The sequence below is a fragment of the Anomaloglossus baeobatrachus genome, chromosome 8 (genome assembly GCF_048569485.1).
Source record: "Anomaloglossus baeobatrachus isolate aAnoBae1 chromosome 8, aAnoBae1.hap1, whole genome shotgun sequence".
In the NCBI taxonomy this organism is placed as follows: domain Eukaryota; kingdom Metazoa; phylum Chordata; class Amphibia; order Anura; family Aromobatidae; genus Anomaloglossus; species Anomaloglossus baeobatrachus.
The window spans coordinates 162,034,136-162,178,314 of record NC_134360.1 but is presented as its reverse complement, the minus strand read 5'-3'; the positions used below and the strand labels follow the sequence as shown (position 1 = coordinate 162,178,314).

At 47.4% G+C, this 144,179-nt stretch overlaps 1 protein-coding gene across 1 annotated transcript; it reads right to left on the bottom strand.

The window, feature by feature from the left end:
• Positions 1-28,329: 28,329 nt before the first annotated feature.
• SLC25A24 (solute carrier family 25 member 24) lies at positions 28,330-98,474 on the bottom strand. Its single transcript, XM_075320960.1, has 10 exons — positions 98,071-98,474; positions 52,958-53,084; positions 50,266-50,353; positions 49,495-49,606; positions 49,184-49,342; positions 44,191-44,340; positions 42,094-42,201; positions 36,691-36,858; positions 35,734-35,884; positions 28,330-29,880 (listed from the first exon to the last, which is right to left on the bottom strand). Exons 1-10 carry the CDS (start codon positions 98,251-98,253, stop codon positions 29,705-29,707), a joined length of 1,422 nt encoding a protein of 473 aa, XP_075177075.1. The 5' UTR covers positions 98,254-98,474; the 3' UTR covers positions 28,330-29,704.
• Positions 98,475-144,179: the final 45,705 nt, after the last annotated feature.

Here is a 144,179-nt window from a genome sequence, read left to right as displayed (position 1 = left end):
GAGTTCTTATATAGGGGATTCAAGCCTAAAGCTGTTACCACCGAATATATATATATATACTAGAAGGTGGCCCGATTCTACGCATCGGGTATTCTCGAATTTACGTATTGTGTAGTTCATGTATGATTTTTGTTATAGATATAGATATATATATATATATATATATATATATATATAAATATAGATGTTGTTGTGTGTAGTTACCAAGTGTTTTTGTAGGGCGCTGTACATGTTCTGGGTGTTCTCTGGGTGTGGCGGGGGTGAGAGCGGTGTTGCATGTGTGTTGTATGTGTGTTGCGTTGTTTGTGGAGCGCTGTGTGTCTGTCGCGTTGTGTGTGTGTGTGTTGCGCGGTTTGTGTGGGTGTGGTGTGTTTTGGGGGAGGTATGTTTTGTGCAATGTGTGTGTTGTGCGGTATGTGCGTATATTTATGTATGCCGCGGTGTTTGTGTGTTGTGTGTGTGCAGCGTTGTCTGTGTGTGGGGGTGTCTGTGTATGGCGGTGTTTGTGGTTCCCTGTGTGTGTGTGTGTGTGTGTGTGTGTGTGTTGGGGGGAGGTGTGCACCTCCCATCGTGCTCCATCCCCCATGCTGCGCACCCCCCATCATGCCCCATCCCCTATGCTGCACATTCCCCATCGTGCTCCATCCCCCATGCTGCGCACCCCCCATCGTGCTCCATCCCCCATGCTGCGCACTCCCCATCGTGCTCCATCCTCCATGCTGCGCACTCCCCATCGTGCTCCATCCTCCATGCTGCGCACTCCCCATCATGCTCCATCCCCCATGCTGCGCACCCCCCATCGTGCTACATCCCCCATGCTGCGCACTCCCCATCATTCTACATCCCCCATGCTGCGCACTCCCCCTCGTGCTACATCCCCCATGCTGCGCACCCCCCATCGTGCTACATCCCCCATCGTGCTACATCCCCCATCGTGCTACATCCCCCATGCTGCGCACTCCCCATCGTGCTACATCCCCCATGCTGCGCACCCGCCATCGTGCTCCATCCGCCATGCTGCGCACTCCCCATCGTGCTACATCCGCCATGCTGCGCACTCCCCATCGTGCTACATCCCCCATGCTGCGCACTCCCCATCGTGCTACATCCCCCATGCTGCGCACCCCCCATCGTGCTACATCCCCCATCGTGCTACATCCCCCATCGTGCTACATCCCCCATGCTGCGCACTCCCCATCGTGCTACATCCCCATGCTGCGCACCCGCCATCGTGCTCCATCCGCCATGCTGCGCACTCCCCATCGTGCTACATCCCCCATGCTGCGCACTGCCCATCGTGCTACATCCCCCATGCTGCGCACTCCCCATCGTGCTACATCCCCCATGCTGCGCACCCCCCATCGTGCTACATCCCCCATCGTGCTACATCCCCCATCGTGCTACATCCCCCATGCTGCGCACTCCCCATCGTGCTACATCCCCCATGCTGCGCACCCGCCATCGTGCTCCATCCGCCATGCTGCGCACTCCCCATCGTGCTACATCCGCCATGCTGCGCACTCCCCATCGTGCTACATCCCCCATGCTGCGCACTCCCCATCGTGCTACATCCCCCATGCTGCGCACTCCCCATCGTGCAACATCCCCCATGCTGCGCACCCCCCATCGTGCTACATCCCCCATCGTGCTACATCCCCCATCGTGCTACATCCCCATGCTGCGCACTCCCCATCGTGCTACATCCGCCATGCTGCGCACCCGCCATCGTGCTCCATCCACCATGCTGCGCACTCCCCATCGTGCTACATTCCCCATGCTGCGCACCTCCCCATCGTGCTACATCCCCCATGCTGCGCACTCACCATCGTGCTACATCCCCATGCTGCGCACTCCCCATCGTGCAACATCCCCCATGCTGCACACTCCCCATCGTGCTACATCCCCCATGCTGCGCACTCCCCATCGTGCTACATCCCCCATGCTGCGCACTCCCCATCGTGCTACATCCCCCATGTTGCGCACCCCTCATCGTGCTACATCCCCCATCGTGCTATATCCCCCATCGTGCTACATCCCCCATGCTGCGCACTCCCCATCGTGCTACATCCCCCATGCTGCGCACCCGCCATCGTGCTCCATCCGCCATGCTGCGCACTCCCCATCGTGCTACATCCGCCATGCTGCGCACTCCCCATCGTGCTACATCCCCCATGCTGCGCACTCCCCATCATGCTACATCCCCCATGCTGCGCACTCCCCATCGTGCTACATCCCCCATGCTGCGCACCCCCCATCGTGCTACATCCCCCATCGTACTACATCCCCCATCGTGCTACATCCCCATGCTGCGTACTCCCCATCGTGCTACATCCGCCATGCTGCGCACCCGCCATCGTGCTCCATCCGCCATGCTGCGCACTCCCCATCGTGCTACATCCCCCATGCTGCGCACTCCCCATCGTGCTACATCCCCCATGCTGCGCACCTCCCCATCGTGCTACATCCCCCATGCTGCGCACTCACCATCGTGCTACATCCCCCATGCTGCGCACTCCCCATCGTGCTACATCCCCCATGCTATAATAGTTCTCCTATTATACTCAGAGAGGAGTATAATAGGAGGACTGTAATAGGAGGAGTAGTCCTGGGGGGAGAGGAGTATAATGCCGCCTCCCTTCACATGTGTACCGGGAGCCGGTGTACACTGGTAACTATGATACACATCGGGTAACTAAGGGACCTTAGTTACCCGATGTGTATAATGGTTACCAGCGTTCACGGGCTCCGTCAAGATCCCAGCATCGCAAGGTTATGTCTGGCGCTGCTGGGATCGTGACGGAGCCGGTGTACTCTGGTAACTATGATACACATCGGGTAACCAAGGGACCTTAGTTACCCGATGTGTATAATGGTTACCAGCATTCACGGACTCCGTCAAGATCCCAGCATCGCAAGGTTATGTCTGGCGCTGCTGGGATCGTGACGGAGCCGGTGTACACTGGTAACTATGATACACATCGGGTAACCAAGGGACCTCAGTTACCCGATGTGTATAATGGTTACCAGCATTCACGGGCTCCGTCAAGATCCCAGCATCGCAAGGTTATGTCTGGCACTGCTGGGATCGTGACGGAGCCGGTGTAGAAGCAAGCGATATCCCAGGATGTTGTGAGTGTATGGATGTGATGTGTGAGGTGTGTGTGAGAGTAAGTGTGATCTGATGTGTGTGTGTACTCACCTGGGAGTCGGAGCTCCGTGTCAGTTGGGCCAGAGCGAGCGTGCATTGCGTGAGGGGGGCGGGGCCTGCAGAGAGCCGGGGCGAGAGGCAAATCCGTGTGGGGGGGCGGGGCCATGGCGAGCCCAGCGGCCAATCAGCTTTGTGTCACCGTAAGGACACAATTTTGGAGCATGACAGACAGACAGACAGACAGAATAAAGCAATTATATATATAGATTCTAGCTGTACTACCCGGCTTCGCCCGGGTTAATAACTGTTGTTAACAAAATAGAATGTATTAACATTCCCGTTATATAATGTATAAATAGAATGTATTAACGCTTGGGATAGTAACTGTCTCTCTGTTTCTCTCCCATTTTCTGTCTGTCTTCCCCTCTGTATATATCTCTCTGTCTCTTTCTTTATCTCTCTGTCTGTCTCTTTCCTTGTCTGTCTCTGACTGTCTTTTTCTCCGTCTGTCTCAATCTCGTTCCCTGTCTATCTATCTCTGTCACTTTCCCTGTCTGTCTCTTTCCCTGTCTGTCTCTTTTCCTCTTTTTCCCTGTCTGTCTCTTTCCCTGTGTCTGTCTCTTTCCCTCTCTTTCCCTGTCTGTCTCTTTCCCTGTGTCTGGTTCTTTACTGTCTCTTACCCTGTCTGTCTCTTTCCCCTTCTTTCCTTGTCTGTCTGTTTCCCTGTGTCTGTCTCTTTGTCTGTGTCTGTCTCGTTCCCTGTCAGTCTGTCTCTTTCTGTCTCTCTCTTACCCTGTCTATGTCTGTTTCTTACCCTGTCTGTGTCTGTCTCTTTCCCAGGCTGCATTGTGACACGCCAACATTCCATATAAGGGTGTGGCTGCACATTTTTCTGAAGTTCTGGCTGCACTGTGGCTCCCAGCTCCGTTCCCTTTAATGGAGGCAGGTTTTTTGGCGAATAACTGTAAAGCGCGGGGTTAAAATTTCCCCTCAAAACATAGCCTATGACGCTCTTGGGGTCCAGACGTGTGAGGTGTGAGTGTGCAAAATTTTGTGGCTGTAGCTGCGACGGTGCAGATGCCAATCCCGGACATACACACATACATACACACATTCAGCTTTATATATTAGATATCTATATATATAATTGCCTTATTCTGTCTGTCTGTCATGCTCCAAAATTGTGTCCTTACGGTGACACAAAGCTGATTGGCCGCTGGGCTCGCCATGGCCCCGCCCCCCCACACGGATTGGCCTCTCGCCCCGGCTCTCTGCAGGCCCCGCCCCCCTCACGCAATGCACGCTCGCTCTGGCCCAACTGACACGGAGCTCCGACTCCCAGGTGAGTACACACACACACATCAGATCACACTCACTCTCACACACACCTCACACATCACATCCACACACTCACAACATCCTGAGATATCGCTTGCTTCTACACCGGCTCCGTCACGATCCCAGCAGCGCCAGACATAACCTTGCGATGCTGGGATCTTGATGGAGCCCGTGAACGCTGGTAACCATTATACACATCGGGTAACTAAGGTCCCTTGGTTACCCGATGTGTATCATAGTTACCAGTGTACACCGGCTCTCGGTACACATGTGCAGGAAGCCGGCATTATACTCCTCTCCCCCCAGGACTACTCCTCCTATTACAGTCCTCCTATTATACTCCTCTCTGAGTATAATAGGAAAACTATTATAGCATGGGGGATGTAGCACGATGGGGGGTGCGCAGCATGGGGGATGTAGCACGATGGGGTGCGCAGCATGGGGGATGTAGCACGATGGGGAGTGCGCAGCATGGGGGATGTCGCACGATGGGGGGTGAGCAGCATGGGGGATGTAGCACGATGGGGAGTGCGCAGCATGGGGGATGTAGCACGATGGGGGGTGCGCAGCATGGGGGATGGAGCACGATGGGGGGTGCGCAGCATGGGGGATGTAGCACGATGGGGAGTGCGCAGCATGGGGGAAGTAGCACGATGGGGAGTGCGCAGCATGGGGGATGTAGTACGATGGGGAGTGCGCAGCATGGGGGATGTAGCACGATGGGGAGTGCGCAGCATGGGGGATGTAGCACGATGGGGAGTGCGCAGCATGGCGGATGTAGCACGATGGGGAGTGCGCAGCATGGGGGATGTAGCACGATGGGGAGGTGCGCAGCATGGGGGATGTAGCACGATGGGGAGTGCGCAGCATGGGGGATGTAGCACGATGGGGAGTGCGCAGCATGGCGGATGGAGCACGATGGCGGGTGCGCAACATGGGGGATGTAGCACGATGGGGAGTGCGCAGCATGGGGGATGTAGCACGATGGGGGATGTAGCACGATGGGGGATGTAGCACGATGGGGGGTGCGCAGCATGGGGGATGTAGCACGATGGGGAGTGCGCAGCATGGGGGATGTAGCACGATGGGGAGTGCGCAGCATGCGGGATGTAGCACGATGGGGAGTGCGCAGCATGGGGGATGTAGCACGATGGGGAGTGCGCAGCATGGCGGATGTAGCACGATGGGGAGTGCGCAGCATGGCGGATGGAGCACGATGGCGGGTGCGCAGCATGGGGGATGTAGCACGATGGGGAGTGTGCAGCATGGGGGATGTAGCACGATGGGGGATGTAGCACGATGGGGGGTGCGCAGCATGGGGGATGTAGCACGATGGGGAGTGCGCAGCATGGGGGATGTAGCACGATGGGGAGTGCGCAGCATGGGGGATGTAGCACGATGGGGAGTGCGCAGCTTGGGGGATGTAGCACGATGGGGGGTGCGCAGCATGGGGGATGTAGCACGATGGGGGGTGCGCAGCATGGGGGATGGAGCATGATGGGGAGTGCGCAGCATGGAGGATGGAGCACGATGGGGAGTGCGCAGCATGGAGGATGGAGCACGATGGGGAGTGCGCAGCATGGGAGATGGAGCACGATGGGGGGTGTGCAGCATGGGGGATGGAGCACGATGGGGAATGCGCAGCATAGGGGATGGGGCATGATGGGGGGTGTGCAGCATGGGGGATGGAGCACGATGGGAGGTGCACACCTCCCCCCAACACACACACACACACACAGGGAACCACAAACACCGCCATACACAGACACCCACACACACAGACAACGCTGCACACACACAACACCCAACACACAAACACCGCGGCATACATAAATATACGCACATACAGCACAACACACACATTGCACAAAACATACCTCCCCCCAAAACACACCACACACACACAAACCGCGCAACACACACACACACAACGCGACAGACACACAGCGCTCCACAAACAACGCAACACACATACAACACCGCTCTCAACCCCCGCCACACCCAGACAACACCCAGAACATGTACAGCGCCCTACACAAACACTTGGTAACTACACACAACAACATCTATATATATATATATATATATATATATATATACATATATATATATATCTATATCTATAACAAAAATCATACATGAACTACACAATACGTAAATTCTAGAATACCCAATGCGTAGAATCGGGCCACCTTCTAGTATATATATATATATATATATATATATATATATAGATGTCGTTGTATGTAGTTGCCAAGTGTTTGTGTAGGGCGCTGTAAATGTTCTGGGTATTGTTTGGGTGTGGGGGGGTGTGAGAGCGGTGTTGTTTGTGTGCTGTGTGTGTTGTGTTGCTTGTGGAGCACTGTGTGCAGCGTTGTGTGTGTGGTGCTGTGTGTGTTGCATTGTGTGTTGCGTTGCTTGTGGAGCGCTGTGTGTCTGCAGTGTTGTGTGTGTGTTGCGAGGTTTGTGTGGGTGTGTGTGTCTTTTGGGGGGAGGTATGTTTTGTGCAGTGTGTATGTTGGAGGAGTAGTCCTAGGGAGAGAGGAGTATAATAGGAGGAGTAGTCCTGGGAGAGAGGAGTATAATAGGAGGAGTAGTCCTGGGGGAGAGCAGGATAATAGGGGGGGAGCAGGATAATAGGAGTAGTCCTGGGGAGAGAGGAGGATAATAGGAGGAGTAGTCCTGGGGGGAGAGGAGTATAATAGGAGGAGTAGTCCTTGGGGGGAGCAGGATAATAGGGGGAGAGCAGGATAATAGGAGGAGTAGTCCTGGGGAGAGAGGAGGATAATAGGAGTAGTAGTCCTGGGGGGAGAGGAGTATAATAGGAGTAGTCCTGGGGGGAGAGCAGGATAATAGGGGAAGAGCAGGATAATAGGAGGAGTAGTCCTGGGGAGAGAGGAGGATAATAGGAGGAGTAGTCCTGGGGGGAGAGGAGGATAATAGGAGTAGTAGTCCTGGGGGTGAGGAGTATAATAGGAGGAGTAATCCTGGGGGGAGAGGAGTATAATAGGAGTAGTAGTCCTGGGGGGAGAGGAGTATAATAGGAGTAGTAGTTTTGGAGGTGAGGAGTATAATAGGAGGAGTAGTCCTGGAGGGAGAGGAGGATAATAGGAGGAGTAGTCCTCGGGGGAGAAGAGTATAATAGGAGGAGTAGTCCAGGGGGGAGAAGAGTATAATAGGAGGAATAGTCCTGGGGGGACAGGAGTATAATAGGAGGAGTAGTCCTGGGGGGGAGAGGAGAATAATAGGAGTAGTAGTCCTGGAGGGAGAGGAGGATAATAGGAGGAGTAGTCCTGGAGGGAGAGGAGGATAATAGAAGGAGTAGTCCTGGGGAGAGAGGAGAATAATAGGAGTAGTAGTCCTGGGGGGAGAGGAGGATAATAGGAGGAGTAGTCCTGGGGGGGAGGAGGATAATAGGAGGAGTAGTCCTGGGGAGAGAGGAGGATAATAGGAGGAGTAGTCCTGGGGGGAGGAGTCTAATAGTAGGAGTAGTCCTGGGGGAGAGGAGTATAATAGGAGGAGTAGTCCTGGGGGGAGAGGAGGATACAAGGAGGATTAGTGTTGGGAGGAGAGGAGTCTAATAGGACGAGTAGTCCTGGGGAGAGAGGAGTATAATAGGAGGAGTAGTCCTGGGGGGAGGTGTCTAATAGGTGGAGTAGTCCGGGGGGAGGTGTCTATTAGGTGGAGTAATCCTGGGGGGAGGTGTATAGGTGCCCAATGTGTGTGGGGGGCGTGGCCGAGCGGGCAGAGTGTGTGGGGGGCGTGGCCGAGCAGGCAGAGTGTGTGGGGGGCATGGCCGAGCGGGCAGAGTGTGTGGAGGGTGTGGCCGAGCGGACAGAGTGTGTGGGGGGCGTGGCCGAGGGGCAGAGTGGGTGTCTATTAGGTGGATTAGTCCTGGGGGGAGCTGTATAGGTGCCCAATGTGTGGGGGGTTGTGGCCGAGTGGGCAGAGCGTGTGGGGGGCGTGGCCGGGCGGGCAGAGCGTGGGGGGCGTGGCCGAGCAGGCAGAGCGTGTGGGGGCCTGGCCGAGCGGGCAGAGTGTGGGGGGCGTGGCCGAGCGGACAAATTGTGTGTGGGGCACGGCCAAGCGGGCAGAGTGTGTGGGGGGCGTGGCCAAGCGGGCAGAGTGTGTGAGGGCGTGGCCGAGCGGGCAGAGTTTTTTGGGGGGCGTGGCCGAGCGGGCAAAGTGTGTGGGGGGCGTGGCCGAGTGGGCAAAGTGTGTGGGGGACGTGGCCGAGCGGGCAACTATGCAAAAGCGGTTTCTATAGTTAACCGATGTGTATCATGGTTACCAGCGTACGCCGGCTCCGGGACATGTGTGTCGGGGGCCGGGGTAAGCTAGTAAGCATGGTACACATCAGGTAACTATTCAAAGTGACAGTGCTGGTACACATTTTGTTTGTTGGTCTCCTGCTGTGCAGAATGCATGGGCGTGTTTGACAGCTGGAGACCAACGATCTGAATGGGCAGGGAGTCGACATAAGCTGGTAACCATGGTACATAATCGGGTAATTAAGCAAAGTGGTTTTCATGGTTACCCGATGTGTACCATGGTTACCAGCAACCCCAGCAACGTGAGGGTATGTCTCGGCTGGGTTGCCGGTGTGGGCTCCCGGGGTGCAGCACTCACCTGGGAATCGGGGCTCCGTGTGGATTCGGGGAATGCGTGCAGGGGGCGGGTCCAGGCCGAGCGTCCAATGCATGAGGGGCCGGGGCCTGGCTGAGCGGACAATCCGTGCGGGGGGCGGGGCCAGGTCGACCCGAGCAGCCAATCCGTGCAGGGGGAGTGGGGCCAGGCCGAGCCCAGCGGCCAATGCAACGGTTGTCACTGTAATGAAGTCATTTTGGTGACAGACAGACAGAATAAGGCAATTAGATTATCCCATGGATAAATTAACATCTTCCATCTTTTTTTTTTAACTAAATGAATCATATAAAAACTCCATGATGGTGGAGATGTCTCTCAACGCATTTCTGGCGTTTTATGTCATTAGTCACAGAGTTTGATAATTGCATCGTGTGACATATGTTTAAAAACAAGTATCAGCCAATCATGGCATACATATACAATTAATCGTTACTTTATACATCATATTACAGCAAGATTATACCAGAACCAAACCATTAATATATAAACAATCCCTCATAGTTCATTCCTTTTGTATATTTTGTGTGTAGTTTAACAATCCAATATGCTTCCCTCAGCAGCACTTTCTTCTGCCAATCGCCTCCTCGGGGCAGATTTTTAACTCATTCTATACCAAAAAATTCCAGTTTATCTAATTTGCCATCTTGTTTTTCCACAAAATGTTTTGTTGCACCAGAGTAGGATGCATTTCATTTTTTTATTGACTGTATTAGAAACATGCTGTGATAGTGTCCGTTTGAGTTTACGGATAGTGCAATCTGTATGCTAAACCCCACAGGCATTGCATTGAATGCAGTAGACCACATGTGTCTTATTGCAATTGATAAATGCATCCATTCTAATCCTACCATCTACAGTTTTTGTTTGTTTTGCAAACTTACAGACACATTTTGTTCCGGCACATTTGTAACATCCTTTGCACATTAGCCATGTGGTGTTTGTACAGGGTGCACTATACAAACTAGGTGAGACCATGTTTCCTAGCAATCTCCCCGTTCTTGCTTGCTACACCTATGATATTTTTTTATATTGTTATGGAGAGATATACCCCCATTTTATATCAGGATCCTATCTTAAATAAAATTCTTGATGAAAGTATCACCTGTGTAGCAAAGAGGGGAAGATCGCTGGGAAACATGCTCTCACCTAGTTTGTATAGTGCACCCTATACGGACACCACATGGCTAATGTGCAAAGGATTTTACAAATGTGCTGGAACATAATATAATGTCTGCAAGTTCACAAAACAAACAAACTGTAGATGGCATCATTAAAATACATGAGGCGCTGGGGTATATACACCACAGGAGGGTCTGGAGGGATATAAACCACAGAAGGGGCTGGGGGCTTATACACCACAGGGAAGGGCTGGGGAGCCTAGACTTGACTGGTGAGGGCTGGGGTGGGCTATACGGCACTGTAGAAGGCTGGGCGGCCTAGATGGGACTGCGGGAGGCTGGGGAGGGCCTAGAAGGGACTGTGGAAGGCCAGGGGGCACTAGACTGGGGAGACTAGGGAGGCCTTGATGGGACTCGGGGGCCTAAATGGGACGGGTGGGCCTAGATGGGACTGAGAGTGGCCTACACGGGACTGGGGGCCGAGACAGAATATGATTATAATTGCCATTGTTTGGTAGCACTTGTCACAGCCATATGAATCATGCAGATAAATGCCTAAAAATAGCAAATATAGCAGACATCAGATCCCAAGATCCAGCACCTATGTAACAAAACTGCCCAATCACACAATACATTGCAGTATACGAACGACCAAAAGGCCATTCATAAGAAAAAATTGGTACAACGGATCCTTTTTTTACAGGGATCCGTCGCATCAGTTTTACCGCAATCTGCGATAAATCCGTCACCTCACCCACAAAACGGATTGTAACTGATGGAAAAAAATTGATGTGTGAAACGGGCGTTAGTCTAGTAAAACCTCTCCTCATTTATGAAAGCTTTGTATTTTTTTTAATAAACTCCTGTCCTAGTTATCCATAGAAACCAGTCAGGATTAATAACAGCTGAGTCCTGACTGGTTGCTATGGGTAACAAGAACAGCTGTAATACTGTTATATAATCTCCCTAACTTCTCACCTTTCTCGCCCTCCAGGCCGATGTGACCGGGTCCTGGCTCTCTGGAAGATTTGCTGTAATTGATCGTCCTCCACTTACATCTGGTGAGTCTTGTCATTGCTCCATGAAGGTGCGCTAAGAAGTAGTCATCCTTTCTTTTTTTTTCTTGGCTTTATCCGCCTTTCAGTGTCCATATTCTCCATTCAGTTTCTCTCTCTTCGCTTTTCTTCTCATCCTTTGCTTTCCCGATCCTTTGTCTTCTTCGCTTTCCCCACTCTGAGGGAATTTACTACCCCTGTGTCATCCTGGGGAGAGTAAATGCTTGTTGATTTGGAATGTGCTTGATGCAAATCAAAACATCCTGTTTGCAACTAGGGCACAACTGCTGCCACTGAAGGGGTGGGTGTCTGTGTGGCCCAATTTTTTGAAAAAAGGGAGACTTCGCTTGGAGTAACCCTTGCTTACATTGTTTTTAAAAGGAGCCAAGATGAACAAGTCATGGTTCAGGAAAGACTTTGCTACCTACCCCGGTGTCATGCTGGGGACGGTTAAGAATGACGTATTTTTGAATGTGCTTGATGCCAATCTAGCTGTGAAGTGTACAACTAGGGCACAAGTGCTGCCACTGAATGGGTGGGTGTGTGTGGGGCACAATTTTTGGAAAAAAAGGGAGACTCCGCTTGGAGTAACCCTTGCTTGCTGTGTTTTTTAAAAATGATCCAAGATGAACAGAGCTGGGATCAGGAAAGACTTTGCTACCTACCCCGGTGTCATCCTGGGGACAGTTAATTATGGCGTATTTTTGAATGTGCTTGATGCAAATCAAAACATCCTGTTTGCAACTAGGGCACAAGTGCTGCCACTGATGGGGTGTCTGTGTGGCCCAATTTTTTGAAAAAAGGGAGGCTTCGCTTGGAGTAACCCTTGCTTACATTGTTTTTAAAAGGAGCCAAGATGAACAAGTCATGGTTCAGCAAAGACTTTGCTAGCTACCCCGGTGTCATCCTGGGGACGGTTAAGAATGGCGTATTTTTGAATGTGCTTGATGCAAATCTAGCTGTGAAGTGTACAACTGGGGCACAAGTGCTGCCACTGAATGGTTAGGTGTGTGTGGGGCCCAATTCTTGGAAAAAAGGGAGACTCCGCTTGGAGTCACCTTGCGGTGTTTTACATGATTTTAGAAGGGTGTGCCATGCCTATATCTGTGTCTCGTCCTCTTTTTCCTCGTTACGCTCTTTTGTTTTCGCATGAGAATTTGTTCTTGTCACTTTCCCATGTGTTTGTGTTGTGTTGTGAGTTGTTTGTCACCTTTTGGACACCTTTGAGGGTGTTTTCTCGGTGTTTTTATGTGTTTGTGATTGCCTGCCATTGTTTCCTATGCAGTTCGAGTTCAGTTCGGCGAACCGACCTCGAGCCGAACCCCGACCGGTTCGCTCATCTCTAATTATAATACATGGAGGACTGTGGTGCATTATGATACATGGAGGACTGTGGTGCAGTATAATATATGGAGAACTATGGGGTGAATTATAATACATGGAGAACTATGGGAAATGCATTATAATACGTGGATGACTATGGAGCTGCATTCTAATATATGAAGGGTTATGTGGGACCCTTTATACTATTTGGAAGGCTATGTGGGGGCCATTATAGTATTTGGAGAACTATATACAAGGGGGGACAAAGATACAAGCAGGGGATGGGAACGTTTTGTGCTGAGGGAAAAGGGCTCTTTCCCTCAGCACCCAGCTTTCCCATGCTCTGATGTGCATATAGCAGAGCATGGGGAAGCTGGGTGCCGATGACAAGATGGATTTCAGAACATAGGGAAGCTGGGTGCTGAGGGAAAGAGCCAAGTGTCAGCATCATTATTCCATACCCCAAGTGTCGGTGTACGTAGAGGGGGGGCCCAGGTCCGAACTTTGCACCGGGGCCCATCAAACTCTAATAACGCCACTGCCCACAAGTATTGCATGGAATGCAGTAGACCACGTGTCGTATTGCAATTGATAAATGCAACTATTTTAATGCTGCCATCTATAGTTAGTCTTTGCTTTGTAAACTTACAGACATTACATTTTGTCCCAGAACATTTGTAAAATCCTTTGGACATTAGCCATATGGAGTGCATTGAGGGTGCACTATACAAACTAAGTGACAGCATGTTTCCCAGCGATCTCCCCCTCTTTACTACACAGGTGATACCTTCATCAAGAATATTATTTAAGATCAGATCCTGATATAAAATGGAGGTATATCTCTCTATAACAATATAAAAAATATCAAGATCCGATCTTAAATAAAATTCTTGATGAAGGTATATCACCCGTGTAGCAAGGAGGGGGAGATCACTGGGAAACATGCACTTACTCAAAAGCCATGTTCCTTTGATGTTTGGCTTAGCTCACCCTAGTGTTAGTATTGCTGGCAGCTATGTCTTCCTGTCTCCTGAAGGCCGAGCATGCGCAGTTCCGCTCACTCTGAAGCAAGCTGCTGCTTCAGCCATCCAGTAGTATAGGATCTATCCGCCTGAGCCAGTTGGATCTTTTCTGCCTGGCTATCAGCTATTCTGTGCAGGAAGCTCAAGCTTCTGAGGTGACTCTGCACAGATGCTCCCAGCACATCCCCAGGGCTGGAGCTGCTCACCTGCCACAACAGAGATGGAGAATAATGTTCCACCTCCCTCCGCTTCTTCGCTGAATGGGGAGGTGAGTCCATGTGGCAGGCAATAACTTCCTTGTAATACCCATTGCCAGTGGCGTAACTAGAGTTTGATGGGTCCCGGTGCAAAGTTTGGACCTGGGACACCCCCTCCACGCACACCAACACTTAAGGTACAGGATACTGATACCGACACTCAGGTTACGGGATAATAATGCTGACACGTTGCTCTTTCCCTCAGCACCCATGATTCTCATGATCTGAAATCCCTCTTTCTATCAGCACCCAGCTTTCCTATGTTCTGATATCCATCTTGTCCTCAGCATCCAGTTTTCCTATATCAGAGCATGGGAAAGCTGGGTGCTGAGGGAAAGAGCCTTTTCCCCCTCAGCACAAAACTGTCCCATCCCATGCTTGTATCTTTGCCCCCCCATATATAGTTCTCCAAATGCAATAAACGCCCCCACATAGCCTTCCCTATAGTGTAAAGGGTCCCAAATAACCCGTCATATTAGAATGCACCCCCATAGTCCTCCAAGTATTATAATTCACCCCATAGTTCTCCATATATTATAATGCACCCCATAGTCCTCCATATATTATAATGCAGCCCCCATAATGCTATATGTATTGTAATGCAACACCATAGACCTTCGTATTGTATTATGCAGCCCCATAGTCCTCCATGTATAATGCAGCCCCCTAGGCCTCTGAACACAGTGTAATCACTGATTTAAAAAAAAAAAAGAAACAAGAAAAAACAAAAACAACAAGTCTTCATCTCTTCCCGTTCCCCTGCTGCTCCGGTCAGAGCATCTTCCCATCCTGCGCTCTGTGCTTTTCAGCCTCAGCACAGCAGTCACACAATAGTGACGTCACCGCACTCAGCGGAGACATCGAGCACATGCACAGGGGAAGAATGAAGATTCATGGAGCAGTGCGCGCCGCTCGATGCTTCATGTTTGCTGTGTGCGATGATGGGTGAGGGGAGCCCGTTGCTGCCACCGCTGACACCGGGCCCCTGAGTCACGGGTGATATAGCGGCCGCGTGGTCTGCCATAGAACAGCGCAGCTCCTCTCTCACAGAGGAGCCAGCTGTTGGATCCGGTCGCGATGGTGACCTCTGTAAACGCGGTCGTTACGCCCCTGCCTATTGCTGCTAGCTGTGCAATGCTCAGTAGTTGTGATGGGTTTGTCTTCTGACTTCTGCAGACTGCAGAGGCAGTGATCGGAATGTCAGAGCTCATTTTATTACACTGCTGTCATCCCTGTCACTGCCTGTGCACAGCGCAGCAGTCAGATGACAAACCCATCACAAATGCTACACTGCCAGCAGCAGTATTAAAGTAAGGAAGCCACTGCCTGCCGCACTGATTTACCTCCCCGTGCAAAGAAGTAGCAAGAGGTGTAATATTGTTCCCCATCTCTGCTGTGGTTCGATAGGCAGCTCCTGCCCTAGGAATGTCTATATACACCAGGGTTGGGGAACCTTTTTTCCTCTGGGGCAATTTGGAAATTCCTACCATCATTGGGGGGCTGTACAAAAATATTAACTTGAAAATTATCCTGCTATGTATGGTTAAACAATTAACCCACTCCTACTGTGGTGCCTGGAGCTGCTTCTCTTTGGTGCGGTTGTGATATTAGGCGATATTGATCTTCTCACAACTGCTTTTCCAGGTTTATGTCGTCTGGAACTGCTGTATATACACATCACATACGAAACGCTGGGGGCATATACATCACAGGAGGGGATGGGGCATATACATCAGACAGCCCTCTGGATGCTGGGTGGGTCTTTAACAAAGGGGTGAAAGAGACTGAGGTTTTTTGTATTTTATTTAAAATAAAGGATTTTTTTGGTGTTTGTGTTTTTGTTTTTAAATTTCAGATTAACAATGAGAGGCATCTATGAGACCCCCCCATTACTAATCTAGGGCTTAGTGGCAGCTGTGAGCTGCAATTAAACCTTATTACCCATATGGACACCGCACTAGGGCAATCATGAAAAGCCGGGTAAAGGTCAGGTATTGTTGCATCTAATGGATGCGACAATCCTGGGTGGCTGCAGGCTGCTGCTCTGCTGCCCCCAGCTGTCGGGTTTTATCATTGCTGGGTATCCATCTTGGGGGGGAAACAGCAATTTAAAAAATATCCATGTGGTTCCTCTTATTTTAATGCACAGCTGCAGCCTGTAGCCATATACTTTATCTGTGCTGGGTATCATAATATGGGGGCACCCTACACCATTTTTTATTGTTATGCCACGTTATAGATGCACATAGTGTCTGTGATTGGTTGCAGTCAGACATTGTCCCCACGCTGAGTGGCAGTGTCTCTGCCTGCTTCCAATCACAGACGCCATGCATGCCGGTGCGCAGACTAAAGTATAAGGGTAACGAGCGCCTGTGGGAGAAGTTACAGCCGCTCTGGAGACTGGTAAGTATAGCGCGTCTGCGCCAATCCCCCAGTCATTTCTACCAACAATATTAAGCAAGACAGGAGAATCAAGAGTATATGGTGCCAAATACAAAAATATACTTTATTGAAACAAAGAAAGTGGTAAAGACAAACAGGTTAAAAATGTGAATAAAAAGTGACAGCAAATAGATCAGGGAATAGATATGAAAACATTATTAAGCGCTGGATTCTGGTGCCCATAGACTTATATGGGGATTGGTGTCTGGCCAGATACCCAGGATCAATTCTGGGCCATAGCTGGGTGGGGAAGGGGGGGGCAGGTGTTTGTTAGGGTTTTTTTACCCTGGGTATCTGCGAGTCCACCCATCAACAATAGCATTCCTAAACATGTTTGCTCCCAGCCTGAAGAGGAGCCACTGCCAGCTTATTTGGCATAATCCAATATCATAATAAATTATTACTATTATTATGGACAAGATTATGAACTATTATGAGTATTAAGAGATATATGAAGATATCCAAAAACCAGGATTTAAGATCGTACTTGAACTGTGTACCACACCTATATCTGCATTCAGACATCATAAGACTCATCAGATAGTCTGGACTTTCATGTGACAAGTGAATCATGCTGACATAGCTTAATATAAATGAGGAAACACATTATACATTACAGTATACATATATCACAGAATAAGCTATTTTACGGTTTACCCAATAGGAGACGTGTTGCGTATTCTTGGCTCATAGCCAACTGATTCCTTTAAATGTATTTTAACTTCCGCAATAAAGCCAGTCATATTTTCTATGCAGATCCAAATGACTCGTGATTTGGATGCAGACGGGGTTAAGGTAGATCCATAATTAGATTGCATCACTGTAAATTTATGGCCCCCTTAACACTATCATCATTGGTATGAACAGTATGTTTTGATATACCAGACTCTGGAGCCTTTGATAATGAGGTGTGAGATTAGTTTAGCAGGCAGCTTTCAGGGCATTGCACTGGCTTTTCATGTCCTAATAGAAGTGCCTGTTTGTGTTATGATGTAGAAATACAGTGCATCTTCACTTGGCGAGCCTGGAATTTCCTTTGTCTAACAGCATTGCTGGCACAGATATAAAGCAAAGGAGTGCACGATGTTAGCACTCATCTGCTCAAGCCGTGAACTAGGGTGGTTACCTTCAGAATATATTGGGTCGCAGATCAAGAATGAGACCAATGTCTGGAAACTAGGTTTCTATGATCAGATTGGAATAAGTAGAAATTTCCACAAAGAAAATATAACATACACCCTGCCATGAACAACCGGGACTGCCGTGCTGCCCCTGTGACAATTTACAATGTATCCAGAGATCTCAGGACAAATTTACACAATAGGCGCTCTGCCTAGTACAAGAGTGAAGAACTACCTTATGTGCGCGGTGAGGATCACTGGGTGCTCAAAAGGACCTGTCATTGGGTCAGCACAATGGCTTACAAACTTAACAACTCTGCTAACCTCCCCTTCGCCTGAATATACAAACATACACCAGGCTACCTTGGTGCCAAAGCTTAACAGTAACTACAGTTTTACAAAAGAACAAGTTCAGTTACTGTCTAAATGGCTGCAGCTTATTGGACCTAGTTTGGCACCAATACTAACGGATGTGTACACGCTTCCTGCCAAGAATGTTCACACTGGGCCTGAGCTCAGGACTTACAGTTCCGCTCATCCTGTATAGGAATATCGTGCTGAAAGAGGTATCTGTATCTTTGGTAGATTTAAACAGAATATGAGTCTTCGGTGGCTAACAATCATCCGGAAAGAGTTACCACAGGACCGAGTTCAGCAAAGGTGTTTCATGTCAGCAACTTCCAAGGATATATTTTAGAATACAGTTCTCAGAATGGCAACAAATGCCCACTTTCCCGATGTAGCTCTAACACCTCTCACACTCAGCAGACAGTCTATCAAATCCAGTAGTCTCGATAAACTGGCTGAGAGCAGCTCAGCACACGTCTGCACTCTGCGGGCCTGGTCCATACACTGAACTGCAACTGACCACACAGAGTCTCTTGTCCAGGCTGCACAAACGCCGTTCTGGTGGACTGGAGGATAAACTGCAAACATCAGCTCCACACTATCACAAAGTCACTTCTTACTTGTCACCATCCATACAGACCGCAAAAAGCAAGAAGTTTAAAGGGAAACAACCCCTAGGATTTTGCTATATGACGTAAATGCAGTGCCATACTGGCAAGAGGATGCTGATTGCAGGCATACCTTGTCTTGAAAGAGCAGATGCTCAGTTGCTGAAATATCTTTAATCACAGTTGCAGAAATGCACTGCACTTTTATTGATCTGTGCATTGGGGGGTGGGCCTTTGTGAATCAGCTCCTCGGTATATATTCCTTATCCTGCATCTTCTATTGCACGCCAATAGCAGCAGAGGCAGCATGGAACAATATTTAAAGGGAACCTGTCATCAGAAGTTTAGCTTGAAACCTAAATGTTTCCCCCTCTGCAGCTCCTAGGCTGCATTCTAGCAATGTTCCTGTTGTTATTGTGCCCCCTTTCTGACCAAAATAAAGACTTTATAAAGTGGTACCTTTTTGTATTCAAATCTTGATAATGGTACACGGGGGGGGGGCTCTCTGGTGGCCGTTAGTCTGCCTCCTGTCGCTTTAGACCGTCCCCCATCGCTCCATTACATACTTCAGGACGCCGCCCACTGCGCCAGAGGTACCGCGCACGCGAGGACCGCTAGTGACGTGTGTGCAAGCACGAGGTTATGGGCGGCGCTGTGATTGCATCGCAAGTGCCCGCCCATCATCTCATGGCCGCGCTCTCCCCTCTGCCTCCATTGTTCTGCGCAAGCACTGGCCAGATGACCTGACGTTGGAACGTTCTGCGCAGAACGCTGGAGGCAGAGGGGAAAGGGCGGGCACGAGATTATGGGCGGGCACTTGCAATGCAATCAGAGCGCCGCCCAGCGGTGCTCGCGTGTGCGGCACCTCGGGCGCAGTGGGCGGCGTCCTGAAGTATGGAATGGAGCGATTGGGGATGGCCTAAAGCGACAGGAGGCAGACTAACGGCCACCAGAGAGCCCGCCCCCGTGTACCATTATCAAGATTTGAATACAAAAAGGTACCCAGGAGCTGCAGAGGGGGAAACGTTTAGGTTTCAAGATAAATTTCTGATGACAGGTTCCCTTTAAATAAAGAAAATGGGACATGCAATACAAGACGCAAGAGGAGGAATATAAACGGAGAGGACCCGACCCACAAAGGCCCACCTCCAATGCACACATCAAAATGCAGTGCATGCCTGCAACTTTGATTAAAGATATTTCAGCAACCAACCATCCAATCTTTCAACAAAAGGCATGCTTGGATTCAGCATCCTAGTGCCAGTATGGCACTGCCTTTACTTCATATAGCAAAATCATGGTGGTTAGTTCCCTTAAACTAAAGTGAGATTGTTCCTAGTGTCACAACATCAGCCCCCCCCCCAACACGATAGTGAATCTTATTTAGAAATAGGCAAACAGTAAGTATGAGTGCAGAAAGAATTTACACTGAAGACACAGCAATAAAAATAGTTTATTCATAATTTCGGAATCTGCATTTTTTTTCTATGTGGAAAGTCAATGCATTTTGCGGAGTTTATTCTCTATTGTAAATAAGAACCAATAGGCCAGGCACACACAGACTATTACCTGCTACCCCAAAAAAATGGGGCAATATATTCCAACTACCACAAAAAAAAATATTATATACAAGATCTTTGTGCCCAATTTTAAAGATCTTTTGTCCCACATGCTCCTTTGTGGCTGTGCTGTGACAGTGATCCAAACCTATTCATTGGGCATCATCACTGTGGCATGGTCACCAGAGTGTGAGGGACATATTTATAGGGAACCTGTCACTCAATTCATGCTGCCCAAACCATGGGTTATATGAATCAGAGCATGATTGCACTATTGCAGCCAGGTATGTTTTTTCTGAAACACACTGGTGTCTCAGAGAAAACACTGTTTGATGAACTGACCAGAAACTATGGGGAGAGACCCGACTAGTCTGGTGCCCCTCAGGAGGTTTCTCGCTGCACGGCTCTTGCTGATGGACATGTCTTTCCCTATGTACACATATGGGAGAAGCCTGCCTATCACTGGAGTGGTGCGGGACAAGTTGACTGGGGACCATAGGCAGAGACGAGACTAGTTGGCGTTACCCGTGGCCGGCTTCTCCTGCACTATTTCAGGTGACTTGACATGTGTATTTGCTAGTCATGTAGGCAATGCATGGAAAAGCCGGCTGGAGCTGGCGTCAGACTATTCTAGTCTCTGCTTATCGTCCCTGGCTGGATTCTCAGGCCTTGCTGCTTCCATCAAACTATATTATCTCTTGAAACATCAGAGCATTTCAGAGAAAAATATACCTGACTACAATCGCACATCTAGGCGCATCTGCCCGAGATTTGGGGAGCATAAATCAAGTAACAGGTTAGCGATAAGAATAATCATACAATGTTTTCTTATTGTAAGGAAAATTGTTTCCAATCTTTTTATGAAATGAAGGCACGCATGGTCTGAAGGGTTAATTTTAGATGCATAAATCTAAGGGTATTATTTCCCCGTCACATCAAAGTGTCTACTTCAAAATTAATTAAAAAATTAAGAAGAATAGCAGAAAGAGGGTTCAATTTGGTTTCTTATGTAATCTAGCATTAGTTTTCTCCAACCAATTAAAAAAGCCCTTACATACCGAGCAATTTTTTTGTTGTTTTTGCAATTTTTTTGTTGTTTTTGCACTATTGTTTTTTCTTACCTTTTTTATTTTTCCGTTGATATAGCGTGTAAGGACTTGTTTTTTGCAGGATGACTTTTAGTTTTGAATAACATTAGATTATATGATAAAATGGATGGTGTCAAAGTGGGAAAAAAAATCCAAGTGTGGCTAAATAGCAAAAAAGCGAAAGTCTGGAAACGTTTGGTTTTTTTATTTACAGTGTTCATTTTAGCATTAAAGAGTGATTTTCTAAGTCAGTACGATTATGTACAGTAGATACCAAACATGTAGTTTTTATTTTAAGTGGTAAAATACAAAAATTCTGAAAAAATAAAAAATCCTGTCATGACTTTGAGAGCCATAATGTTTTCAGTTTTTGAGATATGGGGCTTTGTGAGGACTTGTTCTGTTGTGCTGGGAGCGGATTTGTTTTTTTATTGATATTACTTTAAGTATGTAATGTGGTAAATGGGGGGTGATTTGAACTTTTTATATTTTTTTTTATATTTTTCTTTTTTTTTTTTTAAAAAAGAAAAAAAAGTTTATTTTTTCATACTTTATTCTATGGGGAATTACATAGCACTAACTAAAAAGAAATCTGTAAAGCTGATGAATGGCCTGAAGACCATTTCACAATTTACGATTGCTAAAACATAATGAAGTCTAAATATTTACTAAAGAATACATTTTCCATAAAATGCACTAACTTATGCAGTAGTAAAACCAAACAGGTCTTGTTTGCTGTAAGTATAATGAATCACATGAAGTATTCCTGTTCATGGGACGATTGTGCGCTATAACAGATACCTTACAGAAGGAAAAATCTCAGACCAACCAATCACAGCTTTTTTCCTATGGTGTTGGTCCATGGATTATGGACGGTAGAACAACATGCTGGCTACTAATGTTATATTGTAGGATCATATCGAATTTATGTTTTAATACTTTAGTCTTTTGAAATAAAGCACCATCACAGAGTAACAGGTATAATAAGGCTGAGGTGCCCACTTTCTAGGCTCATAATTTAAAGTAAACCTAAGGAGTAAAGTTACTCTTTGTGGACAGTACAAAGTCGGTGTAAGAAGACCATGTAATGTTCCTCTTGGAACTTAAATATGCAAATAGCTTCATCAGAGGAGGCGGACAGGAACTGCGTGACACCTACTGGATGTAGCAAGCCTAGAATCAATATGGACCTTTTAAAAGAATCTTTCCACATTACTTAGGATAAAAATGCAAACCAGACATTCCATTTGTAGACACTTGTTTCAGCTGGTTTGCCCCTCATCAGAACATAGTAAAGAAGGGAATTTTGTTTACTTACCGTAAATTCCTTTTCTTCTAGCTCCTATTGGGAGACCCAGACAATTGGTGTATAGCTTCTGCCTCCGGAGGCCACACAAAGTATTACACTGAAAAGTGTAACCCCTCCCCTCTGCCTATACACCCTCCCGTGCATCACGGGCTCCTCAGTTTTGGTGCAAAAGCAGGAAGGAGGAACTTATAAATTGGTTTAAGGTAAATTCAATCCGAAGGATGTTCGGAGAACTGAAAACCATGAAACAATTGAACATGAACAACATGTGTACACAAAAGAACAACTAGCCCGAAGGGAACAGGGGCGGGTGCTGGGTCTCCCAATAGGAGCTAGAAGAAAAGGAATTTACGGTAAGTAAACAAAATTCCCTTCTTCTTTGTCGCTCCATTGGGAGACCCAGACAATTGGGACGTCCAAAAGCAGTCCCTGGGTGGGTAAAAGAATACCTCGATAACAAGAGCCGACACGACTCCCTCTTACAGGTGGGCCACCGCCGCTTGAAGGACTTGCCTACCTAGACTGGCATCTGCCGAAGCATAGGCATGCACTTGATAGTGCTTTGTGAAAGTGTGCGTACTAGACCACGTAGCTGCCTGACACACTTGTAGAGCCGTTGCCTGGTGCCGCAATGACCAGGACGCCCCCACGGCTCTGGTAGAATGGGCTTTCAGCCCCGAAGGAATCGGAAGCCCCGAAGAACGGTAAGCTTCAAGAATCGGTTCCTTGATCCACCGAGCCAAGGTTGACCTGGAAGCTTGCGAACCCTTACGTTGACCAGCCACAAGGACAAAGAGCGCATCTGAACGGCGCAGGAGCGCTGTGCGAGACACGTAGAAACGGAGTGCTCTCACTAGATCTAATGAGTGCAAATCCTTTTCAAAGCGGTGAATTGGATGAGGGCAAAATGAAGGTAAGGTGATATCCTGATTGAGATGAAAAGGCGATACCACCTTAGGGAGAAATTCCGGAACAGGACGGAGAACCACCTTATCCTGGTGAAAAACCAGGAAGGGGGCTTTGCATGACAGTGCTGCAAGCTCCGACACTCTACGGAGTGAAGTAACTGCTACTAGAAATGCCACTTTCTGCGAAAGACGTGATAAGGAGACATCCCGCAGCGGCTCAAAAGGCGGTTTCTGAAGAGCCGTTAGCACCCTGTTAAGGTCCCAGGGTTCAAGCGGGCGCTTGTAAGGTGGGACTATGTGGCAAACTCCCTGCAGGAACGTGCGGACCTGCGGAAGCTTGGCCAGGCGCTTTTGAAAGAATATTGAGAGTGCCGATACTTGCCCTTTGAGAGAACTAAGTGACAACCCCTTATCCATTCCGGATTGAAGGAAGGAAAGAAAAGTGGGTAAGGCAAAAGGCCAGGGAGTAAAACCTTTATCAGAACACCAGGACAAGAAAATCCGCAAAAGACCTGTAATAGATCTTGGCGGACGTCGGTTTCCTGGCCTGTCTCATAGTGGCAATGACATCCTGAGACAACCCTGAAGACGCTAGGAGCCAGGACTCAATGGCCACACAGTCAGGTTGAGGGCCGCAGAATTCAGATGGAAAAACGGCCCTTGCGACAGCAAGTCTGGGCGGTCTGGCAGCGCCCACGGCTGACCCACCGTGAGATGCCACAGATCCGGGTACCATAACCGCCTCGGCCAGTCTGGAGCGACGAGAATGGCGTGACGGCAGTCGGACCTGATCTTGCGTAGTACTCTGGGCAGCATTGCCAGAGGAGGAAATACATAAGGCAGTCGAAACTGCGACCAATCCTGAACTAATGCGTCCGCCGCCAGAGCTCTGTGATCTTGAGATCGTGCCATGAAGGCCGGGACCTTGTTGTTGTGCCGTGACGCCATGAGATCGACGTCCGGCGTTCCCCAGCGGTGACAGATCTCTCGAAACACTTCTGGGTGCAGAGACCATTCCCCCGCATCCATGCCCTGACGACTGAGAAAATCTGCTTCCCAGTTTTCTACGCCCGGTATGTGAACTGCGGAGATGGTGGATGCTGTGGCTTCCACCCACTGCAGAATTCGCCGGACTTCTTGGAAGGCTTGACGACTCCGCGTGCCGCCTTGGTGGTTGATGTATGCGACGGCAGTGGCGTTGTCCGACTGGATACAGATCTGCCTGCCCTCCAGCAACTGCTGGAAAGCCAATAGGGCCAGATACACTGCCCTTATCTCCAGGACATTGATCTGAAGGGAAGACTCTATCGGAGTCCAGGTTCCCTGAGCCCGGTGATGGAGGAACACCGCTCCCCACCCCGACAGGCTCGCGTCCGTGGTGACCACAGCCCAGGTTGGGGGCAGGAAGGATTTTCCCTGTGATAGAGAAGTGGGAAGAAGCCACCACTGAAGAGACGTCTTTGTTGCAAGGGAAAGAGAGACGTTCCTGTTGAGAGAGTTCGACCTCCTGTCCCATTTGTGGAGAATGTCCCACTGGAGCGGGCGCAGATGGAATTGCGCGAAAGGCACTGCTTCCATCGCTGCCACCATCTTCCCCAGGAAGTGCATGAGGCGTCTCAAGGGGTGTGACTGAGTCTGAATCAGAGATTGCACCCCTGCCTGCAGTGACAGCTGTTTGTCTAGTGGTAGCTTGACTACCGCTGACTGTGTATGAAACTCCATCCCTAGATAAGTCAGAGATTGGGTCGGTGTCAACTTGGAGTTTGGGAAGTTGATGAGCCACCCGAACTGCTGGAGGGTCTCCAGAGCGACGGTAAGGCTGTGTTGACACGCCGCCCGAGAAGGTGCCCTGACTAGGAGATCGTCTAAGTAGGGAATCACCGAGTGCCCCTGAGAATGCAGGACCGCCACAACGGATGCCATGACTTTGGTGAAAACCCGTGGGGCTGTCGCCAGGCCGAAGGGCAATGCCACGAACTGAAGGTGTTCGTCCCCGATGGCGAAACGCAAAAAGCGTTGATGTTCTGGTGCGATCGGCACATGGAGATAAGCATCCTTGATGTCGATCGATGCGAGGAAGTCTCCTTGTGACATCGAGGCGATGACCGAGCGGAGAGATTCCATCCGGAATCGTCTGGTGCTCACGTGTTTGTTGAGCAATTTGAGGTCCAGAACGGGACGGAATGATCAGTCTTTCTTTGGCACCACGAATAAGTTGGAGTAAAAACCGCGACCCTGTTCCTGAGTGGCAACGGGGGTCACGACTCCATCTTTTTTCAGAGCGTCCACTGCTTGAAAAAGTGCGTCTGCTCGCGCGGGGGGCGGGGAGGTTCTGAAGAAACGAGTCGGAGGACGAGAGCTGAACTCTATCCTGTAACCGTGAGACAGGATGTCTCTCACCCATCGGTCTTGAACATGTGGCCACCAGGCGTCGCGAAAGCGGGAGAGCCTGCCACCGACCGAGGATGCGGTTCGGGGATGCCGTGAGTCATAAGGAGGCCGCCTTGGAAGCAGTGCCTCCGGCGGTCTTTTGGGGGGCGTGACTTAGACCGCCACGCATAGGAGTTCCTCTGGCCTTTGTCCTGTCTATTGGACGAAGAGGACTGTGGCTTGGCGGAGGGACGAAAGGACCGAAACCTCGATTGTATTTTTCGTTGCTGAGGTCTCTTGGGTTTGGACTGGGGTAAGGAGGAGTCCTTTCCCTTGGATTCCTTAATAATCTCATCCAATCGTTCGCCAAACAATCTCTCGCCAGAAAACGGCAAACCGGTTAAGAACCTCTTGGAAGCAGAGTCTGCCTTCCATTCGCGCAGCCACATGGCCCTGCGGACTGCAACAGAATTAGCGGATGCCACCGCTGTACGGCTAGCAGAGTCTAGGACTGCGTTCATGGCGTAGGAAGAAAACGCCGACGCCTGAGAGGTTAAAGATGCAACCTGCGGGGCAGACGTACGTGTGACCGCATTAATCTCAGCCAGACAAGCTGAGATAGCTTGGAGTGCCCACACGGCTGCAAAAGCCGGGGCAAAAGACGCTCCCGTGGCCTCATAGATGGATTTCACCAGGAGTTCTATCTGCCTGTCAGTGGCATCTTTTAGTGATGAGCCATCTGCAACCGAAACCACAGATCTAGCCGCCAATCTGGAGACTGGGGGATCCACCTTAGGACATTGAGCCCAACGCTTAACTACGTCAGCGTGGAAGGGGTAACGTGTGTCAGTAAGGCGCTTAGTAAAGCGCTTGTCCGGAACCGCTCTGGGCTTCTGGATGGCATCCCTGAAGTTAGAGTGATCAAAAAATGCACTCCGTGTAAGTTTGGGAAACCGAAACTGGTGTTTCTCCTGCTGAGAGGCCGACTCCTCTATAGGTGGAGGCGGGGGAGATAGATCCAACACCTGATTGATGGACGAGATAAGATCATTTACTAAGGCGTCCCCTTCAGGTGTATCAAGATTGAGAGCAACATCAGGGTCCGAGCCCTGAGCTGCAACCTCCGCCTCGTCCTCCAGAGAGTCCTCAAGCTGGGAACCCGAGCAGCGTGAGGAGATCGGGGAAGATTCCAAGCGAGCCCGCTTAGCTGGTCTGGGACTGTGGTCCGTGGAGGAGTCCTCCACGTGAGACCTAGGGCCCACCCAGGCCGGGGTGGACCGAGAGGGACCTGGAGGCGCCGATCTAACCGGGTCCGGGGCCTGTGTAAGGACCGGTCTGGACTGCAGGGCTTCCAGCAACTTGGCAGACCATTTGTCCATAGACTGAGCCATGGATTGTGAGAGTGACAGAGCTTTTCAGCAAAAACTGCAAACTCTGTCGCTGCCACCTGGACAGTGGAAGCAGGGGGGGTCTGCCTGAGCCGAGGGGCCCACTAGTGACCGAGGCTCCGGCTGAGCAAGCGTAACAGGGGTCGAGCATTGCTCACAGTGAGGGTAGGTGGAACCCGCATGTAACATGGCCCTACAAGAGGTACATGTCGCAAAAAAAACCCTGTGCTTTAGTGCCCTTGCTCCTTGTGGCAGACATGCTGTTGTGTCCTAGGAGCGTGATCACTGAGGGTATATAGAAAAAAGGGTATACAGCCCGGCCGAACAGAAATAAGTATATATATACGTATCTATACCGGCACCCAGGGGGACCAACACCGAATGACCGGTGCGGCTTACCGACCGCTAAAAAGCGGGGTGTGTGTGCTCCAGATTCCCTGCCTTAGGTCTCCCAGAGCTGCAGAGCTGTTCTCTGTGATTCTCCACCGGCAGAATGACCTAAAAATGGCTGCCGGAGCTCTCAGGGGAGGAGTGAAGCCATGGGCGGCGTTAGGAAAAGTGCGGGAATCTGGGGTCCCCACAGTGATCAGTGAGGGGGGAGGGAGCATACAGGATGCCCCGGCCCTCACATCCGACGTCAGGTCGGCTGTCCCGCCCCTATCTCTGATAGACAGGCCCGGGGGCGGGAGTTTTGCCACTAGGCCGCGATGAAGCCGGGGACTAAATTTAATACCGCGGCCGACAAGCAGGCGCGGTCGGCGCGGTAGTCCCCGGTCTTCACAATTCAGCAGTCAGTTGCAGCGTCCGGGAACCAGGCGCTCCATACACAGTCCCCATGGGGACACAGAGTACCTCGTGGATGCAGGGCCCTGTCCCTGAGGATAGATAAGCTCCTGTCCAGCAGATTCCCTCAGGGGCTGCGGAGGGAGCACGGTCCCAGAACCTGGATGACCGCTTCGGATCCCACTTCTACCAGAGCCCTAAGGGATGGAGAAGGAAACACGGCATGAGGCTCCGGCCGTCGTACCCGCAATGGGTACCTCAACCTTAACAGCACCGCCGACTTAGTGGGGTGAGAAGGGAGCATGCCGGGGGCCCCGTGGGGGCCCTCTTTTCTTCCAACCGATACAATCAGCAGCTGCTGCTGACTAAAATGGAGATGTGTGAGTGGATGTGTGTCTCCTTCCACACAAAGCATAAAACTGGGGAGCCCGTGATGCACGGGAGGGTGTATAGGCAGAGGGGAGGGGTTACACTTTTCAGTGTAATACTTTGTGTGGCCTCCGGAGGCAGAAGCTATACACCAATTGTCTGGGTCTCCCAATGGAGCGACAAAGAAATAGCTAATGTGCCTGAATGAGGGCCTCCGACAGGGGATTAAAATGGTAAGGTTTTTCCTTGTGAAGAGCGCCAATGCTACAGACAATGCAGTGCTTATCTAAGAACTAAATCATGGAAATAGCCTCTTCAGAGAGGAGGACGACAAATGACTTTGCCTATGGGACTGACGAGAATAACACCACTCCTGGCCGGCTTCACTGGCACCACTCCAAGTGACTGACAGGTCTCACCCTACGTATACACATCAGAGAGACCCGTCAATCAACTATATCGGTGCATGGAAAAGCTAAGAGGACATGGTGCTGGGCTATCATCATATCTGCCTACGGTCCTTAGCTGGCTATGGTGCAAATTATGTGTTCTCTAAAAGTCAGGGCCTAGCATTGATACTCAGCTGCAATCATGCATTTATAATTTCCAGACGAGGATTTTAAGGCTTAGGTCTCCTTATGTCAACCTGGTGCTCTCCATAAGGAGAAACTTGAGCCCTTAGGGCCCCCTGTCAGAGGAGTCTCACCTGGCGAATCAGTTCTCTCCTGCTTAGCACCGATGAGATGCCAAAACCCCAAAACACGTGCACAAATGGAGTTTCTGGTTTGGCTTCTTAACCCAAGTCACGTGGCAAGGCCCTTTTAAAGGTTTGATATAGCAATTTAGGAATGCTACTTCCAGTAAGTAGTACTAGAGTTGCAAGAGGTTATTTGTATATTTGAATCTTACAAAGAGGGTCACGTTGCCATTCATCCACATATGAAGCAGGTAGTCATTGTGTGGCATGAAATGACATATCCAACTCCTGCTCAGGAAGAAGTAACTTTTCATTGGGTACTGTGGCCTCACTGACTGAAAATGTACAGATATCATGTTACCGTGTGTGTTTTAAAGAGGAGCATCTTTTTTATTTCATAAATTTTGATAACTGTATCCTTTGGTAAGAACCAAGTGACTTTTTGGTTTTAGCCAAGAATGTAATAGAGTTTAGATTTGTTTTAGAACATAAAAATACCATAGCTAAATAAAAAAAAAAATACAACTATATAAAAAAGAAATTTAAAAAAACCCCAAACTTTGGATTCCACATTTTGCATAATTTTTTACAAATTTGGCTTACACAAAAATAGAAAATGACAGATCAAAACAATACAAGCTGCCATACATGACATTGACTGGCAATGGCTCAATAGTTTCAGAGAGTCTTATGTGGAAACGTGTCAGCAGCCGAATTCATATTCTTATCTTCACCAAGGAAATTACACAGACAGACGTATACACACAATGGAGTTCCTGAGTGGAAATCTTGGCAGTTTGATATTTCTATATCCCAAGCTGCACCTTCATCTTCTCATACACTACATAGCTGATACTGACAGCAGGAAGCACTTTCAGGAAATTTGGAGCAATTCCTCGGTACAGACCCAGAAAACCTTCCTTGGCTACTATCTTGCGGAAAAGTCCTCCCATACTTAGCTGAGGAGCACCCTCTATGGAAGCTGAAAAAGAAACAAGAAAAAGTTAAGTACTGCTACCAATCATTATCTTATTGTTGTCATTTTGGCAAGACTACACAAAAAAAATTAAAAGATTAAAAAAAAAATTACCTTAACTTTGAAAAATAAAAATCAAGATTTTATTTTAATGGTTTGAGTTTAGTGGAAGTATGTAGCCAACCGCACCCAACAAATTCACTATAATTATGTCAAAAGTGGCATAAATTCCGGCACAAGTCTACTCCTGCTTGTAGGTAACACAAAGCTGGGGTACTTTTTTTTTTACATAATTAGACACTTTTTGGCGGTGGGACTACTGTGAGGGTGTGGATTAGACTGGACAGACTGGGGAAAGGGGTTTGGAAGTGATGGAGAAGCAATCAGACAGAATCTTTATTGCAATTAGTTTATTCAGGGGATGGAGCATTGGGGAGAAGCCATAAGGGACCAAATACAGGAGGGGGCCCATGGGAGGGGGGGGTAAACCTTACCTCCTCTTCTGCACAAGAGAATCAACATAGGGCACAGCACACAAGTAGGATGCAGGAGGGGTGGAAAGGGTTGACTCTCTTACACATAAGAAAGGTGATGAGGACAGATCTCATTTGGAATTACTGATAGCACATTTTAGCACTAACAAACAGAGAAGTCAGCTGGGACCGGAAAAGATTTTATCCCAACTGGTAAGCTGTATGTATTATATGCCTCCCGCACTGATTGACGGCTGCTCTGTATTAGAGAAAGCGGTCAGTCGGTGCAGGGGCGGTTACAAGCTGCCACTCTCCACACAGAGCGGTGACTGAACTGACGCCGCCCCTGTGACTGAAACCAGAACGCTGGCCAGCGGGTTAAAGTTCTCCTCCCGGCAGCGGGGTGTTATGTACAGGCGCTGGGCAGATTCAGAATGCTATTACCACATAACTGCAGGTGAATAGCATTTTTCCATGTGACAGGTTCCCTTTGAAAGATTAATATTATCTTCTCCTTTCATGGTGGAGACAGGAATAACCACATCCATGCGATGGCCACAGGCGCCTGGAAAAATTCAATAATAGAGAAAGCACTGAAGATACCAAATTTCCTGCAAATGCTCTTTGAATGTACTCGCAAAATATTGGTGCCCCTCGCAGCCATCTCTAGTTTGCTTAAGGAGCAGCAATAAAAGGATTTCTACAACTTAGGCTGCATTCGGAAACCAGACACATATAAACAGAATGTAAGGCACGGGTTCCATCTGAGAAAAATGGACTTTAGAGTGAGGTCTTAACCATAGGCCTTTTTTTTTTTTTTTTAAGTTTGTTTTCTGCCTCACATTTTAACAGCAATAACTTTTTTCATTAACAATAGAAATGTTTTTGTCTATATTTATAATGTATTTTACAGTTTTTGTATACTTTTCATGTGTCACACTAAAACTGTTTGTCATATGAAGGGATGGTTTGCGTAAAAATAAAATAATAAAAAGCAGCAAACAGTGACTATATGCGTGGTCTTAACTATGGATACCTAAAATCCTGCAATGCCCTGAACAGAAGGTAAGTGACATAAGTAATCAGGAGAACTTTACTACATTTCTAATTGGAGGTATTTGCTATTAATAATAATAATATTATTAATATTATACCTACTACAGATTGGGATAGGATCTCCGAGATGGAAATACCCCTTTAAAAGACTTGCAGCAGTAAATGCAGGTAAAGGTGAACCTACAAAGTAATGACCCTGGGGGTCTGAATACAAATAAAAGTCACAATTGGTGATTGGTGGACCCGAACTGTAAAAGTCCGGATCCACGCAATTTCAAAGGTGGCTGGGTGCCGGACCTGGGCCCGGAATTCCAGATGTTGATCCGGATCCGGCAGTGGGGAAATTTAAAATAAAATATGGGAAAAACAAAGAAAATGAAAATGAAGAAAGCGCTTTAAAGCTCCGGCGTGGCTGTACACTGCTCAGGTGGCTTCTTCACTTCCTGAGTCGACATCATTGCTCATCTATACAGACTTCTTTCCCAGCCCACCGGCAGTCCTGGCGTCTGTGATTGGTTGTAGTCAGATGGTGTCACACAGGCTGGGGGCGCGTCTGACTGCAACCAAACACAAACGCTGTCTGTGGGTCAGTATCGCGGTGCAAAAATAAATAAATAAAACAATTGGTATAGGGCCCCCCCATATTATGATAGTCATAGCATAGCTGAAGCATTCGTCTACAGGCTGCAGTCTTCAGCCATGTGCTTATCTTGGCTGTGTAGCAAAATATGAGGAACAACAATATAATTTTCTTTTTTTTTTTATTTAAATAATTATTAAAAAAAAAAAAAAAAAAAAAGAAGAAGAAGTGTGCGGTCTTACAACCCCCCCCCCCCCAATTTTAATGCCCAGCCATGATAAAGCTTAACAGCTGGAGGCTGGTATTCTCAGCCTGGGGAGTTCCATGGTTATTGGGACTCCCAAGGCTAAGAATAGCCTTAGGCTATGTCCGCACGTTGCTTTTTACCTGCTTTTTACCTGCTTTTTTGCTGCTTTTTCAACTGCAGCGTTTAATGCCAAAATGGTTGTGTTCTGCTTTTCAAGCAAAGTCTATGGGAATTTGGGTTTCTTGTCCGCACTATGCAGTTCAAACTGCAGCCTTTTTGTTGCAGAACTTTGGTCAAAAACTCAGCTTTGCAGTGCAAAACCCAAATGGCAAAAACAATTGACATGTCAGTTTTTGCCATTTGGGTTTTGCACTGCAAAGCTGAGTTTTTGACCAAAGTTCTGCAACAAAAAGGCTGCAGTTTGAACTGCATAGTGCGGACAAGAAACCCAAATTCCCATAGACTTTGCTTGAAAAGCAGAACACAACCATTTTGGCATTAAACGCTGCAGTTGAAAAAGCAGCAAAAAAGCAGGTAAAAAGCAACGTGCGGACATAGCCTAAGAATAGCAGCCTACAGCCGCACCGGAATTGTTGCATCCGTTAGATGCGACAAGCTCTGCACTTTACCCGGCTCTTCCAGATTGCTTTGGTGCGGTGGCAATTGAGGTAATACTGGTTAATAACAGTGGACAACAGTCATCAAGAACAGAATTAGTGATGGGTAGGGGTCTATAAGACCCCCCCCATCACTAATCCTATAAACAAACAGAAATAAAACACAAAACACAGAGACAAATCCTTTATTTGAACTAAAATACAGCCCCTCTTTCCCTCTTTATTAACCCTCAAAAAGTCCCTTGAAGTTCTGCCGTAATCCACACAATGTCCCATGATGGTCCCTGGCTCTGCTACATCCATGCCTGGAGAGACCGAAAACGTGTCCGATCTCTCCAGGAACACTGACAAGGGGGAACTAGTTGACAGCAGTGACGTCACTCAGTTCACCGGAGGTAATACCCAGGTTCCCACAATATGACCTCTAGTGACCTGAAGCACTCTGGCTTAAAAGTGGGGGGAACAGCCCTTTAACACTGACAGTGCCAGCCGGGGTCAGGGAGTGCGGGGCAGCCCCTTACCCCTCCTGTCGGCACTGTGACTGCTAAAGTGCGGGGCCGTGCCCTGCACCCCTCCAGGCCTTTAACACTGACAGTGCAAGGTGATAGGAGGGGAGTGCAATCATAGATGGAGGACTCTAGCTGTGACCGCAACTAACCTGAGTGACGTCACCACTCATTGTGCAGCTCATTCATTCTCTGGAGCTCACAGCGGGCAGTCATGTTCCATGTTCGCACGCTATGAGGTTCAGATGTAGCAGAGCTGAATCGTAGTGGGACCTCGTGTGGATCAGGTCGGCCCTGCATGGGTGTTTTGGGGATTAAGTGGTTAAAGAAGGTGCTCTATTGTCTTTTATTCCAAATAAAGGATTTTATCGGTGTTTGTGTTTATATACTTTCACTCACAGATTGGTGATGGGGGTGTCAGACGCCTGCCATTACTAATCTAGAGATTAGTGACAGCTGTGGGCTGTTATTAACCACTTATATTACCCCGCTTGCCACTGCACCAGGGCAATCTGGAAGAGTCGGGAAAGCAGCCGCACCTAATGGTCGCGACAATTCCGGGGTGTCTGTAGGCTGCTATTCTTGGCCTCGGGGGGTCCCAATAACCATTGGACTCCCAAGGCTGAGAATACCAGCTCCCAGCTGTTGGGCCTTATGGCTGGGTATCAAAATTGGGGGGACTGCTTGCCAGTTTTTAAAGTTATTTAAATACATAAATTTGAAAAAGCCGCATGCGTTTCCTCTTATTTTTATACTAAGCCAACGTAAGCGCAGGGCTGGGGTCTGCAATCTGTAGCCGTGGGCTTTATCTGTGCTGGGTAACATAAAACAGGGGGACCTGTTATGATTCAGGGACTGAGGAGGATCAAAAAATGCGGAATCCCAAAAAGGTAACAGAGTGGCTGGAAACTTAACGGACTGCAGACCTGACACAACTAGAAGTAGCCATGGGGCGTGCCTACGATGACCTGGACGCCTCGACAAAGCCAGAGAACTAAATAATCTCACAGATAGAGATATAAGAAAGCTAATCTGCTTCGGAGCAGTCCCCAAAGATAGATAGCCCTACACATGTAAAGGCTACGGTGATATAGAAAAACACAATACAAAGCCAGGAAAGACAGATTTCAGCAAAGGTGAGGCCCAAACTATATAGGAAAGGATAGGAAAGAGCAACTGTCTGCAGCCGTGAAAACCCTAATATATACCAGCACTTCTGATATGGAAAAATCCTGAGGTCACACAACCTCTCCCCCACTGTATCAGCACTCTGAAGCTACTGGGATCCAAAAACACTAATACAGATGAGGGACTGAATTAATACCAAGCATGACAAACACAATACCTTGCAGAATCATGGAGCTACGTATACAAACACTCCCAACAGGGAATGATCCCATTCCACCAAGAACTCCACACAGACAAAATAGGAATCAAGCCTTAGTATTAAAGCAGAAAAAACATCAAGAAAGTGGAAAACAAACATCAGAGGTACAAAGACCACTTATCTGAGAGGAGTTCTGGTAGTGAGCAGAGCTGGTTACAGAATGTCCTTAACACACAGGAGACATTGACGACTGGCAAATAACAAGAGAAAACTACTCAGTTAAATAGCACAATATGACCCTGATTGCCAGTCCTCCACAGGTGTGTGGCTTTCACTGCACACATCAACTGCACCACCAGAACTAACCACAAGAGGGAGCCCCAAACTGGAAAACGTATTCACAACAGGGACCCTACGCCAATTGTTTTATTTATTTAGTTTTATACCACAATACTGACCCACAGATAATTGCATTGCTTTCCTTGCCCACCGGCTGTCCTGGCGTCTGTAATTCTTTGCAGTCAGCTGACATGCTGCCACTCAGGGTGGGGGCGCATCTCACTACAACCAATCACAGGCGCTGGTTAGCGAGGAAAGCAGTGCATATGAAAAGGAGCCCAATGCGCGGCCTGGGAGCAGCGTACAGCCGGTGTCTCTATAAGTACAGTGCAGTTTCTCACATCCCCCTATCCTTCCTACCACCATTTTTAATCACTGGATTCTAGTGCCCATAGACTTGTACGGGGACGGGAACCGGATATTAGAAACCGGATTACCGGGATCAGCAGTTCCTGGTTATCTGCAAGTCCGCTCATCACTAGTCAGAATTTTTAGATTTATATTTTTAAAAATATTAAGAAAACTGTCCTTTCTTTTACACTTCTGACATACGTGCTACTTAGTGTTATATCACATAAAATACCAATTAAATGCATTTAAGTTTGTGGGTGTAATATGAAAAAAATGTCAAACAGATTCAAGGCACAAAGTATACACAGACAGACACATTTTGAATACTTATATTTCATTATGATTTTGTTTGTGGACACTTACCTTGAGCTTGCATTCTAGTCCTGATAAGAGCTAATGGATAACTAGCCAATTGGCCACAGGTACTGGAAACTGTGCCACAGCCTAGGAGGACCAGCACCCCTGGGTTGGCAGAGTCTGTTGCATATTTCTGTAGCCAAGCATTCTTAAGGGTCTGCCAGAGGAGAAAACATTTTCCAAATTGTTACCATCTATTTAAACCAACAAGATGTTAATGTTCTCCTAATGACAGGAAGCTGTGGTAATACTTGTTCTCATGCTCCGTGCATGTGGCTATATTACACCTCAGTGCATTGTCTGTGTATTTCAAAAAGAAAATCTAAAATCAGCAAAATTGTTGCTTATGGTTGTGTGCACAAAGCCTTAAACTGACTAAACCTTACAAACGTTAGGTAACATTTTAATGAAAGGATATTATGTTCTTGTTAATATAAAAAAAAAAAAAAAAGTGTTCTGAAATAACCATATATTCATTATATAATCAGTCCCCAGCTGTTTGCTGCTTTGCTAAAGAAAGCTCCCCTGAATTTTGAGTTATTTATTTTTTGTAAATCTGTCATATAATTCCAGAGATATGTATTTTTATTTATTGCTAATTTTTAAGGTCTTTACAAAAGGGGGTGAGGTTCCCAGGATAATAAAGCAGAGCAACCTAAAGACACACCCACAGATTACAAAGGAGGTGTGGGTTACGGGACAATCTGTGGGTGTGTCTTTAGGCTGCTCTGCTTTAATATCCTGGGATCCACACCCCCTTTGTAAAAACCTTAAATCAGCAATAAATAAAAATTACACATCTTTGGAACTGTACAAATATTCAAGGCAGTAGCATGTATAAAATAAAAACGAAAACTGGTCACTTATGATCTGGTGACCAGAACAGAACATAGGAACTTCTTAACAATCCGTAAAAATGTGCCATCATGAAAAAAACAAAAAACAAAAAAAAACACAACTCACCTCATAGATGGCGAGGTCAATGCCAGCATAAGGAATGATACCCAGTATGTTGGGTATATATCCTTTATAAAAGGCCAGTACGCCTTCTTTTTTCAGAATCTGTTTAGCACAGTCAAACATTCCATTATATTGTCCAGTCTTTGCTACAGCCAAGCGCGTCTTCATAACCTACAACGCCCCACAAGACACAATAAAGAACATTTAGGAAGCCTCTGCTGTTCTGCAGTTAGCATCTACAACCAATTAGTCTAGATTGTAATATATTTTAATGTAGAAGACATGATAATAGAATTCTCAATGCCTAGTTTCTATGAAAAAGATAACATTTAACAAAACAATGAGGGGTTGTCTATTATTTGTCACAGGTGGTGGGAACCTCCAGCTGAGATCGCAAATCACCTGAGTGACATCACTGCTGATCACGCAGCTCAGTCTCTGTCTGCTCTCACAGCGGGCAGTCATGCTCTATGGCCACTCACTGTGGCTTTCATGTAGCAGAGCTGAATCATCATGCAACCTCAAGTGGATTATGCTGGACCTGTAGGGGTGTTTTAGGGTTAACAAGGTCGGGAAGAGGGTGTTTTTTGTATTGCATTCCAAATAAAGGAATTTTTTGGTGTTTGTGTTTATTTACTTTCACTTACAGATTAGTGATAGGGTTGTCTCAGATGTCTGCCATTACTAATCCAGGACTTAGTGGCTTCTGCGGGCTGTCATTAACTCCCTTATTACCTGAATTGCCAACGCACCAAGGCAATCGGGAAGAGCCAGGTAAAGCGTAGGGCTTGTCGCATCTGACAGATGCGACAATCTCGAGCAGCATAAGGTTGCTATTGTTAGGCTGGGGAGTGGTTTAATAAGCATGGACCTCTCCGGAAAGCAGTGGATATGCATTGAGCCTAATGCGCGTCACCGGACGTGAATGTGCGACCTGGAAGCTGTATGTCGCAGTAACTGATCCTTCGTGAATACGGTACGCACCCTCCTATCTCCCTAGCACTTCTAACAACATTTTTACTCTCCAGATTCCGATCCTCAGACTTATATGGGGACCGGATTCCTGGACCGGAACTGGATTAAAAAAATAAAAAATATAACAGGGACTCGCCAGTCTCGGAGTCGGAGTCCACTCATCTCTAGTGCTGACCCCACCAATGTCTCCACTATGGTAAGTTAGAGTGATTCACAGGCATGTGGAGGGCAAATCATCACTACAGGACAGTTAACAAAGACCAGCAAGACCACCAGAGGGGTGATGCTGGAACACCTGGGGATTTACCGGGCGAGCATAAACAGTTTTGCTATTTTATGGCATTCCTTGTTTTGTAGCCATTTAAAAAAAATCCTTGTTAATAGAACATTTCTAATTTTGGTTAATGCAGGAACATTAGAAAACAAATATTAAAATTACATTAAAAAGTAAATGCAGCTGATTTAGATTACCATATACATATTTAGTGCCGTGGCTGTGAAGGAGTCAATGATCTTTAATGTTTGAGGTCTGATATAATCACTGCCACTTCCAACACAAGTTATAGGTAAATTGGTTCCATATTAATACTAAAAGTACTAGTATGATATTGAGTAAGGATGCGATCATTTGTTGGATCTGATGGATATCTTAAAAGGGGCCGCCTGGGAGTAGGTATGACCTGTCCTATGGACAGAATGGTGGGGTCTAACACGAGACACCCCCACTGATCAGTGCCTTTTGCAGTACTAATAGCTCATCATAATACAAAATGTCACCTGCTTTAAGGTGGAAATGGGCCCCTTACCACTTAGACCTCTCTGCACCTGGACAGGTTGCACCATTGAGATGTCCACCCATTAACAAACTGTTTTTCGCTCCAGCAGCGGCCGGATGTAAAAGCTCTGCACGGAGCTGCTGAGAGCCCTCCAGTGAAATTGTAGCGGCCGGTGCTCGGTGCCTCTTACTGGAGTGCACTCGGCAGCTTCGTTCAGAGCTTTTCCATACAGTCTCTGCTGGAGCAAATAACAGTTTATTGTTAGGGGGCAGAGTGTCAGACCCCCATTAGTCTGCCTTAGATCAGGGTTCCCCAACTCCAGTCCTCAAGGCCCACCAACAGTGCATGTTTTCAGGATTTCCTTAGCATTGCACTGCTGTTGGAACCAGCACCTGGGCAGGTAATTACATTAACACCTGTGCAATACTAAGGAAATCCCCAAAACCTGCACTGTTGGTGACCTTGAGGACTGGAGTTGGGGAGCTCTGCCTTAGATTACCTATCCTTGGAATAGGTCATTAATGTCTCAGCCCTCAGGGTGTCTGGATAGGTTTTACATTTGCAGATATAGACCATGTATTTTAGCAAAAACCTATAAAACGTGAGTGACCAAGCCAAATAAAAATATATATAATCTTTATTGAAACTCATTAAAACAAACATGTAGGACAAACAATGATGAGGACACATTCAGTTAACCTCAGGTAAACAGAAATATACAAACAATAAATAGCAAATATGCATACTGGCCGTGTGTCAAGAAGGCATAAGATAGTGCACCAGAAAAAATACTGTCAAGTTTCTTAGGGAGCCGAAAGTCTTTGGGTAGATAAGAAATGTCCCAAAGAACGCCTATGAAATAGGACTATATTAAATGCAAGCTGAACAAAGCTTAGTCCTTCACTAAAGACTAGAAGTATGAGATCCGCATTCCCATTACCGCAACACGTGGCATATATCAAGGAAAGCCAAGAGAGCATATGTCTATGATAATAACAGGATTGTAATCCTATAGGATGTAAGTGTAATGGTTATAAAAACATAGAAAAATCAAGTGGTATAACCACAAAGTGTTTCCCAAATGCCTACAGTCCCAAAAGGGAGGGACAGGATCTCAACCACACATATAGGGATGAAGACAGAAACCGACACAAAAAAAAAAAAAAAAAAAAAAAAAAAAAAAGTGCCAGAATGACACTGTAGCAACAGGGCTAGACTAAGGAAGTCATATTCCCAGTGTTATAATGCATGAAGAGGATTATAACAAACAAAGAAGGCGGCATGGCTTACAATACCAACAGTGTTTACACCTTACAAAGGCACAAAACCAGCCATAAAGACCCACCTTAACACTGGGTTATCAGCCCACAATGACACACACCAAAATGATGTTAACCTGAGGGTAGAATACCCCGACACGTGTTTCGCAGAAAAGCTTCTTCCAAGGGGTGCTGATGCCAGTCAATACCCAGGTATATATACCCCCATCCATCAGCGTGATGTGTAGCAGCGGCGCTCAATCACAGCTCCACCATTGTGCACATGGGGTCTGGCGTCTGACATCATCATGCTCCGCCCATGTCAGACTCGTCATCACATGGGAGGAGCATGGCGAGGCAGGAAGACACGTCGCCCCACAGCACAAAGGGTGGGCGGAGAAATGAGCGCTCCACACCCGCTGGGAAATACTGCCATAGAAACAAGGCAAAACAACAATGTGTCAGTGGCACACAGCTCAGAGACCACTCATACAAACAAGAAACACACTAGAGTGCACGCAAGGTTCAAGCCCGAAGAGTATAGGAAGAAAAATTGTAATGCCATTTGTTTAGAAAGGATTATTAATTTTATAATAAAAGGAAAAAACGAGAAAAAAAAAAAATATATAAGTATATATATATATCTTAATACAAACATGCATGCAAAAGCATGCACATACATGTCCCCATAAGGATTCTGCACACATAAAAAATACAATAACCATGTGAAAAATACATATAATATAAAATATAAGTCTAAAAGTGCATAGTACAAAAATTGCTGTTACACAATAGCAATAGAAAAGTGCACTTTTCTATTGCTATTGTGTATTTTTCACATGGTTATTGTATTTTTTATGTGTGCAGAATCCTTATGGGGACATGTATGTGCATGCTTTTGCATGCATGTTTGTATTAAGATATATATATATACTTATATATTTTTTTTTTTTTCTCGTTTTTTCCTTTTATTATAAAATTAATAATCCTTTCTAAACAAATGGCATTACAATTTTTCTTCCTATACTCTTCGGGCTTGAACCTTGCGTGCACTCTAGTGTGTTTCTTGTTTGTATGAGTGGTCTCTGAGCTGTGTGCCACTGACACATTGTTGTTTTGCCTTGTTTCTATGGCAGTATTTCCCAGCGGGTGTGGAGCGCTCATTTCTCCGCCCACCCTTTGTGCTGTGGGGCGACGTGTCTTCCTGCCTCGCCATGCTCCTCCCATGTGATGACGAGTCTGACATGGGCGGAGCATGATGATGTCAGACGCCAGACCCCATGTGCACAATGGTGGAGCTGTGATTGAGCGCCGCTGCTACACATCACGCTGATGGATGGGGGTATATATACCTGGGTATTGACTGGCATCAGCACCCCTTGGAAGAAGCTTTTCTGCGAAACACGTGTCGGGGTATTCTACCCTCAGGTTAACATCATTTTGGTGTGTGTCATTGTGGGCTGATAACCCAGTGTTAAGGTGGGTCTTTATGGCTGGTTTTGTGCCTTTGTAAGGTGTAAACACTGTTGGTATTGTAAGCCATGCCGCCTTCTTTGTTTGTTATAATCCTCTTCATGCATTATAACACTGGGAATATGACTTCCTTAGTCTAGCCCTGTTGCTACAGTGTCATTCTGGCACTTTTTTTTTTTTTTTTTTTTTTTTTTTTTTGTGTCGGTTTCTGTCTTCATCCCTATATGTGTGGTTGAGATCCTGTCCCTCCCTTTTGGGACTGTAGGCATTTGGGAAACACTTTGTGGTTATACCACTTGATTTTTCTATGTTTTTATAACCATTACACTTACATCCTATAGGATTACAATCCTGTTATTATCATAGACATATGCTCTCTTGGCTTTCCTTGATATATGCCACGTGTTGCGGTAATGGGAATGCGGATCTCATACTTCTAGTCTTTAGTGAAGGACTAAGCTTTGTTCAGCTTGCATTTAATATAGTCCTATTTCATAGGCGTTCTTTGGGACATTTCTTATCTACCCAAAGACTTTCGGCTCCCTAAGAAACTTGACAGTATTTTTTCTGGTGCACTATCTTATGCCTTCTTGACACACGGCCAGTATGCATATTTGCTATTTATTGTTTGTATATTTCTGTTTACCTGAGGTTAACTGAATGTGTCCTCATCATTGTTTGTCCTACATGTTTGTTTTAATGAGTTTCAATAAAGATTATATATATTTTTATTTGGCTTGGTCACTCACGTTTTATAGGTTTTTGTTATTGAATGAGTGTAGCTATCTTTACCTTTTGGTCATTTAATTGGTTCTCATGTATTTTAGCATCAGGGAGAAAGGGGGTAAATACTTTGCTAACTGCTCTGACCCTACAGACAGAATACATATCCAATACTTTAGTATAAGAAGAGATTTCAGTACCTCCATAGGGTATATTGAAGTCTGCGCTGTGGCTCCTGCCAGAGACCCGGCAACGAATCGCTCCGCTGTGCCCAACTTACCACTCTGAGAGCCTAAGATCTTCTTGTACTGAAAGAAAAATAAGACGTGACATTATGGATTTTCTCTTGAGGTATCCACTTGTCTTGGAATTGCAAGTCATATATTGTAGAAAGTTCATTTTACTGAAATTACACGGCCCAGAGACAGTAAGCATATGGCTCAACAGCTGCTAATGCCACTTTTCATCCTAGTGTATATTTCATTTACAAGTGTAAAAAATATATATGATGTAAAATTCACTTAATTCATCATCCTGGGGCCGAACAGGTGCGGAGATGTCAGAAATTTAAGACTGCTGGCCAAACATGGAGAAAGAGAGGAAACAATCAATAGCAAATCTGACTCCATGCTCAAAAAAAAAAAGAAATTACCACAATAGAAACTATAAAAGTGATAAATTATTCACAAAGCTGAAAAATGATCATACATGGATCAATATTTTGACAAGTCCATCCCAATACTTGGTGGTCTTCCACCTGTGGCTCTTCAGTTATTTTGAAACAACGACTCCATTGATGTCCAGACGATGGAAACCATTGGTTGTGGCGTGTAGGAATGCTGGTGTAGTTGAAGCTCTGTCATTGGAGAGATGGGCAACTAAGCACCAAGTTGTGCTTATGCACCGGCAAACACTTTCGGTCACTATACTCAGCGTTCCCGAGTACAAAAAGTAAATGTCTATGTAAAAGTAATAGTAATGTATGAAAAATGTGATAAGACACTTTTTTTCCACTTTTATCTCTAAAATTACCATCTATCTTCACCAATAACCATCCTTGCTGACTGGGGTAGTCTATGAAGGCTTGGTGGGTGGCGGTTTCCATCAGTATTTTGCACCTGTGCTGTCCCCGTCTTTATCATGGTGGTCTCCGACATCCTGCTAGTGCACTGGTTATCTCGCCTGGTGTTAGGCTACTTTCACACTGCGTTTTGCCTTGCGTTTAGTGGTCCCGTCGGGGCATCCATCCGGACCGCCCCTCCCCTACCTTGCAAAGCGTGCTTCAGACGCATCCGTCGACCGGGCCATTGACTGTAATGGCGCAGACTACGTTAGCGTGTGCTCTGTTTTGTACTATTTCGGGCACATACATTTTCTGCAGGCGGACACCAAAACGTAGTCGACTAGGTATAGGTGTCCGCCTGCAGAAAAATGTATATTCCTGAAAATGATACAAAACAGAGCACACGCTAACGTAGTCTGCTCCATTAGTCAATGGCCCTGTCGGCGCATGCGTCCGAAACACGCTTTACAGGGTAGCTGAGAGGCGGTTTGGACGGATGCCCCGACGGGACCACTAAACGTAAGGCAAAATGCAGTGTGAAAGGGGCCTAAGGCTGTTTTTTTTTCCTGTGAGATTTTTTTTTTTTAACATTTTTACTTGGTTAGCAGTTTTTGAAGTTAGTCTATGATGATAGCTGGTAAAGCCCCTTCTGTTATCACACCCAGACAATAATACGATATGCCAGAACATTGGGGGGGCTTCAGAGTCTGCAGTTGCAATTTGAGTTTGTCATTAGAGAAGGCCCAAATGACCCCTTTGCTGTGTAGGGCTACCAGGACTATGGTTGGCACATAGTGGCCGAGGAGCCATGGTATAGGTGCATCTCAAATTAACTTTTTGATGATATTCTAATTAATTATTTCAGTAATTCAGTACAAAAAGGGAAACACGTTATATAGCGTCATTACACACAGAGGGATCTATTTCAAGTGTTTATTTCTGTTAATGTTGATGATTATGGATTACAGCCAATGAAAACCCAAAAGTCATCTCAGAAAATTAGATTATATAAGATAACTGAAAAAATTATTTTAAACTCAAATGTTGGTGCCTACTGAAAAGAATGTACAGTAAATACCTCAATACTTGGTCGAGGCTCCTTTTGCATGAATTACTGCATCAATGCGGCGTGGCATGGAGCGATCAGCCTATAGCACTGCTGAGGTGTTATGGAACCCCAGGTTGCTTTGATAGTTGGCAGTGACCATCAATAATTTGGCATTTATTCTATTACCTGCTCGTATGCATAGAATTTCATCGCTGTCTCAGGGGCAATTTTGATGACATTGACTCCATTTCCTCTCCAAAGGGACCGGATGCCTCCTTCCTTTACCATTTGCTTCAGACCACCTAACATATTCGAGCCTCCTTTGGACCCATGAACCTGGCAGATTGAGAAATGTTATTAATCAGGACGAAGACTATGTTTATTTCTTGCTGGACAAACAGTATATATCTACAAGGAGTGAATCTGAACATGTGACAACCAATGAGGTATATAAAAATACATTTATAAGAAATTGTTGGGTTACTGGTACAAATACCTCTCCAAACAGCCAACTAATCATTCTATAGCCTAAAAAAAGTTTTCAATTATGCACTGATAGATTGATGCCGGTCTCTCTAATGGCCAGAATGAGGGACTTCATTGCCCCATTCTTCCCTGCCTGCAAGACTGCATCCCGGAGGAGCTGAATGGAGTGGCAGGTTGTTCACGTGCCCCAAATCCAATTGTGTCACTATACACGATGTATCCAAAAATATGCGACCAAAAATCAACATATAATTCAATAAAAATACTTTATTTTCATAATTAATCTCTTTTCAGGATGTTTAAGTAAACTGACCAGGACCAGGGAATAACACTAGTACAAAAACAGCCAAATAAGTTGTTTTTTGGGCTCTTATATAATTTACTATAATTTAATACATATGATCGTCCACATTATATACCTAGATGAAAAACTTCAACATTTAATTACCAAACCATACCCATTTTTGAATGTTGGATACCAAGAAAAAAAATAAATATCGCAAACATGTACCAGTTTTATAATAATAAATATAAAGTGCTAATGCTTCAATAAAAATTATTCCATATTCTCATTTGTAGATCTCTAAAGTGAATATATTTCAGCTAATGATGTTCAAACACTATACGGCCCATTAAATGCCTATGTATTTAGCACATTTAGTACAGCCGTTAGCCTACCACTATAAAGTTACACCATACACATCAATTAATAGATATTCAGTTATATTATGTCACCTTAGTTACTCATCAAGACATAATTTACTATATAATAAAGAGCTTCTCAAACATGTGCTAGTGGCATTAGTATACCATTAACTTATGCATGGGTCTATTTAAACACGAAACTCCTGTCTGTAAGCACCTGGGAGGGGTGTCGGAGGAACACAGGATGCCGGATCAATGCTTCTGATGGGGACGGCGCCCGTGGGAAACGCTGCAAACAGTTGCCGCAATTTAAAGTAAGAACCTGATTGGAGACTATTCATTTATATACTTACACTCTCTCAGAATAGGTTACCCCTTCTGAAGAAGTTTGTTTTAACGAAATGTGCATCAAGGGGCTCCAGGGACTATGAGCACTGTGGTAATTATTGTGGTACACTGCATCCGCTGTTTAGATTTTTCACCCTTACAGACAGGAGCTTCAGATTTAAAATTTAAATCATAATATTTTTTTGGATTTGGATGGCAGTGACTATGAAGAAGATGAAGACTTTGACATCAGAGATAATGGAGCAGAAACAAAATTCATCAAGAGTAAAAATCGCTATGAATGGTCATTAGAAGAACCAACGAAATTGGGGCAAAAAGCCCAAGAAAAAATGACAAGAAAACAGCTGTACAGTGGCTGTATAGTGTGTGGCATGTGAGAAACCAATCTGTATGGATCATCGTGCTGAGATATGCTTGTGCAGAAGACAAGTGCCGCCCAGGGCTATGGGGTACTCGGTCCCGGGCAGTGTACTACTGGGATGTGGCAGTGTACTACTGGGATGTGTCATTGGGTGGCTGTTGCCCGGTTCAGTGACCCTGGGGGTCGCTTTAAAAAGGGGTTATATACAGGGGAATGTTCAATAAAGTTTATGTCGTGACGCCATTTGCAGGTTGCGGTTATGGAGATAGAACAGCTGCTGCACAGTCTCTCCACTGGGGCTGGTGTTGACGGCAGCCTGGATGCTGGGCCCTCCGCAAGTAGGGCCGGGGCCCCAGGGGGTTAGGTGATGGAGATAGGCGCGGAAATAAGGTAGGCCACACAAGGGATTGCTGTGTAACTGGTTCTCTTTACTCACAGTGGATGGTAACTGGAACCCGGAGGAAGGCTGGTGTTCACCTCTGGTTCCCTTAGTTCCAGTGCCGTGTTGATGACCTGGTGGCTTCGTACCCCTGCACCTCTCTCAAGTTGGTGGGTCCTCGTGGCTTGGAGCGTCTGGGGGTCCCCTCCTGTTTGTCTCTCAGTTTCTAGTCCGTACGGTGGGTAGTGTGAACCCTGTTGGGTCGGTGTTCCGTTCTGGTCCCTGGTTCTCCAGTTACTGCTGGAGCCCTCGGACTTCTAAAGGTCAGTGAGGTCCTGGATGGTACCCACACTGTGCAGATTTTATCAGGTCTGCCTGGAGCATTTGCCTGACCTTGGGCTCTATACCCAGTCGGAGCTATTGATCCGCCCCTGCATTGGTCGAACCATTCGGACTGAGGGTGATTACTTGTGGCTCGAGGGTCTCCGGACCCGGGGGCTAGGGGCCACACTCAAATGAAGAAGGGGGCGTTTACAAGGAAAGATATAGATAGTTCATGACGCCACCTATGGTGTGCGGTAATAGGGAGTACCGCCACTGCTGTTGGGAGTACCCGGGGTGATGGAGTGGGGCAGCTAGATGACGTTACCCTCCACGGGTAGGGAAAGGCCCCGGGACCCCGGATCGTGGGATTGGGGTGCAGGCGCAGGCTCGCTGGTTGCAGGGGTTAATCAGGTACTCACTCAGCAAGAAAGCAGACGCTGACAACGTAGAAAACAACAAGTCTCTGGGTGCTGCTGCCCTCTTGGGGAGCTTGTCCGGGTCCCGTCCCCTGCAGCACTGCCTGGTGGTCTGTGGCCTGCCTCCTGGCACCGTATTTTAGAGTGTACCTTGTGGCCCGTCAGCTTGGAGCTTTCCGGGCCCCGCTCCCGGCTATGAGTAGCAAGAGGAGATTGCTCTTAGGAGCTCACGCTTGGGATTTCAGTGGGCTGCTTTGCTTGGAAAGCCGAATCCCCCTTGTTGCGCTAGTGCCCCTGATCTCTGAGCCTCGTGGGAACAGTCCATATAGGCCCTGTCCTCCGCAGGTTAATTGCCGAGTTGCTTGAAGCTCCTCCCCGACCTAGGGTCCATGTACCCAGTCATGCCTTTGGTCCCAGCCTGGTTCATGAACTGCGGCTGCTGGCTATCCTCCAAGACTAGCAAAGCACCCAGTCCCAATCTCCCGCGACCGGGTCTCCGACTCCTCCTGGTCCAGACCACAGTCTGCGACCTAGACCTTTTCCCTTTGGAGCTCCAACTCCCAGTTTCCTCTTCCTCTGAGCTCCTCAAAGCTTGAGGGCTACCACTGAACTCTTTGCTCCCCTGGAGCCGACTCTTTGCTCCTCTCTTTCTCCCCTGGAGCCGACTGCTCACTTCGCTCCCCTGGAGCTAACTGACTTGTCACCTCTCACCTCCCTGTCTGACCCCTAGGTGGGCGGCCCTATTCCAGCTTAAGCAGCCCACTGGTGTGCCTGACAGGTGTAGTGTGAGGTGTAACTAGGATTTGTGAATGCTGGTGGAGGCAGTACCGCAAGAAGGGGACCCAGAACCATGGGGGGTTGAGCCCTGCACAGGGAGATAAAGATTGTGCAGAACCCTGAGACGACCTGACTAGTCCAGGGCGTCACACTATGGTTACGGGAGTACTTCACCATACTCCACCGGCAACCACGCGCCTGGGCCCTCAGGTCACCGTCTCACTCCCGTGTCAGTGCAGTTATGTCTGTCCCCTCTCACCTCCACTTACTAACAGTTTAACTGTCTGTCCCCTCCGACCTGGTCGTTGTCTAGTGGACTGGATCGGCTCCACCCCTGGGTGGCCATCCATTAGATCCAATTCTAGTCTATCACCAGTCTGTGGGGATGGGGTAAAACTGGGATTATAATGTGTTTTGCTGTTACCGGCAGTGGTCTTCCAGCTCTCTGGGGGTAGGCCCTGCATCTTTGACAGGATGCAGTACCTGATAGTGCCCTGATGGGTTCAGGGGCGCTACAGACATGCAGTACATCCAGCTGAACAAATGAGAAACCTCTAAGAATATTTGTGTAATGTAATATTACTAAAAGGATTGTAGATAATAGTTTTCATTTTTATTAATTTTCTTCGTGATATTTATAAAGTGCTGCCATTATAAATTCTTCAATCTTCTGATAAGATCATTATATTGTATTAGATCATATTTTTTGTGTAATGTTCAAAAAAGTATGAATGTTAAGGCTGCTTTACATGTATCAATTTCTCGTGCGATCGCATGTGCGATCGCACCCACCCCCATAGTTTGTGCGGCACGGGCAATTTCTTGTCCGTGTCGTACAAAGTCGTAACCCCCCGTCACACGTACTTACCTTCCAAACGACCTCACTGTGGGCGGCGAACATCCACTTCCTGAAGGGGGAGGAACGTTCGACATCACACAGCGGCCAGCCAATAGAACAGGAGGGGTGGAGATGAGCAGGACGTAAACATCCCGCCCACCTTCTTCCTTCCACATTGCCGACGGGACGCAGGTAAACTGTGTTTATCGTTCCCGGGGTGTCACACGGAGCGATGTGTGCTGCCTCGGGAACAATGAACAACCGGACGTTCGATTTTTAGAAAATGAGCGACGTGTCATCGAGCAACGATGAGGTGAGTATTTTTGCTCGTTCACACTCGCTCGTAGCGGTCACACGCTACGATATGTCAAACGATGCCGGATGTGTGTCACTTACGACGTGACCCCGACGACATGTCGTTTGATATATCGTAGCGTGTAAAGCCCGCTTTAGGCAATACATTAAGCCTTATTATACCATTCTAAGCAATATGGAGGTTCATACTTGCATTACGAGGCTATGTAGAAGAAATAGTCTTTGGGGTATACCATACCCCATGAACAGGTATATAACTAAAATATGATCAACAGGTTCCAGATACCTACCTGCATCATGACTTTTAGTCGATCAAGGGGTGCAGTTCCTGTACGGGACACAGCTCCTGCCATCCCCCCAGCCAGAAGCTGTTTCCACCATTGGCCAGTCTTCTTCTCTTCTTCAGTGAACTCATCAGGTATGGTGAGGCTGTCACCAATGTCTAGAACCTGGGTATTGCAGAAGTTAAATAAGAAAAAATGAGCATTTAATCTCCAATATTGCCCAGTGAGCTAAAATTTCTAATAGTACAACTCTATAAGAAAGATTACAAGATTGAAACTTTATGGCTGGAGAGCTTTCTCCTTAACTTTAGTCTTACCGTTGAATGTTTCCAGTAACGGATAATTTCCTGAATGCTATCAGCTGGGTTAAATAGGAAATGGTCTCTCCACTCATTCCAGTCAACAGTTAGGGTCCCATCGGCATCCATACTGTCAGAATACGAAAATTATTACTAATTACAAATTATTTAAAATTAAAAACAAACAAACTGGGCTAATCAGAATTTTGTCAAATTTAGCAGAATAGCACACACAGGAAAATATATCTGTAGTAATTCCTTGGACCATATCAGAAACCTTTCTCTTCCTCACGTCACCACAGTTTGTGCACATTACACCAAAAGTTTCCACTGAAATAATCACAACCTTTTAATTAAAGTGTCTACCCTACTCAGACAACCCCTTCTCAATTACTATGTTTCCCGCATGACTGTTATGGCATGTGATTCCTGTGGCTAATCAATGGCCACGTCATTCTTCCCTCCTTTGGAGATAATTGATATCCAGAGCAAATAAGAGCTATGGCTTTCTTTCACTGCCTCAAGATGTCTGGTTGTCTGAAGGAGTTGAGAGTTTAGTAACCGCAGGGATCACGTGACAGTGGAGAGTCAATACAGACACTGCTGGAACAGCGTCGGCACCATAGGAGAGTATAGGTGTTATTTCACTTGGGGAACTATAATGATTGAGACGGGATTGTCCGAATAGTGGGCAACACCTTTAACTTTAATCTTTATTACATCTCATCACATCCATGTCCTTCATTTCTTTGACAGTTTCACAAAAGTATCAAAAACAATTTTCCTGACCTTTTTAAGATTTTATCAGCATGCTCTGATGAAATGTTTATGCCCAAAGCCTTAAGGGAATTCATGATCTCTGATGATTCGATCTTCCCTAAAATACAAGGAAAAAAAAATGTATGGAACCACCAAGGTATGTATCGAAGCAAAGAGAGGATTGAGAATTAGGAAAGTGAGAGGCTTTATTCATCAACCATTATATCTTTTAAACAGTGTTTTGAAAAAAAAACAACAACCTATATTAAAGTTAAAGGGGTTCTCCTTTTTCAAGAAAGTGGATCTCGGCTACAGAAGTGGTGATGTCACCACTGAAGGCAAAACCCCAAGACCTGAGCAGCAGCAGGGAGCAGGTGATTAACATGCTCTGCTTATTTTCGAGAGTTTAGGTCTACTTTTCTAGAGGTAGAAAACCCCCTTAATAATGTTAGATACGTCTATTGGTCACTTACGGGGTGTTACAAGGCTATGAACTGAATGCATTACTGTTTACAAAGATCCAATAATGATGAAAATATTCAGAATTTTTCTAGCAAAAAATTCAAATGGCTGACGGTGGTCTATTGGAAGACCAAACATCACTAGCAGAACATTATATCCGGCAAGACAAATGAGAGGCGCTAACACACATGAGATTGTTGGCCAATCAAGATGAAAAATTTTGTTGACTTCAGACTTTCATCTATTGTTTATGAATCCAAAGAGACCGGCACTCCAATTCTCGACACTCACAATAGTTATATTCTTATCCTTTACTAAGTCAAACTGGAAGTGTTTCAGCCCATCCTGAGCTTTCCATAGCAGTAAAGAAAGTGGACACGTAAATTTAACGCCCCGGCAGCTTTCGAACCGCTCGGATCTGGATGGTGGTATGGGGTGCAGGCTCGCTGGTTGCGGGGAGTAATCTGATACTCACTCAACAATAAAGCAGATGCTGACAACAGGGTAAACCAAGTCTCTGGGTGCCGCTGCCCTCTTGGGGGAGCTCGTCAGGGTCCTGTCCCCTGCAGCACTGCCTAGTGGTCTGTGACCTGCCTCCTGGCACAGTATTTTTAGAGTGTCCTTTGTGGCCCGTTAGCTTGGAGCTTTCTGGGCCCCGCTCCCCACTGTGGCCAAGTAGAAGAGCTTGCTCTCAGGGGCTCATGCTTTGGATTTCAGTGGGCCGCTTGCTTGGAAAGCCTCATCCCCCTCGTTGCGCTAGTGTCCCTGATCTCAGAGCTTCGTGGGAACAGTCCATAGAGGTCCTGTCCTTAGCAGGTTAATTGCCGGGTTGCCTGAAGCTTCTCCCCGACCTAGGGTCAGTGTACCCAGTCGTGCCTTCGGTCCCAGACCGGTGATTAGGCCCAGGCTGCTGACCATCCTCCAAGACAGGTCTCAGGCATCTAGCCTTGATCCCCTGCAACCAGGGGTCCGACTCCTCTAGGTCCAGACCACCGTCTGTAACCTAGTCTGCTTCTCCCCTGGGAGCTACAACTCCCAGCTTCCTCTGAGCTCCTCACAGCTCGAGGGCTACCATTGAACTGACTTGACACCTCCCACCTCCCTGCCTGACCCCTAGGTGGGTGGCCCTATTCCAGCTTAAGCAGCCCACTGGTGTGCCTGACAGGGTGTGGTGCAAGGTGTGTCTAGGATTTCTGAATGTTGGTGGAGGCAGTACTGCAGGTTAGGTTCCCAGAACCATGGCCATTTGAGCCCTGCACGGGGAGAGGAAGATTGTGCAGAACCCTGTGACGACCTGACTAGTCCAGGGCATTACATAAACACAACATATAATGAAGTCTCGAGGAAATAACATTACTATATATTAATAATTTTGAATTCTGTGAAAACAACCATTTCAGTTTGAAATTTTCTTTGACATCTGTCAAACTCTGATATAGGGACGTCAATTCCTTGAGACTCCATTATATGTTATGAATGTGATTACAGTACATGTCCACCTTTACTAATGTGAATGTTCTGGAGGAGCTGAAATGCTTCCAGGGTGATTTAATAAAGGATAAGAATATAACTTCTGCGAGTGCTGAAACTCTTGCAATTTTGACTTATCCCTTATATGTCCAGCATAAATAAGGGTATATTCACACATTGCTTCTTTTTTTTTACGCGCAAGAAAAAGCCAAGAAAAACACACATTTAGGACATGTTTTTTTGCAAAGAATTTATACTTAAAAAAAAAAAAGCACTGAAAACATTTACATGCTGCTAATATACATATTATATATATGTATATAACTGCAGTGGTCTTATGAATTCCTACTCCAAAGATCCAAAGATCAACCACAAGCTCCACACTACCTGACCAGCATCTCCTTATACCCTTGAAGACCTTTGAGCATAAATATCACAATCTTATCAAAATATATTGTATTAACATTGCAATGCATTAACCAGCTAATGTTTCATTACAAGAAAGAATTTATCACTAGTGATGAGCGGGTGCTCGATACTCATAACAAGCAGTTAATGCTCAGACAGGCTTGACTCGTATACCGAGTATAATGGATGTCAATGGGAAACAAGCATTTTACAGGAAAATCTTCTGGAAAAATGCTCGAGTTGCCTATTGACTTCCATTATACAAGTTGAGCACGTCCAACTGATCATTACGAGTACTGAGCACCTAATCATGGCAGAGATTGCTCATTACTGTTCAGCACTTATCACATCATTGACTTTCAAGACGTTACAAAGGCCTCACCATCTTTATTTTTATCCAGGCTGGTAAATGCAATTCTCATTTTTTTCTCATGTTCTTCCAAATATTTCATAAATTCTCCAAAATCCAACTGTCCGTCCTTGTTTGTATCTCCAGCTGCAACAATTTTCTATGGAGAAAAATGCTAGCCATGAGTAAATTAAAAAAAAAAACAAAAAAAACCACTGCATATGTAACAAACACTTGAATATATAAGATACAAAGATAAACCCATAAAAGTGGTGCGGCCCACGCTTACTGTAGTTCTCATTATGGAAACAATATATAGGCCTCATGTAGGAAAACTAATATAGAAAAGAACTGGAGGAGTCGACCATACCAACAGATCTGATTTGCTTGTATGTCCAGTATTTCTATGAATACATGAAAGGAAAAACCTGGTTAGTATGGGTAACATTAGCAGTTCCTGAATTAGTCCTGCTCATGTCCTGTACCCTTCATACTGTGTAGTGTACAAAATATAATCCAAATCCCAAGCGTTCTAAAGGGTACTTTACACGCTGCGATATCGGTACCGATATCGCTAGCGAGCATACCCGCCCCCGTCAGTTGTGCGTCATGGGCAAATCGCTGCCCGTGGCACACAACATCGTTAACACCCGTCACACGGCCTTACCTTCCCTGCGACATCGCTCTGACCAGCGATCCGTCTCCTTTCTAAGGGGGCGGTTCGTGCGGCGTCACAGCAACATCACACGGCAGCCGTCCAATAGCAGAGGAGGGGCGGAGATGAGCGGCCGGAACATGCCGCCCACCTCCTTCCTTCCTCATTGCCGGTGGACGCAGGTAAGGAGATGTTCGACGTTCCTGCAGTGTTACACATAGCGATGTGTGCTGCCACAGGAACAACATCGTACCGGCAGCAGCAACGATATTTTGAAAAGGAGCGACATGTCAACGAGCAATGATTTTTCACGTTTTTGTGCTAGTTGATTGTCGCTCCTTGGTGTCACACGCTGCGATGTCAATAACAGCGCTGGATGTGCGTCACTAACGACGTGACCCCGACGATATATCGTTAGCAATGTCGCAGCGTGTAAAGCACCCTTAAGTCTAAGAGCAGCTACCTTATGGTGTTACTCTGAAATGCTGTGTTAAAAAGAAAAACATTGCAAACAATTGGCGACTAATCACAGAGACAGGTAAAGGCAAAATCCCAACACCTGAGCAGCAGCAGGGAACAGGTGATTAACATGCTCTGCTTATTTTCGAGAGTTAAGGTCTACTTTTCTAGAGGTGGAAAACCCCCTTAATAATGTTAGATACGTCTATTGGTCACTTACGGGGTGTTACAACAGGCTATGAACTGAATGCATTACTGTTTACAAAGATCCAATAATGATGAAAATATTCAGATTTTTTCTAGCAAAAAATTCAAATGGCTGACGGTGGTCTATTGGAAGACCAAACATCACTAGCAGAACATTATATCCGGCAAGACAAATGAGAGGCGCTAACACACATGAGATTGTTGGCCAATAAAGATGAAATTGTTGACTTCAGACTTTCATCTATTGTTTATGAATCCAAAGAGACCGGCACTCCAATTCACGACACTCACAATAGTTATATTCTTATCCTTTACTAAGTCAAACTGGAAGTGTTTCAGCCCATCCTGAGCTTTCCATAGCAGTAAAGAAAGTGGACACGTACATTTAACGCCCCGGCAGCGACGAACCGCTCGGATCTGGATGGTGGTATGGGGTGCAGGCTCGCTGGTTGCAGGGAGTAATCTGATACTCACTCAACAATAAAGCAGATGCTGATAACAGGGTAAACCAAGTCTCTGGGTGCCGCTGCCCTCTTGGGGGAGCTCGTCAGGGTCCTGTCCCCTGCAGCACTGCCTAGTGGTCTGTGACCTGCCTCCTGGCACAGTATTTTTAGGGTGTCCTTTGTGGCCCATCTCCTTCCTTCCTCATTGCCGGTGGACGCAGGTAAGGAGATGTTCGTCGTTCCTGCAGTGTTACACATAGCGATGTGTGCTGCCGCAGGAACGATGAACAACATCGTACCTGCAGCAGCAACGATATTTTGAAAAGGAGCGACATGTCAACGAGCAATGATTTTTCACGTTTTTGTGCTCGTTGATCGTCGCTCCTTGGTGTCACATGCTGCGATGTCGCTAACGGCGCTGGATGTGCGTCACTAACGACGTGACCCCGACGATATATTGTTAGCAATGTCGCATCGTGTAAAGCACCCTTAAGTCTAAGAGCAGCTACCTTATGGTGTTGCTCTGAAATGCTGTGTTAAAAAGAAAAACATTGCAAACAATTGGCGACTAATCACAGAGACAGGTCCCCACTGGCTTCTCCCACCCTCTCAGCTAGATTGACAAGCCTCTCTCCATGTGAACACAAGGAGAGTCAGTCACGGGACCAGGGTCAAGTTTACTAAAGGGTGCTTTACACGCTGCGACATCGCTAACGATATATCGTCGGGGTCACATCGTAAGTGACGCACATCCAACGCCATTAGCGACATCGCAGCGTGTGACACCAAAGGAGCAACGATCAACGAGCGCAAAAATGTGAAAAATCGTAGCTCGTTGACACGTCGGTCCTTTTCCAAATATTGTTGCTACTGCAGGTACGATGTTGTTAGTCGTTCCTGCGACAGCACACATCGCTATGACACCGCAGGACCGACAAACATCTATTTACCTGCGTCCAGCGGCAATGAGGAAAGAAGGAGGTTGGCGGCATGTTCCGGACGCTCATCTCCGCCCGTCCTCTGCTATTAGACGGCTGCCGTGTGACTTCGTTGTGACGCTGCACAAACCGCCCCCTTAGAAAGGAGGCGGATCGCCGGCCAGAGCGACGTCGCAGGGAAGGTAAGTCCGTGTGATGGGTGTAAGCAATGTTGTGTGCCACGGGCAGCGATTTGCCCGTGACGCACAACTAACGGGGACAGGTACGCTTGCTAGCGATATCAATACCGATATCGCAGCGTGTAAAGTACCCTTAACTGTGGACATATGTCCCTGCTGGCTTCTCCTCGCCCACTCAATTAGGCCCATAGGTCTAGGGGCAGGCCTTTCAATCCAGTTGGGTGGTCTGGCAGACGCCAGCGAGGACACCCTTCCACTACTACTGGTCTCCTCATTTTCAACTTTGCTTTCCTTAAAAATGCTATAGTGTTTCAGCATAAAACATTCATATTTGTAGTGAAGAAGCCGGTCCTCAATTCAAGCTGCTTGTGGTTCAAATGGCATGAATCAAGGCAGGTTATGTACATAAGACTATAAAGGTCTGCTGTCAGCCTCATTCACACACCATGATTTTTCTGGTACACAAAAAAAAAAAAAAAAAGGGCCATCAGTGTTTTTGATCAGAGCATCATCCGTGTTTGCTCCATGTGTCCTTATAGGTGCACACGGTTCGGACATGCTGCATCCTGGATGCAGCGTGTCTTCTCCAGCGGACATGTGAAAGCTCTCCGCAGGACACTGCAGCTACCCGTGCCCACAGTCAGGGTTCAGGCCACTGGAGAATTTCGCTCTGTTCTCCCACTAACAGCACTTGCGTCTCCGCAGCATTAATTGACATGCTATGGCTCGGGAAGCCGCACCGCATGTCAATTTACGCTGTGGAGAAAAGAAGCACAAAGGGCATGCGATTTCTATAAATCCATCCACTGTGCTTCTACTGTACAACACAGTGTTTTGGACGCATTTCACATGTGACAAAATGTCAAACCTCCTCCTATTCATTGCAATCTTAATCATGAACGGCAAACACATTGTAGAATGATTTCTTACGTGTGCTTTCCTTGATTTTCAAACCAAGAATCTTGCACGAGTAATTTTCAATCAAGAAACTGATGAATAACAAACTCAACTCAGTGATTTTTTTTTTGTTTGCAGATATACATCCACAAAAACAAAACAACCCAACAAAACACGCAGGCGTGTGGACAGCCCCATAGACTATAATGGGTACATGTTCTGTGAAAACCACAGATAGGAAGCGTACATTAAAAATGGACATCTGAATTAGTCCTTTGGTGTAGATTATTTGTACAAGAAAATTTATTTTAATCACATTTTTGCAGTTTAAAAGGGAGGGGATAATGTTTTGGGTTTTTTTTTTTAAAATTTCCCTTAAATGTTTTAAGGAAATCTGTAAAAATAATAATTGCTGCCCAAATTTTGGGCACTATCATAGCTGCTCTGCAGAATTGTAAGTATATTATTCAATGAAAAGCTCTGGTGTTTCAGAGAAAATTTATATGGAAGGGTCATAGTCCGAGACTAAACTAGATCTGTCAATCATCTACAGTGGCACTGGACTAATCTCATCTTTGGCTATCTCCCCCTGACAGATCTCTCTGAAATGCCTAAGGACTTTAGAGAATAATAAAGCACCCAAAAGGTTCCCTTTACAGATGTTTTTTAGAATTCCTAGTAAGAGGGGAAAACAGCCCACTATCATGATAGGTCATGAGCAGAGTTGGTCTGAGTCTCCTAAGACCCAACAGCTCTGCTAACCCACAAAGAGCCCCAGGGATTGTGTCTGCTTGGTTGAGCCAATGCTTTAATTCATTCAATGCTGCATAGTGCTCAACTTCTATGCAGGCTAAAAATACAAAAACAATGGCAAGGGATTTTACTTCAGTTACATGAGTGCAGCTGTTGCACATCATAGGTCAGTAAAGTGCAGGGGTCTCCAACCTCTTGCTCAAGAGTCACATGTGTTTTGTGGTTCCATGATGTGTGGTTTGTGTCCGTATACCATCTTTGTGCATTAGTGCCAGGTCTAGGAAATAGCCATGAAGAGCCGATGGCAAGAGGGCATTAATATGTTAGGCAGGAGATAAGATGATAATGATAGTTAGAGAAGGTGCTTGAAGCTGGATGCAATAGTGTGGTGAGCCGACGCCAACGGCTATTTCAGCTGGATGTGCGTCTCAGGATGCACATTTAACTGAAATGTATTGCGGCGCAGAGACCCACAATAACATCATACGCTGCCCATTGCTTGCATACTGAAGTCAGCTGTCGGCTACAGAAGAGGATGCCACACATCGTGGGACCGATGGGAGGGGAGGAGAATCGTTTTTTGTTTTTCGTTTTTTTTTTGGGGGGGGGCTACATTTGTTGAAGAAAACCTACAGAACAGTGAAATTATTACTGTTAGTGGCCCATGATCGGGGACATTGTACCTGGGCCTAAGATGTGGGATCTTACAACAGGATGGGGCCAGGGTATAGGACATTATACCAAGAAGAGGCTAAGGATGGGGGACGTTATAGCAGAAAGGGGCCCTGAAAGGGGGACATTATTACAGGTTGGGGGGACATTGTTAAATAGGGGGTGGTAAACACTTATAGCTGAATAATAGATATGTATTAAGTAGACATTGCCGGTCTTAGCTATATTTGCATTTATACAGCTTTCTCATGAACCAGACCAACTTTACTCATTATAAAATAGTTTGAATTAGCCATTTACACCTACAGATTTTGGGGTGTCCCTCATATTTTGTAATCGTTGCTATTCTTTATAACTTAGTGGTTTTTCAGATATCTGTTAACTTGAAACAATTGTGTTTGGTAGTCAAGTTTTTTAAGCACGTCAGAGCAATTTTCTAGCAGATGAAAGATTAAATTTAGATCAAAAGGGTGTTTGCACTAAATTTTGGTTTGAGTGGACCCAAGTAACCTCGCCCAAGTGGCTGCACAGGGCGCTGTCTGCCAGACTTCAGTGGGGGGTGGCCAGGGCCATACAACAGTAGGTTGCTAGGTGGCACCAAGTATCAATAATACTTCACTATCAATCAGCCTATTGTCTCCAGTGGAAAACAAAGGAATTATGGGGCTCAATCCAGCAATGCTCTTCCTTCCTCTCCTGCAGCATGTACAGTATGAGAGCGGTGTTGATTGGTGAAGCAGCACACCGATTTCTTCTCTACCAGAGAATTACTGTCATTGCAGCACTGAGGAAGGCCAAGGCCACTGCTCACTCCCAACACACCAACAATATCTCCTCCCAGTCTCCAGTCTCAGGAGCACGTAAGATACTTCTACTAATAACATTCTTGTACCCTAATCAACAACGGAGGAAGAGGTGCAGACATTGATGTACAGATTGTAAAAAACTGGAACTAAAGGCCTCCATACACACCAGACAATGTCAACTGAACCTGACATCTGTTAATTGGTCAAACAGTCCACAGTGTATGGAGGCCTCCTGAAGATCCCTCGACAGATTATTTTAGGGAAGTTGAGGATGCGGCATGTCATATTTGTGACAGCTGTCTGTGTATGCAGGGCTTAAAGGAAACCTGTCAGGTACCTTCTACCCTTCAACACAGCAGTATTCACATGTGTATGCGAAAATTCCCTGCCTAACCAGCCCTGTATAATGCTTTTTGCTAAAGTCAATGTTTTGCGCTTGATTGAAAAACCAGCTTCTGTACATCTCATGATGCGCAGTCCTCCTCTCTGAAGCCGGGATGCGTACACCTGGCTTCTGAGGTGCACTGACCCTGCCAAAACAAGCTGCGCGCAAGATTTCCAGAATATACGGTGACGCCAGGAGCATGATAACATGGAAAGAGAGCCAACTAGTTTGGGAAAACAAAATCACCTTCAACTAGTCAAGGCTCCAATTAGCATAGGAACAACACACTTTATAAAGTTTTTGGGGGGGGGTTTAACATTGACTTTAGTAAATGGCATTATACAGGACTGATTAGTCAGGGAATTAAGTCATACACATCTGAATACTGCTGTGTTGGAGGGCATAAGAGACCTGACAAGTTCCCTTTAAGCTTGAGAATGCATCTGTCCTCACCACTCGCCTCACCATCCTTTTAGGAATTATTTATTAAGCTTTCTTATATAATCCAACATACTCCATAGTACTTTATACACATTGTCATCACTGAGGTTCACAATCTACATTCTCATAAGTATGTTCTTTGGAGTGCGGGAGGAAAGTGGAATATTCAGAGTAACAAAGGGAGAACACACGAAATGCATGATGATATCAAATAAGAATCTCAGCAGCCTATAACGCAAGGGTCAGGTAAGGAACGGGGTGTACAAGATGTCAGGGAAGGGCATAAAATTAAAATTTTATGAGTCTGGGCTAGTGATTGGAGAGTTTCCTCCTATATGGGAAATGGATGCGCTGCGAAAGACAAAATGTCTGGAACAAAAACCCATACTAGCTATGTGGGCAACAACCAAGCAAACATGCAGACTGGCACAGATTTCAAACTAATTGCAGCTAAAATCATTATTAGTGTTAACGGCTGTAAGGTTAAACTTCAAAAACAGAATTAGCAATTCTTGCTATGATCTGGTGTAGCATGAACTATACACTAACATGCCAGGGTGTGCTGGACTCTATCATTTTAGATGCAAGTATCTGCATTTTGTACATTCATACGCAGCTACATGAACAATATATTATCCCATAATAGGAAGTTTGCCGGAGTATAAATTGGTCAACTATCCTTGAGAAGAATGTTAAAAAATACTAGCCATTCAGTGGCATGCAAATGTTTGTGCATCCCTGGTCAAAATTGCTGTTCCTGTGAACAGTTAAGCAAGTTGAAGACGATATGATCTCTAAAAGTCAGAGTTGAAAATAACACATTTCCTTTGTATTTTAGGCAAAAAAAAGAAGGTTTCAGACCTGTTAGGGTTATGGCTTGTAAACCATAATCGTTAGGAAAGGCCAGGCAATTCAAATTTCACAGCTTTATAAAAACCCAACCTCCTCTAACCTTGTGCCAAAATACAGCAGCCATGGGTTCTACAAAGGAATTGCCTAGCACTCTGAAAATGGTGGAGTCCCACAAAGCAGGAGAAGGCTATAAAAACATAGCAAAGCGAAAGTTGCCCTTTCCTCCATTTGAAATGTAATTAAGAAATGGCAGCTAACAATAGTGGAGATAAAGATAAGATCTGGAAGACCAAATAAAAATTCTGTGAGAGCTGCTTGTAGGATTGCAAGAGAGTCAAATGAGAACCCCCGCTTGACTACAAAAGACCTTCAGGACGATTTAGCAGACTCTGCAGTGTTGGTATATTGTTCTACTGTTCAACCCCTGCACAAATATGGCCTTCATGAAAGAGTCATCAGAAGATCTCCTGCATCCTCACCATAAAATTCCCAGTCAGAAGCATGCAAAAGAACATCTAAACAAGCCTGATGCCAAAAGCATTTATAAGCTGAGGTACTTGTCAAGGGGGGGCTACTAGGTGCTAACCATGCCCAAACTTTTGTATAGGCCCATTTTACTTTTTTGTTTATTATAAACTGGAAACATGTTGTTGATTTTCTTTGTCCTGAGGAAGGGGACTGGATCCCAGAAACTGGTCCACCTATAGAATAAATATATCTATATTAAAATCAACAAATTCTTTTCATTGGCTGTGGTGCGGCAATATACCCATTCTTTTCTCCAGCAACAAACTGTAAATAATGAGATTTTTTTTTTTTTTTGCCTAAAATACAAAAGGAAATGTGTAATCTTTAACTTTATGCCCTTTAGGGATCATTTAATCTACAACTTTCTTAACTGTTCATAAATACAGTAATTTTAACCAGGGGTGACCAAACTTTTGCGTGTCAACTTTTAAGTGGGGGGTTTACTTGAAGAGGAAGGTGGCTCAGTGGTCAGTACCATTCCTTTGCAGTGTTGGGGTCCTGTGTGCAATGCCAACATCTGCAAGGAGTATGTATGTTTTCCCTTTGTGTGTTTGCCTCCGGGTACTCCCCATTTATTCCACGTGCCCAACACATACTGATAGGGAATTTATATTATGGGCCCTTTTGGGGACAGTCATGACGATGTCTGTAAAGTGCTATGGAATACATTGGCGCAATAAAATAATATTAATAGATATACTCAACATTGAAACTGTAACAACAAGATGTTAATGTAATGGACTTATGAAAATGACAGAATTGATACCCATGTTTACTCTTAGGGTGTAACCAATTTGCGTTTTCGTCTTTCCTCTCCTTTTTCAAATAGCCATAATTTTTTACACTGACAGTCATTACATTTCTTTGTTACCTGGGGAAAATTATGACGATTCAAATTTTGTATATTTTTTTTTATAGTTTTAAAACTTTGTTTTCTTCTACTTTGTTAGTCCCTTTAGGCATCATTTGATTGCTTGCACTATATACAGTGATGACAGGGCCACAGCAATCATAGCAAACATCCGGCTTACTGCAACTGAGTCACAGGTGTGAGAGGAGGCTGGGCACCAACTAGCATCCAGCCAAAAATAGTGGCGCTTAAATGCCACTGTCAGTGATTGACAACGAGAATAGAATATAGCTGGTAATTGCATTATGTAGTGTGGGTTCTGCTTCTGAGCCCATTCCAAAGTCCGACATGCTCCATGATGTACATATTCATCATGGTGCGTGATATGGTTAACCCCTTAAAAAAAATTGCACAATTTTTAGATGTTGTGCTTTTGTTTTTTGCTCCCCTTATTCCAAGATCCATAACTTTTTATTTTTCTGTCGATGTACCAGTATGAGGTCTTGTTTTTTGGCAGGACAAGTTGCACTTTTGAACGACGCCATCCATTTTATTATATGATGCAATGGTACCGTAAGTGGGGAAAAAAATCCAAGTGTGGCAAAATAAAAAAAAAGTGAAATTCTACTTTTTTTTTGTTTGTTTTGTTATTTACAGCTTTCATTTTATTAAAAAAATGATTTGTCAGTCAGTACAATTATGTAGATGCCAAACATGTATAGTTTTTATTTAAAGGGAATCTGTCAGTAGGTTTTTGCTATATAAACTGAAGCCAGCATGCTTTAAGAGTTAACACAGAAAATTCAGGCACGCCTGTGTAGTCACAGTGGATCTTTTGGTTATTTGTTAGGTTTGTTTTAGCAGTTGGATCCTTTTTATCCTTGTCATTGCTCTGGGTGCCATGTTGACCGGCGCACCCCCTCCTTTCATTGACACCTCACAGTCAATCTACAATCCCCATAGAGTGCCTGGTGTGGGCAGGACAGCTCTGTGGACTCTGCTACAAGTATGCTGCCCCCGTGCCAGCAGCTGGCGCTGCTTGGATCCGGGCCTTCAGGGGTGGTGGCTCGAGGGTCTCCAGACCCAGGGGTCTCGCAGACACGCCGAATAAATGGGGGGACGTAGATGTACGGGCTAGGCCGTAGTAAGTTCTTGACGCCACTCACAGTGTGTGGTGAGGTGGGACACCACCATTGCTGTTACGGGGCACCCAGGGGAGATGTTGCGCAGCAAGTTGTTAACCCCTCCATGGGTAAGGATGGTGGCCCCGGGACCCGGTGGCTCGATGCAGGGGATGGCGACTGCAGGGGGGTGCTGGTGTACTCACGGTTAGTAAAACACACAAGCTCTGGTAAACCAAGGTGATAGTGGCCGGTGCCGCGGCCGGTTGCGTTCGGGTCCCCCAACCAGCTGGTGGTCTCTATCCTTTTCCTGCACTGCTTTATGTAAGGTGGACTTTCCTACTGTAAAACTCAGGAGTCCGCTCCCGGCTGGATGCGGCCTAAGGAGCCGTGCCCGCAGACACTGGCCCGTGGGATCTATGGGCCCTGGCAGTGACCTCTTATCTCTAATCGGTGGGCTGTTGTCTTCTATGGTCTTCTATTAGGGACTTTGGGTGGGACAGGACCTCTAGTCCTGGCCTCAATCGGTTAATTAACCCGTTCCACTTGTGTCTGGTCCTGGCTTCAGGGTCCGAGTACCCCCCTTTGTGCTACGGTTTCCGGGTTGGTTCCCAGTGTCTGTACCGGCGAGCTACAACCCTGTCCCGGTCCACCTCGGTTCCACCGAGCCGTCTTCCCGTCTCCTGCCGACGGAGACCACTGTCTGCCTCCTAGCCAGTGGCACCAGAGCTCCTTACCTGGTACCGTTCAACTTTAACTCTCCTGCTGGAGCTACAGTTAGCTCAAGCCCAAACTCCTCTCCAAACTGAACTTCAGAGCTTAACTGCCTGTTTTCCCGCCCCGGGATGTCTAGACCCCTAGGTGGGCGTGTTCCAACCGCCTGGTCACGCTCACTGGTGTGTCTATCTTTCCCTAAGGGGGGGGTGACTAGGTTTTCTGGTTGGCTGTATGTTTCCTAGTGAGGGAACGGTGTTGTGCAGGGGCCTAACTGTGACTACCTGGTTTTGCCAGGGCGTCACACAAGATTAAAGCTAAAAATGCAAAGTGTCAGAACAACTGCACCCAGTAATCTAAGTGACAAATAGTTTTATTCAGAATCTCCTTGCCTACATTATGCTGCTCTCAGATGAGGTAGCAAAAACCTGCTGACAAAGTCCCTTTAGGTGGTGGAAACAAATTCAGAAATTGAGAAAAAAAATGCAATTCTGCAGATTTTTTTTTTTCTCGTTACACTGTTTGTCGATGGGATTAAATTTTATATATTTTGATTTAGCTTTTATAAGCTCAGCTATACCATATAGGTTTATTTTTAATTGGATTATTTCTTAATTTTTAATGTGGTTAAAATCGGGGTGATCACAGCCTCCTAGGAACACCGGCCACGGGCTGGTTTTCACAGGATTAATGTGATGACAGACACCGGTGTCTTCAGGAAACACCTGGCTGTCATTACAAAACACTGATGTGCCGCAATCACCTTGCGGGCATGCTGATGAGGGGTCAGAACAGACTACCCCCCTGCCACTGCACATTAAATGCAGTTGTCAGAGATCGACAATGGAATATAGCAGTCTAACAGCATAGGTAGAGCGCCGCTGTTAAAGGCGGATGAAAAATCCAGTCTTCATCTGCAAAAAGGAAGCAGGGAGACAACTTATGACGTGCATAGCAGATGGCTATACTCCCCTGCAGATATTCTAAGATGTTAAAGAAGTGCATCTTTCATTCACACCCCATTTACATTCCTTCTACCTTTTAGTACTCAGGAACAGTTTTTATGCATTTTACTGTCGTTCGAAGGCGGGCCCAGGGTTACCAATAATTGCGCACATGTCTTGTACACGATGCACTGCCATATGAATTCATCCTGTGCGTACTTCGTGGATGGGATACTAGCCTGCATACTCAGTCTTGGAAGCTCTTCTTGAGGGGTCTTGATAAGATCACTCGGAAGCGCAGGTGCTTCATGCGGAGGTTCAGTTTCAGGCTCATTCTCTGACTCAGATGGGGATGGGAGTGCCACTTTTCTGGCTTCTGTGGGTTCCACAAACCATTTGTCCTCATCATCAACACCACTTTGTCATAGCACTGCTCTGTACTTTCGGGTGTTGAAACCTCGTCACTTAGTGAGGAGTCGCCTCCTATTGATAATTCAACTTGCCTTTCAGATGCTTAGCATGGACCAGTAACCAATCTCACGGGTGTAAGGGTACTTCTTACATTGGGATTATGTCTGGTTGATCCAGCTCCCGAAATTTTTGTTCCACAAGCCGCCTAATTTTCTGTAGTCGATGCCAAGGTTCTCGCACCTAAGTGTTCACCCTGCTCCTTGTGCAATCTTCCCCTTAGTTAAACCACAGTTTGGTGATTTCCCGACTGTGCCAATCAAAACAACAGTATGTATGGCGTGTACCCGGAGCTGACATGGACTCTACTATTGTACACAGATACCAGCTCTGGGACGAATTCGGGTCACCTTATCTTCCAATCATCTTGCTGTGTTCTTAGCATATGCAATAAAGTCCTATTGAAGCCCTATAGGACGTGCGGTCCACCTCCACAACACCACAGGCGCATGTTACCTGGACTCCTGCCACCATATCCTATGGACCTTCATCGAGGCTAAATCACTGGAGTCTAAAGGCCCTGTCACACACAGAGATAAATCTGTGGCAGTTCTGTGGTTGCAGTGAAATTGTGGACAATCAGCGTCAGGTTTGTGGTTGTGTACAAATGGAACAATATGTCCATGATTTCACTGCAACCACAGATCTGCGAAAGATTTATCTCTATGTGTGACAGGACCTTTAGTCAGGTAGCTACCTGGACCGGCACGTATTTGCCCGATTATCCTCCATTTCCTCTGACCACACTGTGGCCCCTAGCCCTTGGCCCCGATACACCACTCCAGGCATAACTACATTCCTCCAGGAATCTTAAGATCCCTGTATGTATTATAACAGATTGCGCCAGAGGCTCACCCATACACAGATGACCATTGAGGTCTCCCGCCACATGTATTGATTCTGATGACACCCAGACTTCCTGTGCATGACCTTGAGTCACCATATTGCAGCTCGCATATGAATACTGGATCTAATGCGCTTCTCCTATGACAGAATTACCTTCTACCCATAGTGCGTCCCCACATTGGTTATCCCGCATACCATTATCTACGCAGTAATCCAGCATATGGTCGAGTAATAGTGTCCTTTACACACTGACCCACTCCATATCCTGTTGTTCTTAAGCCTGTCCGACCTGAGGAAGGCCAGTAGGCCGAAACGTTACCTGGCGGACCTTTGTACAGCACATTTTTGCACGTTTTTTTCCACTTACAAAATAAAAGAAAAGGAATTTGACATCACCTCTACTGTGTTTTCCTTAGTCTCCATGGGTAATAGCTAGTGTGCCGGAGTTCCTTTATATTCCAACATTCAACTCTACACTCTTTAGGGGTGTGGCGCAGCTTGTACTGCTGATCTCTTGGTGGAGGATACCCCTGTTCTAGTTTCTCTTTGTGCCAGGGTACAGTGTTCGACCCTGTGTTAGCAACAGGGGTTCATTGAATGCTGCATAACTCTTATCTAATTTCCCATATATTTTTAATGCAGTTCATGGGCCAAGACTGCTAGTCATTAGGCAACTTCGAAACAGCTACTATATGGCTCCGGACCACACCCACCATAGCCAGGGCCTCCCACTCTCGAACTCTAACTTCTGCACCTATCTCCAGAAAGCTCAAATTGGGATTATAACATAAGTGGTCTTTCAGGGCAACTCAGTGGGAACTCAACAACCAAAATTTAATTTTACACAAACAAAGAAGTGGCAGTGATGAGATATCAGGGAGCAGCAAGAGTGGATTAAACAAATGCAAAAAGAAGGATTTTTGTGTACTCACCGTAAAATCTCTTTCTCTGAGTCTTCATTGGGGGACACAGGACCATGGGTTATGCTGCTGTCACTAGGAGGCTGACACTAAGTAAACAGAAAAAGTTAGCTCCTCCCCAGCAGTATAACCCCTGAGCCGGAGGCGGGCTCAATCAGTTTAGTGCACAAGCAGTAGGAGGAGAACCAAACAATCCTGAATAAAACAAGGTAAGAAACTATGACGATCATTCGTGTGACCAGTGACCTGGGAAAACAGGCACTGGGGCAACAGGCATGTCCTATATAACAAAAAACACAAGCAGGGTGGGTGCTGTGTCCCCCAATGAAGACTCAGAGAAAGAGATTTTACGGTGAGTACACAAAAATCCTTCTTTCTCTATCGTTTCATTGGGGGACACAGGACCATAGGACGTCCAAAAGCAGTCCCTGGGTGGGAAGAAAAACCATCACCGGAGTGGGCTTGACCCAGACCTACAAGCGCCTAATGTTGCAACAGGTGTGCCAATGCCACCCGCAAACCCTACGCCAAGACTGGCCTCTGCCAAGCTCGGGTGTGAACCTGGTAGAAAATAGTCAAGGTATGCCAGCTAGAGCGGGTGGCGGACCAGGGGACCTGGTCGATCTACGACTGGAGTCCAATCTTTCAAGGGTGCCCCCTTGCCCGGTAGACCGCGGCGGAAGTCCGTCCTTCATGCGATAGTCTACACCTATGGAGGAAAAGCTCCATGTGAAATTCTGGCCCTTGGCGCCGGCACACGCTTCTTGGGCAAGGGTGAAAGAATGTATTGACGACCGGCGTAACCGAAAGATGGTGTCCTGCAGACACGAAAAACTGAGGGCTCGCACTAGCCCTGGAACGAACTATGCCCCTTTGTGGCTGGGAGAGGAGCCTAGAGCCGAAAGACCGAAACCCAAAGTCCTCTGCTGGAAGGAACAGCGAGGTGTCTTGGACAGAAACGAAAGGTTCTGGCTGGAGCCCCCCCTTGTCCTGTTGGCGGAGCCGGAAAATGGGGAAAAAACGACGAGAGGGCTGACCGCCCTGATGCCGTCTGTAACAACCCGATGGCCATGAGGAGCCCACCTATCAAAACAGGTGGTAGCAGGGAAAAAAGGGGAACCTTGAGCGAACCCATCACTGGATTCAGGTCCCACATTTCTAGTGAACGATGAAATAAAATCTTCAAGGAAACTTGATTCCCGGCCCTCTTCAATATCTGCCATCATCTTGCCCACCGTCCTGACGAGCCAGCATCCGGGATCCCCTGATGAGGCTATGTAACTTGGGACTTCTGAGCCCTGGTAGAATAGAGGGGCCCCGACACGGAAGAATTTTGCGGTCTGGAAGGGGCCACGGGGCATTTGCGAGGAGATGAGTAAAATATGTGAAACTATGCTCGCCTGGGTCACTCCCGATCTATCGCTTGCCTTGGTCCATCTTGAGAACCCTTGAGATCATAGGAAGCCGCGGGCAGATGCACGAGAGCCTGAACAGGCTACACGACCGGACTAGGGCGTCGACATCTAGTCCGGAGCAGGTGCATACTCAAAGCACCCTTGACTGAGACTTGGATCGGAAGGCCAAAAATGGTCCACGACCAGAGGTCTTCCTTCGCCAGCGATCTGGCTGGTGATTTCCGCGTTGGAGCCCTTTACCTACGGGAGGTCCATCCTACCGCGGACATCGGCCGTCCAAACATCCCCGCTAGGGATGTGCTGCCGAGATTAGCGAGTGAAGGGACCCGTCCCAGAGCAAGATCTTCTTGGCCTCTTCCCTTGCCATGACACTCACTGCATCTTCCTGGTGGATGATGTAATCACCGCTGTGGCATGGTCCGACTGGAACCTGGCTGGGTCACCGCGACCTAGAGAAGAAATTGTAACTGGGCTAACCAGCTGCCTCTGAAGTCCGGAATGTTGAAGGAGAGACGACGCTCTAGGAGTGTCCCTCGGGACCCTGCCGAGGAATGGTGGGATAGCATACCCTAGCACGGGAGGCTGGTGACGGTTGATAATAAGCTCCAGGGGAGGAAAGGAAGCTTTCCAGGGATGGTTGCGAAGACTGGTCCGCTAGGAGGGGATTGACGGGTCACCCGCGAAGACGGAACCTTCCTGTCTCCGTTCCTCAGCGTGCTCCATTGGAGAGTCCGGGATGAAATCTGGTATGTGCACCGTCGCTACCACCGCCACAGGCTGTGAAGGAGCCAAAAAACCGAAGGGAAGAAACGGGCACGGGAGGCAAAAAGCACGTGGGGCTCTGTGTCAGGAGACCGCAGCCATGCCAGGCGGAGATGGCTGTTGTAGGGATAAAGGCTTTCAGACGGGTTTGCGTGAGGGAACGAAACCTGGTGCATCAGGGCCGATGCCGGGAAGGGGATATACCCTTCTCTTACGTAGCCTAGGGGGGAGAGTAGCCTACCCTGACGTAGCCTAGGGATAAACTAGACTCGACCTATCTCCGAAAGGGCGTTCCCGAAAGTCGGAAAAAAAGTCAGGGACTTCCTAGATGTCGAATCTGCGTTCCTGATCCCGAGTCAGAGGTCTCGATGGTGGGAACACTGATGCTAGAGGTTCAGGCCGGGTAGTGGGCAGACATCAGCTTTGTGAAAAGAGGGTACTCACTCAAGAGGAGACCCAGCCCTGGGTCGGCATAGGTGAGACGTGGACCGCTGCGTATGGTGTCCGGGAAATCCCTGCGGAGCGGCACGATAGTGACGAGAAGCCCGGAGGAACCCAGGCGGGTCGCATAAAGGGTAGCGTGCCGCTTCCTTTCTGAGCCCCCTTCGAGAAGGGGCAAGACAAATAAACGGACTTACCACTGGGAAAAATCACGTCCGGGGATTATCCATGATCACGTAGTCACCGTGCCAACTGGCTGTCCACTGAAAACAACCGTAGTGGCCCCCACCTTGCTTCCTGCAAAGAGGCATGCCCCCTTTCTCCAGAGCCCTTTGGGGGGATGAAATGACAATAACACGACTTACCACTGGTAAACGCCGTGTCTGGTTGCCGTCTGTGATCATTAGCGACTCCAGTATAGTGTGCCCCTTCTCTTCCGAAATCGCCTTGGAGAAGGGAAAAAAGACAACGACAAGACTTACTGCTGGTCAACTCCGTGTCCGGTAGCTGTCTGTGAGCCCGTGGTAACTCAGCGAGCTCTGGATGCCGTCTGATCACATCAGGGACTGCTTCAAATGTCTTAAGGGAGACCTGCATGCACGGAGAGAAGAGGGCTGTCCGCAGCCTTACGGCTTGACTCACCATTTTTAGCAGGCTATTCGTCATGCGCCAAGACATCTAGGTCCTGCTCGGAATCCAGCAGAGGTGGAAGCCTGGGCCATCACCCGAGATGTCGGAAGACTGCCAGAGGAAGGTCAGTCTGGACCTGGGGGATACGTGGAAACTGGGGAGCCACAAGGACGAGACCTGGTCCACTTCCAGCATAGAAGAAAAAAGACCCTGGTACGGGACTCCCCTCCCCGAGGGGATTGCGCCAGTCCTATGGATGGTATGACCGAACATCGGCCGTAGACGCGGCGCATGCGCACGAACCCGAGGGACGTAGCGAGGGGAGTTGTGGCCTGAGACAGGGCGTTACAAGCCGGCAGGGGTCAAAGCAATCTGACATCTTCTTGAAACTAACTCACAAAAGGGAGGACCGAGTCTTGGGCTTACCAGCCCAAAATCACTAAAAAGTCGAGCTGGAAAAACGCCATGTACTAAAAAACGTGAAAGAAAAAACAAGTGCCCGCATAAGCAATGTAGGAGTCAATGTATGCAAGATCATGCACGTATCTATAATAAAAATCGATCCAATATAAAAAATATACACTACCAAAAAAGTGTGTTCTGTTTTTCCCATAATCTTTTTTTTTTTTTTTTTTTTTTTAAATAAAATGAACACTGAGGGAGCGGGAAAAAAAAAAAAAAATATCCCACACCCCCCTGATGATGCCTGGGGCAGCGCAGGAGGCGGGCCTGGGACGCCGAGGACCAGGCCGAAGCCGGGGGCTAAATTTTTACGCTGCCTCGCGGCCGAGGCAGCGCCGGCGTCCCCGGCCGCGAGGCGGCGGCGTCGCGGCCTAGGACGCCGAGAACCCGGCCGAAGCCGGGGGCTAAATTATGACGCCGCCTCGCGGCCGAAGCAGCGCCGGCGGCCCCGGCCGCGAGGCGGCGGCGTCGCGGCCTAGGACGCCGAGGACCAGGCCGAAGCCGGGGACTAAATTTTGACGCTGCCTCGCGGCCGAGGCAGCGCCGGAGGCCCCGGCCGCGAGGCGGCGGCGGCGCGGCCTAGGACGCCGAGGACCAGGCCGAAGCCGGGGGCTAAATTTTGACGCTGCCTCGCGGCCGAGGCAGCGCCGGCGGCCCCGGCCGCGAGGCGGCGGCGTCGCGGCCTAGGACGCCGAGGACCCGGCCGAAGCCGGGGGCTAAATTATGACGCTGCCGCGCGCGGTGCCGGCGGATCCGGCCGCGAGGCGGCGGCGTCGCGGCCTAGGACGCCGAGGACCAGGCCGAAGCCGGGGACTAAATTTTGATGCTGCCTCGCGGCCGAGGCAGCGCCGGCGGCCCCGGCCGCGAGGCGGCGGCGTCGCGGCCTAGGACGCCGAGGACCCGGCCGAAGCCGGGGGCTAAATTATGACGCTGCCGCGCGCGGTGCCGGCGGATCCGGCCGCGAGGCGGCGGCGTCGCGGCCTAGAACGCCGGGGGCCCGGCCGACGCCGGGGGCTAAAGTCTGACGCTGCCGCGCGGGCAGAGGCAGCGCCGGCGGATCCGGCAGCAAAGCGGCGGCGGCGCAGCCTGGGACGCCCAGTACCAAGCAGAAGCCGGGGAGCGGGGGTGCCCGGCGACTAGGCCCAGACCGGGGCCTAACATTTGTACAGCCGCCCGAGGGGGAGAAGGTAGGAGATGGTGTCCTACCTGATCCTCGGCGCGCTCCAGAGTGCAGGCTGAGACTCTGCACATACTCCTGTGTGCTCCGCTCGCAGAAGGGATGGCTGCGGGCACCAGGGAAACGGCTGAAGAAGGCAGGGAGGTGGACCTGGTGGGGGATAGAAACCCCTAAAAACGTAGCAGCGCTGCGGGCCCCATCCAGATCGAGACGCGCTGTGGTCCAGTCCCTATTTGCCTAGCCCCTTGCGCCCTTTGGGGTGATACCGCAGAGCGGATAGGGGTGCCCAGGAAGATTCTGCCCCGCACGAACACACCAGGGATTGGTACCGCGGGAATGGACGGGGACGAGGGCCCGAAGACTCAAACCTCTGCGACCCTAGGGAGTGGTACCTACCGGGCTGCGAGAGCTGAGGAAGATAAGTACGATACCTGCAGAAACAGAAAAGTACCACAGATGAGAGCGACGAGCGTCGCCGAGAAAAAATGAAAAAAAAAAAATACGCAAAAAATCAAGTGGCTGAAGGGGGCCCAGTCGGCCCACATCAGCCTCCTACGACACTAAGCAAAAAACTGATTGAGCCCGCCTCCGGCTCAGGGGTTATACTGCTGGGGAGGAGCTAACTTTTTCTGTTTACTTAGTGTCAGCCTCCTAGTGACAGCAGCATAACCCATGGTCCTGTGTCCCCCAATGAAACGATAGAGAAAAACAAACATTAATACACAGTGAGAGATATACAAGATATAGATGCAGTATTTGTATACTTGGGTTCTTATAACACTACAGTAGATAACTGATATGGCTACAGTTAACTTAGTCTCCGTCAGGGAAGTGTCAGTGTCACCCCAGCTTTTTTTACAATCCTAGTTAAATAATGCAATCTATCAACACACAGACTCTAATGGGGCTATAGTACAACCCGCTAAGCCAAAAAAAAAAAAACAACTGTAATGGGTAACTCCCCTCACTGACTAACATACGTCTGGACAGGAAACAATGGCTCAGCTTACTTGGATCTTTTTCTGGAAATGGTGTTGGTCTTCAGTCTTTGGGTTCTTTCTGGAGTCATTGGTCGGTATTCGGGCTCCTTCGGTGGTCGGTATTCGGCCTTTAGTATTCAGTATTCAAGTTCCTTCTGGAGTCATATAACTCAGGTCTGCTCCAGGGTCAGGATTCTCAGAGGTAAGTCTTAGGTAATGGCGGTTATAGGGCTGCTCACACATTTACTTCCTTCCAAGTCTTGGTGCCAACTCCTCCCTTTCTTAGCCGTCCTGGACTTTTATATAACACAACTGTGCCACAAGTGTCATATGACCCGCGTCTCTTCCAAACTCTTCCTTTAAGGAAACACACTCTGCTCTTCGGTTCCTACTTGCTCTTTCCAACCAGTAGATGGCGATATTAAGTTGCAGATATGCTAAGATGTTAAAGGATTGAGTCTTTCATTCAACACTTTCTTGCGTATCATTAACTTTTCTAACTATCCTGTAATTGCCATAATTCCACTTGTCCATCCGGAGTTGCAATTTCAATGATATTAAGTGTAAATATAGTACCTTATCCAAATGCCACATGTACAACACACTGTCTACACAGGAGTTAAATTTAGTTGCCATAAACAAACTGCAAATAACTATTGCACCCGAAGCAGGAATTAATGTTTGCATTATATTATCATTTTGCTTTCTTTTGTCTGTATTGTAAGCTGTAGCTTCCATATCTCCCATCCAGATGGATCATTGCTGAGTGAAATCAGGGCCTGGAATCCACAGGGAAAGTCACAAAATAAAGCTATACCAAGCTGTATGATATTTGGTGCTGGTTATCCACAGCAGACTAGAGAAGAGCTGGTGACTGGTGAGCACTAAAAAGGGAATTCGGAAACAAATCTGCTTCATCACGTAAATGTATTGCTTAGGCTAGGTTCACACGTCCGTTGTTTTGCATCAGTCACAATCCGTCGCCTTGAGGCATTACGGTATCCTGCAAAATATTTTGCAGGAATCCAGTTTTTCCCCATAGACTTCTATTAGTGACGGAGTGCGACTGATGATGCTGCGTTGCATCCGATGCGTCGCGGTCAGTCATTTTTTAACTGACCGCCGGGCGGGAGCCTGTAACTTTTTTGAGCAGCGCAATCCATAGGATTTTGCTGCGCATGCTCTCTCTGGCTCCCTGCACCCGTAACCAGGATACACATCGGGTAACCAAGCAATGCGCTTTGGTTAGTTACCCGATATTTACAGTGGTTATGTGTGCAGGGAGCCAGCGCTAAGCAGTGTATGCTGGTATCCAAGATAAATATCGGGTAACCAAGCAAAAAGTGCTTTGCTTTTAGTTACCCGATATTTACCCTGGATACGTGTGCAAGGAGGCCGACACTTCCCCACTCGGCTCCGCCCCCTCCCGAACTCCGCATGTGTACACACTCGCAGACACTCACACACTTGTCCCCAGCCCTGCAGTCCCCGCGGCACTGACATCCTCAGCGCCACGGCCCCCCTCGCGCTCCGCCCCCCGCACACAACGGAGTCCGACAATGATTTCTGTTCTTTGTCATCCTTTGTACAACGCATCAGTCACATGCGTCAAGCAACGCATGTGACTGATGCAAAACAACGGAAATGTGAACCTAGCCTAAGGCCACGTTCACACGTTCAGTATTTTAAATCAGTATTTGTAAGCCAAAATCAGGAGTGATTGAAAAATAAAAAAAAAAAAAAAAGTGGTGCAGGTGTTTCTATTATACTTTTCCTCTATTGTTCCTCTCCTGATTTTGGCTTAGAAATACAGAGGTGAAATACTGACCAAATGCTGAAGGTGGACTAAGGCTGATTTCCCCCCCCCCCCCCCCAGCATTCCTCAAAACGTACCAATGGAATTCATGTCGAAACCAGATCTGTTGCATGACTCATGGGAACGGAAGCAGAAGTGTTCCACTGACTGGCCATCTGAATTCCATTATGTGTCAGTTTATAAATGGGGGAAACAAAAAGTGTAACATACAGAACCAGTATCAGTCTGCCCACTGTCGTTAAAATGGCCACCAGCCAACATCAGCTCACGGCACGTCAGTGATGTCATTGTCATGCGCCGAGCACTGGTGTCAGCTGACGACCTCTGATATGACGGAGGCCATTTTAACAACTGCGTCAGATTAGAACAAGCAGGAGGACGCTGCTTGGGAAGACGAGCAAGGTGAGCATTTGTTGCTGGTCGGCACTGCCTCATAATATAACATAAAACATCAGATAGCACTTATCGAGTTATATGCAAATGTGAGTGAGCCCTTACTTTGAGGATATAGTTTTCCATAGGAAGGTCCTGGTAGGCTACATTCACACATTGCATTTTTAGTGCTTTTTTTCTGCAGACAAAATCTGCTTCCCTCACAGTCATAAAGCTGCTTAAAAAAAAAACAAGTTTTGCAGTAATTTTTGGTGCAGATTATATGTGCAGTTTGTCTGCTGTATATGTTTAACAAAAGTTAATTTAATTCGCCAAAAAAAAAAAAAAAAAAAAAAGACGTGCTACAGTTTAAAAAAAAAAAACTGCAGGTTTCCAATTCAGTATTTCTGAAATCTCATAGCTTTTGCTAGTGCTGTAAAAATCAGCTTTTAATTTACATTAAAAAAACAACATGTGAACATTGCCTTACTGTACAAGGCGGCACTATGTTGCTTTTTTTCTTTCTGACGCAGTGTAGTGTGAAGTTGGGGAAAAACTGGGAAATGGGCTCTAGAAGTGATCAGCTATAGCTGTGTGTTATTTTCTGCAGAGACCAGTGCTGGGTGGAAGAAGTGATAGCAGTCTGCACTGGATGAAGAAGAAAAGTGAACATGAATGATTTCAGTTAGAGATGTCACAGCTAAGTCAGTGTATTACATGTATATGTGGCGTCCCTGAGGCTACTGTCGCCATAGAGGTACTGCACCTCAGCCAGAGGTGTGGTGCCCTATCCTGGGTAAGAAAGAGCCCATCTATCGGTTCATGCACCAAAAACCTGCAAACACTTAATTATTAGCTCACACATTAGATCAGGGCCGGGGCAGGTCCCATTAATGCTTAGTGACCAGTAGTCTGGTTATCGCACTTAAGCCCCGTGCACTGTCTCCAGACAGATACCCTATAGTCGCGTTTCACAGGCAACAGCTCGAAGTGGAGGGATTGGTCGCAAACTGGGTCCCAGTCCCTAGGCTACGAAGATACTTCAGGACGTCCTAGTAACACTGGAGGCCAGGGTGCCTGTTTGCACCTTTGGGCCACAAGCAGCACATGAATCTGCTGGAATGGGGCCACAGAGGACCAGGGAGCCAGGCAGGCAGAAATCCCTTTGAAGGTCCCCGGAGGGAGCCAGGCAGGCAGAAGTCCCTTTGCAGGTCCGTGGTCCCTGGCTCAGGGCACTGTGTGTGGAGGCGCAGGACAGGAGGGAGAAGGACAGCGCAGAGAGATGTCCAGGAAAGACAAACAAAGGGTACTGGCCTCGGACTTACTCGGGACCGGTGGTTGCCCATCACTGGGTAACCCAGCATACTGTGGATGGACTAAAATGGCTGTCAAGTTTGACTCAGCACAGTGAGTAGAAGACTATTGTTGCAAAGCCCTAGTGTCGTCTCCATTCCTCCACAACCTGCCATCATGGACTTTTGATATTATCAACGGTTATCTCGGGGCCTCACTCCATCTGTGGGGAGCAAGAACACCTCAGCTGCGCCCTCATCACCTGCCCCGGGAAACCTACAGCGCAGCGGCGGCTCACATAGCCACACAACCACAGGTGGAGTCACAAACTTTATTCCACTAATATTAATAAAGGGGGATAATGATTATAAGACGCCAGAGTCACGGAACCGGACCCAGCCACCGCTGACATCCCCGGACTAGTTCGGCCCAATTCTGAGTATCGCCTAAGGCCCTGGGGTGGGCGTGTCATATACACTATATACAGAGCTCCTGTGTATAAATGTCAAAGGTGATCTCTGTATTACCTGTACACTATACACTATATACAGAGCTCCTGTGTGTAATGGTGGTATTAGTTTTATTAGTATAGTATTGTGGTTTCTATTAATGGTCAGTATTTTCTGTCACTATGTGGTGATATGTGGTCTGGTCACGGTGTGGTGGTATTTGTCGCTTGCATGTGATACTATTTGGTTACCGTGTGGATGTAATATTTGGTTTGGTTATGGTGTAGTGTATTTGTCCCTTGTATGTGGTATTATTTTGGTCACTATGTGATATGGTCTGCTCATGGTACGGTGGTATTTGTCCCCGGTATGTATTTTTCAGCCACTATACAGTAGCAATATGTGGTAGGTCATGGTTTAGCAGTATTTCTCGCTTGTATGTGGTACTATTTGATGACTGTTGTAGTAATCTGTTGTCTGGTCATGGTGTGGCAGTATTTGTCCCTGGTACGTGGTACTATTTGTCTTGGTATAGTGGATTGTTTTATCTATGGAGGCAATTTGTTCTCTCTCATACTAATTAGGAAAAGATTATTTATTTCCATTAGAGAGTAAAAACTTGGAAGTTTAACTCCTCTCTGTCCTGTGACTATTACACAGTGGCAGAGATGCAATTACCCAATGTGCTCAATTCCAGCCTTGCTGAAGCAACCCCAGATCATCACTGATCCTCCACCAAATATCACAATGGGTGCAAGACACTGTGGCTTGTACGCCTCTCCAGGTCTCCGTCTAACTATTAGATGACCAGGTGTTGGGCAAAACTAAAAATTAGACTCATCAAAGAAGATTACATTACTCTAGAAATTGGGCAGACTAAACTTTGCGAAGGACGTATGAATCAAGCTACATACAAGGTTATCCTGGAAAAACAGTCGCTTCCTTCTGCTCAGGCAATGTTCCCCAACTCTGAGGACTGTTATTTTCCAGCAGGACAATGCGCCATGCCACACAGCTAGGTCAATCAATGTGTGGATGAAGGACCACCACATAAAAACCCTGTCATGGCCAGCCCAGTCTAGATTTGAACCCCATTGAAAACCTCTGGAATGCAATCAAGTGGAAGATGGATAGTCACAAGCCATCAAACAAAAGAAAAATTGCTTACATTTTTGCACCAGGAGTGGCATAAGGTCACCCAAAAGCAGTCTGAAAGACTGGTGGAAAGCATGCCAAGACATATGAAAGCTGTGATTAAAAATCATAGTTATTCCACAAAATATTGATTATTGTTGTTTCTAAATGATTAGGAACTTGTTTTCTTTGCATTATTTGAGGTCTGAAAGCACTGCATTTTTTTGTTATTTTGACCATTTTTCATTTTCAGAAAATAAACACACGCACAGTAGTGACGTCACTGCGCAGGGGGAGAATGATAAAGCATGGAGCAGCGCGGGACGCTCGTTGCTTCATCATTGCTGTGTGCGATGACTAGTGAGGGGAACCCGGCGCCGCCGCTGCTGACACCAAGTCGCCCCTGACTCAGAGGTCATACAGCGGCCGCGTGGTCTGCGACAGAACACCGCAGCTTCTCTCTCACAGAAAGGAGCTGGCTGCTGATCTCCAGGGCCGGGTCGCAATGGCAACCTCTGTGACCATTGTCGTTACACCCCTGGCTCTTATAGTAGAAATTCAGGGGGTCCTGTATTTAAACAGTTTTAATACCATTACATTTAAATATATAAAAAAATTTAGTATTCTCATAGTCAATTTACACCTACTAGGAAAAAAAAAAATGTAGTTTTTCCAAAATACGATTTTTTTTGTGCTAATGACAGCACCCCTTAGCATTACCACTGGTAGCAGCTTTAAGTGGGGCAAAGCGACGAGTCCAGTTTCTATGTTTATGCATAATAATAAATTATTAGGACTTGGGAAGATTTTACAGAACTCTGGTGTCTAGACTGACAAATCACTTCCCTACAGGTGAAACACTGAGCCTATTGTGGGAAGGAGAGTGCCATTACTGCTGTGGAACCATGAGAGTGTCACATGGGCATTTATTTTATATATTTTTTTTTCTTCTGCAGAATTTGCTATCAATTCACTATGACACTGGCCACTAACATTATTAACAAGTGGCCTGACAGATAATCTAAGAGAGTGCTTCTTTGGTGTTTTGAAGACTACTCCAATCAGTGAGGATAGTAGACTAGCCCACAGTGTACTCTATCGTGTTTGTTTAAAGGTTTGTGAGGCAGGTCACTGCTTGCATGTAAAGGCGGCTTATCTTCTGAAGAACGGGAACTGAACATAGATAATGTCCTCGTAAACTACAATAGCATGTAAAAGTTTGGGCACCCCTGGTCAAAATTACTGTTATTGTGAACGGTTAAGCAAGTTGAAGATGAAATCATCTCTAAAAAAGGTATAATGTTAATTAAACATTTCCTTTGTATATTAGGCAAAATTAAAAAAATATTTTAGCCTTTTACATTTTAAAATGAACAATATAGGAAAATGGGTCGATGCAAACGTTTAAGCACCCTACACGGTTAGTACCTCGTAACATTCCCTTTGGCAAGTACCACAGCTTGTAAACGTTTTTTTTAACCAGTCAAGAGAGTCTTTCAGTTTCTTTGAAGGATTTTCATTCATTCTTCTATGGAAAAGTCTTCCAGTTTTGTGAGATTCCTGGGTTGTCTTGCATGCACTGCTCTTTTTTGAGGCCTGGCCACAGATTTTCAATGATGCTCAGTTCAGGAGACAGTGAGGGCCATTGTAAAACCTTCAGCTTGCACCTTTTGAGGTAGTCTATTGTGGATTTTGACACGTGTTTAATATCATTATTCATTTGTAGAAACCATCCTCTTTTCAACATCAGCTTTTTTACACATTGTATTATATTTACATCAAGAGTTTGATGAGATTTCATTGAATTCAATATTCCCTGTGCCTGTAGTTGCAACACAATCTTACAGCATGATTGATCCACCCCCATGATTAACAGTTGGTGATATGTTCTTTTGCAGATATTACCTTTGATCATTGTAGCCAAAGAGTTCTATTTTATCCTCATCAGTGCATAGAACATGTTTCCAAAATGCATCAGGTTTGTTTAGAAATTCTTTTCCATACGCTAATTTTTATGGTAATGACGCAGGAGAGGTTTTCTTCTGATTGACTCTTCCATGACGGCCATATTGGTGCAGATGTCTCTGAACTAAATATTCTTGAAGGTCTTTTGCAGGTAAGTGGGGGTTCTGATTTGCCTCTCAACCAATCCTACAAGCAGCTCTCATAGAAATGTTGCTTGGTCTTTCAGACCTTATCTTAAGAGTTAACAGGAACAATGGAGGTTATGTCTTAGGGGTGCTTCACACATAGCGAGATCGCTGCCGAGATCGCTGCTGAGTCACGCTTTTTGTGACGCAGCAGTGACCTCATTAGCGATCTCGCTGTGTGTGACACTGAGCAGCGATCTGGCCCCTGCTGTGAGATCGCTGCTCGTTACACACATCCCTGGTTCGTTTTCTTCAAAGGCGCTCTCCCGCTGTGACACACAGATCGCTGTGTGTGACAGCGAGAGAGCGACAAATGAAGCGAGCAGGGAGCAGGAGCCGGCATCTGACAGCTGAGGTAAGCTTGTAACCAAGATAAACATCGGGTAACCAAGGTGGTTACCCGATATTTACCTTAGTTACCAGCCTCCGCAGCTCTCACGCTGCCTGTGCTGCCGGCTCCGGCTCTCTGCACATTTAGCTGCATTACACATCGGGTTAATTAACCCGATGTGTACAGCAGCTAGGAGAGCAAGGAGCCAGCGCTCAGTGTGCGCGGCTCCCTGCTCCCTGCACACACAGCTAAGCGGTGTTCGCTGGTAACTAATGTAAACATCGGGTAACCATACCCGATGTTTACCTTAGTTACCAGTCTCCGCAGCTTCCAGACGGCGGCTCCGTGCAAGCGCAGCGTCGCTTGCACGTCGCTGCTGGCTGGGGGCTGTTCACTGGTGAGATCTGCCTGTTTGACAGCTCACCAGCGACCATGTAGCGATGCAGCAGCGATCCTGACCAGGTCAGATCGCTGGTCGGATCGCTGCTGCATCGCTAAGTGTGAAGGTACCCTTAAGCCCCCGTCACACATAGCAAGATCGCTGAAACATCACAGGTTTTGTGACGTATCAGCGATCTCGCCAGCGAAATCGCTGTGAGAAGCAGCAGCGAGCGGGCGCCTGCTGCGATGTTGCTGATCGTGACAAAACGATCAGGACCATTTTTTGCTCGTTGGTCTCCCACTGTGCAGAACGCATCGGCGTGATTGACGGCGGGAGACCAATGAACACCGGTCCTCAGTGTGCAGGGAGCCGTCGTTACACGAGTCGCTGGTGGCTGGTCACTGTGGAGATCTGCCTGATTAACAGCTCAACAGCGACCATGTAGCGACATTCCAGCGATCCTTGCCAGGTGGGATCGCTGGTACATTGCTATATGTAATGGGACCCTTAATTACATTTCGAACTCAGGAAAGGGTGGCTTTGCTATCTTTTTATAAAACTTTCTCCTGCTTTGTGGGCCTCCACCATTTTCAGAGTGCTAGGCAGCTGCTTAGAAGATCCCATGGTTGCTGTTTGTTGGCACAAGGTTAGAGAAGGCTAGGTTTTTATAGAGCTGTGAAATTTGCATCACCTGACCTTTTCTAATGATGACATTGAACAAGCAACAACCCTAATAGGCTAATTAAGGTCTGAAACCTTGGTTGAAGTTATCTGAGAACAGAAATCTGCAAGAGTGCCAACACTTTTGCAACAACCCATTTTCCTTTTAGAAATTTTTCAAATGTAAAAATGAATTTAATTTTATTTTTGTCTAAAATACAAAAAAAAGTGTTATCATCTTTAACTTTATATCTTTTATAGATCATTTAATCTTCAACCTGCTTAACCGTTCACAATAACTAATTTTAACTAGGGGCGCTTGATCTTTTACATGCCACTGTGAAGATGAGGATAGCTCATTACTACTTAGAACAGCATGTATGCCATTCTATATGGCAACCTCCTTTGGCGCTTTAGGCTGTGTTCACACACAGTTAAAAGCAGTTCCATTGTTAATATGATGTACATCCATTTTACTGTATAACTGTGCTGCTATTAAAGGGTTATTTACAAAAATCAAGCTATTCGCTATCCCTGCTGATCATTGGGGATGAAACTATTGGGATTCCCCAGCAATCCTGAGATCGGGGCACTGAAGACTGCAACAACAGGGTTCTGTTACCCCATCCTGGATAGAGCAGAGATGTGTATGCTCGACCTTCGCTTTATTCTTTGTCTATGGGACTTCCTGGAAAAAAAAATTACTCAGCATTCCCATAGACAATAAATGGAACTTAAGTAATGCGTACCTCCGATCCTTTTAGAGTGATCTGTCAATCACCTGTAGCCGCCCTGGGAGGACTTCGGACAAGTTACATCCATCCCAGTGGTCCCCGGCCAGATCTTTAAACCATATTGTTTCACAGTAAAACAAACCTAACAATCAAAACGACTGCTGGAACATCATTGCAAATGTGAACAGGGTGTTAGCTAAAAAATACACAATCTATATAAAGTGAAAGCTGCACACCAAAGTCAGAGAAATATGAATAAGCATAACTGCTCTATGATACATAAAGAAATGAAAAACAATTGGCCATATGAAAAATTGAAAAAAAATTGAAAAATGTGACATTGCATGACTGCTGAGGATTATTTGAAAAAAAGATATTTAGCTAATGTATTGATCAATTTATTATTGCCCGATAACCACTTGACGGTAATCTCTTATTTATCGAGTCCCTAAGCAAATGTTACCTCTACATGCGGTTAAAACCTGCTTGTGTGTGTGGGTTCCTAACTAAATGTTACCTCTATGTGCGGTTTCACTTTATATAGTGTGTGTATTTTTTAGCTAGCACCCTGTTCACATTTGCAATGGTGTTCCAGCAGTCTTTTTGATTGTTATGCAGTTTTTTCTGTCTGAGAACCCAGTCCCGCCCTTGAGCCATGTTTATTCAATTTCCTATATTGCCAGTTCCCTTACTTCCCATATACAAGCAGGTTTTAACCGCACATAGAGGTAACATTTGGTTAGGGACTCGATAAATAAGAGATTACCGTGATGTGGTATCGGGCAGTAATGAATTGATCAATACCTTAGCTAAATATGTCTTTTTTCAAATAATCCTCAGCAGTCATGCAATGTCACATTTTTCAATTTTTCATATGGCTAATTGTGTTTTTCATTTCTTTATGTATCATAGAGCAGTTATGCTTATTCATATTTCTTTGAATTTGGTGTGCAGCTAGTAATAAAAACCTGACTGCAATTGTGCAAAAAGGCTCAGATTCATGCTGTCCATGACTAGGACAGCCAGAATCAGCTGAAAGGTACAATATATTCCATTAGAAACAACAGACCTGATTCATCAAGTCTGGTGTTTTGTATCCTGGAGTAAGATGCACCAAATTTATAAAGCGAAGTAAGCCCCTTAGGGTATGTGCCCATCAGGGCTGCAGCTGCTTGTGCCCATGATCAGGGTTCGGTGCGGTCTCCTCGCTGTGTTATCCCTACAGAGGACGAATGTGATTCCACAGCAAACAATTGACATGCTGCGGTCTAGAAAGACGTACGATGTATGTTAATGTCATAAATTAAGAGGAATTTGTCAACCATGCCCTCTTCCGATGATTGCCCGCTTTTCAAAACTTCAGCAGTGTGGCCAAAGGTGGTATTAAAAAGCAAAAAAGTTGCAGCCATGAGTTTTATAAAAAATGTTGCAACACTTGAAATAGTTTTACTCCAGAAAACAGTTTGCTGTGTCAGGCCTGAGGAGTTTTACTATAGTGTGATTAACATGTAACACTGTATAGAAACATACTGTGTACAAGGACTACAAATGTATGAAGAATTCTTATGTAAGGAGAAGTTACTGGAGATGGGGTATATCATCCTAATCTTGTGACTAAATCTTGTAGAAAAACCAAATTAGGTCAGCGCTTCCTAGAGAATCAATGACAATGAACATTTATCAATGTGGCGTCTTGTTGGATTTATAGCCTGAAAGGTTAAATACAGAGCTCAAAGTAACAACCTCGTCACCCTGATGACAAGCCTCTCATTCTGATGACAAGCCTCGCCACTCCCTGTGGATATTGATCCTGCTGAGGTCACACCAACAACCTGAGACATGGCAGAAAGCCAGAAAGCCTAGCGAGTCTAAGGCCCTGTGCGCACTTGCCGGTTTTTGCCGCGGATTTGCTGCATGTTTCGCTGCATATTAATGTTCATAACATCTCTGCAGTGATTCACCAGCAAAACCTATGGGGAAAAAAAAAATGCTGTGCGCACTATGCGGATTTTGACAGCTGCATGTTTTCCTGCGGGATTCCCGCAGCAAAAACAATTGCATGTCACTTCTTTTCCGCACGTCGCTGCGGGATTTCACTCCATTGACTGCCATGTAATCGTGAAATCCCGCAGGGAATAACGCAGGTGGCAAATTCTGTGCAGTTCATTGCGTTTTCCTGCGTTATTCCCTCCGGTATTTCGCGGTTTACCTGCGGTAATGTTCATCGCTGCCCTGCAGTTTGCAGGGAAGTGATGTCATTATGACAGAAGAGGAAGCGGAGCAGAGCATAAACACACAGATCACAGACACAGACACAGAACACACACAGATCGCACTCACACACAGACATATAGAATACACATAAAAAGCAAACGGACATATAGAAAAGAAAACACATGGGCTCCGCCGTATTTTTACCGTCCAGCCAAGGTAAGCACACAGCGGCGGCCCGGTATTCTCAGGCTGGGGAGGGCGAGGGATAGGGTTAATGCCCCCCTCCTCCCGCAGCCGAGAATATCAGCCCACAGCTGCCCCGGGACTGTCGCATCCATTATGCAGCAGTACCAGAGTGTCCCCAGCTCTTCCTGTTGCCGTGATGCGGTGGCAAATCAGGGTAATATAAGGAGTTAATGGTGGCGGATCGCCGCCACTAAGTCCAGGCTTGATCATGGCAGCGTCTGAGACAGCTGACATGATCAACCCGTAAGTAAAGTGAAAAAACACACACACACACACACACACACACACACACACCGAAAAATCCTTTATTTTAAATAAAACACAAAAAAGCCCCTGGTTCACCATTTTATTAACCCCCCCCAAAACACACAGCTCCGACGTAATCCACGTCCTGCACTGCTTGCATCCAGGCGCGACTGACACACAGCGCTGAATGCAGCCTCACAACGAGACAGCAGAGGTAACCACAGGGCATTTCCCACGGCCGGTAATGTGAACACACTACCGCTCGGGAGAAATGCAGCGTGTGCTCACAGGGACTCTATCCCTCTATCCTATCTATTCTTCTGTCTATTTATCTATTTATCTGTCTGCTATCTATCTCAGAAGGAAATTACTTTTTTTTTTCTTTTTTCAATGTGCTTTATTGCATTGAATGCATTAAAGCATATGTACCAACCCGCATGCGGCAAAACCGCGGCAATACCGCAAACAATACCGTGAACAATACCGCAGCAAACCGCATGCGGTTTTCGGGTGCGGTTTGCCACGGTTTTTTACTGCAGGTGCGGTAATCTTTCAGACCCTGCGGAATTTTCTTAAAAAAATTCCGTTTTCCAGTGCGCACAGGGCCTAAGGCAAGGATTTCAAGGCCTAATCACAACCATCAAGTGAGCAACTACATCCAGGCCCAACAGTCGTTTATACAGCCACAATTCCATGTGCACAGAACAATAGTTCTGTGCTCATAGATCTTATCGGCAGCACTTGTATCATTCTCATCAGCACATCATGAAACTGGACTTTTTAAGTCGACTTAGGCTAGTTTAACAATTGCGTTGTGCGGCATCCGTCGCATTGCATTATGTGATGGATGCAACGGATGCGTTGCATATAGTGGCACAACTGATGCGACGGATCCTGCAAAACAACGGAATCGTTGTAGCTTTTTTTTCAGACATTTACTCAACTGAGCATGCGCAGTTGTGTAAAGACGGATCCGTCACAGGAATTCGTCAAATGACGGATTCCGCCACCATAGGCTTTCATTATAAAAATGACAAACGCCGACGGAATCCAGCAGATTGCGTTTTTTTTTACGCCCTTGGAAGCGCAGCAAAACGCTACATGCTGCGTTCTTTCCGCCCGGTGGATACAACGCAAGGCCACCCGTCGCAATGCGTCATCAATACAGGTCAATGGGAAACAGCGCACATCCGTTAACAGATTGCGACGGATGCCAAACAACGCAAGTGTGAAAGTACCGTTAAAAACCATCACAGAAGAACAAGCACTTTGTGTGGATTAGCGCCTGTTTATATAGGCCAATAGCTGGGGACAAGCTTTGAACACTTATTTCCCAATTATCGATATAGTTAAAGAAGGGCTTAAAAAAATGCTTCATAGTAAAATTTACTGAAAACGAAGAATAAAGTGACAATCAAGGTCTGACTGCTAGACTACATGCGCACACTGCTTTTTTTGCTGCGTTTTTGGCTGCAGTTTGTCAGAATTTTCTGACATTTGACTTCCCAGCAAAGTCTATGAGAAGTCAGATTTGCTGTGCGCACGTTGCAGTTTATCAGCGTTTTATTTGTCAAAAGTTTGTGACAAAAAAAATGCAGCATGTTCAATCTTCCTGCGTTTTTGTCAACATTAGTCACAAAAACGCAGCAAAAACGCAGCAAAAATGCACCTACAATTACAAGCATTTTTTGTGACATTTCCAGGCTCTCTGACAAGGTGCAGTTTTGGCTGCAGTTTGTGAACACAAAAAGATGCAGCGTGCGCATGTAGCCCTATGGTTACTATTTTATATTATAACATATTACTCCTGCCATCAATACTAGGTTAAATATAGGGACCCCCATACAGCAGTATGAAAAGTCATACTGGGCGAAATCTAGCCCAGGTTGGTCAGTACGACCATTGCACAGACTCAAACTAACAATATCAATATAGGAAAACAGGAGTCAAAAGGTGCCAATAAAGTAGATATAGTTTTATTAGTTACAATCATAAATGTGCAAACAGCAAAAAAGAGGATAAAATCACAAAGGGGTGTGAAAATGCATAGTCAGGATCAGCAAAGTAAATGGTGATAAAGAATGGCCAGTTGTGATAACATGGATGAAGCAGAGGGGGAATGACAAGGCAAGCACAATGGAAAAAATACATATAAAGTGCATACCTACGCCAAGCATCTGTGGCGCCCTGGACTAGCCAGGTCGTCACAGATAACACTCAAACACCCCCACCCCCATTAGACAGGGACACCAGCCAAACACAAAACCCTTGTTGGCTCCCTCCAGTGTCTGATGTCCACACCAGGTGGGGGCGGAGCCAAGCGGTTGGCCCCACCCACCGAGGAGTTCACAGGCCTGGAGGCGGGAAAAGTGTCAGAACAGTTGAGGAGTTTGAAGTGAGAGGAGCAAACACTTGGGTGTCTGGTTTTGTGGCCCAGGCACTGACAGCAAGGTTGGCAGACGGTGGTGGCCGTCTGCAGGAGTGGTGAAGCAACGCGGAACCGTAGGACCGGGGTCAGGCGTTGGCCCGCCGGTACCAACCGGGGAGCGAAGTGAAGCCAGCACACACAGGCAGGGCCATCGGACCCCGACCAGGCTTGGAGCCGCCGACAATAGTCAAATCCGAATGTGACCGGAACCCCAGGGGTTTCCTAACAACCAAAGACCCGATAGAAGGCAACCGCCCACACCGTGAGGGTATACAGCTACCGCCTAAGGCTAGAGACCCAAGGGCCAGCGCCTGCGGGCAAACGGGCTCCTCCGGCATCCATACACCGGGGAGTGGACTACCATTGGGGATCCATAGTAGTCAAACAAGTACATTAAGGTGCAGGGAAAGACAGCCGCCATCACCTGTCCGGGGAGAGACACTGCAGCCGGCTGCGGGACCCGTCCATCCAGCAGTTTGGTTTACCGAGGACTTTGTGCATCTCTTAGTGAGTACACCCGTGTCATCCGGCACCGCGCCGCGCTGTCCCTACAACCCTGTACCTCACCAACCCAGCCTCCCAGTCACATCACCGGGCCCCGGGACCACCGACCCCTACCCACGGAGGGGGAAAACAACATCCAAGCTGCTCCCTACCATCGCTCCCGGGATCCCCGTCACCAGCAGCGGTGGTGCCCATCTTCACCATGACCCGTGGGTGGTGTCACGGACTAAATCCCCCAAACCAATCACCCTTTTCACTCACAGGCGAAAAGTGCCGCTCGAGTCCCCGGATCCGGCCCACCACTCGAGCCACCGAGCAGCCATCGCAGCTGTGCTGGACCCGAACGTTAGCGAGCGCAGCGTAGTGGCGTCCTCCCCGCCCGCGACATATCCATCAGCTGTCAGGACATCAGTATCAAGTAAGCATAGCCTAAAAACTGATCTAAAACTGGTAAATGGAAAATGTTAGAAGAGAGTCATCGAATAATAATGAATGACTCTAGGGCTGATGGTGATAATTTCTGGGACAATCTTGTCTACAAGTTATTTTGGCAACACACATTAGATGAACGTCGTCCAACCTACCTCTAATTTGTATGAGGATATCACAACTTTAACCCAAATTACAATGAAAGGATAGATCAGGCTGATACATTTTTAAATTGCCTATAAAAGGTGTCAGTAGTAACAGATATTTACTGCTCTCTCCCCATTAAGAGCACACATGTGAAATTGTGCCTTATATATTTATATCTCATTGTTAACATCTAATATTATTAGTATGTATGGTGGTGATGGTGGTGGACTAACTTTCAGAACATCCGCCAGGAAAACTAAGGGGATACTGTAGACACAAATTGAGGCTGAAATTGTGGGTCCTCACACCCATTTCACTAGCCATTTAGTTGGCAGGTTTTTGTTAGGCCACGCTTACAGCAGCGGTATTTTGCTGCAAAACCGGAACCGTTAGAAATACGTTTCAGCTCCATTCATTTGCTAGGGAATCAGAGCAAGATGCGGTCACTTGTGTATGATGCACACTACCGCATGTGACCGCATCTTGCAGCGATTCCATAGGAAATTAATGGAGCTGAAACGCATTTTTGACGGATCTGGTTTTGCGGCAAAATATCGCTGATGTGAACGCGGCCTTAGCTGGGAATCTTCTGGTGACCGCGTCAAATGTAAGATACATAGGCACCATAAATTGTGTCAGGGGCTATAGGCACTTTATGCAGAGGGCTGGGCTTTGTCATCAGATTGGTTTGGTATTTGGCGTAAGAGCTCTAATTACATGCAGAGTCAGACGAGCATAAGAAAAATTGACTAATTTTCATCCAAAAACTCTGATATGGTATCCATATACTTCCGGTATGACATTCTTATTGATACTCAACAGTTTAAAATGTATTTTATCAAATCCCATTTCTAAGGTTAATAATTGCAATGTACCTGTAAAAATCAGATACTAGACTGATTATCTGTACGGGATCTGTTTTTTTTTTCTTTTTCTTAATGCATCCATGAGCTTGAATAGGGGAGTTTCATCCGAAGTACGAAAGAATAGTGCATGCTGTGACTTTTTTTTTTCTTCACACGGACACTCAGTCTATGTTAAAAAAATAAGTCGTATAAGCAGCACAAATTGAGTTGTATTACTCAGTGTGATATCTGATTTTTAATCGGACAGCAACGTGGGTATTATACCCTTGTTTGAAAAAGCCTTTAGGCCTCCTTCACACAGCTGTGTCTCCGGTACGTGTGATGTCTGTTTTCACACGTACCGGAGACATGAACACACGTAGTCCCATTATAATCAATGGGTCTGCACACTTGTCCGTGCTTGGACTTTGACCTTGTGCTTCATACAGCAACGTCTATTTTCTGCAGAGAACATGGGTGAAACGCGGACCGCACACTGATGTGATCGGTGTGACATCAGTGTGTCACATACCGGAAAAAAACAGGTCACAAAAAAATAAATAAATAAAATGTACAGAATTTTTATATTTACCTGTCTCCTACTCAACTGTCTCCAGCGCTGCTGTTACTTCCGGGCCCGCTCATTACACTCATTGCATATTCACTGCACTCAGCGCAAACCCAAAAGTAACAGCAGAACCGGAGACAACAACGCAGGAGACAGATAAGTATATCACCTCATGCTGTCCGTGTGCTATCTGGATGTCACATGGATAGCACAGGGACAGTACACGTAGAATATCCACATGGACACACATACGTACCTTCACTCCGGATCAAACAAAACATTACTGTTTTGCAAGGATGTGTGAAGGAGACCTTAGCCTGTGAGACAATGAATAGCCACTAGAAATATCACCTCTCCTTTTGATGGGAACAAGTGTCTGATCACTGACGGCCTCACTGCAGAGAATCTCACAGATCATTAGGCTGGAGGTTCAGAGGCTCCAGTGTCTTCTGACTGCACATCCATTGAGGGGTCTGGATGGAGCGTTGGTTGTCCATGCGCACTTCTGCTCCATTCAGAGTCTATGGGATTGACAAAGATAGAGCACAGTACCGTATATTAAGGAATTACTGCACATACAATTCCCTAATATAGGAAATTGGTCTTGATATTATTCTAACCTTTTTAACAAAATTAAAATTAGCTTTACAGTTTGAAAAACAACAAAACATATCAAGACATTGGGCCTGATTTATAAAATCTTTTACACCAGAAAACTAGTGCAAAAAGCTTTGAGAAAGCAAAAACTTATTGTGCAACAAGGAGCTGCACAAAAATGCTGTAGCTTTTGGCACTTTCAAGCAGGTAAAACGTGGGGAGAGACAGAGCGTCAAATACAGCAAGAGTGCAGGCGTCTTATGCCAGGAATTATACGGTGAATGGAAATACCAAGTTTAGAAGCATGTGTCTCCTAATGAATTCTGTGCAAATTCTGGCAAAATTAGCCTGTGCAATAAAAAGATTCGAAAAAAATAAAAAAAGGCGGTTTGCTCCATCAATCCCATACTCCCCAGATTCTGTTCAGGGCACTAAAGCCTCATGCAATTGAAAGTGCACACTAATATATATATATATATATATATATTATATATATGGCACCCCTGCAATTCTGTCAGATAATACTCAGTTTCTTCTTGAAAATGATTGCAATCACAAATTCTTTGGTGTTATTATCTTCATTTAACCCCTTCACGACCGCGGGCCGTAAAATTACTTCCCTGCGGTCATAACCTTACTGCCCGCGGTCTGCCGGCAGCATCATGCTGCGATCGGCACACATCTCAGCTGATTTTCACAGCTGAGATGTGTGCCTGCTAGGCACGAGCAGAATCGTTATCTGCTCGTGCCGTTTAACCCCTTATATGGCGCTGTCAATATGTGACAGCGCCATTATAAGCGCGATCGCGGTAAAATTTTACTTACCGCCCGATACCGGAAGTCACGTGACGCGATCACGTGACTCCCGATAGTTGTCATGGTAGCACAGGGTCATGTGATGACTCCTGTACTACACCTGACTTGCTTTCACTTTCGCTGTGCCAGCAGCACAGCAAAAGAGAAAGAGAGCGTATCTGCTGTTTACAGCCTTGTAGCTGTGATCAGCAGATACTGCAGAGCGATTGGATTGCTGATCGCAATAGCCCCCTAGGCGGACTAGTAAAATAAAAAAAAAAAAAAAAAAAAAAAGTTAAAAAAAGTTTTAAAAAATTAAAAAAAAAAACAAAAAACCTAAAAAGTTCAAATCACCCCCCATTCGCCCCATTGAAAATGAAAGGGTTAAAAAAATAAAAAAATATACACACATTTGGTATCGCCGCGTTCAGAAACGCCCGATCTATCAAAATATAAAATCAATTAATCTGATCAGTATACGGCGTAGCGGCAAAAAAATTCCAAACGCCAAAACGACGTTTGTCGCCACAACTTTTGCGCAAATAGCAATAAGAGGCGATCAAAACGTAGCATCTGCGCAAAAATGGAACCGTTAAAAACGTAAGCTCGAGACGCAAAAAATAAGCCGTCACTGAGCCATAGATCCCAAAAAATGAGAACGCTACGGGTCACGGAATATGGTGTAAAACGTGCACCACTTTTTTCGGACAAACGTTAGATTTTTTTTAACCCCTTATATAAAAGTAAACCTATACATGTTTGGTGTCTACGAACTCGCACTGACCTGAGGCATCACACCCATGCATCAGTTTTACCATATAGTGAACACAGTGAATAAAATATCTCAAAAACCATAGTGCAATTGCACTTTTTTTGCAATTTTTCTGCATTTGGAATTTTTTGCCGTTTTCCAGTACACTATATGGTAAAACTGAGGGTTTCATTTAAAAGTACAGCTCGTTCCGCAAAAAATGAGCCCTCACATGACCATATTGACTGAAAAATAATGGCGAAAAAAAAAAAACGGAAAGCGAAAAATCGGCCGCCCGTGAAGGGGTTAATTTGTCTTCAATGGAAAAAACACAATTGTCATAAAGTCAAATTGGATATAATTCCACACCAAACATAAAAAGCGGGTGGACAAAAGTATTGGCACTGTGTGAAAAATCATGTGATGCTTCTGTAATTTGTGTAATTAACAGCGCCTGTAACTTACCTGTGGCACCTAACAGGTGTTGGCAACAACTAAATCACACTTGTAGCCAGTTGACATGGATTAAAGTTGACTCAACCTCTGTCTCGTGTCCTTGTGTGTACCACATTGAGCATGGAGAAAAGAAAGAAGACGAAAAAACTGTCTGAGGACTTGAGAATCCAAATTGTGAGGAAGCATGAGTAATCTCAAGGCTACAAGTCCATCTCCAAAGACCTGAATATTCCTGTGTCTACGGTGCGCAGTGTCATCAAGAAGTTTAAAGCCCATGGCACTGTGGCTAACCTCCCTAGATGTGGAAGGAAAAGAAAAATTGACGAGAGATTTCAACGCAAGATTGTGCGGATGGTGGATAAAGAACCTCGACTAACATCCAAACAAGTTGAAGCTGCCCTGCAGTCCGAGGGTACAACAGTGTCAACTCGTACTATCCATTGGTGCCTGAATGTAAAGGGACTGTATGGTAGGATACCCAGGAAGACCCCACTTCTTACCCAGAGATAAAAAAAAAAGCCAGGCTGGAGTTCGCCAAAACTTTCCTGAGAAAGCCTAAAATGTTTTGGAAGAATGTTGTTCTCTATTAGATGAGACAAAAGTAGAGCTTTTTGGGAAAAGCCATCAACATAGAGTTTGTTTTTTTTCCTGTAAAAAGAGGCATTCAAAGAAAAGAACACGGTCCCTACAGTCATACATGGCGGAGGTTCCCTGATGTTTTGGGGTTGCTTTTGTGACGCCTTAGACTAGCCAGGTAGTCACAGGTAGACCCCCGCATTACACCTGTCCCCCAATAAGGTAACATCAGCCAAACCATAAACCCTAGTCACCTCCCTCAGGGCTTGATTGACACACTAGGGGGCGGAGCCAGGCATTTGGCCACGCCCACCGAGGAGTTCAGAGGGCCTCAGGCAGGAAACACACGGAGTTCAGAGATTAGTGTCAGTGAATGAGGAGGGAAGGAGTCTGACAGGTGCCGGGGTTGGAGCCCGGGCACCTTTGGCTAGGAGGCAGACGGTGGCCTTAGCCTGCAGGAGTCGGGAAGACGGCTCGGTGGAACTGTGGTGGACCGGGACAGGGTAGTGGCCCGCCGGTACCGACCCGGGGAACCGACTGGAAACCAGAGCACACAGGGGGATACTCAGACCCTGAAACGGGGACCAGAATCCACTGGACTGAGTTAATTGACTGATTGCGGTCTGGACTATAGGTCCTTTCCCACCCAAGTCCCGACTGAAGACAACAGCCCACCGAGGGGGATAGAAAGCCACCGCACAGGCAGAGAGATCCCACGGGCCAGCATCTCCGGGCAAAAGGGCTCTCCCGACATACATACAGCAGGGGGAGCGGACTCCCGTCGCTGAAGCGCAGGCAGTCTACACATACATTACACGGTGCAGGAGAAAGGCAAAGACCACCGAACCGGGTGGGGGACCAGATGCAGCCGGCTGCGGGCACCGACCACCATCAACTTTGTTTACCAGGGACTTGTGTGTGTCAATAACAGTGAGTACAACAGTGCCATCCGGCCGCGCACCGCCCTGCACCGCCCAGCGATCCTCAATGGTCCCCGGGGCCACCACCCCTGCCCACGGAGGGGTTAACACCTTGCTGCATCACCATCTACCCCGGGTGCCCAGTAACCGCAGCGGTGGTGTCCACCTTGACCACAACCCGTGGGTGGCGTCACGAACTTAAACACGGCTCCGGCCGTACACCTACCTACCACCCCCCTAAGTAGCGCCAGCACCCTTTCAGAGCGAAGTGACCCCGGGTCCGGAGGCGCTCAAGCCCACCCACCAACGAGCCCGGATCCAAACGGCTCGGCTACAGCCGAGCGCGGGGCGGTACACTTTGCTGCCTCTGGCATTGGACTGCTTGACCGTGTGCATGGCATTATTAAGTCTGGAGACTACCAACAAATTTTGCAGCATAATGTAGGGCCCAGTGTGAGAAAGCTGGGTCTCCCTCAGAGGTCATGGGTCTTCCAGCAGAACAATGACCCATAACACACTTCAAAAAGCACTAGAAAATGGTTTGAGAGAAAGCACTGGAGACTACTAAAGTGGCCAGCAATGAGTCCAGACCTGGATCCCATAGAACACCTGTGGAGAGATCTCAAAATGGCAGTTTGGAGAAGGCACCTTCAAATCTCAGGGACCTGGAGCAGTTTGCCAAAGAAGAATGGTCTAAAATTCCAGCAGAGCATTGTAAGAATCTCATTGATGGTTACCGGAAGCGGTTGTTCGCAGTTATTTTGGCTAAAGGTTGTGCAACCAAGTATTAGGCTAAGGGTGCCAATACTTTTGTCTGGCTCATTTTTGGAGTTTTGTGTGAAATTATCAATGATTTGATTCATTCTCATTTGTGTTTTTTCATTGCAAGCAAAATAAATGAAGTTGATATAATACCAAAGAATGTGATTGCAAACATTTTCAAGAAGAAACTGAGCATTATGTGACAGAATTGCAGGGGTGCCAATACATATATATATATATATATATATCTATTAGGAGGAACAGCTGTCACTTAGCTGATAGCTATGTAAAGTGTGTGCATCCTTAGTCTATGACAACACACCCAGCTGTGGGGATCATCCAAATGAGTAGATGTTTTGTCCGCGTGGGCCAGGGTTCTCACACAGACAGCCATGGATGCACTACAGTCAGTGGGCCCGTGGGTGATTTTCCATGTGACCCGTGTGCAATTCACAGTATTTTCCATAAGGTAAAGTGGGAAATCGCAGCAAGTACTATTCCATTTTATACACCAGTATAATGCCTGCATTGGAAGGTGGGTCCGGCTCCTATCACCAATGTGGAAGAGGCATACACGTAGCCGGTCATGCACCCAACGTGGGGCTCATTCAGACATCAGTGATTTTTCACGAACACAAAAAAATGGTGCGATGTCATCAGTGTCTTGGATCAGCTTTTCATCAGTGTTTCGACCCTGTCACTATCAGCAATTTTCACAGAACAAATTAATAAATTACAAACCTTCTCCTATTCACTACAATGTTAAAGGGAACCTGTCAGGTACAATATGTACCCAGAACCACGAGCAATTCTGGGTGCATATTGCTAATCCCTGCCTAACCGTCCCTGTATACACTAGCATAGATAACGAGATCTTTAGAAAAGTATTTCTAAGGATCCTTCATTATATGCTAATCAGGCCAGCGACTAGTTGTAAGGGCGTCAATTCCTTGGCTAGTCGGCCCCCTTAGCATGTATGCATGCCCCTGTGGGCGTGCTAACTTGCTAATGAACGCGCAGAGTCAGAGACATGGTTGCTCACCTCTGCTGACACCACGCCCGACGCTGGATTTCGGCTCAGGACGCATGATCCTGTACTTTCGGTCATGCGCACTATGAAGCCAGGTGGACGCGTCCCAGCTTCAAACTGGTGAATGTGCATGGCTGGAAGTGCCGTGGACTTCTGATCATGCGCACTGACCCTATACTCAGCGCTCTGTGGCGGTGCAACGGACAAAGGTACGCGTGTCACTGCTGATGATGACGCTGGGAAGTGGGCATTGAATAGCATGTTTCCACGCCCGTGGGAGTGCTAACATGCTAAGACAGCAGAATGAGCGCAGGAAATCACGCCCTTGGGACTAGTCCCTGCGCTCATTAGCATATCATAGAGGACCTCTAGAAATACTTTTTCAAAAGATCCCTTTATCTATGCTAGTGTTTACAGGGACGGTTAGGCAGGGATTAGCAATATTCACCCAGAAATGCGCGTGGTTCTGGGTGCATATTGCACCTGTCGGGTTCCCTTTAATTATGGACAGTACACAGATTGTACAGTTGCCATCCATGTGCTGCCCGTGACTCTTCATGGACCTATAGACTAGTAGTAATTTTTATTTCAGAACGCGGATAAAAAACAAAAATGCCTCTATGATTTTTTTTTTTTTGCATACATATACGGCCTGCAAAAAAACACGAACATCCCCGTAGAATATAATGGGTACATGAGCTGTGAAAAATGGTTGTATGAATGAAGCCTAAAGGGCGCTTTACATACAGCGACATTGCTAGCTCGTGAAGGCACACGCCCCTGTCGTTTTTGTGTCACAGGCAAATCGCTGCCCGTGGCGCACAATATCGGTAGTACCCGTCACACATACTTACCTTCCTAACGACGTCGCTGTGGCCGGTGAATAGCCTCTTTTCTAAGGGGGCGGTTCGTGCGGCGTCACACGGCAGGCGTCCAATAGAAGCGGAGGGGCGGAGAGCAGCCACATGAAAGACATGCCCACCTCGTTGATGGAGGACGCGGGTACGATGTTGTTCGTCGTTCCTGGGGTGTCACACGTAGTGATGTGTGCTGCCTCAGGAACGACAAACAACCTGCGTCCAAAATCAGCAACAATATTTAAGAAATGGACGACGTGTCAACAATCAACGATTTGGTAAGTATTTTGAATAGTTAGCGGTCGCTCGTATGTGTCACACGCGAGGGCGGATGTGCGTCATGAATTCCGTGTCCCCAACGACATCTCGTTAGCGATGTTGTTGCGTGTAACGGGGCCTTTAGGCCAGGACATGATAGAACATCAAGACAAAAAAGATGGTGCATCTACACAATGCTGCCCAATTCAAGTCAGGAACACCAGTCAGGAAACAATCATTTTAGGTGCACCCATAGACTTGAATAGGTGCGTCTCATCCCAAATATGGAAGAGACTACAGCATTCTTTCACGTGGATATTCGTTCCATTAAAAAAAAAAAAAAAAAACAAAAAAAAACCCCTCATCTGAACAGCGTTATTGAATAACATTGTTCCGGAGTACCATCCGTGTCATGCTAGTTTTTTCACGGCAGCACTCGAACCGAAAATATGGTAATGTGAATGTAGCCTTAGGGTATGTGCGCACGTTGCGTACTGCCCAGCACCGTAAAAGGTGCGCTTCAGAGCGCAGCTGAAAAGCTCTGTTCTGAAGCGCATGGTGCCGGCGAGAACGTGTGCTCTGCCTGCAGCTCCTGCCATAGACAGAGCAGGAGCTGCCGGCAAAGCGCACGGAAGAAGTGACATGTCACTTCTTTTTGCGCAGCGCTTCGGCAGTAGCCGAAGCGCTGCGCACTAAAACGCCACGTGCGCACGGCCCCTGCACAATCTCCATAGACTGTGCAGGGGACACAGGACGCATGCAGTTACGCTGCGCTGCAAAGCGCAGCGTAACTGCATGAATTTACGCAACGTGCGCACATAGCCTAACACTGACTTGAGTTACTCAGTGCATAACTCAGGCCCGGTTTTAGGAATTTGGCCCCAAGCATTGCTCATGATGACTGCAATGCAGGAGTATGGGCTGTGTAAGATCAGGATAAGAATGCACGCACAACTGACATCACCGTATAACTTACATGTTTTATACTAAGCTAACGAAGCTGCAATTACTTCTCATTAATGCAAAACAGATGGCGAGAGCAGACGACGTACACACTAGTGCCCCTCACATACACACTAGTGCCCCTCACATACACACTAGTGCCCCTCACATACACACTAGTGCCCCTCACATACACACTAGTGCCCCTCACATACACACTAGTGCCCCTCACATACACACTAGTGCCCCTCACATACACACTAGTGCTCCTCGAAGCTTACAATCTATCGTCAACCATGATGGTCTCACCTCCTCAGCGCCTGCTCCTACAGCCATGCCCATCGCCTTGAGGCCCTCCTGGAGCTCTAAAATGTCCACCTTGCCATCCTTATTGATATCCAGCTTATTGAAGAGCTCTGCATACTTGGCCGGGCTGTCTGATCCCTCGCACACAGCTCTGCTCAGCACCAATCTCCTGATGTGGTCGTACATTGTGGCTGCTGCAGATGTGGAAGACTTGGAAAAGAAGAGAATAAAGAGTTACGAGAAGAGGGATAGATTGGGACAGTAGAAAAGGAGCAATACACTACAGGCCAAAATAAGACATGTAGAAAAGCGAGTACTGGAGCAGTGACAGGACACCGCCCAGACTAAGGGAGGACTGGGCTGCCTCTGGGAGGGCCACAGAGGGAATCCCTGCATGTAGAGGGAGGCATCACTCTCTATGTCTCCTCCTTGGCTGCCTTCTCTACACAAGCCTCTCCACCCATTGCTCGCAGCTTGTAGACTGTGTCAGCTTCCTCATTAACCCCTCCCTTACCAAAACCTTATGATAAGAGTTTTGCCAAGTAGGAACTTTGTAGGGGCTTGTGTGATACAGAAGCATCTACACAAAACAATTCTGCAATGTTTTGACTCGTAATCCACCCAGATAAGGAAGCCGTACATTTATAGGATGTGAGCAATCCCTTCACAGAAGAGTTTACTGACTCAAGTACGACTATGACTATATAGTCACAAAAACTGCAACCAAAACTGCACCTTGTCCCAGAGAGCCTGGAAATGTAAAGAAAACAAAAAACACTTATAAGGCTGTGTGCGCACATTGCGTTTTTTCATGCGTTTCCGCAGCGTTTTGAACTGCAGCGTTTTAATGCAAAAATGCATGCGTTTTGATTTCCAAGCCAAGTCTATGGGAAATTGTGATTTCTTGTGCGCACAATGCTTTTAAAAACGCAGCATTTTAGTTGCAGAAAATTTGTCAGAATTAAAATTATCTATTTTGTGTATGATTTAAAGCATAATATTTGTGATTATTTTTTTCCATTTTTTTCATAGTGTTTGAATGTTTAAACTTTATTTAGTAGTGTATTTGTATTGAAAACACATCTGTCTTTAAGCGCTGAAAAAGCATGTAAAACGAGACTAAACGCGGAAAAAACACTATAAAAACACATGCGTATTTTCAGCGTTTTTGTGGTCAAAACCAAATTTGACAATGACAAATTCTGCCAGAGGATGCGTTCATTTCTGCAAGGTACTGGACGCAATGTGCGCACATGGCCTAATGATGATGCGTTTTTGACCATACGTTTTTGATGCGTTTTTTCAGTAGAAGCAAGCCAAAAACGCTAGAAGATAGAACATGCTGCAGTTTTATTAGTCAAAAATTAGTGACAAATAAACTTCAGACAAAAAAAAAAATGCAATGTGTGCACAGCAAGTCTGAATTCTTATGGACTTTGCTGGGAAATCAAAAGTGAGAACTTTCTGATAACAAAACTGCATCAAAAAATGCAACAAAAACTGCATTGTGCGCATGTAGCCTATGTGTACACAATTATTGTGTCCAGAATGCACCTGAAAAAGCTCCTTCAAAACGACACTGCTGTGCACATGAACCGTCTTTTAACCGGAAACCCTGAAGCTGCAGTGGTCCCCAACTTTTCTCCAGCCCACGTCCCCGAGTAGTAACATCCGGTTCCCACCTCCCCCACAGAAAAGATTAATATAATCTAAGGCTATGTTCACACAGGGCATCTTTTGCTATGTGAGTTTTGAGTGCATCTTGAAACTGCATCTTATTTTCTCAAAACGCACACGCGTCAAAAACGCATATGCATTTTTACCGCGTTTTGCCCGATGCGTTTTGTAAGTGAAACCTATTGACTGGAAGGGCTCAAAAACGTGGTAAATACGCAAAAAGAAGTGACATGCTGCATCTTGAAAAACGCAGCCAACATGCAGCCAATAAAAGATGCCCAATGTGGACAGCAAAATAGAAATTTCATAGACTTTGCTGGGGGAAGGAAATGCATGCATTTTGGGGCATCTTTGTGACCTCAAAAACGCACCAAAAACGCAGCAAAAGATGACCTGTGTGAACTTAGCCTAAAACCGAGCTGGAAGACAGAGGAGCACAAAAAGGGTCTTATCTGGGTAAGAGGAAGGGGGTAAAGTACTAAGAGAGGCTCACCTTGATGTGTTGTAACAGTCACAACCACTGTGATAGTGTAAAACACAGCTGCTGCAGCCCCACGTGGAAGGTAGATTCAGGATGGTGTAGAAGGATTACTGCCACGCTGTCCTGAATGAGAGGAAACTTCAAAATTTGTTGGTGATTTTATTAACAACGCGTTTCGGTGATGAGATCTCCGAAACGCGGTGTTAATGAAATCATCATATAATAACTGCCATAGCTTTCTCACAACATGAAACGGAGGAGGTATACTTGTATCCACCTTAACCCCACTGTGTATTCTCCCATCAAGCACTGTCACCACTCTATCACATCCAGCTTCAGTCATCTCCTCTATCTGCCAGGATCATCCTCTCTAGTTTTGCAATTCCTTAATTTATCTCTCCAACCCCAAGGCCAGTATATGTGCATCTGTAGTGCCCAATGGGGCAGGTGTTTTAACCTACTCGTTGCCAGGCCGGGGGTGCAGATCCTCTGCATCGTCACGGGGTGGCCTGGCCCGTTCCATTGCCCCGAGGCGTACAAGAAGAAGGATTGGAGGGTGGCAGGGAGGATGGAGGTAGTAGTCGGGGGTTTAGGAAAGTCTTTTAGGATTGTGAAGCCTCCTGTGGTACGCGGCCAGGGATGAGGACCGCCGCTGCAGGGTCTCTCACCGGGGCAGATGTCGGGTGCAGCCGGGATGTTGTCATTCCCCACAGGTGGAGCGGGATTACCCCGGGAAGATGGCAGGGGCCGCGGTAGTCCCTGTTGGCGCCGCAGCGCTGGGCGACGACGTCGGCAAAGAAGAGGCAGAGACAGGGGCTGCGGTTCCAGGTCTTTTTACTCACAAGTCTTTTAGACGCTGCCCAGGGTACCGTTCTCTGCCACGATGGGCTCCAGCCGATCCCGGATCCATGAAAGGTCAAGTCCGGTGTGTGTGTGTGTGTCAGCCTGTGAGCCCTTTCCTCCTTTCATGACCAAAGTATCGGACCCCCGTGGCGTGAAGCACTTGGGGGTCCCGGTGTCAGTAAAGTGTCTCGTTCTGTATGCCGATAGTGCGGTTCCGTTATGGGGCCGGTCCTCAACCCCGGATACTATATGCTATTTGCTGCAGACTCGTGGGACAGGTCCGGTGACTGTTCTAGCCGTTCCCCGCAACCCTTGCAGAATTGGTAGACAACGTGAAGTATATCTGCCCTAGGATTCTGTATCCCGACAGCGCCGGTCCCGTGGAAGCAGCTGCCATGCTTCTCCCCAGCGACTGTGTTGAACCTTGGCCAACAGAGCCGCACGCGGCACGTCTGCTCTGCTCTGTGTCTGAAGCTGTTCTCCTCTTTTGTAGTAGTTGTGTTGTGTGTCCTGAGCTGTTGCCCCCAGCCGCTGCCACCGGCTGGTTCACTGCTCTCACCAGGTCAACCTGCTCTTCCCACTGTGTGCTCCTGACTCCCCCTGGTGGTTGCTCCTCCCTGACCCTGAGTCCCCAGTCCAGTGGATCTGGGGAGCCCCTGGTGCGGTGGCGTCCTGTAAACCCACCGCTGTAGTGACCCCCTACTGTTATCCAACCCTGGCCCAATCACCATTGGGAGGGCAACCCAGTGTTACTGTATGTTGGTGTTGGTGTATACTGGCATTGACCTTCCCAGAACCCAGGATAAGTACTACACCCTAATGGGGATGCAGTACCCTGTGGTGCCTGAAGCCTCAGGGGCGCCACACATCCAGATCTGCTCTTCTGCTAGCCTTGTGCTATTGCAGTATAGAGTAAAAGATGTCAGACACAGACAAACCACCACAAAACTGCTTCAGGAGCACATCTGCTGGTGGTTTTTGGAAAGCAGCTTCACCTGGAAAAACTCAGTGGCTGTGCCGGTGTATGAATGACGCTGTGCGCGCACATGCCCCGGGGGTAAGTCACACAATTGTACAAAATTCATCTGATTTTCATCCCAAACAAATGGACAATATATCATCTCTATTGTCATCAGTATGGCATCCATTTTTATACATTTTTCACTATGGATTATAACCATTTATTGCGGTGTTTGATTTGATTTGTTTTGTTTTGTTTTGTCTTGTTCTATCTGCATACATGGTGATGTCCACCTGTTTTCTCAAGCAATTACAACCTCCCGCCCCTCCCCTCCGCCCATTCCGGGGGCTAGTCTATTTTAGTAACGTTCTGTTATACATGGAATACTTATGATTAAGGACTCTAGTTGTTTTTATGGTGTAGTCCGAAACGTGTAAAGTTTCCATGTAAAGATTCATACTCGGCCTTCACGATGTTTTTAATATTTCTAATAAAGACTGTGGAGATTTTATCTTAAAAGGAGAATCAGTGCCGGATCATTTTTCCTATTTCCTTCATCCAATAACCGGTTAGAAAGCCATGGAACCCATAGGGTGGAGGGGCGACATGACTAGAGGGAAGGGAAGGAGTGATGGGGTTAATGGAAACAGGAATGGTTTGTTTATAAGGCAGAGTAAAGGGATTGGTGGGTAGGAGGAGTTCCCTGGAGGAAGAGGTGGGACAGTTGAGGGGTGTAAGTAAAGGACTTTGACTTACCCCCTCTCTCTTGACTTCCGGATATGGAACGATCTGACTGGAGAGGTTCCTATAAGGTGTCAGGACGTCACCTTCTATTTCTCCATGGAGGAGTGGGAGTATTTAGAAGGACACAAAGATCTGTACAAGGACGTCATGATGGAGGTTCCCCAGCCCCTCACATCACCAGACTTCCGGATATGGAACGATCCGGACGTGCGACAGGATGGCTGCTACCCGGGAGCAGCGGATTCATCATGGCAGTGCACGGGCCCCTGGCAGCGCGGTCCCACGTCTTGGCTGCTGGGGGTTAACCCGTTGGCACTTTCCCCTCGCTCCCCTGTCAGCTGCGGGCGGCGTCCCCCCTCCCTCATATCTCAGGTACTTGCCGTGTGCGGGGGGAGCGAGGAGGAGATGCGAGAGCCCCTTCGGGGACCCTCCGCGGTAGGACGTGGGCAGGGCAGTACTCAGCTGCTGCTCCGGCCGCGGGAGGAATCTCCGTCCGGGCCGCGGCAGCCGGGAGGGGGGCGTGGCTTGGCTGCGGCCTACTTCCGGTCCGAGCCGCGGCCTGGATTGCTGGATGCGGCGGCTCCCGGACGGGGAGAGCGCCCGGCGGTGACAGAGGCCAGCTTTACCCCTCGCGGAAGGCGGGGGGGGGGGCCGCGGAGCTGCAGCCAGTGGTGGGTCCGGCACCAGGGCAGGCGGGCCTGGGGCGACGGGTGCCCAGGAAGCGTCGGTGAGTGGGGGTGACGGCAGGGGCCCTGCAGTTCCTGCTTGGTCACCCAGATCAGGTTGCAGCTCCCGGCCGCGGCGGTCTCCCCCAGGAGGGGGAGGGCCCAGCGGACAGAGGCTTTCATGGGGCCCAGGAGGGCTGGATGCGGCGGCTCCTGGCCAGGAGAGCGCCCGGCGAGGACGGAGGCCAGCGTTACCCCCCCCCCCCCGCGGGTGGAGGGGGGGGGGGCCGGGGGGCTGCAGCCAGCAAGGGGTCCGGCACCAGGGCAGGCGAACATGGTGCGACGGATGCCCGGGAGGCGTCGGTACGTGGGGGTGACGGCGGGGGCCCTGCGGTCCCCGCCTGGTCACCCAGAGCAGGCGTGCAGCTCCCGGCAGCGGCGGTCTCCCCCAAGGGGGGGAGGGCCCGGCGGACGGATGCCTTCTGGGCCCAGGAGGGCAGGAGGCTGGCGGCTCTGGATGGGAGTCTGCTGGCAGCGGGTCGGGCCACAGGTACCCCCTGTCCTTGCAGGTAGCAAGGGGGGGTCAGGCCAGAAGATAAGGCCCGCGGTGGCAGCCCGTGGGACGGTTTCCGGGGTTGTCGCCGCGGGACAGAAGATGGAGCTTGGAGGATGGTGCCCACGCGGCGTACCAGGAGGACGGCCGTGGTGGTGGCAGCGCTTCGGCGGCGTCTGCATTACATGAGCCAGAGGCGGTCGGCTCCAGCGAGGAGGAGGCGGAAGCAGCGACGGATGAATCATACGTCCGGATGGCGTGATTTTTATTCCAGGATATGCCGGGTCGCGGTCGGGTGAGACGGCCGTGGATTTGGCAGGGCTGGGGGGGGCGGCTGCGGACACGGCAGCGCCGAGTGGGTTAGTGTTTTGACCAGGTATGGGGTTTACTGAAGTGGTGGATACGGTTGTGGAGAGTGCGCATGCACCGCCGGCGGCATGGACGGGATCGGTGGTTAGTAGGCGCAGGTGCGGCAGGCAGAGTGAGGGCGCATGAGGCGGCAGGGGAGCATTTTCGGGCAGAGGCGGCAAGGGCTGTGACAGAGTGAGAGGTGAGGAACGAAGAGGGGGATGAGGTGGTGCGTCTGGCTGACAGTGGCCAAGTGTGAGAGGTATGGGTGCTTCAAAGGCCCGCTGGAGGGGCTCACTTGCTGGAGGATGTGAGGGATAAGATTTGAATGGGGAACGTGTAGCAATAGTTTCGCTGCTCCCCCGGGAACAGTTTCACCTGGATTAGGTTAAGCCAAGTGATTCCAGGAAGGATAAGTAGAGGGAGGGGAGCGCCGGTGGAGGCTCACCCTCGTACATTTGCAACGTGGCTGCGGGCATTTGCGTTTTTGGCAAGGGTATCGGGGGAAGGAATTGGGTAATTGGTTCGGCATGGTTCGGTTATATGGATCCATTTGGGGTGGCTTGTTAGGTCATATGGCGGTTTAGTCTGGCTTCAGTACGCCGAGTAATTTCAGCAAGGGAAGGTGTTGCGTGCCAGTATGCGGTAGGATCATACGGGCACATCCTTATGGCTGCAGTGGATGGCGGCTCCTAGTCAGCCCCTCCCCCCCTTTTTGGGGGGTAGTTGGCTGTTCGGGGCTTGGAACCCCGGCGACACGGACGATGAGGGTTTTTTGGGGGGAATAGAAGGATGGGTGGTGCAGATTTGGCGCGGACGGTTGTCTTAAGCATAAGTGTTGGGTTGTGGTAAGGAACATAGTAATTCTGCGTCATTCTATTTATATTGGTGGATCTTTGCCTCCTTATTGGAAGTTGCGCTGGGCTAGGGGACACCTGGTGGTTGTCAGTGGAAAGAGGGGTCAGGAAGTGGTGTTGGGCAGGATGGGTGGGCCATTCGGGGCCCTCCTTGTCACGATTGGGTTTCTCTGTTGGGGGGTAGTGCCGGAAATGAGCCGTATATAGATGTATATATTTCGGCTTGTTCAAAACGTATCTTATCTGGAGGAGTCATCGGTGTATGCCTGCTTGGCTCCAGAATTGTCGGCGGTTTATTATGTGTCGTTTGACAGAGGGTGGGATTTGGTAAAGGCGGTGAGCCGGGGAGCATTGATGGCAAAGGCGAATTTGGAGGCGGCATTTAGGTTGTTACTGGTCCACCCTGCTAGCTAGCAGTTCTGGTGCTGCGGTGGGGAGGGGAGTTATTATTATGTTGATCGGTGGGTGCTAATGGGTTGTTGTCCCATTTTATGTTCCTTTGGAGGCGGTTATTTCTTGGTGGAGTGGTTTGTGCATGGTGTGTCCCAGCTTACACCTCTTATTCATTATAGGTTGATTCTCTTTACATCGGGTTGGCGGGTTGATGATTCGTTGAGGTTGATTGTTTTATTACAGATGGTGGTGGATACTCTTTTGGGCCTGTTGGCGCAGGCGAAGACTGAGGGTCCAACGCCAGTGATACGGTTTGTGGGGATAAAGTTTGATGTTATGGTCAGAGGGGTAGGATTCGTGGGTAATGGTGTGGTCCTATGGGCTGCGATAGAGGCAGTTAGGTCAGCTAAGACGGTGCGGTTTCAGGCGGTGCAGTCTTTGCAGGGGCGGTCGAACCACGGGTGCAGAGTTACGCCGCTGGGGTGCGTGTCTGCTGGACGGCTGGCGATGGCTGCGCCAAGGGTGCAGCCATCGGATCCTTTGTGTGTGGTCACGAGGGAGATCAATGATGATCTGATGGTGTAGGAGGTTTTTTCTTACGGCGATTTAGTGGCCGCGGATTGTGTCTGGGTAAGGTGCTACCTGATGGAACGTAGCTGCGGTACTCGGAGGCAGCGGGTCCAGTTGTTTTCTGGTTGGGCATTGTAGGGTAGCGCTTCCAATCGGTGGTAGTGGTCGGGTGGTGGAGGTTGGCAGTTTTTTCCAAGAGGAAGGTGTGCTGTCATTCTCAGTTGGTGGAGAATTCGATTAATAGTTGGTTTGCTAATCCTGGGGCCAAGGGTGGCGTACTTGCGACAGTTGGTTTCTCAATTGGATGTGTTTTAAAAAAAAAAAAAATGTTATGCGTGGCGCAACCAGTACTGGGGTTCGCCAAGGGAATAGCAGCTGCTGTGTTTCCTTCCAGTTCTGCAGGTCTCGGGAGTTGAGGCCGGGTAGCAGACGAGGTGGGCACGGTGTGTCCGGAGGGCTTGTGGAGTCTGGTGTGGCTGTGTTGGGGAGCGGCTCGGTGCCCAGTGACTGAGGTTATTTGGGGCTGATATTCAGAAGTATGGGTGGCGCGGATAACGTTTGGGACAATGTGTGAGGAAGGCCCGGTGGAGTATTTGATGGTGGCGTTGGCAGTGGTGAGTAACGGTTTTCAGGCTGCTAGGCCGGCGTCCGCAGTGGAGCAGAGGGTGGCGGCTGTGGCTGTCTTGTTAAGGATTAGATGTGGAGAGATGTTTTCGCAGGATCTTAGGGCGCGGCAGGCCTTGAAGGGTTTGGTCGTAAGGGTGTGAGGGAGCGGGATACAAGGGTCCGTCTCCGTTGTTTTGTGGCAGCGTTTGGTGAGTGGTTTGTGGCGGCTATGTTCATCTGAGCACGAGCGGGTTTTTGTTTCCCTTGTCCAAAACGGTTTGTGTTAGCCTTTTGGGGGGCTTTGAGATTGTGGGGTTGGTCAGCCCATCTACGGTCAAGAGCGGAGGTTGGATGTTGGAGGATGTGTCCGAGGTGGTGCAGTGGGTTGAGCGCCGGCTTTGTCGCTCACCGAATTAGATTAGGCGGGTGGTGAAGGTTGGTGTTGTTATACGCGGTCCCGGGTGCGGAATTATGTTGTGAGGGCGCCCAGGCTCATTATTGTGTCGCGTTTGTTAAGGTACCATTTTGTGGCAGTGCTGCAGACTTGATTGCAGGTGGCGGGGGTGGGCGCCCGGAATACTATGGGTCGTATTCCTTCTGGATTGGGCTGCCACGGAGGCCCCTCGGTGGGCTCAGAAAAGGGGTTGTGAGAAGTATTGGGAGGTGGGAGTCCTCTTGTTTCGGTGTTACGTTTGGCCTCAGTTGTTATCGGGTTAAGGCAATGGGGGCATTTGAGTCTTTTGGGAGTGGAATGGGTTGGCGTAACAGGTTGGTGCTATCTGTGGGTTTATAACCCCTGGGTTTTGGTGGTGAGGGTGTGCCTCATTTGGATATTTGGGCATTCGTTGGTTCTCGGGGCCTCGACGGTCTGAGGCTCGCCTGAATGTTGCCAGTTGGGTCTGGACGGGTCGATGGTACTGGTCCAGTAAATTGGAGGCAGCGATTTGGTATCTCGAGAAGTTATTTATGAATGTTTTAAAAAAAAAAAAAAAAAAATTGTTGGTTGTTGCATTGTGTAAGACATACCTGAGCTTAATCGTGGGGTAGTTTTGATAGTGTGACCAGGTTGGAATGGCGTGTGGCTCGTGCGATAGGCAGTATCAATCGAGTCTTATTGGGGGGGGGGCGCCAAAAGTTGGTGGCGCTGAACTGGTGGTTTCGGGGATGCGATGGGGGTGCATCTTCATGTGCTTGGTGCTGTTTTGTGGACGCTGGGATTGCGTGGAGGTGTGGTACAAGCTTTTGGTGTGTGGCGGGTCCAGGCCACGTAAGGAGTCACGTGCCCTGTCCTGTGGCGGGGGGTAGGTCTGGTCCAGAGGCGGTTGAAGGCAATGGTAACTGGACAGAGAGACACCATCTTGGTATGGTGGCTCCAGGTTCCGGGATGTTGCAGGCACGGGGTTCTGCAAAGTTGGGGGGTTAATCCGTAGGTGATTAATACCTCATCTCTGGGTCGGTGTGTTGCGGCCAGGGATACTGGGGTGAGAAGTGGTTCCTGGACTGGGCCTACTCAGGGTTGTATATTTACTGTATTGGTTACTGTGTTACCTATTGTTATTTGTTGGGGTCGCCCGTTGGACGGCGCCCCCTTGTGTTAGTATGTAAATAATAGGTAATAAAGGCTGCTGTGGCCAATTTTAAACCAAGTCACATGCAGTTCGTGTATTATTTACAGATGGTATTGGTGGGTAACACACATACAGCACGACTGGAGAATCCTTCCTCAATGGTCAGGGACTCACCGAAGGATCCTAGGCACCCGCAAGGTCCAGCAGTCCGGGCAACAGGTGAGCTGAAGAATTTTTCTTTCCTTCATCTGATTTGGTTTACCGGCTCCCTCTTTTTTCGTGCTCCCTGTTGCCCTTCGAGTGACTGCGGTAAAATATACAAACACAGATTGATTTTTACCATTCCTGAATTGCGGAGCTATATATATTGTAGCGATTCTTCCATTAAATATTATTCGTGGAGGCCTTTGAGTGATACGTAATTTTTTCATCTATCATAACGTTACAGTAAATTCCATATACATATTTTCATTCACCAATATGGACACTTTGGGTTTTCTTGACAATGAGGAGCGAAAGGAAAGACTTGAGGACGTTTTTTCTGAACAAACTGCATCACGCCGTACGCAGGCTAATAACCCACTTGGTGAACAAACATATACATTTTGGGATTTGGGATTTGGAGAAACTGTCTGTTCAGCGACTCAAAACATGGTGGGATTCGATGACCCTTAATAAATATATCGAGAAAAATATGATCGCTAGGGGTCTGAGGATCAAAAAATCCCCCACCCATATTTTTTCTGAGCAGTTTATGGAGGATTGGAACTTGGTGCTTTCTACTTGCTCATTAAAGCTGATGGGTCTGATTATCGCAGAGGAACAAAAACGCGAGGGATTGGATACTGAGATCAAAAAAATACACACTTATTTAGTGGAGAATTACGATCCATCTGATTTCAACAAACTTAATATGAGGCTCAAGAGCACCATCGAAAAAGTGGAGTCATATATTATGGACCTTAAACAAAACAAATATCGCAGGGACATTAAAGACTATGAGCTAAAACAAATATATACCTGGCATGCCTCCACCAAAGCTAAATCCATCCTCAAAAAACGCGACCAGCAACCGCAAAGTGGGAGGACAGTGTATTTTTCTTCCACTGACAATGACTCAGCTGATGGCAGCACTAGTTCTTACGAGTCTGGTAGTAGGGGGATTCACACTCCACACCCCTCAAAAAACTTACCAACAAGAAATATAGATCACGTAGGGGCGGCAGAAAACACAGGCGGGGGAGAAAGGAGATATTTTCTCCGCTCCAGGAAACGCCGGTACTGGAGGAACTAACACATCATGGTTCTTTGGAGATCCCAGTACTTAATTTGTCTGCCTGCATATTAAATCCAGCCCAGATTGATATCCTCCAGAAAGGCCTTAATTTTGCCCCTAATAACAGGGCTGACCTTTTCCAGACTCTAAGGGATGTAAATAGGTTTGTGAGGAATCTCACAATAAAAAGACATTTTTCTAACACTGATGCAGAAAATAATGACAGTCCTAATCCATCTGATCCTCTGACCATCGATTCTACCCATGTCCCTTTGTCCTGGGATTTGAGAGAACAGATTGCTGTCACGCACTTACAGGAATTGAGCAATACCTGTGCAAGTATACCTGAACCTTCCCCTTTTGTCACCAAGAACCCGAGTTTTTATCCTGTTGCTTCCAGGGTTCCTGTGATGGACACGTTCCAGGACCTTATTGAATCGGAGGTCAGGAAAATACTTCTGGAGAAACCCCAGACTCAGGGTAATTTGTCACCTTCCGAGAGAAAAGCACTTAAGGACCTGAAGAACAATAATCATATTGTTGTCCGGGGTGCTGACAAAGGGGGGTCAGTGGTGGTGCTAGACAGCAAATTGTATGAAAGGGAAATTAATACCATTTTGAGTGATAACTCCACTTATAGAAAACTACCTGGTGATCCTACGTCGGATGTTTCCTCTAAACTGCGGGTTCTCTTGTTGCAAGGTTTCCAATGGGGAGTGTTTAATGCAAAGGTTCATGAATATCTCTTTGTTGACTCCCCTGTATGTCCCATTTTTCAAGGCCTTCCCAAGGTCCATAAAGGCACTTTTCCTCCCCTATTGAGGCTCATAGTAGCTAGCACAGGGTCTTTGACCAGCAATTTGAGTGACTGGCTGGATCATTATATTCAACCCCTTATGAAGCGTACTATTGGTCACATTAGGGATACAAAGAGTCTATTACAGGACTTGGAAAAGATGTCTTGGACAAGCGGTTCCTTCTGGATAATGAGTGATGTTGTCTCATTATACCCTAGCATACCGCACAAGGAAGCCTTGCAAGCTTTATATTTCCACCTGAACAAATATAGCTTATTTGATGACGTCCTCAAGGAATTCATTTTGATGACAACGGGGTTTTTGCTGACCCACAATTTTTTTCAGTTCAATGGTACATTTTATCTCCAGATAGCCGGTTGTCCCATGGGGGCGAGTTTTTCATGTGCATTGGCTAATATTTACATGGCCTACTGGGAGGAGCAGTACATCCACATAAGTGATAATCCATTGTTGCATACCATTATATGGTATGCAAGATATATTGATGATCAAGTTTTGATATGTCAGACAGGAGATTTTGGCACCCCCCAGGAGGCCATGGAAGCCGTTGATGCATATTTTAATAACAATTATCTTAATTTGAAGTTCACGTTGAATTTATATATGAACTCAGCCCCCTTTTTGGATATTCTGCTATCTGGAGACCCCTTGACTGGCTTGATTCATTCTGTTTTGTATAGAAAGCCCATTTGTGGTAATACCTCTCTCCATGCGAGTAGCTGTCACATGCCCCACACCCTACAGAATCTACCTGTGGGTGAACTCTTGCGAGCGAAACGTTTATGTTCATCTGAGGCTTCTTATCGTGGTGAAGCTAACCGCATTAGATAGAGACTTAGTAGGAGAGGATACCCCGACCGTACCCTGAATAGGGCCTCTTCTATTGTTGCGAACAGGACCAGAGCTAATCTGTTGGAGGATCGCCCTGTTTCCTCATTAACTATGAACCGTGTTCCTTTTTCAACACCTTTCAGTACTGATTTTTTTCAAATCAAACGGATTATTCGGCGATTTATTCCCCTCTTACGCCAGGACCCCACATTGAATGTAGTCCTGCAGTCGGGGGTCAATGTGGCGCCCCTGACCTGGTCAGGCACCACAGAGTATTGCACCCATGCGGGGACAATGCCTCCAGGTAATCTCCAAAGGCCAGGATGAGGTGCACACACAAACACATAGTGACCAGGTCTCCCACATCACTAGAGGGGACCCTTGGGTAGCCAGTAGGGGTTAACTTTCAATTCCCAGCAAGGGGTGTGCTCAGAGGCTGGTTGCTAGGAAGCAGGGCAGAGAGGAAGTGAGGGTGGTCTGGAGCTGGAGGTGGAGGTGTGTGGAAGGGAGCAGAGGGGCTCTCGTGTCAGACAGGTCCTGAGGAGTGCAGTAGCTGAAAGCGGGGGAGAAAGGGCACCGTGGGTCGGCCTGAAAGACATCCAGAGAGAGGGGTGGCTGAGTACGGAGATCCTGGTATCCGAGCACGCAAGGGGAAACAGGTCCCCAGTACGGGCAGCAAATCATCCAGAGCTGCTTAACCTACAGGTGGGGGGGGTACTTCATGCCCTCACCACGACTACACAGAGCTCGAGCCAAGCAGCAATCACCAGGCCCATAAGGGGACAGGGCCAGAAGCCATCCCACCAAGGCCACGCTGCCGGCAGACGGGCCGGAGAGAGGGGAGCAGGGTAGTAACAGCTTCCCTGGAGGAGTCCTACCACGCTTCAGGCAAGGGATCCTCCCAAACAGAAAGAGTGCAAGGAGGGCGAGTGGACAGCTACCCTCAGAACGGCCTCCTGGAATTCCTGGTTCCACCTGGTTATCACAGTGTCGCCCGGGCATCTCACCGTGACCTCTAAACAGTGAGTAAACACGTTAAAAGACTTCTTGGACTGTGTTTGAGTCATTCTGCGACCTGTGGTCCCACACACATACACAGGGGCCTGGGGCTTGCCTCACTCTCAGGAGGCTATTATACTGACTGCACCCACCATCAGCCCCAGGTATCCCTTAACCTGCAGTGGTGGTCCTCACTGACCGCAATTCTGAGAGTGGCGTCACGGCAAATCCCAAAACGAAGGTTCCCTACCTGTGACCCGACCGTTCCATCCCGTGGAGTCCCTAAGAGTAATACCCTGCTGCACCGCACCTGTAGGGCTCTACAGTTCTGGCGTCACGAACAGGATTAGGACTAGACCTGTTCAGACAGGTGACCGTGTGCCTCAGAGGTCCGACCGCAAAAATTGAACCGCCGCCATATTGCCATCTTCAAAAGCGCGCGCTGCAGCCCGCGCGAGGGAGAAGAGCACCGCCCACGAAGAGGTGTGGCCGCCCCAGAATCCCCACAATTCGGAGAGCGTACTGACCCAGGAAGTGGAAAGGGAGCGCGCAGATTTTTGAAGAAAAATGGACGCTGCAGGAGGTAATGCCCCTGGTCAGGGCGACGCAGCCCAAGCGATGCCAGCCCCCGTCGCGCTGGACGCAGCAGCGCCTGGTGCCGGTGCCGCGGTCGCAGCTGCGCCGGCCGAAATTTCCCCCATAATGCCAGTTTCCTTACTGTATGTCCCAGGAGCGCAATGGCTGCCCCAATACGCCGGTAAAATAGACACGCTGACCGGGTTTAAGAAGAAGATCAACACCCTGCTAGACATGGACGCGATGACTGGTAAGCAGAGGGCCGCTGTGGTGCTGGGACAATTGACTGAAGCAGCAGAATTGGAGGCTGAGTCCTGGACCAATGATGACCGGGGCTCTGTTGAGACCATCTTTGCCAAACTAGCAGCTGCTTTTGAACACCGCACAGAGGGAGAGCTGAGGACGGACTTCTATAACTGCCGTCAGAAGCCCCAAGATAGTATAAGAGACTATGCCCTCAGGCTGCAGGCTGCACTACGGGCTCTCAAGCTGGTGGACCCTGTCAGTGATCAGGAAGGAAACCGGATGATGAAGGAACAATTCTTGCGGGGCCTGCGCTCTCCTGAGGATGGGAAGCAGATGAAGCTGTGGTCCCTGGAACACCCTGACGTGGACTTTGCCATTCTGAAAGACAGGGCAGTGAAAGCACTCCAACCTCCTGTGGACACAGACCCCGTCACACCAGCATGGCCTGCCAGTTCCACGGCTGCAGGAGCGGAATCCTCCTCGCAGGCCCTGATAACTGCAAAAGGACTCAACGCGCCAGCAGAGACCATAAATACACTATCCTCCCAGGTGCAACAGCTCACTAAGGACGTCGCACAAATCCTGAAAGCAATGCAGTTGCCCTCAGAAACCAAAGTCCCTCATCGGATCCTGCTAGCTGACAGCCCAGAGGACGTCCCGTGGATGCGGAGGAGAAGAGGTCCTACAACCCGAGGCAGGAGCAGTGATCGCTATGACTCATCTGGACAACCCATCTGTCGTCGTTGCCAGGAGGCAGGTCACTATGCAAGGGCTTGCCCTTTAAACGAGCCAAACCTGGGGCCGAGGGCCAGTCCTCAGGATTAAGAAGGTCAGGCCCAGGTCGCTGCCGTGATCAGTACGTGGGTGGACGTCCTGTCCTGTCCATCGTCCTGGATGGGATCCGTACCCCGGCATTATTGGACACCGGCTCTCAGGTAACCACGATCCCGTATGTCCTTTATCGTAGGTTTTGGTCGGACGACGAACTCCGACCCCCGGACCCCTCCCTCACCATCTATGCTGCCAACGGACAACCTATAGGCCAGATTGGGGTCAAAGAGGTAACCATAAAGGTGGGAAGGCAGGAAATGAAGGGACAAGGACTGATTGTTGTGGACACTGATATTAGAGAAAGGAACCCGCAAATGATTTTAGGCACTAATGTCATAGAAAATTGCCTAGGGGAAGTGTTGTTGTTGCTTCACCAGATTGTTGAAGGTGCTGAGGGCGGGTCGCAAAGAGCCTTGCAAAAGGAGATCCGAATCATTCTGAGGAAGCAACAGGTAAAACAGACTGGCGGTGAGATTGGTAGTGTACGGGTGATGGATGCTAACCCCATTGTGATACCCCCACGGAGTGAAATGATGATGTGGTGTAGAGCAGCGGTAGGTCTCAGAGGACAGGATTACCAGGCTGTACTAGAGCCCACTCATTCAGACCACTGGCCCACGATTCTGACAGCCAGGGGGGTAGTTGATGTACACAAGGGACGAGTGCCTGTACGAGTGTTGAACTGTGGGGAGGAGGAAGCCAGACTACCAAGGTACGCTACCATAGCCAAACTGTTTACATGCTCAAATGACGCCATAACACCTGTAGGTCCCCTGACACAAGCTGACTCAAAAGAGGACGAGACCTCCCAAAAGCAGTTAGAGGACTGGTGCCAGAAACTCCACGTGGGGACTGACTCTACACCCGTCTACCAGAAACATGGGGTTTACAGGGTCGTGCAGGAATACGAGCAGGTCTTTAGTAAGAACCCACTAGACTTTGGTAGGATCAAAGGGGTGCAACATCACATACCCACAGGCAGTCATCCTCCCATTAAGGAAAGACAGGCCTATTCCACCAGCCCATTACCAGCGCACCAAGGACATGCTGAAGGACATGAAGGAGGCAGGAGTCATAAGGGACAGTTGCAGCCCCTGGGCGGCTCCCCTGGTCCTGGTGAGAAAGAAGGATGGCACGATGAGGATGTGTGTGGATTACAGACGGATAAATCAGATAACACACAAGGATGCCTACCCTTTGCCAAGGATAGAGGAATCCCTCGCTGCCTTAAAAACCTCCAACTACTTTTCTACCCTAGATCTTACTAGTGGCTACTGGCAAGTATCTGTAGCAGAGGAAGATCGGGAGAAGACGGCCTTCACCACCCCAATGGGCCTCTGTGAGTTCAACAGCATGCCATTTGGACTCTGCAATGCCCCCGGGACCTTCCAGAGGCTTATGGAATGCTGCCTAGGGCACCTCAACTTTGAAACCGTCCTGCTCTACCTGGATGATGTCATCGTGTACTCCAAGACCTACGAGGACCACCTGAAACACCTGTCTGAAGTCTTTGAAGCGCTATCCCGATATGGAATGAAGCTGAAACCATCCAAGTGCCATTTACTGAAGCCAAAGGTCCAGTACCTAGGTCACGTGGTCAGTGCAGAAGGAGTAGCACCGGACCCAGAGAAGGTCACAGTCATCCAGGAATGGCCCACACCTACTACCGTCCGGGAGGTACGTCAGTTCCTTGGCTTGGTAGGCTACTACAGAAGGTTCATCAAGGGCTACACGAAAATGGCAGCGCCTTTGCAAGAGCTCCTGGTAGGCCACCCAAAGAAGAAAGGAAAGATCTCCGGCCCGCCATTTCACTGGGGAGAAGCAGAAGAACACTCCTTCAGACAAATGAAAGGGGCCTTGACGGGCGAAGAGATCCTAGCCTACCCTGACTACAGTCTGCCATTCGTACTGTATACAGATGCCAGTAATGTGGGACTGGGAGCAGTGCTTTCACAGGTGCAGGGAGGCAAAGAGCGTGTGATTGCTTACGCCAGCAGGAAGCTCAGGCCTACTGAAAGAAACCCAGAGAATTATAGCTCATTTAAGCTAGAGTTCCTGGCCATGGTATGGGCTATCACAGAGCGGTTCAAGCACTACCTGGCAGCCACCAAATTCACTGTCTTCACGGACAACAACCCCCTGACCCACTTGGATACTGCTAAATTGGGTGCCATGGAGCAGCGTTGGGTAGCCCGACTGGCGAATTATGACTTTACTGTCAAGTATCGAGCTGGCCGCAAGAACGGCAACGCAGATGCTCTGTCCAGGATGCCTCACCTAGCAGACGAGGGTGAAGATGTAGATGATCTTGAAGAGATTGAGCTGCCAGCGTTCCATCGCCATGGAGCAAAACAGTGTCGGCAGTTGCGTGCCAACCGCCAAGAGGTGACCCTGAACCCACTACCTCACTACAACTGGAAGGAGACCCAGGAAAATGATCCAGCGGTAGGCTTGGTAAAGAAACTGATCAACCAGCCTGGCGCCAGCCTTGACAAAGGAGCCCCACCTGAGGCACAGTACCTATGGAAGGAGAGGGGTCGATTATTCATCTATCAAGACAAACTTTACAGGAGCATCATTGACCCGAGGACGCATGAGAAGGTGTGGCAAGTGATTGTACCACAGAAGGATACGAGGATGGTGCTAGAAGCCTATCACAATGGTGCAGGCCACTTTGGTTGGAAGAAACTGGAGGCCCTACTTAAAGTAAGATTCTACTGGGTGGGCATGAGATCTGCCCTAGAGAAGTGGTGTCGAAACTGCGGGCCCTGCAATCTTAGAAGAAAAGACCAGCACAGCCAGAGAGCACCACTCCAGCCAATCCAAACTAAACGGCCCCTGGAGATCGTGGCCCTGGACCATGTAAAGTTGGCACCCAGCAGACAAGGCTACAACTACGCTCTCACTATGGTTGACCACTACTCCAGATTCCTGGTGGTAGTACCAGTCAAGGACTTGACCGGTCAGACTGCAGCCAAAGCTTTTCAGACACATTTCTGTCGACCACATGGCTATCCAGACCAAGTGCTCACTGACCAAGGACCAGCCTTTGAAGCTGAAGTGTTTAAGGAGTTTTGTAACCTTTACGGCTGCAAGAAGATCCGTACCACGCCTTACCATCCTCAGACCAATGGCATGTGTGAGAAGATGAACCACATCATTCTCGACCTTCTGAAGACTCTCCCACTAGAAGAACGAAGTCGGTGGCCGGAAAAACTGCCCGATCTAGTGGACATGTATAACAACATCCCTGTGAGTTCCACGAACTGCACACCGGCATACCTGATGAGGGCCAGACCAGGGAGATTGCCAGTAGATCTGGAAATGGGAGTTGAGACCCCTGAAGACCATCTACAAGGTGCTGATTGGGATTCCAACCGCCAAGCCCAATACAAGAAAGTACAAGAGTGTGTGGAGCGAAGCCTGACTCAGCAGCGTGAGAAACAAGAAAAGGCCTACAATCGAAAAGCACCTGCTGTTCCTTTGCTGCCAGGAGATATAGTTCTCAAGAGAAAGAGAAGACATCATAAACTTGACAATCACTGGGAAGAAGAACCCTATACTGTGTTACCATCGACGCTTAGCAATGAAAAGACATGCCGTATCAGCAAGGATGGAGGAAAAACAACAGCTGTCGTTTCTAGAGATCGCCTAAAGAAATGTCCTGAACAACTAAGAACCCCTGAAGAAATTCCCAACCCTTTGCCAGTTCAAGAACCAAAAGAAAAGATGATCCATACTGTACTTGGAGATTTTCCAGCAAGTTGGCCTCAATACAATGGAGCAGTAGTTATTCCGGTTATTACATTCCCTCAATCTGGAGAAGTAAGAGACCCAGAAGAACCTGTTCAGAACCTGGAAGAGCCAAATGTTGCTGAAGCAGAAGACCATGCACTGGTATCAATACCTAGTACACCTATTATTCACATTGAGACACGTACATCGGGTGGGAGGATACAACCTCAGACAGATGACAGTATAGTACTGCGTAGGTCAACCCGCAGCAACTTTGGTCAGCTCCCATTACGCTATAGAGAAAGTACAGTTTAGTTCAAAGTGACGGTATGAAATGTAATGTTTAACCTGTTTACAGTTAGGTAACGTTTAAGTGAAATGTGCCCACAAGGACTATTGTGAGACCTCTTTAAAATGTTTTCTTTGCACTAGTTCACGTGCACTTTAAAAAATGGACCACCGGTTATGAACTGGCTTTAACCACAAACTTTTGCATTGTAAAAAGTTACCTCCTTGGTATCAACCACAGAGTCTGCCTGTTGAGGGGCATGGCTCTGCACCAACAAGGGGGCACGCCTGTTTATGGGGCCTGCCCACCAACACTCGGAAGCGGGTACGCCTGTTTATGGGGCCTACCTTACTTACACCACTCTCCTCAGGAGAGGAAGATTGGAGGAAAGGTCTGGGGAATGTGATGGCCCAGCCCTGGTCACCAAAAGGACCGGCGACCTACCTCCTGGAGGTTTTTGGGTGGGGTTCGGACATGTGGGTGGTTGGTGGTGGAATGGTACCTGGTATGTTTAAATGTAAATAATTGCCCCTGTGTGGGAAAAGTTTGTATTTACCTTTTTTTTCTTTTCTCTTGTCTTTGCAGCCCGAGGACGTGCTGATGATAACTAAGGGGGAATGTGGCGCCCCTGACCTGGTCAGGCACCACAGAGTATTGCACCCATGCGGGGACAATGCCTCCAGGTAATCTCCAAAGGCCAGGATGAGGTGCACACACAAACACATAGTGACCAGGTCTCCCACATCACTAGAGGGGACCCTTGGGTAGCCAGTAGGGGTTAACTTTCAATTCCCAGCAAGGGGTGTGCTCAGAGGCTGGTTGCTAGGAAGCAGGGCAGAGAGGAAGTGAGGGTGGTCTGGAGCTGGAGGTGGAGGTGTGTGGAAGGGAGCAGAGGGGCTCTCGTGTCAGACAGGTCCTGAGGAGTGCAGTAGCTGAAAGCGGGGGAGAAAGGGCACCGTGGGTCGGCCTGAAAGACATCCAGAGAGAGGGGTGGCTGAGTACGGAGATCCTGGTATCCGAGCACGCAAGGGGAAACAGATCCCCAGTACGGGCAGCAAATCATCCAGAGCTGCTTAACCTACAGGTGGGGGGGGTACTTCATGCCCTCACCACGACTACACAGAGCTCGAGCCAAGCAGCAATCACCAGGCCCATAAGGGGACAGGGCCAGAAGCCATCCCACCAAGGCCACGCTGCCGGCAGACGGGCCGGAGAGAGGGGAGCAGGGTAGTAACAGCTTCCCTGGAGGAGTCCTACCACGCTTCAGGCAAGGGATCCTCCCAAACAGAAAGAGTGCAAGGAGGGCGAGTGGACAGCTACCCTCAGAACGGCCTCCTGGAATTCCTGGTTCCACCTGGTTATCACAGTGTCGCCCGGGCATCTCACCGTGACCTCTAAACAGTGAGTAAACACGTTAAAAGACTTCTTGGACTGTGTTTGAGTCATTCTGCGACCTGTGGTCCCACACACATACACAGGGGCCTGGGGCTTGCCTCACTCTCAGGAGGCTATTATACTGACTGCACCCACCATCAGCCCCAGGCATCCCTTAACCTGCAGTGGTGGTCCTCACTGACCGCAATTCTGAGAGTGGCGTCACGGCAAATCCCAAAACGAAGGTTCCCTACCTGTGACCCGACCGTTCCATCCCGTGGAGTCCCTAAGGGTAATACCCTGCTGCACCGCACCTGTAGAGCTCTACATCAACATAGTAGCAAAGCGAGCCCGTACCATTGGGAACCTCGTAGCACCCAGTATATTTACCTCCAGGAAATCTAACAGAATCTGGCTTAGCGTTTCTGGTTCTTATAAGTGTGGATCCAGCCGATGTGGCCTTTGCAGATTTATGCACAATACTAAATCCCTATCAGAGGATAATGGGGAGAACTTTGAAATCCGTTCGTTTAGTAATTGTGCTTCCACACATGTGGTTTATTTGGCATCATGCAAATTATGCTGCAAGGGCTATGTCGGCTGCACTTCCAGAGCGCTTAGGACCAGAATCTCTGAACATGTCCGCATACCTTCGGCGGCTCATGACAGAACCTCCCTGAGCTATGTTGCATTGGTGAAAAAACGCTCCTTATCTGGTCTGACTAGACATTATATTGAATGCCATTCAGCGGATTTTTCGTCCTTAGTAGTCACAGGTATAGAGTATGTTCCCAGACCCCCTCGTGGGGGGGACTGGTTCCAAGCTTTGCTTTTGACGGAGGCTAAATGGATTTTGAAGCTGAATACAAGATACCCAGGTGGCTTTAATTATCGCTCCGATTTGTGATTTTTTTAAATCGGTAGACATAGGAGAACATCCATCCCATTTTCTGATATTTAGCAGGGTGCTCTCATGCCCATGTGTGTGGATTCACTGATTATCATTTGACATAATATATGTGTGCCTGTTATAGAAGTTATAATTTAGGGATTAATACAGCATGTGCTCCCTTATTCAATTTTTATATGTGCCTCTCCCCCCCCCCCCCATATAATCAATGTGTACATACACCCTCATGGTCTTTTTTGCCATCAAGAAAAAAGGCACATATTGATTATACCAGGCATATTTTTTGGAGGAGTCACCTCCATATATTTGACACACAGGTACTGCTGGCAATTTCAGAATATATATATAAAAAAACATACAATTTTTTTTTTTCCTATCTCTGCTATTCCTGCACACATGGACTTGTGTTTACAGCTTCACTCTAAAGGCCCCGTCACACTAAGCAACATCGCTAGCAACATCGCTGCTAACGAACAACTTTTGTGACGTAGCAGCGATGTTGCTGTGTGTGACATCCAGCAACAACCTGGCCCCTGCTGTGAGGTCGTTGGTTGTTGCTGAATTTCCTGGGCCATTTTTTAGTTGTTGCTGTCCTGCTGTGAAACACACATCGCTGTGTGTGACAGCGAGACAGCAACAACTAAATGGGCAGGCAGCAGGAGCCGGCTTCTGCGGACACTGGTAACCACAGTAAACATCGGGTAACCAAGAAGCCCTGTCCTTGGTTACCCGATATTTACCTTCGTTACCAGCCTCCGCCGCTCTCACTGTCAGTGCCGGCTCCTGCTCTGTGCACATGTAGCTGCAGGACACATCGGGTTAATTAACCCGATGTGTGCTGTAGCTAGGAGAGCAGGGAGCCAGCACTAAGCAGTGTGCGCTGCTCCCTGCTCTGTGCACATTTAGCTGCAGTACACATCGGGTTAATTAACCCGATGTGTGCTGTAACTAGGAGAGCAAGGAGCCAGCGCTAAGCGGTGTGCGCTGCTCCCTGCTCTCTGCACGTGTAGCTGCGTGCGCTGGTAACCAAGGTAAATATCGGGTTGGTTACCCGATATTTACCTTAGTTACCAAGCGCAGCATCTTCCACGCGGCGCTGGGGGCTGGTCACTGGTTGCTGGTGAGCTCACCAGCAACTCGTGTAGCGACGCTCCAGCGATCCCTGCCAGGGCAGGTTGCTGGTGGGATCGCTGGAGCGTCGCAGTGTGACATCTCACCAGCAACCTCCTAGCAACTTACCAGCGATCCCTATCGTTGTTGGGATCGCTGGTAAGTTGTTTAGTGTGACTGGACCTTAATCCTAAGCCAGCTCCTTAAACTCAATTATTATTATCATTGATAGGAGAATGAATGCTTTGGGGGTTACCATCTATCACTTATCATTTATTATTCACTATGGATTATAACCATTTATTGCGGTGTTTGATTTGATTTGTTTTGTTTTGTTTTGTCTTGTTCTATCTGCATACATGGTGATGTCCACCTGTTTTCTCATGCAATTACAACCTCCCGCCCCTCCCCTCCGCCCATTCCGGGGGCCAGTCTATTTTAGTAACGTTCTGTTATACATGGAATACTTATGATTAAGGACTCTAGTTGTTTTTATGGTGTAGTCCGAAACGTGTAAAGTTTCCATGTAAAGATTCATACTCGGCCTTCACGATGTTTTTAATATTTCTAATAAAGACTGTGGAGATTTTATCTTAAAAGGAGAATCAGTGCCGGATCATTTTTCCTATTTCCTTCATCCACTAACCGGTTGGGACTCACCGATCCTAGGCACCCGCAAGGTCCAGCAGTCCGGGCAACAGGTGAGCTGAAGAATTTTTCTTTCCTTCATTTTTATACATCAGCGGTAAATAAAATTTACAAGATCAAATACAGCTTCCTATGTTAATTATTGCAATGTATCCATAAAAATTGGATGCTATACTACTGATCCACATTGGATCTGATTTTTATTGCACACCCATAGACCTGATTAAAATGAACCTGTCAGGTCCAATATGCACCCAGGACCACGAGCAGTTCTGGGTGCATATTAGTGATTCCTGCCTAACCATCCCTATATACACTAGCATAGATAAAGAGAACTTTAGAAAAAGTATTTCTAAAGATCTTTTATCATATGCTAATGAATGCAGGGACTAGTCCCAAGGGTGTTATATCCCCCGACTAGCCGTGCTCTTAGCACGCCCACAGGGGCGAGCTAACATGCTATTCAATGCAACATCCACAGTGGGGCTGCGCGTACCTGTATTCGCTGTGACCGCGCTTCTGAATGCCCTGGCACTTCCGGTTATGCGCAGTAGACCTCTCTGAAGCCAGGACACGTACACTCGGTGTGATGCCCCTGGACTATCAGGTCGTCAGAGGGTACTGCACAAGCTGCCCTTCCATGTAGTATTCCGCCTCCCTCTTGGTTCTGGGTCCCTAACTAAATGGTGTTGCCTCCAACAGTGAATCAAATCCTAGATACACTCTGCATCACACCCACCAGACACCAGTGGACGGATTGAGTGGAATAGAGTCGCCCACAGGGAAGGGAAGTCTGAGAGTTGAAGGAAAGAGGTTGGGAAGTAGCCCTCTTGCTGTGAGGAGCTCAGAGGAAGTCGGGAGCGGTGACTCCTGAAGGAACTGTCTAGGTTGCAGACGGTGGTCTGGGCCTAGAGGAGTCAGACTCCCGGTAGCTGGGGATTGTGGCGAGGTGCTTGGACCTGTCGAGGAGGACAACCGGCAGCCTAGCACTATCACTGGACCGAAGGCACGACGGGTTACACGGACCCTAGGTCGGGGAGTAGATTCAGGAAACCCGACAATTCACCTGAGGAGAACGGAGCCTTTATGATCAGTTCCCACCCGCTCCAGAATCGGGGCATTAGTGCAACGAGGGGGATAGGACTTTCCAATCTAAAACGGTCCAGAAAATCCCAAGCGTGAGCCCTGAGAGCAAGCTCCCATACTTAGCCATAGTAGGAAGCAGGGCCTGGCTAGTTCCACACTACCGGGCCACCAAGTTGAAGTCAAACTAAGTGCCAGGGGGCAAGTCACGGATGACCAGGCAACACTATTGGGGACGGGACCCGGACGAGCTCCCCTCAGCGGCAGCGGTATCCAGAGACTTAGTTTACCCAGTTGTCAGTGTCTCCTTATGAACTGAGTGAGTACGAGAGTGACCCCTGCACCCCACAGCACCCCTCACTGAGTCCCGGGGCATCCCCCTACCCGTGGAGGGTTACAACACCTTGCTGCCCCACTCCATCACCCCAGGTACTCCCAGCGGCAGCGGCGGTACTCCCCAACTTAAGGTACACCATGGCTGTCGTCACGAACTATATATCAACTCCTCTGTAAATACCCACCTTACATTTAAGAGGCCGCACGACCCCCAGGTCCAGAGACCCTCGAACCACAGCGAACCCAGATCCGAGCAGCTCGGCTGCTTCCACAGGGGCGGCACACCGGCACCATACTGCGCATGACCAGAAGTGCCCGGCATTCAGAAGCAACGTCACAGCAAACACAGGTACGCGCGTTACTGCTGATGACGCTGCATTGAATAGCATGTTAGCACGCCCCTGTGGGTGTACTAACATGCTAAGAGGGCGGACTAGTCAGGGGATATAACACCCTTAGGACTAGTCCCTGCGCTCATTAGCATGTCATAATAGATCTTTAGAAATATTTTTTCTAAAGATCTCTTTATCTATGCTAGTGTATACAGGGACAGTTAGGCAGGGATTAGCAATATTCACCCAGAACTGCTTGTAGTGGTGGGTGCATATTGCACGTGACAGATTCCTTTAAGCAAATCCCATCTGAAATATGAAAAAGAATTGTGCATACGGCAATTGTTTTTTCACTCAGATATCCAGTCTATGTAGAAAAACCTGTCATCTGAACAGCCCTATTGAATCACATGTGTTCATGTGATGTCAGGTTTTTTCACAGACAGCAATCAGGCCAAAAAAAGTCACTGCAAAGGATGAAAAAAAGGAAGTTTGGGAAAAACACTGCTGGCATTTTTCTAAAGTTTCTTTTAGGCCCCCTTCACACGTCTGTGAAACACGTGCGTGTTTGGTCCATTTCCGTATGTACCGGAATCACGGACACACGTGCTCCAATGTTATTTAATGTTTGCAGTTACACATGCGTTATTCTGTACGGTGCGTGTGTCCGTGTGCGTGAAACGTATGTGTATCCGTATTACACAGATGCATGTCCGTTTTCTGCATGGAACACGCACACACGCACCCAATGAAAGTCTATGGGTCCGTGAGCACACGTACGTGACACGGATGCATCTCCGTATGCTCCGTGTACGTTTTGTGCTTTTTTATAGCGATGTCGGTCATTTTTGTTTTTCTGTGTATGTCAGTCAATCTCCCTCAGTCCGTCGGTCGGTCTCTCACTCTGTCTGTCGGTCGGTCTCTCTGTCTTGACTGTCCCTCTCTCAGTCTGTCGGTCAGTCTCTCCCCCTCTCTCATACTCACCGTTCCCTGATCACTGCCGCGATGCTGCACAGCTGTTAAAAAAACTCTGGTGTCTTTTACTATTTTGAAAAAGCCGGCCGCTCATTAATCAATCTAGTATTCCCTGCTTTCCCCGCCCACTGGCGCCTATGATTGGTTGCAGTGAGACACGCCCCCACGCTGAGTGACAGCTGTCTCACTGCAACCAATCACAGCAACCGGTGGGCGGGTCTATACTGTGAAGTAAAATAAATAATTAATTAATTTAAAAAAACGGCATGCGGTCCCCCCAATTTTTATACCAGCCAAGATAAAGCCATACGGCTGAAGGCTGGTATTCTCAGGATGGGGAGCCCCATGTTATGGGGAGCCCCCAGCCTAACAATATCAGCCAGCAGCCGCCCAGAATTGCCGCATCCATTAGATGCGACAGTTCTGGGACTCTACCCGGCTCTTCCCGATTTGCCCTGGTGCGTTGGCAATCGGGGTAATAAGGAGTTAATAGCAGCAACCCATAGCTGCCACTAAGTCCTAGATTAATCATTGCAGGCGTCTATGAGACATCAGCAATGATTAACCTGTAATTTAAAGTTAATAAACACACACAGTGAAAAAATCCTTTATTTGCAATAATAAACACTAACAAATACCCTCGTTCACCACTTTATTAAGCCCCAAAAACCCATCCATATCCGGCGTAAACCACGGAGGTCCCGCGTCGCTTCCAGCTCTGCTACATGAAGATGACAGGAGCTGCAGAAGAACTCCCGCCGCTCCTGCCAGCTCCACACAGCAACTGAGGTGAGTAGCGCGATCAGCGATGATGTCACAAAGGTTACTCGCGGCCACCGCTGGATCCTCCAACTGTGACAGCAAGTCGCCCGAGTAACAGCGATAAAATCACAGGTGAGTTGCGGTCTTGGGTGGAAGATCCAGCTAGCCGCGGGTAGCCTGAGTGACGGCAGTGCTAATCGCGCTGCTCACTTCAGTCACTCAGGGGGTTAGCGGTCACCGATGAGTCCTTCACGGGTGACCGCTAATCAGGACGCGACACACAGACAGAGCCGCGGTATGACAATGAAGTCGGGTACAGTTCACCCGAGTTCATTCTCATCGCGCGACTTTGCTGTCAGCGGGTATGTATCAATGACATTGTGCATCACACATGGAACATTTCACACAGGCAACAGACGGACATGTCCCTTACGTATCTCACGCACACAAGGACATTCCACACGCACACACGGCTAGCATACGCCATTCACACGGATGCCACAAGTACCATAAAAACGGAACACGGACCTAAAAAACGGAACGTAACACACATTCGTGTTTTTCACGGACATGTGAAGGGGCCTTACAGGAAAAACTCAATGTGTAAGTCATTGTTTAAAAGACACTGTGTGCACACAGCCTAAGAGCTCATTCAGCTATCAGAGTTTTCCACGTCCAAGAAAAATGGACCAATTTCTTGTATCACACTTGATCAGAGTGTGGTCCTAGTGTTACCATTTTTTATCGTAAAAAGAAAAAAAAAGTTTCTCCGTGTTCCTCATTCTGATAGTCCATGTAAATCTGACTGCACTCGGATGTTGTCTGTGTGCAGTCCAATTTTATTATGGACCCATAGGCAGCATTGCTGATTTTCATCCAACTGCTCGGTGCGCGAAAATCACAAATATGTAATGGCCCCACAGACTATCCCAAGTATGAGTGCAATCCGTGAAAACTTGTTCCTAGAATATCGGACTTCTGAATGAGGCCTAAGTGTTATGTTTTCATGAAAACATGAAATTAGTGTCACACACACACTCTCTTTGGGCTCGGTCACATGACCGCATAACTCAGACGAGTGCTCTTCAATGTTTTATCAGATATCACTCCCACCAGTCTTAGGCCGGCTTCTCACTTGCGAGTTTCTCGCAGTAGTGCAATGCGAGAAAATCTCACATTGGAATCGGACACATGTTATTCAATGAATCAGCTCTCATCAGCGATTTTTTTTCTCAGTCCAAATCGGACTGAGAAAAAAATCACAGCATGCTGCTTTTTTGCGAGTTTCTCACACCATTTTTCTCAATGATTTCCTATGGACGCGTGTTTAAAGAAGGATCACACACGCTCCACACCGTTCAAATTAGCGATTGGGGCTGGATCTACGCTCAGTCATTAACAGATGTCTCTGCTATCACAAGCCCATAGTTTAATTAAGTGACAATTGTGTAATTTGTCGGTTTAAAAGCACATGGCTACTCCTACACGGATGTTTTAGCAAACATGGCTCGTTACATCAACGTGGAGATGTTGATAATGTTAGTACAGGAACGGCCAGAATTATGGGACAAGCGTGACAATTCTTATGCAGACAGGGCTGCACGCGATGCTTCTTGGCTCTGGATATGTCGAAAGATGTTTCCGCAATTCAACAGCAGTACCCCAGATGCTCAACTGCGAATGAGTGAGTTTTTGGGGGGGGGTTTAATATTATTTGTTTTTAAGGTTTATTTATTTATTTTGGTTAATTTTATCCAAACATAATGTAATAATTAAACCAATTCCTTGTTTTTTTATCAATAAATATAAAATCCAAATGTTTGGCTTGTTATGTACTTTAGATTTTCATCGAAAAACTTATATGTATATAACATTTTTATAAGTTACATGATCGAAAAGCAAATATGCAGATGCTTTAATCATGCAACGCACATGAGTTTAAAAAACAATTGTATCCTTTATTATGAAAAACATTGATTATCTGGCATCCATGTTGTGTTGTGCGTTAGACAAGGTCAATTTTCTAAAAATTTGGCGAAGTGCTGGTTTTGGCAGTTTGTGGTGGTATTAAATTTTTTTAAAAAAAATGCCTATTGAAACATTAATTTAACATTCTTGACTTTATCATAAATTTGGAAATATTTCTTGCACACATTACACAAACGTGAAAAATTATTTATGAATATAAATTTAGTATTTTATTATTCACAATAATTTCCACTTTTATCAAAATAAAAATCAATATTGTTTGATTAACAAATTGACCTAAAAAAAAAAAAAAAAATTGACATATTTCTACATATTTTGTTTTGTAATTTCAAAAAACAGTTACTTATATAACCAAACGATGGCGTAGTGTACATGACCAATTCCGGAGAGAAAAACAAAAACATGCAGCAAGTGGGTCTGCTGCATCAAACAAGAGGCCATATATACATTATGAACGTCTCAATTTTTTTACACCAAATTGTTGAATTATGCCCGTAAGTATATTATTACAAATAAAAAAACTAATTTAAAATATAATCCATATGTTGTTTTTTTTTACAATACAACATCGCTAGAGATATCTTAAGCGATGTGAGACACAAGACCACCGGTGCGAACAGCAAACATCGCACATAGGTTGATGATTATTTCGTCGGTCTCATGTGCCATCCCTGCATTTCGCAAGTGAGATATGGCGTATCACATTGCCAATGAAATCGTTAGCGATGTCTTAACATGCAAAATATCCAAATTTACACGATTTATTTAAAAAATATTATGTGCTTCAAATTTACAGGACCGAATTGAATTTGACGGATAGAGAAACCATTTCAGAATCCGACACACACAGGGATACCAATTTTGAGGATGGAGATGGTCAAGATGTCAATCATGATGTTGGAAATTTATCAGCATCAGGACCAAGTGAGGCTGGGACCCAACAAAACTTTGAAATTTCTGCATCACAGCAAACAAATGAAAATGATGATGCATTTAATAACCCTACTCCCAGCTGCTCATTAGATATTTCTCAACAACATGCACCACAGTACACCCGATGTAGACGCAGAAGAGGTAAAAATCAAACAAATACTCGTAGAGAGGTAGATAATGGGGTCCTTCAATATCTGTCCAAAACTATAAAGGACGATGGTGAGGAGGCCTTTGCACGCAGCCTTGCACAATATTTGCGGCTTATACCACGAGAAGTAAGTCTGTGTGCAAAAAGTTATATGCAAACAATTATTGATGCTTGTACCCCGCCAAATACACCCAATTTAATATTCAGTTACATAGAAAGATGGCAGCTATCGTCAGAAAATAAACTAGCCATCACTTGTACTAATGGCGATGCTAATGCTAATACATCTGGCCCCCTACCACAACCACTACAAATAGATAGTGTTTGTGTGTCAAATATTAACACAAATTCTTCAAGATTAAATTCAAATCAAAGATCATACTGTGGAGACACGGGGCTCAGTGGGTGCTCTCGTCCACTAAAACCCGCCGCCTTTAGAAAGACAGCGTGGCTCAGGGCTCATCCCAACTGAACGCCGGCCTCCTTAACCGTGGGTGTAACACTACTCAGACAACACAGGGTGAGGGAACCACAATAATTAGACTTTATTGGATCCCCAAACAATTAACGGCACATAACACATAACCAGCAAAACATACAAATGTAACAGGCAACAGAGTCTCACCCTTCCGCTGGCTCACCAGGGATTTAGAATGTCCATGCCTCAGAGGTTCCAGGGCCGCTTACTCCAGTCCAGCAGCACCCCGCTTTTGGCGGGCACCCACCGAGAAAGGAATAACGCCAGATTTAGGAAGCTGTGTGAGGTCTGCAAAGTCTGTAACAGGTGACCGGATTGTCCCAACCCGAGTGTCCTCCTTAGGTAGTCCTGATATGATGTTACAATCCTGGCAGCCGGAGTCGAAATCCCTAGACTGTGGATATGGTCTCCAACCGGAACCGGAGTCCCTAGATTGAAGCCATAAGATGTCCTGATCCTCTAGTCAGCTCCAAAGAGCTTAGACTGGATCCATCAGCATCCATCAACCTTCATCAACCTGGTGGCTTAAAGAAGTCCTCTCTTATAGCCACAGCCCTCCCTCTGGGCACACTGCGTCCTCATCGATTGGTTGGACAAGATTGCTTGGACAAAATATTTTAATTTTATATAAAAATACCAAACCTTAATGTAAGCAATAGACGTTCCTCTGCGTATATACTTTTCCGAAAGCGGGTGTTCTGTCTGGTGATCTCTGGACGTATTTCAGTTAAAATAAAGTCAAATGTTGAAACTTCCATGCGGCAGTAGGCATAAAATTTGTCGCTATGCTCCCGTAATTTACCATAAAGTCGCGTAAAATGTCCTCTTGTAGCGCAACGACGAACAATAGGATGAAGCCAATATCTTCTACGTGACCCAATGGATTCATCATGATAGCAGGTTCCAAAACGGCGAGATAGTACCCAATGTAGCAATATTCTTTCAGTAGTATTAAATGTCAAATGATTTGACATGCTTCCTTATTTATAAAAAAATAGGATAATGCGTTAAATTGCCAAAGCAGGCAGTGTATGGCGATGAACACAAAGCGCAAATGGTTCACAGAGCCACGTGGGGGCTGGATCATTTAAATAGGCAAATTCTGTGTGTGTTTGATTCAAATTAGGTTAACATTTGCCGGAAACATGCATCTCTAACGCAACACACACGCATCGCACATGCGAACAAAATCATTAATTTATTCAAAAAAAGGATCACAGTTGCATTGAAATTTGTCCTAACGTGAACTAAAATCGGCCGAGTTTTTTTCCTGCTACTCGGACCGATTTTACACGCATAGGTGTGTTTCCAGCCTTATACTATTGGACAGTGACGATCATCGCTTTTTTCTCATTCCGATTCGGCATGAGCGCATATCAGATGCCGTGCACTCATTCAAGTCTATCAGACTGCCCTCGGGTAACATCTGATTTCCATTGACTACTAAAATGGAGAACATGGAGATGATGGAGAAATTTTGTTCTCCATCTACTCACCTGTGATACGATCCAATCCTTCAAGAGAATGAGATCACATCTCTGATCACACTCTGATCACACTCTGATCACACTCTGATCACACTCTGATCACACTCTGATCAGTGTCAGTAACATAATCGCCGAGTCTCTCACGAGAGAACACTCGCTTGTCTGAGAGCAGCCTTCAGGTTTTCCCACAAACTATTAAAGAAATAACGTTTGGAACACCATTCTAAGTCTGAACTGGGTGCAAAAACCTAAAAAAAATTCACTATATAGAGAGAAGGTATGCACACCAGTGACAGTGCAAGGGGAATACATGTAATAGCAGTAACTGCTGTGTGAATACTGGCCTGAAAAATACAATAGCTACATGCAAAAATGAAAAAATGAGAGTGGAATCTCCATTACTGCCATGAACATATGAATAAAGAGAAATTTAGCTATTGAATTCATCAATGCAACAGAGCCCCAAAACCTCTTCACGGTATTCTCTCACTTTGGGGTCCCTAGCTCAGAGGTGTATCTAGGCTTTCCAGCACTCGGGGCAAGAATTCAGTTTGGCGACCCCCCCCCACCAAGCAATTTGGGTGGTCGTCATGTGACCAGTCACTCATATGTGATTTGCATACTTACAGTCATGTGGTAGCGAGCTTCTCTTAAGAATTCTCTGAATGTTCAATGAGAAAAGAAGAAAAGCTAATTGTCACATGCAAGTATGAAAATCACATATGGGTGGAGTGGTCATGTGGTGACCAGCGAGCAGAGCTGAATTGTGACAGTGGGTATATTACGCGCTGTTAGAGCTGAGGATACTACACTACTTAATTTTGTAATTAAAGGGATTGTCCTGATTAGAGATGAAAGTCTGCAGTGAATCTATTCGTGACTTCAGGCTTTTGAATTCTGCTCTGCACACTTTTAGGATTCTCCGGTGCCAGTGACGAGAGTGGACGATCATGTGAGCAGAAGTATGAGATTTGTATACTTCTGGACACATTCTGGTTTGATGTGTCCAGCCTCAGTCAACTCATTTTCATTGAGCATATTTTTTCAGCACGTGACTACATCTATGTAAATCGCATACTTGCAGCTTCGTAACCTTCCACTGTCACTGCCGGCATCAGAGAATCCTGACAGCGTGCAGTGTGCACACTGTGAGAATTCAGAAGGCTGCAGTCACATAGATTGACACAAAGAGTGACTGCAGACTCATCACAAACTTGGGCAACCCCTTTAATGCTCCTAACAACATAAATAAAAACATAATAACCCTTAACTTGTCAGACGGCACAAGACTTTATTAAAGAAATTGTCCACTACTTTAACACTGAAGGCCTTTCCTTAGGATAGATCCCCAATGTCTGATTGGTCGGGATCCGACACCTGGCACCCCTGCCAATCGCCTGTTCTAGGTGCCATGTTGGTGGTGGCAGGTGGCCGGAAGTACTCAGTTCTGGATCTGCTCCGTCTTCTGATAGTGGCAGCAGGTTCCTATTAAAATCAATGAGGTGGATATGCAGTACCCGGCCGCGGACACTATCAAATGACGGAGCAGATCCAGAAATAAGCATTTCCAGCCACCCGCACCAAGAACAGCTGATCAGTGGGGGTCCCATTGCACTCACATCAGAAGCAATGCACAAGTGGTACCAGGGCCTAATGATGGGACATAGTCAGTATCACAAATAAACATTTACATTCAGGTACCTTATAGATGATGTTGCCTCTGAGTCGTTTCTTTCTATTCAGTTTGTCCTGACGCCATGATGACTTTTCACATTCACATCTCATCTCTGCAGATTTCCATCTTCTCCGGTCTTCTGTAACACATCCCATCACGATGCCCCTAAAATAGCAGAATGATTATAATACTGCTATTTAAAAATATCTGTCCTACACTGTGCCCCAGAATAAATAATGGCCCCTCACTGTGTTCTCTGCGCAAAATATGACCCACACACTGCCCCTCTTATCTTACATGCCCCACACACTCCCTCTCCTTTCCATTCTACTCTTCACACTGTGCTCTCACTGTATCACTCTATACTGCCCAGTCTTTATACTATGCCCTCTCATCCCACCCCCTCCTCGCTATGGCCTCACACTGTCCTCCAATTCTGCCCTCTCTCCATACCATGTCCCTCCACTACCCAGACTATATTCTGTGCCCCCTCACATTTTTCTCATCCCTTACTATCTCCTCACTACCTCCTGCGTGTCCATATACTTTTCCACCTCACTCCCCATCCTGCCAACTTGCTCCTCATACTATGTCACTCTTTATTTTGTGTCCTCAAAATTTCTTTCCCATTTGCTACCCATACCATGTCTGTATACGTCACCACTCCCTCTCCCCATACATCACCCCTCACCCTCCCTCTCCCCATACATCACCCCTCACTCTCCCTCTCCGCATACATCATCCCCACCCTCCCTCTCCCCATACATCATTCCCACCCTCCCTCTCCCCATACATCACCCCGCATCCTCCCTCTCCCCATACATCACCCTGCATCCTTCCTCTCCCCATACATCACCCTGCATCCTTCCTCTCCCTATACATCACCCCGCATCCTCCCTCTCCCCATACATCTCCCCGCATCCTCCCTCTCCCCATACATCACCCCGCATCCTCCCTCTCCTCATACATCACCCCGCATCTTCCCTCTCCCCACACATCACCCTGCATCCTCCCTCTCCCCATACATCACCCCGCATCCTTCCTCTCCCCATACATCACCCCGCATCCTCCCTCTCCCCATACATCACCCCGCATCCTCCCTCTCCCCATACATCACCCCGCATCCTCCCTCTCCCCATACATCACCCCGCATCTTCCCTCTCCCCACACATCACCCTGCATCCTCCCTCTCCCCATACATCACCCCGCATCCTTCCTCTCCCCATACATCACCCCGCATCCTCCCTCTCCCCATACATCACCCCACATCCTCCCTCTCCCCATACATCACTCCGCATCCTCCCTCTCCCCATACATCACCCCTCATCATTTCTCTCCCCATACATCACCCATCATCATTTCTCTCCCCATACATCATCCCTCATCATTTCTCTCCCCATACATCACCCCTCATCATTTCTCTCCCCATACATCACCCCTCATCATTTCTCTCCCCATACATCACCCCTCATCATTTCTCTCCCCATACATCACCCCTCATCATTTCTCTCCCCATACATCATCCCTCATCATTTCTCTCCCCATACATCATCCCTCATCATTTCTCTCCCCATACATCATCTCTCATCATTTCTCTCCCCATACATCACCCTCATCATTTCTCTCCCCATACATCATCGCTCATCATTTTTCTCCCCATACATCATTTCTCTCCCCATACATCACCCCTCATCATTTCTCTCCCCATTCATCATCCCTCATCATTTCTCTCCCCATACTATGCCCAAAGATGCTTCCCCCTCCCCAACCTCTCTTCCCACCATACTGTCAAAAGATCGTTCCCCCTCACCCCTACTGTGTCTATAGATACTGCTCCCTTTCTATCCTCTTTCCTCCATACTGTCTTTAGATACTGCCCCCTCCCCAACCTCTATCCCCTCATAATGTGTCCACTGATGGTTCCCTCTCCCCACCCTTTGTCCCCCCATTCCGTGTGCATAGATACCTCCCCCCTCACCCGATAATGTTCCTCCGTCCATGTCTTCAGCTCCACAGTGGAGCACTTATCAGCGCTCTCTGCTGCCTCTGCATTGTGGCCCTGACTTCCGGGTCAGCAGTGTGATCAGCTGACCTGATCACAGTACAGCCGTCGCTCTGATTCGGAAGTCAGCACCGGCGTCACCGCTCCAATTGTCCTCGCGTCTGACAGATACAAGGACAATTGAGCAGTGGGAGCCGCGCGCTGCAGCGCTGCAGTTTCTATGAGTGTGGCTGTCAGCGTGACAGCTGCGCTCAGAAAATAGCAGCTCCCACTACAGAGCGGCAAACGCAGCCCCCGGGGAGACTTTCAGAGCGCAGCATCAGGCAGCCCGACAGCGCCCCCCTGAAGGTTGCGCCCAGGGCAGATGCCCCGCTAGCCCCCCCTAGATACGCCTCTGCCTAGCTAATGTGTGTCCTCTCATGCAGTTAAAAAACTTACCGTGTATGGGAAGCTGAGACCCAGGCTATACAGTATATGTATAATGTGGACCAGCAATCGGTATGGGTGGGGCCGGGTTCACAAATGAAAGACTGCAAACAAATAAAGAAATAACAAACAATGACATGTTGGGAGCTCAGCAAATCACGATAGTATCTATCAGAGATGTTTGAGTTCTCTGGATGAAACTGATTTGTCATATGCTCCTCTATAGGTGGCTTTAAACTGTAAAAATGTGAGAGCACTCAGATGGCACATACATTGCAACCGTGTTCTATCCATTTTTTCCTGGACCTATTGAATCTATTGAACTGAAGCTTTATTTATTTAATGTCTACATAGACTACAGTGTGCAATCCACAAAACCTACATGTTACTCCATTGTATAAAAATAGTCTCAGAGATAAAAAGAATACACACACATTCACATTCTCATACATACACATTCTCACTCAGACACACTCACACATACATACCTACACACACACACACACTCACACATACCTACACACATACCCACAAATATATACACGCATACACATTATCACTTAGACACGCACATTCGCGCACACACACAATCACACAAACACACACATACAGTACATATACACATACAAGTGCATCTCAAGAAATTAGAATATCTTCAAAAAGTTAATTCATTTCAGTAATTCAATACAAAAAAGGGAAACGCATATTATATAGAGTCATTACACACATAGAAATCTATTTCAAGTGTTTATTTCTGTTAATGTTGATGATTATGGTTTACAGCCAATGAAAACTCAAAAGTCATTATCTCAGAAAATTAGAATAAGTACCACAAAACACCTGCAAAGGCTTCCTAAGCGTTTAAAATGGTCCCTTAACCCCTTAAGGACGAAGCCAGTTTTGTACTTAATGCCCAGGCCATTTTTTGTAATTTTGACCAGTGTCCACTTATAAGGCAATAACTCTGGAACGCTTCAATGGATCCCGGTGATTCTGAGACTGTTTTTTCGTGACATATTGTACTTCATGATAGTTATAAATTTAGAACGATATTTTTTTTATTTTATTTGTGAAAAAATCTAAAATTTGAGAAAATTTTTTAAAATTTTGCAATTTTCAAACTTTTAATTATTATGCCCAGAAACCAAAGAGTTATGTTACACAAAATAGTTAATAAATAACATTTTCCACTTGTCTACTTTAGATCAGCGCAATTTTTGAAACAAAATTTTTTGGTGTTAGGAAGTTAGAAGGGTTCAAAGTTCATCAGCAATTTCCCATTTTTTCAACAAAATTTACAAAACCATTTTTTTAGGGACCACATCCCATTTGAAGTGACTTTGAGAGGCCTAGGTGAAAGAAAATACCCAAAAGTGACACCATTCTAAAAACTGCACCCCTCAAGGTACTCAAAACCACATCCAAGAAGTTTATTAACCCTTCAGGTGCTTCACAGGAACTAAAGTAATGTGGAATGAAAAAAAAAAAAAATTAACATTTTACCTAAAAATGTTGCTTTAGCACTAATTTTCTTACTTTTTCAAGAGGTAACACCAAAAATTGGACCTCACACTTTGTTACCCACTTTCTTATGAGCGCGCCAATACCCCACATGTGAACAGAAACCTTTGTTTGGGTAAATGGGAGGGCTTGGAACAAAAGGAGCAATATTTGAATTTTGGAAAGCAAAGTTGGCTGAAACAGATTGCGGGCACCATGTTGCATTTACAGATCCTCTAAGGTACCTAAACAGCAGGAACTCCCCTCAAGTGACCCCATTTTGGAAACTAGATCCCTCAAGGCTTTTATATAGGTGTATATTGAGCATTCTGAATCCACGAATACTTCACAGAATTTGATAAGCTTAGGTTGCCATATTGAAAATTTTCATTTTTTCACAAAAATATTTCTTTAGCATCACATTTCTCACTTTTTCAAGAGGCAACAACAAAATGTGGACCCCACAGGTTGTTATCCAATTTCTTGTGAGCGCAGGGATACCCCATATGTGGCCAAAAACCTCTGTTTGGATAAATCGGAGGGCTTAGAATGGAAGAAGCACCATTTGAATTTTGGAAAAGTTGAAATAAATTGTGCGCACCATGTCACATTAGCAGGGCCTCTTGGGTAACAAGAGGCCCCCCACAAGTGACCCCATTTTGGAAACTGGACCCCTCAAGGATTTTATTCAGGAGTATAGTACGCATTTTGAATCCACAGGTACTTCACAAAAATGTTGCTGCAGGAACAATATTCTCACTGTTAGGCTATGTGGCCATGATCCAGCGACACAGCGTCTAGTACACAGTGTCAGCCTTCCTGCAGAGATGTGAGTGTTGTCCACGGGAGAACGCAGCTGCCCATGCCCACGATTTGGGTTCAGGCTGCTGTGGACTTTAGCTCTATTCTACCTGTAGAGAACACTCTCGTCTTCGCAGCATAAATTGACTTACTGAGGCTCAGGAAGCTGCACCACAGGTCGGTTTATGCTGCGGAGAAAAGAAGCACAGTGGGCATGAGATTTCTAAAAAATTTTCCACTGTGCTTCTACTGCACAATGCAGCGTTATGGATGCAGGGAAAACACTCTGCGCCCAAAACGCTGCAAACCCTGATTGTGGGCACACAGCCTAAAATGCTACAGTGGATGAGTGGATAGATGTCAAACATATAGAAGATCCCACCCCCCTGCATATTCTAAGCTGGCGCCATTTAGTGCCTTTCATGTGGCACTAAAGGATGCCTAGCCTTGTATTTAGCCCAAAAAGAAAAAAATAATTAAAATAAATGACGTGGGGTCCCCCCTATTTTTGATAGCCAGCTAGGGTAAAGTAGACAGCTGTAGCCTGCAAACCACAGCTGACAGCTTCACCTTGTCTGGTGATCAATTTGGAGGGTTCCCCAAGCTGTTTTTTTTTTAATATTTATAAATAAATAATTTAAAAAAAAAAACAAACGTTGGGTCCCCCCAAATTAGATCACCAGCCAAGGTGAAGCTGACAGCTGGGGTCTGGTATTCTCAGGGTGGGAAGAGCCATGGTTATTGGACTCTTCCCAGCCTATAAATAGCAGGCCGCAGCCGCCCCAAAAGTGGCGCATCCATTAGATGTGCCAATCCTGGCGCTTCGCCCCAACTCATCCCGTTGCCCTGGTGCGGTGGCAAATGGGGTAATAAATGGGGTTGATACCAGATGTGTAATGTCACCTGGCATCAAGTCCAGCAATTAGTGATGTCACGGCATCTATTTGATACCAGACATAACTAATTGACAGTAATAAAAAAAAAAATTGACAACAAAAAAAAAATTTATTTGAAAAAACACTCCCCAAAATATTGCCTCTTTCACCAATTTATTGAAGAAAAGAAAAAAAAATCGGGTCCCTGTAATCCATTGTGAAAGTCCCGCGGCGATTCTGGACCTTCTAGAATATGGGGGGCACGTTCAGGGAACGTATCCCCCATTTTCTAGGAGTGCAGACCCTCCATTTGAGGAGAGTGGGTGCAAAGAATCTGCACCTACTCTTCCCGGGTCACAGCTGCAGAGTGCGAGCAGCCAGCACAGCGTCTCTGAAAGCAAACCAGGAAGCTGAGCTGACAGCCGCGCTCTGCACGTGTGACCGACTTTCACTGTGAAGGAGGAGGGGGCCGCGGGGGATCAGAGCTGAGACAGGTACGGGGGACACCGGGGAACACCGGGGTGGGAATAGGGGGTGACCTGGCAGGGCCTGGGGAGCAGTTTTCTGTCGTATGTGTCATAGCACATGCGACAGAAACCAGAGAAATGCGGCCGGCGCGCTGCTGTGCGCGCCCGTGTGCGCGTGGCCATCTTGGATTTTTGGGAGGGGGGGGTTGGGGGGGACACTTTGGCGACATCGGGGGACCGGAGGGGACCGGGGAGGACATTTATCTCCCTTCTGACATGTTTGTTTATGCGAGATGGGAGATAAATAATTTTTTACCGGCGCTGCCATTTACTGTAACCTGATCATCGGTATACGGTGTATACCGGTCATCAGGTGAGCGGGGACCAGAAAGACCGGCCTGAATCATGATCTCCAGGGTCTCAGCTACCCCTGGCAGCTGAGACCCCGGAAATTTTCCGACTCTGGGGGGCGCTAGACCCTTTTTTCCGACCGCCGTTAAAAAGCGGCGGTTTCGAAGAAGTACCCTAATTTGTCGCCGTTAAAAGGCGTATTGGCAGTCGTTAAGGGGTTAAGGCTGCTTTACACGCAGCGACATCGCTAAAGCGATGTCATTGGGGTCACGGAATTCGTGACGCACATCCGGCCTCTTTAGTGATGTCGTTGCGTGTGAAACCTACGAGCGATTGAAAAAGGTTGCACAATCGTGCAAAATCGTTAATTGTTGACATGCTCCCCAATTCCCAATTATCGTTGCTGCTGCAGCACACATTGCTATGTGTCACACCGCAGGAACGAGGAACCTCACCTTACCTGCGGCCGCCAGCAATGAGGAAGGAAGGAGGTGGGTGGGATGTTACGGCCGCTCATCTCCGCCCCTCCGCTTCTATTGGGCGCCCGCTTAGTGACGTCGCTGTGACGCCGAACGAACTGCCCCCTTAGAAAGGAGGTGGTTCGCCGGTCACAGCGACGTCGATAGGCAGGTAAATAGTGTGACGGGTCCGAGCGATCTTGTGCGGCTGTGAGCCACGGGCAGCGATTTGCAAGTGACGCACAACCGATGGGGGCGGGTACGCACGCTAGCGATCTTGCTAGCGAGATTGCAGCGTATAAAGCGGCCTTTATTCTCGTTCAGTAGGCTACACAATCATGGGGAAGACTGCTGACTTGACAGATAAAAAAAGAAAAAAAGGAGCCAGCACGATCTGAAATTGGCATGCATCATATAAAAAGTGAAAATTCACAGATTTATTCCAACTGTACTATGATAAAAAAAATGAGATTTTTAGCAAATAATTGATCAATTTTTTGAGCCACCCCTGCCAACGTCACGGCAAATCTCAATAGGGGGGTCCTACTCTATATTCTGTATTTCATGTGCCATGCGGCCTCATAGATAAAGTTAAAAGCAGAACCATAATGGAGCACACATACCTGTAACCTGTATATATAACCGCTTCTATGTTGCAAAAAAGGCAATTGTGGATAGAGGCCTGCCCAGGTCCCAGCATGTGGAGCAAGCTCTACACATACCATGACTTTATCAGAACTGATCCTCCCAGTGCCAGAGAGCAACCATTGATAAAGGCGGACCAGATCCAAGAATGGTGCTTAATTAGCATTGCCTGTGGAAAGGGGTGAGGTAACTGAATCTGAACAGCTACCAACAGGAGGAATACATTGCAAACCAAAATCAGGCGTGCATGGTATGGTGATGGTCAGTCACCAGAATTGTAGCATAACTACGGTCATAACAGAGAAAAAAAGGAGCCAGCACGATCTGAAATTGGCATACATCATATAAAAAGTGAAAATTCACAGATTTATTCCAACTGTACTGTAATATAAATGAGATTTTTAGCAAATAATTGATCAATTTTTTGAGCCACCCCTGCCAACGTCACGGCAAATCTCAATAGGGGGGTCCTACTCTATATTCTGTATTTCATGTGCCATGCGGCCTCATAGATAAAGTTAAAAGCAGAATTTGCACGCCTGATCTTGGTTTGCAATATATTCCTCCTGTTGGTAGCTGTTCACAATCAGTTGCCTCACCCCTTTCCACAGGCATTGCTTATTAAGCACCATACTTGGATCTGGTCCGCCTTTATCAATGGTTGCTGTCTGGCACTGGGAGGGTCAGTTCTGATATAGTCCTGGTATGTGTAGAGCTTGCTCCACTCCACATGCTGGGACCTGGGCTGGTCTCTATCCACAATTGCCTCTTTTGCAACATAGAAGCGGTTATATATACAGGTTACAGGTATGTGTGCTCCATTATGGTTCTGCTTTTAACTTTATCTAGGAGGCCGCATGGCACATGAAATAGAGAATATAGAGTAGGACCCCCCTATTGAGATTTGCCGTGACGTTGGCAGGGGTGGCTCAAAGAATTGATCAATTATTTGCTAAAAATCTCATTTATATTACAGTACAGTTGGAATAAATCTGTGAATTTGCACTTTTTATATGATGCATGCCATTTTCAGATCGTGCTGGCTCCCCTTTCTTTCTGTTTGGTTGTAGTTATGCTACAAATGTCTGGTGGCTGGTCACCACCATGCTATGCACGCCTGATCTTGGTTTGCAATATATTCCTCCTGTTGGTAGCTGTACACATTCAGTTGCCTCACCCTTTCCACAGGCATTGCTTATTAAGCACCATACTTGGATCTGGTCCGCCTTTATCAATGGTTGCTCTCTGGCACTGGGAGGGTCAGTTCTGATATAGTCGTGGTATGTGTAGAGCTTGCTCCACATGCTGGGACCTGGGCTGGCCTCTATCCACAATTGCCTCTTTTGCAACATAGAAGCAGTTATATATAAGTGGGGCCCCGAGGTGCGGTGTCGGTGCAGCTGTGCATTACCTTCAGGGACTCCACGCGGCTGGATCTTGTCACAGGTAGGAAATCCTCTATTTTGATTGTCGTGACGCCACTCTCAGAATTGCGGTCAGTGGAGACCGCCACTGCAGGTTAGGGGTGCCTGGGGCCGATAGTGGGTGCAGTCAGTTGTAATAGCCTCCTGAGAGTGAGGCATGCCCCAGGGCCCCGTGTAGATGTGTGGAACTACAAGTCGCAGAATGACTCACACGCACAAGCAGAATGTCTTTCAAGGGTTTTACTCACTGAGGGTGGCAGGGTGAGTAACCCGGGCGTAGCTGGGATGAACCAGGCTGGAACCAGGTGTCCTTCAGGCTGACTGATGAGGGTGGCTACCGACTCGCCTTCCTTAGCCCTTTGTGTTTTGGGGTAACCCCTGCTTGAAGCCCTGCTGGGGTCGCCCAGGGAAGTTGCTGGTGCCTCTCTCCCCTTCCTTTTTGGCCCGTTTGCTTGTAGCCTGGACCAGGTCACTCCGGCTGCTTGCCTCCTGTGAGCTATGGGCCCTCACTTTGCTACGTGGCTGCGGACTCTGTGGTGTTGTCTTGGGGGTGTAAAGTGCCCCCTCATGCAGGTTTGGCAAAGGACAGGTGAATCTATCCCTGCACTGGGACCTGTTACCCGGTTGGGCCTGATAACTCCCTGACAGTCTCCTTACTCCCCACTCCGTTGCTCTCTCTTTAGCCGTGGGTGGATTTCGGGCAGCACTACCAGGTGACCGTTCTCCCCCGTCGGTAGTCACTGCGCGTACGTTGTCAGAATTGTGTCGAGCTCCAGGGTCGGCTTCTGCTCTCCCTGAACTTCACTACCCAACTCCTCTCGGCTCACTCCTCACTCCTGTTTCCGCCTACGTCACCTAGCAACCAGGCTCTCTACCACACCCCTTGAGTGGAGATGGAGGCCTCGCCCCCTCCTGGGATCCCCAGGGGTCCTCCCAAAGGTACATGTGTGAGACCTGATCACTATGCGCCTGTGTAGTCACACCTCAGTCAGCCTTCTGGATTACCTGTTTTGTACTGTCCCCAGCATGGGTGCAGTACTCAGTGGTGCCTGACCAGGTCAGGGGCGCCACATTCCCCCTTAGTTATCCCCAGCACGTCCTCGGGCTGCAAGACAACATTTTAAAATGCGTAAAACAGTAAAACATTTTAAAACCACCAGGTACCATACATCACCACCCTCCACCCACAAGTCCGTTAACCCACCCAAAACCCTCTCAGGAGGCAGGTCACCGGTTTCTTTTGGTAACCAGGTCTGGGCCATCCGTTTCCCCAGACCTTTCCTCCAATCTGCCTCTCCCGTTGGCCGCGCCTTCAGCCACTTCTGGCAGGATGTGGAGGCGGCTTTCATGGTCTGGTGGTTTCAGGGTATACCTGGCCTGGTGGAGCCGCGCCTTCAGCCTCTTCTAGCAGGATGTAGAGGCGGCCTCCACAGTTGGTGCCGACCAGGTACCCTCTTTGTGGTGGAGAGCCAGGCCCCGTCAACAGGTGTGCTCCCTGGTAGTGGTTGTACCTCTGGGGTAACTATGTACACTGCGAGAGTTTGTGGCTATAGCCAGTTCATAGCCTTAAGGTTCATGGGTTAAAGTGCAAAAAGAGGTTTCTCACATTAGTTCATGTGGGCACATTTCTTGAACATGTAAACGTTGCAAAACTTTTCAAACTGCTGTACTTTTCTTTACTTTTCTCTACTCCGTTCCACCAGGGCTTTTGCCTATTGGGCTTTGGCACCTGACATTTTCTGTGTTTCTGTCGTCTGTTTCTTTCTCTTGTTCTGTATCTCTATCTTCATCTTCTGTTGTTGAGATAGCAGGTTTACTGTAGAGACTTCTGGGGCATGGTGTGACATCTAGTGCGTACCATCCGCGTTCTCCTTGGTGTTTGGTGAATTCTACCGGGTCTCCTATCTGTAGGTTTCTTCCTGGATGTCCTCTAGGTAAATGTGCTCTTACATCCCTTCTGTTCACAAAGATGCCCTCCTTTACACCAGGTGCTACTATAAAGCCATATCCAGACCTTAGACTGAAGTCTTCTACAACTCCTCGACAAAGTGGGCCTCTGACCTGGGATTTGGCTCTTCTCAAGGACCGCTTTTCCTCTAAGTCTCTGGCCGTGACCTCGTCCTTCTCCTCAGGAGACTGCTGTGCAGGTGGATCCCTTGTCCTACTGCGGCGCCGTGTCCTGCGGGCTGGGTCCTGCCTGACTGCCACCTCACCGCTTGCAGGCTCCCAGGTGATGTATTTGGACAGATCTTCTTCAGCGGAGGATGTCGGGCCCTCTTCATCCCAGCGGGAGTACGGCAGCATCTCTGGCTCTTGGACTGGTGCTGCATCCGCTGCTGACGGCTCTGGGGTCAGCTTCTCAGCTTTCTGGCCTCCCCTCCCCCTTAGTTCTTCTGAGCACTCCTCTTGTGGCAGCGCTAGGGATGGATGTTCATCAGCAGGCCAGGGCGGTGGACTCTTTGGCGTGGATGTTGCAGGAGTCTTCCTGTGGGTGTGCGGGGGGAGCAGATACCGGTCCACCATCTCCTTTGGGAAGTGGGCCTCTAGATCAGCCTTCAGCTTCCAGTATTCGGGGTCCTCCCCCAGCATGGACTTCCCAGCAGGGACTTCCTTGGGCTGGGGAGTGATGTCTGCTCTGGCCTTGCAGGCCGGGGTAGATAATTGTACAGTCTTGCCTTGGCGGGCCGCGACGGGCAGGGCGGCGGCCTGAATCAGCGTCGCTGTTGTGGCCGGTTCTTGGCGGGCCGGGCTGGGCGTCGCTGCAGCGGTCTGGGCTTGGCGGACCGCACCTGACTTGGCGGCGGCCTGGGTCAGCGCCGCCGCGCCGGGCATCTCTCCAGGGAGCGCAGGCATGGCAGCAGGGGTCGGGGCACTCGCGCTGGCAGGGGCAACACAGGACTCACCCATCGGTAGCATCATCGGGGCCTGAGTCGTCGCCGCTTGGTCTGGCACCCGTCGTGCGGTTCCCCTCTCGTAGGCCTGAACCGCCGCAGCCATCTCCTGCAGCTCCGCACGTCCCTCTCGGATCTGCTGCACGATCCTCGCTTCCAGTCGGT

Coding starts and splice junctions, on each gene's coding strand:
- SLC25A24 (XM_075320960.1), bottom strand. CDS start 98,253: ATGTACGACCACATCAGGAGATTGGTGCTGAGCAGAGCTGTGTGCGAG. Junction 53,085..98,070: donor TAGGAGCAGGCGCTGAGGAG/GTGAGACCATCA, acceptor TTTTCTCCATAG/AAAATTGTTGCAGCTGGAGA. Junction 36,859..42,093: donor CTTCAATATACCCTATGGAG/GTACTGAAATCT, acceptor GGGGCGTTGTAG/GTTATGAAGACGCGCTTGGC.